Consider the following 135,408-nt stretch of genomic DNA (forward strand, 5'->3'; position numbering starts at 1 on the left):
CATTCCTCTTCTGGCTTTGCCGTCCGCAGCCTGGGCGGCCGAGCCCTGAAGAGGAGGAAATAGAAGAAGGCAGGGCATTTACTGTCTTCAAGGAACCGCGCGGGACTCTGACAAGCAGCCGTCTGAGCGGTATCATATACACACCGCTCGCATCACAGGCAGCGTGCCGTGTGCGTGCCGCCGGCTGGAGGGAGAGGGTTTCTTTCCTCCGGGAAACCGCGTCCTCGTAACCACACCTAGTGCGTGTTCGGGGTGTTTTACATTTACATAAGCAGCTCACTGAGGACACTTCTTGAACCTGAATGGAACGGTCAGGCAGCCTGAGAAGGAATGCCAATCACAGGTTTCTTATTTTCTTTGTTGTTGTTGTTGTTGAAGGTTTTATTTTTAGAGTTCGGGGAAGGGAGGGCGAAAGAGAGGGAGAGAAACATCAAGGGTGGTTGTCTCTTGCACGCCCTGAACTGGGGACCTGGCCCACAGCCCAGGAATGGGCCCTGACTGGGAATCGAACCGTCGACCCTTCGGTTCTCAGGCCGGCACTCAGTCCACTGAGCCACACCAGCCGGGCGGGTTTCTTGTCTCCATAATCTCTCATCACCTGTTCTGAATCTGGGCGGTCCAACAGAAAGGCCGGTTTTCTGTGTGATCCAAAGTATCTGAGTGCTTAAATCTGCCCAGATTACACAAACGGAGCATTTTTATTTTCCGTCACATTCATCCGCACGAAGACCCCCTCAGCCGCAGGGCCTGGGGACAGGAGCCTGTGCCTCCCCCCGGAGCGGTGGTCCCAGGGACGGGACGGGTCAGACCTTTCTACCAGGAAGCCCTTGGCCGTGAGCTCGCACACGCACAGCCCGCTCCGCTCCGGTCACAGCTGTGCTCACACTGGCTCGTGGGAAGGGGAGGGGGAGGGGGAGGGGGAGGGGAGGGCGGGGGAGGCGCCATGGCATCTTGGGAGTCCCTGGCAAGGTCATGGACACCAAACACTCTGAAGCCTGAGTCTCTTCAGAAAGCTGAACTGATTTCACCAAACTCTTAAAAAAAAAAAAAAAGACTTTTACAAGTAACATCCTAAAATATGAACTTTAGGAACAAAAGAAAAGAAAAAACTTTTTACATTGTTTCTTTCCCTTCCCTCAGGTCTCTGCTGTTCCTCCACCCGCCTCCACCCAGCCCCCAGCCCACGGCTGCAGCGGGAAGACCCCCGGTGAGACCACGGGAGCCCCGTGGCTCCTGCGTGGCCGTGACTCTGCTCCCTGTGGCGGCTGCTCGCGGCCTCCGATGGGTGGGGGTGGGGGTGGGGGTGGGGGTGGGGTGGCCTCTCCTTGCCCGCTGACCGCTGCTCTGTGCTGACCGCTGCCCCCTCCTCCAGGGCAGCCTTCCCACGGGTTCTCTCGTGTGCCCCCCCCCCGCAGAACGTGTCCCGCCCTGCCCCCTCGAGCCCGCCCTCTCGAGCTCCGACATCTCTCCTTCACGCTGGGCCAGTGCACCCAACGGCCAGTTAAACCTGCTTCTATGGGGCTGCCTCACAGAGACCTGACACCCGATCCATTCAAAACCAAGTTCATTACTTCCCCCCAGTTCTGCGTCTTCTCCCCGGGTCCCCACCTCAGGGTGATGGGCTAAGTCATTACCTTTCTCTCCTGTCTGGTTCCCTTCGACCCTGACTTAAGTTCAAACGTGGTGCTGACGGCTGGGGCTGGGGGCTGGGGGCCGGGCGGGGGCTGGGGCTGGGGCGGGGGCTGGGGCAGCCTCCTGGTGACCGTGCGGGGCAGCTAGCGACAACAGCGAAGCCCCCAGGCCTGAGGCCGGACTGACTGAAGCGGCGCCAGCCGCTGTGCAGGAGAGGTCACCCGTGTGCACATCCCCGGCCGTCGGGCCGGCTCACCGTCCTCGCAGCCGACGTGCAGCCGGCGGCACTGGGTGCACAGCTCCCCAGCCGGCCCCCCAGGCCCCTGAAGTCGCTGGGACTCACTGGAGATCTGCTCTGGCGGGACCCCGACACCCAGCTCCCAGTTCTCCACGGGCCCGCCCAGCAGCCATGCAGGGTGGTTGTGAGTGCCGCCCTCTTACTGGCAGTCGGGGGGAGCCCCAGGACTGGACTGCGGCCCGCCCGAACTCCCCGTGTGTGCGTGTTCTCAGCGCTGCGCCCCGGCCTCGGGGCTCACACGGGTCCTCGTGCTTGCCCCTCGCGTCCCCTCGCCCGTGGAGACCAGCACGCCCGGGAGCTGCCCCGCCCTGCCCCACCGGTGCGGCCACCTCTGGCCCTCAGGACTCCAGCAGCCCCAACTCGTGTCTGTCTCGGCCTTGTTCCCACCCCCTGGTCATTCCAGATGCCACCGGGGGGCGGGCATCGCTGAGGAGCAGCTGCTGTCCTGTGCTCCTCTGCCCTGCGTCTCTTTGGGGCCTCAGGCCGGTCAGCCCCCTTCCCAGAGCTGGCGCCTCCGCCCCCCCCCTTGAGCCCTTCACTCACACACGTGGAACCACCCAATTTGCAAAAACGCTCCAGCTGCTACGGCTTTCTCCCAGGCCGCACGAGGATCACCTGATGGCCCCTCCTCACCCCTCTGCCTCCGGGAAGCCTCCCTGACCCGCCCGGGTCTGGGTCTGGGTCTGGGCCCCCCTCCCATGCGCGGCCTCGCCCCACCGCCCCCTCAGTGCGTGGTCTCGGAACCCGTCCGAAGTGCTGGCCCTGGCGGACCAGGGGCCGCTTCTGACTCATTCAGCGCATCGTGTGCCAGCCTCGCGGGCTCCCGACACCTGACCGGTGCCCGGTGAGCGCACGCGGCGTGAGCGGTGGCCAGGGTTCCCCAGAGAGGAGGCCTGGAAAAGAGACCCAAAGAGGAACAGTTTCCTTCCCGCCCCCACGGGCCATCTGACTTGGGGGGTTGGTAGGCGGAGCGGGATCCCAGCTGCACCTCCCGCAGGCGCCCCGCCCCCACGGGGCCGCAGCTGCCGTCAGGCCGCGGGGGTGGCTGGGCCTCGCAGCCAGGTCACTGGGAGTCTCCTGTCCTCAGCACAGAGACGAGTTCAGGGATGGGAACAGAACGGAGACCGAAGTCCAGGGCGTCCCCCGGCCCTAAGCGCCTCATTTGCAGGTGGTCCGGCCACAGGGGGGCCCGAGAGCTGGCAGGAGCGGTACCACGCCCGTGGGCCCCGCCACGGCCAGCGGGGCGGCCCGAGTGAGGATGAAACACCACGGCTGTGCCCCGCAGGCGGCCGCCCCGGGCCTCCAGGGCTCCTCCGCCTCTCTGGGTGTGTGGCCACTCAAGGCCCCATGCTTCTGGCGCTGAGCCGCGCTCAAGGTTGCGTTTGCAACAAGCAGCCTTGGGGAGGTAGCTACATCTCCACTGGGGACAAAGCCCAAGGTTGCTAGCTGATTGTTGGCAACAACAAAACAAGATAAAAGCAGTGGGCCACTAAGCGTGGTGCTCCTGCTCTGCGGCCCCACCGGGTCACCGGGTCACCGCTCAGGAGCCTGAAGAGGAGGAGGTGACTCCAGGCGCTGAAGGCCGTGCTCTCTCCCGGCCCAGGGCAGTCCACTCAGTCCCTTGCGTCTGACCCAGGAGTCTCCGGTCTGCTCGCAGCCCCCGGGGAACTGTAACGGGCTAACAGTGGCCGGCAGGGAGGTGAACTCAAACCCGAGACCTCGCAGGTGACGCTGGACGCTGCCCGAGGAATCAGCCCGGGCCCTGGTTACGCGGTGCCCACACCTGCACTTCACGTTGTCTGGGATTTAAGAACCAAGGCGAGAGCGGAAGAAAAGAGTTACTTTGTTAAGGATAGAAAAGTGACTTAGGGGGCTTTGAAAGTGATCTTCTTAGAGCAACCCTGCGACTACGCCACTGAAATGATTTAACAATGTATCGGACGCTCTGCTTTATATTGCCACTCGTTGATCCGCTCGACTAGTACAAACACCACGGGCTGCCCTGGAGGGATTGTGGGGTCAGCTCCAGCCCAGCCTGACAACGTGGGTCTCGATCTCCTGCAGGTGCGGAGACTTGCCTGCCTGCTGTTTGCAAAGACGCACACCTGCGGAGCACGAGCAAGCACGGGCAGCGAGACCAGCCTGGCCTGCACCTGCGCCCTTCCCCAGCTGCGCGAGCGCCGCAGCCTACACTGGGGGCGCGTTGCAAACAAAAATACCCCGTGAGGGCGCCTCGTTCTAGCTCACAGGTGGCAACCACAACGCCCGAGGGCTGAATCTGGCCCTCCGCCTGGTTTTACCCGGCCGGGCACCTGGTTTCTACCCGGCGGCAGCGCCGAGCTCCCTGCCCCTAGAGTTAAGGAGTAGTTACATTCATACCTTCCTGAAGTTACACTCGGCCAGTCGAAGGCCACCGCGAGGTCAGTGTGGCCCCCGGTGAAGATGAGTCTGACGCTCGGGTTCTAGAGTAACTTCGCACTGGCCACCGAGGCTTGGCTGGTGCCTCTCTTTATTTTTCTAAGTCACCTTCTCACTCAAAAGCATTATTATTTTTCATGTTGAGTGATGTCGGTGGTCTCTTTACAACTCTTCAAAAACCTAGAAGTTGTTCTTCATTACGAACGACTGGCATTTTTGGGGAGAAAAGCAAGCATCGCAGGAAAAGGAATAGGTACTGTGAAACCATGTGAGACCCAGAATGACTAAAACCGGGGTGCTGTGGCCGCATTTCAACGTCCAGGCCACACCTCAGTCCTCTTTCCCCCGAGGCCGCGAGAACCCGGTGCTTCTCAGTGTATGAAAGGTCGCAGCAACGCGAGCCAGCGGGCAGAGCAGACGCAGGCTCGCGGGGGGGGGGGAGGCTGGTGGCTGCAGAGGGGCTCCTGGGGGACAGGGATGGGGTGAAAAGGGCTGGGGTGGAGGAGGGCAGGTCGGCAGTCACGGTGCAGATCCTCACGACGTCCTTAAGTCGGGGGCTCTCGCTGAGCGGGAGTGGAAGGGGACACCTGCGTCACCAGGTCTGGAAGGCACCCACTCGGGAAGTGACTGTGCAAGGTGGCCCCGAGGAGAGGAAGCAGGAGAGGTGGTTGGTCCTCAGGAGGAGGGCCGAGTGTCTGTGGGTGCCACCCTGCTGCGGCCAGGAGGGATGGCGGGGCCTCAGAGGGAGGCTGGAGGACAGAGCACCCCGCCCCTCTCCGCACCCTGCAGCCACCTGCATGCCATGGACAGTCAGTGACCTGGGGACAGATGCCAGGGGACCTCCCGCTCTGCTGGGTCCCGACACCTTTGCAAGCACAGGGGGTGGGGGAAGGAGCCCAAAACTGGCTTTACCACCAGCCCAGGGCCGGGGTGGGGGGCCATGGGGGGCCAGGGTTGCAGGAAGAGGACAAAACGATCTTCTCGAGCTCATTAACCAGGTGTTTGTTCACTTTTGAGTTTGCCGTTGATTCGTCGGTCACTGGAAAGCCGGGTGCTGGGTGGGGAGTCCCACTCCCCTGGGGCGCAGGCTGCACTGAGAAGTCAGCCCGGGGGCCTGAGGGAGGGGCAGGCTGAAGAGGGCACCAGCCCCCGGCCGCAGGGGGAGCCAGGGCCACCCCCATGGCGCTGGGACCCGCCTGACGGGCAGGCGCTGTTCACAAAGCAGGGGAGCGGGAGCAAGGGCAGCAACAAACTCCGTGGGCACAAAACCCTGGAGGCCAGCGTGGGGAGCCCGAACTCTTCCCTGGGAGTCCCAGACGGAGTTAAGGGAGGGAGGCCCCGGCCCCTCCCGGGAGCCAGCGGGCCCCAGGAACCGGTCCCAGTCTGCGGGCGGAGAAAGGCCGCGCAGGTCAAGGCCATTTCCCGGCAGCCCAGGCGGGGGTTTTCCTGCACTTCGCGCCCCAGCACCCCCCAACCCTGGCCTTGGCTACCTCCGGCGCTGGCCCCGCCCTCCCCTTCCCCCTCTCCCACCCGGTGACGCCGCCAGCGCCCCAGGGCTCTGGCCGCCAGGAGGCCCGTCTGTCCCTGGAAGCGTGGCTCCCGGGTCTCCATCTCCGCTCGACCTGTCCCCTCCTCTCCCTTTCCACGGGACTCGGCTGATGACCGCCAGGCTGGGGACAAGGGCACCCACACGGCGGAGCCCTTCTCTGCAAGGACCTGAAACGCCTTTGGAAAAGCGTCTGTCTTTAATTAAAAAACAGGGTGTTTTTTTTAAACCAGAACACTGAAATGTTTGAGGAGGCCCTCTGCTCTGCCAGACCCCCGTCCGCGGTCAGGAGGATGCGTGGGGCTGCTGACGGGTGTGGGGCCCCCCCGCCGCCGCGAGACGCGGCAGTCTGCACTCGCCGGCGGAGGCTTGTGAACGCCTTCGGGAGTCCGGGGACCCCCCCCCCCCCGGATGCGGGTCGCTCGCTCGGGAGAGTGTGAAATCGCGAGCACGTGTGCTGTTTGTCGCGGACGCAGCACTCTCACAACCGCGGGCCACTAACAAAACGGGTGCGCGAAATCGGGCGGAGCCAGCGCAGGGGAATTTCAAGTAAAAATGCGTCCCCTTCTTCGGTCACTTTTCCTCCCGTAGTTTGGGGTGATTTTGAAGTCAGGGGGAAGAGTGGGCCAGGCCCCCGAACTCTCCTTCCTGGGAAGGACACCCTCAGAGGGAAGCGGGGCGGGGCCGGACTTGCAGGGACTTTGCGGCCCAAAGGAGAACCAGAGGATGAGCCTGACAGTCGACTGCACGTCGCCCTTCCCAAACCCGTCTGGTTCTGTCTCGGCAACTCCTGAATCCGGACGGTGGGGCGGCGCGAGAGACTTTGTTTTAAGCCCCGCAAAGCAGAGACACGCTTTCTAGTTAGTGTGACCGTTCGTTTGAAGAAACAAGCCCTTTACTTTCTTGACAAGACGGTTTGGCCCAGGGACCCCTGGGCTGAGTGTAAATCACTGAAATGACGGAACGCCCTCCGCAGACAAGCAGGTAGGCGACGGATGCCAGCCAGGTGCGGCTCCGGAGCACGCAGCAGCGTTTCAGACTTGCCAGCACCTGTTTTCCAAGGCGGAGGGACACACGGGGTGGGGGGGGTGCTCTGTCCCAGAGGTGACGGGACGATGTGGGAACGCCCTGTGTGACCCCAGGTGCAGCTCGCTCCGGAGGGCGTCGTCAGAGAGGAGCAGGATGGGCCGTGAGCGAGGGCGGTGAGGTTCTGAAGCTGAAGCTCACAGCGGCCACGGTCTTGCAGACAAGCCACACAAGCGTCATTTCAGTCCAAGGACAACCAATCCCGGCAGCCCTGGCCTCGCCAAAAACGGGCGTGCCCTGGTTTCTGAGTCCATTTGCAACAGGTGATGATGCACCTAATGACCCCTTTCCCGTGTGCGCCCGTGGAAGGGGTGGAAAAGGCGTAGTCCATTACAAGGACTACCCGCATTTAAAGGGAACTACACACAATTCCTGTGATCAAATGCGACATTACCAAGTACATCAAATATGACTTACGGTCTTCAGGGGAGATCCACAGAGAATATGTCCACGTGTGATGCAAAGTGGGACTCGGATCGGTGCTCTCGACACAAGGAGGAAGTAAGCAACCACCTTCACTAAACACACTGGGCTTTTCCAGTCTCTGGGACCGACTCATCCTCACGGATGCCTTCTTTCACTGTGCCCTAGTCTCCTTGCAAAAAATAGTGGGGTTTTTTGGAATACAGGTCGGGAAAGAGGCCGTCTGTGATTGAATAAAACAAAACCAACAAATGTAGCCAAAAATTGGTCTGTACTCTTTAAACTCAAGCCCTTTAGCATTATCCTTTAACCAGCCACGCCATTGGACTTAATACATGGTAATGTAGGCAGATACAGTAACACCTTTTCAAAGAAAACAACTGAATTCACTTTAGGTTTTTGGGTGAATCTAAGAAAATTTAAACATGAGGCACTCGGCTACAAACTATTAGATGCTACAGGTACAGCCTCTTGGTCCCTGCCTTCCAGGTGTCCGGGCCCAGAGCCCGCGGTCAGCTGTGGCCCGAGGACCTTCGACCCCTGCGGCAGCCGCCCCGCGGCCTCAGAGGACAGGTGTGCGGGGTGCGGCTCTGGTCACACGGCCTGATTCCAGCACGGGTAGGAGCTGGGTTCCACCCTCGGGCCGCAGCTTGCTGATCGGTCTGTTAGAATGGAGGAAAATTGGTAAAATGAAACCAGTGACTCAAAACAACACCAACAACTGAAGACAGCGGTTTTTAACTCTGCGTCTGGGCATTCGGGGACACCGTGCGGCAGGAACTGACGCAGGGGAGTGTGTGTGAGTGAGCCTCCCACCAGCTTACAACTACGAAACACAGTGACGCTGCAGAAAATGACCCCGATGACTGCGGGGCCAGCGGGATTCCGCCCCCGCTTGGGCGCTGGCCTACTCGTGCCCCCGACCTCAGTGTGGAGACTTCTGGTGGGCGGGCCAGGTCCTGCCCCGTGCTCTCCAGCCACGCGGTGCCCCTACGTGCATCTCTCTGCGCGACTGCTCTGCGCTGGAGCGGGGCAGAGGACGGGACTCAGAAGGTCCCAGGGAGGGGAGGATCAGGGCTCCAGAGGGCAGCGGCCCACGCTCCCACCACCGAGACGGGTCCCGTGGGTGCCGGGTGACTGCAGACCCCTCCCAGCCGGCGCTGCAGGCTGCTGGGGCCTCCAGGCCTGGACGCAGCTCTCGGATCTGCAGGGAACAGGGAGGGGGGAGCCTCTGCTTGTCCAGTCAGGAAGTCACCTCCACTCCGGGCCAGCACAACATGCTGCGCATTCATTAACATCAGGACCGCCCACTCCCTCCACCAGGCAGCTCCAGCCTCTCCCATCAAGGCCTGCGGGCCACACTGGGCCCCGTGGACACACCAGAGTGACCCAGCCGGGCACACGGCCCAGCCCTCCCCTGCTCAGCGTGCCATGCGCACCCATCAGCTCGCCCGCGGTGGGCACACCCTGACCAGTGAAATGTGCACGTGACTTGATTGTTGAAGCAGGCGGATTTTAAGATAGCATTATTTATTTAAGAGGCCCCCCAAACCCCATACCCAAACCAGTGGCTGAAACTACACAGAGTTTATTTTTCAGCAGCTCGGAGGTGGACAGGGGTTCGAGGGGAGGGGGTGGTTCTGCTCCCGGAGGAATCTGGGGTCCCGAGCTCCTTTTACATTGTTCCGTGCCGTCAGCCCTACAGGACCGCCCTGGGCTAGACCAGACCGCCGCATCTGTGTCCCGGCCCGCAGGAAGCAGAGAGGGTCAGGATGGGGAGCTCGAAGGTGAGACGGAGAAGCTGCTCCGACCTCTGAGTCTCCTGGGTTCCAGCAAGGGCGGCGCGGCCCCACCCCACACGGCCGCGGCCCGAAGGAGGCCTGTTCCAGAGGGAAATCCGCCGTCACTGCCTGCATGTAACATCCCCAAACCCAAGTTTCTCATGCTTTATTTACAGCAAATATAGGGAATTGCATTGCTTCTCTAGCTAATCACGTGGGTGGACTCCAGGGAGGAATCAAAGGAAAGTCATTTCGTCTCGTTAATGACCGTAAACTCAGGCGCTGACTTCAGGCAGACTGTTAGCACCTCCTCTACTTCCTCCCGCTGCAGTCTGAGGGAGTTGCCGGGTGCTTTTTATTCTCAGTTCCACCCTAACGGCAAGAAGGAAATGGTGGTGATGGAACACCACGTAATGAGCTTTCTGTACTACGGAGGCGAGAGTGCCTCCCTTATAAGCCGTCTGTTGCATAGAAATTGCATTTCATTCACCTCCTAAGTGCCCACTCTCCTGCCTTCTTTCCTTAAATCAGCAAAACCAGTGCATGGAGAACACGGGGTCCCATCTCCGAGTCCCTGGAACAAGCTGTGGGGGGGGGGGGTGAGCTGTGCACCCAGAACTGCGGCCATGGCTCCGTGTCCCACCAGCTGTGAGAGCAGGCGGCAGACCCACCTGCACGCCCCTCCCCCTCCGGTCTCAGCCAAGCCCAGGAGACCCGGGTGGAGCCCAGGGACTGGGGGTGCATTTCTGAGCCAAAAGCCTCGTGGGGACTTGGGGAAATAAATGTTTTCTGAACACATTTTCATGAAGACTGGCTGCCTCCATATAAGTAAAAAATACGGAAAAGTAAGTCGGCACGTTCTCCCTCAGTTTGAACCTGAAATGACTTTTCTTCTGCTCAGAGTGAAACTGGGCTCCTCACGGCAGACCAGAGGACCCAACCCCATCTGCCCCCCTGACCGCTTTCTTCCCTCTCCTTCAGTTTTCTCCCCTTCCCTCGCCGGCTGCCCCCTGCTCCGGGAACATTCCAGAAACCCTTCTTTCTGCCACAGGGGCTTTGGGGGGCTCTGTCTTCTGCCTGGCGTATTGGCCCCCAGGCGACCTGCGGGGCTGACCCCACTGACTTCTCACAGGCTGTGACCAGACCTCAGCTCCGTGAGGCTGGGCCGGCCCAGGTCCCTCGGAAGCGGATGGCGGTGTGGAATTGGACGCACGGGAGAGGTGTCAGGGAACGCACCTGTGTCCAACAAGAGCAAAGAGGAGCAGGAGAGACAGGCTTCAGGTGTGCCCGGAGCTGACACCTGGGAACAGGTGGGGGGAGGGGCACGCTGGCTGGGATGAGCCTGAGGCCACAGGGTAGCTCTGGGGAAGTCTCAGCCCCAGGGGCCCCGGGCCGGCAGAAACCCTGGGACAGTGGTCCGCCCAGCTCGGGCTGGCTGCTGAGTGGCTGGCGTTGAGCTGCTGAGAGTGTGTTTAAACGCTCCGGGCTGCATTGTTTGTTTGAGGTTCCCAAGAACAATGAAAATGTGTATCCAGACAAACACTTGCAGGTCAACGTTCACAGCAGCATCATTCATACTTTTATTCCTACTGATACACAGTCCCACAAGGATGACCTTTACTAACGGGCTGCCAGGTGGGAGGACTGTCATGGGGGACCCCGTCTGTGCAGCTCCACTTACATGAAATGCCCCAAATCGGCTCGTGTGCACAGACAGTGAGTAGACCGGTGGGTGCCGAGGGCCGTGGGACGGGAGGGTTGGGCCGGGGAGAGCCGGTTATGCCTCCATTCAAAACCCGAAGTGACTTTTCCCTTGCTCAGAGTGATGGGAACTGTTCTCAAATTGTGGTGGTGGCTGTACATCTCCGCGAATGTACGAAACACCTTTGGGCGCACACTTAAACGGGTGAATTGTTCAATGTATCTCAACTACAATGGCCTCAACTACAAGTATCTCAAAGCTACTATTTAAAAAAAGGGAAAAAAACATGTAATTCCAGAAACAGCTTGTTGTTGGGGCCTGATGAACACCTGAACTCCACTGTTGCTGTTGCTGGTGGCTACTCAACAGGCCTCCATGCGCCCTCCCCGCCCCGCAGAACGGGGCCATATTTCCTGTGCTTCCCCGCATTTAACTCAGCCCAGGCCTCGGCCACTGCAGTCATTCCAGATACGAAGCTCTTCCAACTGTGTGTAGCTTTGGACTCAGAAGCCTCCCAAACTGCTTAAGTCACAGGACGTCAGAGCTCTGGCTTTCTGGAAGCTACCTTCTGAGCATCGTCAGGATGCCCCTTCTCTGCCTAGACAGCCTTTCACGGACCTGGCTGTCCACGCCCTTCCCCCAGCAGAGTTAGGGCAGAAGGACCCCACGGAGCATGGAGCTCCAGCCCAGGCCTTCCTCAGTGACCTCCCCTGGCCATGACGGTGTGGTTACAAGGGTGACCAAGTTCATTAACACGGAAGGGCAGAGGCTGGCCTCCGGTGGCAACAGGGCAGGTCACACCAAGGAAGGCTGGGAATCCCAGCTGCCCCTCGGGTCCGGTGAAGGCCAGCGACCTGACCACAGGAGTAAGGTCAGAAGGCTGTCACTGGAGGGTTGGGCACTGGGGCCACCAGAGGGAAGCCGTATTGAAGCCAGAAGTCCGTGTCGTAAGAAAAAGGAGACCTGTGATTAGTAGGTCCAGTCCCTGGGGGAACCGTGTGATCAGTGAACATTGTAGTTATTTGAAATCTCGACAGTAAGGCAGTTGTGGGAGGAAAAGGCAGAGACAGTTAAGAGAAAAGAGCAAATCAGCAGTATCAAAGGGAAAAAAGTATGAGGCGAAAAGACCTTTGGAGTTAGAACCAGAAGGTGCATTTCCTCCAACGGATGCTGAGAGTGGTCACTTTCATTCTCTGAGCCTCGGTGCCCCAGTCTGTGAAACCCCTGGGCTGAGCTCAGTCCTCACTGGAGGTGGAGTTGAACGTGCACACCTCTGAAATGTCTCCCAGCCTTCCCGTTTAGGAACTCACGGCTCCCCTCTGAAAGCACACGTCATCCCGGGGGCCCGAAGCAAGGGGCGGAAATGAATTCACAAACTCAAATCCGGTGACTTGACAGGGAGGAGACGCCGACTGGTCCCATCTGCTGTCCTTAGTTCCGAGTGACCGCTCCTCTGCGTGGTCACGTAGCTGAGAGGCGGCCACGGTTTTCGTTGTCCTCACGGGCTCTGGTGCATGAACACAGCCCAGAGCTCCCCGAACACCCTCACATGTCTCCATCACATTGAGAGTCTAGAATAGCATCGCCAACAAGACCTTCACTGCGGGGTTTCGAACCTGACCAGTGTAGAAGCTGGGTGCAGGCCGGGCACCACACCTTAGACTCTGACAAAGGGAGGGTGGGCCGGGGACCGCTGGTCCTCACCGTGCCGGGACAGCCCAGAATGCCCGCAAAGCCCACGGAGCAGTTCAGCGGCCGTCTCGCCTGCACGCAAGCTTTTACCCAGGCATTTCATCAGTGAGGGGGTCTGTCCAGTGGCTTGTGTTTTCTTGCAGCCCAGAAAAAGAAAGTATGTTCTGAAAACAACATTGGTCTGGTTTCACTTTTGTAAGTTTGATCCAAGTGGTAGTTGTACTAAACGCTGGGCTGTGTGTGTGTGTGTGTGTGTGACGGGGGGGGGGAGGGAGGGAGGGAGGCACCAGGCCGATGATCCCCAAAAGCTAGAGAGCTGTCAGTCCCAGGTCTCGTAGGGGTGGCCCTTCCTCGTCAGCTGTATCGCAGCACAGCGAGCTAAGCCCTGGGAGTGGTCCGCGCGGCAGTCCTGCTGCGGGTGGGGCCGGCCCTCCTGCTTCACGGGCGGCGAGCGCGTGGGCGTCCGCCGGAGGAACACGCGGAAGTCTAGCAGTGCCAGCCTCGGTGCAGACAGCTGCCCCGTACTTTCCAGCTGGGACCTCTCTCCGTCCCCCCACCCTCAACCCGTTTTCCCGCGGCCGGACTGCCCCCTCCACGGTGCATTGCAGGCCTCCGCCTCCGCCTCCGCGCTCGTGCCGGGCTCGCTCCGGATCTCTCGGGGGCCCGGAGTCGCGCGCCCTCCTGCCCCGGCGGCGCAGCGCCGGCGCCGTCCCGGGGGCTGCAGGGACGCGGAACGAGCGGGCGGACCGACCTGCGGAGGAAAAGAATGAATGAACCCTCGGTACGCAACCGCTCCTCCCCGCGGGCTCCGCCGTGGGCCCGTCGCGCGGATTTAGCAACCGCCCTGAAGAGCTTTGCCCCGCTGGGCGGAAGCAAGCAAACCACACGGACAGGAAAGGTGAGCGGAGCCAGCAGGGAGGACCTGCGCTGGCAGCACCGCGGGCCGGGAGGCCGCCCCGCCCGGGCCCCGCCCAGGCCCCGCCAGGCCCCGCCCCGGCCCCGCCAGGCCCCGCCCCAGACTCCGCCCGGGCCCCAGGCCCCGCCCCAGACTCCGCCCGGGCCCCGCCCCGTGGGCGTCTGCGCGCGTGCGCGGGCGGGCGGGAGCGCGGCCCCGGGGGCCGCCCGGCGCCGGGAGCGCGGCCGGGAGTTTTGACGTGGCAGTTGCCAGCCGGGCTGAAGTCCGCGCGCCGCCAGCCAGTGGGGACAGCCGCCCGCGGAGGTGCGGTGCGAGTCGCGGGAGCCGGGGCGGCGGGCGCGGGCACCAGGGGCAGAGCCGGGCCGCGGCGGGTGACGCAGGTCCGGGCGGGACGTGGGCGCCGCTGGAGGGGGCGCAGCCGGAGCGGGCGCGCGGGGGGCGGCCTGGAGGGCGGGCGGGCGCGCGGGGACCCTCCGCCCCGCGCCGCTCCCCGCCGGGCCCCTGGGCAGGGTAGGCTCGGGCCGGAGGGGGGCGTGGGCGTTTCCCGCTCCGGCTCGGCCCCGGCCCCGGGTCCGGGACGCCGAGCTGTCGCAGGGGTCCCAGCGCCCCTGCGCGCGGTTCCGCTCTCCGGACCCCCGGCCCCGCGTCTGGGGGGCGGGGGGTGTCGGGAACGTGCACAGCAGAAACGCCCGCCGGCTTCGGGGCCAGCTGGCAGGGAGGGACGCGCCCGGGCTGGGGCGTGCACCTGGCTGCACCCGGGCCGGGTGCCGAGTGCTGGGCGCGGGGCGCGGGGCTGGGTGCTGCGCCCGCGCCGGCCCGGTGGCGCCCCGCCACGCCGCCGCGGCCGCTGACTCAGGCTTCGGGACTCGGCCGTGCGAGGAAGTTCGACGTGGCGGCCCCTGGCCGCGCGAGGAAGCAGATTCCTCCGGAGCCGCGCCGAGGCTCCGACTGCTTCCTGCGCGCGCGCTGCCGTGCTGTCCCTCCGGTCCCCGCGTCGCCCGGCAACAGGCGGCCGCGGGCGCTGCCCCTGCCGACTTCGCCGAAGCGCGCAGTCGGAGCCGCGGACCGAGCGCCGGCTGCCACGTCGCCCTCTGCGCGGGCGGGGACCGCGGGCGACCCGCGCGCGGCGGCTCGGCGTCCTCTCCGCCCCTCCCCTCCCCTCCCCTCCCCTCCGCGGAGAAGGACGTGGTTTTGTAATATTTTTACTCGGGTGCTTTAATTTTGGAAAGATAGTTTAATGGGAAAGTGAAACCAAAGGAAGAATGCCATCTCCTGACTGTAGCGCTAGTTCCAGTCCCGGGAGGGATCGCCCATTGTTTTCGTTACAAGGTGTTGTCGGAAAATGGCAAAAGGGAGACGATTCCTAGTGGGCGAAGGAACTGGAGGGAAAGTGTGGAATCGGTGATTTGCAGCTGGACAGGGGCGCTGAGGCCCAGAGGGTGTCCAGCTTACTCCGAGGCCCCCGGCTGAGGGTCCGCGGGTTTGCAGGGAAAACCCGTGTTTCTTGCCTGCGTTCAAAACTTTCTCTGACTTGTAAAGATTTTTAAGAATAGTCAATTCTATGAAACGCCTCTTCTTTTCTGAACCTGGAGAAACAGAAAGCTTTGACAAGTTGATGTTTCTGAGTAGAATCGAGATGGAGCTATGGTGTTTGCGTGTGTGCGGGCCGGCTTGCCTGCCTGAACACATATGAAACTGACTCTGTGCCTGAAATCCGTGCATGTATGTCCTTAAAGATGTGACGCTTAAATCAGAAAGTTTCTCGTCTTTGCCTGAGAAACCACCGACGACTCCCAAACGCTTGTCGGCCGCCACCTGGCTGAGTCCTCTTGTGACTCACGGGCCACAGCAGCTTCTTTATCTGAGGCCACGCTCGTTGGACTATTGATTGCTCCCCGTCCTGACCGCCTGGTTGGAGCTGCTCGTTAGGCACTGCGAAAGCACAGGTTACGAAACAGCCGGCTGCAGATGGAGGGCATTCCGCTGGCCAGTCAGCCGGCCGGCACGCGATTGTGGCCGGAGGCGCGGTCTGTGCTGAAACGGGGCCACGGAGCCCACGGGTGCAGAAGGAGCCCACGCGCACAGCCCAGAGGCTGCCCCGAGCCGTCTCCATCTGAGCGGACAAGACGGTGGCCGGTGCGTGGGTTCCAGACCTGAGGCTGGGCCCCGACGGAGGGAGCGAGTCCCCAGGTCCTTGCGGCCACGGCTGGAGCGTTGTAGGGGGTGATGCCGGGACGGCAGCGCCTCTCCCGTCAGCCGTGGAAACCGGAAACCATCAACAGTGCTGACGTCTCTAAAGGCAGCAGGTGGCTGGGCTCCCCTCGCTGATGCTGACGGCGGTTTCTCTTCTGTTCCAGGGTTCTCTCGTGGAAGTCCCTCTTGGAATGCGATCTTCACCATGAGCCAGCAAGGGTACGTGGCGACGCCGCCCTACTCCCAGCCCCAGACGGGGATGGGCCTTTCTCCGCCGCACTACGGCCACTACGGGGACCCGGCTCCCGCAGGCGCTCCGCCAGGTAAAGCCCGATCTTCTTCCAACGTGGGTGCGGTTGCCGGCCCTTCGGGCTCAGGGGCGTGCGGTCTGCTGGGGGGGCTTTGGGCGCGTGGCACGGCCGTGGCCGGAGGCAGTGGCGTGAGGTTGTGGGGCCACTTGGAAAAGGCTTCCGGGGAGACGTTTGCGTCAGCAATCCGGTTCCTGAGTGAGATACAATGTATTGGGTTGTCGAGTGTCGGTTTAAACAAAGAGGCTTCCCGAGTGTTTTATTTTAGAGTCGCTCTTGCTCTTAATCTGTGGTGAGATGTTACAGTGAGCACTTGATAGAAAACAGAATTCGTGTGTATGCTGAAGGGAGTTTGGTGACAATATTATCGACTCAGTTTTGACACTGGGAAAATATCACTAGATCAGCCCCTGGAGATTCCTCGGTGACAATGACCAGGTAGACAGACACGGCCTTGCCTTGAAGTGACTGCTGACCAGTCCTGGCTGCTTTGAAACAGGACACCCACAGGGAGTCGCGGCTTCCGGGGCAGGAGTGGGGGGCGAGGGAGCAGTGGAGTGGGACCCTACTGCTCTGGTGGGTCACAGCAGGAGGCCGCCCCTTGTCCAGGGGTCGCTCCAGGAGACCAGGTGAGAGGGAGACCAGGAGCAAGGCTCGCGGTGGCTTGTTTCAGGCCCGCTGGCCCCAAATCCCCTGGAAATCTTTGAGTTGCCGGGGCTTCTGGGAGAACGCTGAGGAGCGCAGCCCCAGCCCTCGGTGGGGGTGCGCTGTGTGGGCACCAGCCAGTGTCCCTGGGGGCGCACAGGCCTGACTCGGAGTGGAGGGTCCGGGCTGTGCTGGGTGCCAGTGGCGGAGGCCTGTGGGGGCGGCCGCACACCTGGGCTGCTGCGGATGCTGATCCGAGACAGAGTCCCTCTGGAAAGCCCCACCCCCACCCCCGCCAGCAGCCGGTGCGCCTCTCATTTCAACGAAAACCCCGGATGCGGCGCCCTCACTGGGCCCGGGACCAGTGCACCCACCCCAGTCGTGGTGCTGTCACTCGGAGTCCTTCAGGAGCCGCTACCCGCTACCGTCTTTCTCAAGTTCCTCTCCCTCTGCCGGCTCTCTCCCCCTCAGCTTTATGTACAATGATGATGATGCAAATTCCTCTTTCTCGGGTGCCCACCATGCACCGAAGCTGGTCCTAAAAACCTCACCAAAGTTTTTAGGTTATCAACTCAAAGTTGAGTTGACAATATTAGTGCCTTATCTTATCTCACGTTCCTACAACGCTGTGAGGTGGATGTTTGGCCCTACGCTGCAGCTGGGGAAACTGAGTGTCTGGGCACCTGGCGCTCTCGGGGTGCAAAGCGGCCTCTGTCGGGAGAAACCCTCCTGCCCCAGCTCCTGCTCTGCGTTCCGTTCCCAGGCGGACGCCAGGCCTCAGACTCTGCGCGCGGACTCTCTGTGCGCTGCTGCGCCGTCGCTGAGTGGGCCCAGCCTTTGTTTCTCCGTGCTCAACACCCTTCCGTCTCTCCGCCGCCAGGCACCACGCACACCCTCTTTCCTGGTCCCCGGCGCTGCCCCTGTGGCTGGCCTGGCAGGCGCGGCAGCCCAGCCGTGGTCTGCAGGACCTGGCGGTGCCGGCCCCCTGCTGAGGCTTCTCCCGCGCGCACGAGCACCTGCCCGGGGCCTGCGGGTACTGCCCATGCTCAGGGCTCCCCGTGGAGCAGGTTCCCGGGTGACAGTGTGCTCCTGGCGGGGGAGCAGCGACTGCAGGACGCCCGGTGTCGGCCCCCACACCGACCGGCGGGGCACGAGTCAGGCAGGCGGACCGCGGCCGTGTGGGGCAGCGGGGCGGCCCAGGGCAGGGGCGCCGGGCCAGGCTCGGGGGGTGACCCGAAGGGGAGAGCTGGCCAGGTCAGGGGGCAGCCTGTGGGTGGGGAGGGGGAGGGGGAGGCAGCCCTTCAGGGCACCTTCGGGGCGGGGGGAGCAGTGTGGCCGGGCGTCGAGTGCAGCCGCACGGGACCCCGGGAGAGGAAGTGGGGCTGCCTGAAGCCCCCGTCCCGGGTTTACTGGGAGGGCAGTGGTGCCGGGGAAGCAAGCACTTCAGCTGGGAAGGGTGCCCTCCGCACTGGGGGGCGGGGGCAGCAGGGGCAGGGCCGGCTGCCCTCAGGAGCCGGTGGCCCGGCCTCGGCTCTCCGATGCTGGGACTGAGTTCTTCACCGCGGGGCCCAGCCGTGCGTTGTAGGACATTTTACCACATCCCCCGCGCCTGCCCAGCGGGCACCAGGGCTTGACCTCCACCCAGCCTCCAGCTGTGGCAACCCAACCCCCAGATATTACCGGACATCCCTTGAGGGACAGAGCCGCTGGCTGAGGACCACTGGCTGGAAGCTGAGAGGCCAGAGCCCTCGGTGTCCCGGGCCCAGGCGGGGCCGGGCGGGGCAGAGACCTCCCCGGAGCGAGCTTCTGCAGGCACGCACCCTGCACCATGCCCCCCACCCCAGGACACAGCGGTCTGCACGAGCGTGTACATTTGTTCCAGATGCACGTTTTCTCACAGACGGGCTTGAACTCTGGGTTCAGCGCGTCAGATGCAGGGCCAGACGCAAGGTCCGCTGTTTGTGACGTTTGCTGATGGCAGAGACCAGTCTTGAGGGGGGGCTTGTCAATGGGCCGCAGGACACCACGGGGGTCTTGGAGGGAGCTGGCCTGGGAACCGGGTGGGGTGCCCCCAAAAGGGCTGGTCCACAGCAGCCCCTGCCTCTCGGCCGCAGAGCCCTGTCTCTGCCCCACCAGGACGACCGGATGGTGCCCGGAGCGGCGGGGCCCCGCAGAGCAGAGCACCCTGGTTTGTCAGGGAGCCTGGAGCACAGGTTTCGTCTGTCCGGCTCAGGACCCTGTGCAGGGGCCGCGGGAGGGGCCAGTCTGTGACCCTTGGCCCGTGGTTTGGGGGCTTTCTTTTGGCATAAGCACGTCTGGCTCTGTCTCACGGCCCGGTTTCCCTTCCTGTTGAAGTTCTGGTACTGACTTCTCGTCATCTCTGATCACTGTGACATGTGGCCGGCTGTGTCTGCAGATAGTGCTGGCACCTCCCCCCCTTTGCCCGGAGGACAAAGGCCAGAGGGCACCCAGGACTTTGCAGTCTGACCCCCGCCAACCTGGACAACCCTTGCTCGGGCTGGTCCCCACCCACAGGGCCCCACCGCGCCCTGCTCGCCCCGCCCACCCGCTGCCGTTCAGCACCGGTCGTCCCGGCACCGGCGTCCTCTGCTGACTCTGCCTTCTTCCCTTGCAGGCACAATGAAGCCAGCCGGGCCTTTGGGGGCTGCCCCTGGGGCAGTGTTGCCCCAGGGCCCCCCGCCCCCTGGACCCCTCCCGCTGGGCCAGAACGGAGCTCATGCCCAGGGTCTCCTTCCCCAGAGGTGAGTGAGGCGGACTCCGGCCCTCCTGCGTCTGTTCGGCTACGTGTCTCTCACGTCCCTGGGGAACCTGCTTGTTTGCTGGCTGGAAGTCTGCCCCTGGATCCGGCCGCATGCTGGAAGGGACCCCCCGGAAAACCGCCCCAAGACACGGAGCGGTCAAAGTCAGGGAGACCAGTCCTGGCCCAAACAAAAGTCTGTAAAGTCACCGGGTCGGCACGGGAGGCGTCACCGTTGGGTCACATCCATCCTCTTCCAGGGTTTTGTATCCATCTCTCCCTCCCTCGGGTGTCTGCGGCCCGCACTCCCCAGTACAACCTGAGTCCCCAGGCCCTTAGTTCCTCCACGGAACTGAGCCCCGTGCCAGTCGGTGCTTGGTACACAGTTTGAACGTTCAGTCAGACGGTGGCCCACGGAGAGCGTGGATTCCATGCCCGGGGCGGGGGGCTCTCGAGAGCAGAGCAGGGCGGCAGTGAAACGAGACCAGCTCCTTCCTCCGGGGGAGGGAGCCTGTGCCACACCCTCCCTGCCGGAAACCCACTGCCGTCCGTCCGTCCGTCCCACACAGTTGGGGGTGTGAGGCAGGAGAACCCCCATGTGCGTCTGGACCCTGGTGCGGCCAGCCAGTCACGCTGCCGAGGGCCCCTCCGGCCCTCCGACAGGGCCTCCCGAGGGTGCCGCTCCCTGGCTCCCCAGGGCCTGGCGGCCGTGGCCAGGGAGGAGGCAGCTGACAGCGAACGCAGGGAACAGGATGAGTCTGCGTGATTCACGTGGGGCTGCCGTTTGAGGAAGGGGCAGAGGGCAGAGGGCAGAGGGCAGACCGCAGACCTGGGGCCCACCCTGCCGCCCCTTCTCGGGGGTCTTGGGGGGAAGCAGAAAGATGGAGCCCCAAGCAGCCCCTTCCCATCGCAGCCCTTAGCTTGCTGGGTGGCGCTGGTGACGCTCTGGCATGCCCAGGCCGCAGCCCCTGCCTTGTCCTGGGAGGGGACGGAGCGCCCGGTCCGGAGGGCGGGGTCGGGACCCTGAGACACTGCCTGTGCGAGCGCGGCTCAGGCGTGTCTCCAGAAGAGACGCGGAACTCCGACAGCTGCCTCGGGGCTGCGAGCGGGTCTGGGTCGCTGGCTCTGGCCGGGATGGGACGGGCCCTTCTGGTTCGTCGCCTGCGCCGGGTCCTGGAGGGCGGTGGACCGGGGCCCTGCGGGCAGGCAGCCCCCGGTGGGCGTGGGGCTGCGCGCGCAGCACCTGGGTCCAGCACGGGCAGCGGGTGGGCTCCGGTGTCCGGACGTGCGTGCGGCTCCTGGCTCGGGCGGTGGCCGGCCGGGACGGGCGCTTTCCCGTGAGCCTGGGTTTCCTTCTCGCGCCGGGAAGCGCTGGGTGCGGCGGAGAGTGTGGGGGGCCGGAGCACCCGGACCAGCCGCGTGCAGCGCACGGAGCCAGGCAGGACTGCGCAGTAGCGGCCGCCGGTGCCGCCCCCGCGGATGGACACCGCGTCCTCCACAGCGTCCGTTCCCACTGGCCCAGGCCGCACCGGGACCCCTGTCACCGCGGTTCCCAGCCCGGCGCGCAGACCCCGCCCCTCCCCCCACCGTGCGTGCCCCTGCTCCCCCGGGACTGTGAGTGGAGGGCGGGCGGGAATGGGGCGGAAATGAAAAAGTCGGGGAAAGTCTAGGACGCAGGCCGAGCCGCCGTGGTTACCAGGGTGCTGCTCCGTGGCGCGTTTGAGCTCACCCCGAGAACGGGGGGAGACAGCGCGGATCTCGGTCCTCACCGGACGGGCGGGCGTGGGGGGTGTTCCCGGCCGCTGACACTCGCTGAATGGCCTTCGTGCACCAAACCGCGCTGTTGTTGAGCGACCCTCCTCCCCTCCCAGGTTCCCAGGTCCTCCGCCCGCGAGCAGCGCGGCTCCGGCCTACGCCCAGTACGCGCCCACCGGGCCGCCGTCGTACCCGAGCCCCGCGGCCGCCTCGCCGGTCTCCCAGCTGGGCGCGCAGCTCCAGGCCATGCACGTCGGCGGCGGTAACTCCCTCTCTGCACGGGCTCTGTCGGCGGGTCCTGAGCCCACCGCTGATGGGGAGGGTCTCTTCCTTTGCACAGTGGACGTGACTCTGGGACACTCGGTATTATTTGTCTGTGCTGTGTAAGGCCCTAATCAACTTCTCCCTGCTCACGCTGTCATTCATTTCAAGGCCGTTGAAGGGCCCCCAGAGTGCCTTACGCACTGTATAGAACAACAGAGAACGGAAAATGCCCGTGTCGCAAACAGACGTCAGAGCAGTGAACGTATTTCAGGACACACGAGGGCCGTTTGAGCCTCACGCTGTTCCCTGGGGCCCCAAATAAGACGCAGAATCATCCTCCTCGGTTCAGAGCGCCTGATGCCCCGTTCAGGATGGGGCCCAGAGGCCGCGGGGACAGCTGCGGGAGGGGAACGGCTTGGGCCCAGAGTGACATGGGTGCAGAGCCGGGGACCCTGGGGGGTTGCAGACACACCCCACCACCCCTCAGTCCCAGCAGCCAGCCCTTCGTCTTCCTGAGGGGCGTTCCCATCCCTCACAGTGTTTTAGAATCGTCGGTAGAAACCCCCTCAGAGTGTAGTCTTTCTCTCTCCCTCTCTCTCTCTCTCCCTTTCTCCCTCTCTCTCTCCCTCTGTCTCTCTCTCTCTCCCTCTCTCCCTCTCTCTTCCTCTCTTCCTCTCTCTCTCCCTCTGTCTCTCTCTCTCTCTCTCTTTCACTGGTTCCGAAACGGATAAATCTCCAACAAAGCAACTCGGTCTCCCACGACCGGCTACAGGACGCACGGTCTGGCCCCACAGCCGTCTCCAGGACGGCGGGCGGGAGCCCTGTGGGCAGCCCAGCCTTCCCCCGGGAATCTCTCCCCGGCCCTGGAGCGCCCTCGCCCGGGGCAAGCGCAGGGCGCGGCTGGCTTTCTGCCTGTGCGCTGCCTGGGTGACGCCCGCCCCGTGACGGCGCGTTGCCCACGCGACCTTTACGGCGCGTGCCAGATGCGGCTTCTGAGCTAGCGGCCCGCGTCGCATGGAGCCCACGCACCCGCCTTAGCGTCCACCCTGCTCCCGCTCTCACTGGGATGATTAGCGTTGCTTCTCCCCTGTGAGAAGCTCCCGGCACCAGCCGCCCCCAGTAGCACCCGCGTCACTCTCTGAACGAAGGTTCCGTCCTGTGGCAGGAACTTAGGCCCCGGGTCTGGAGGGCGCCCCTGGCTCCGGTTGGGGCTGTCGCGGCTTCCGGCCTCGCAGGGGTCGGAGGGCGGGTGTGGGTGACCGGTCCTCTTTCTCCCACAGGTTCGGGCACGGCGCCCCCCGGCCAGGGCCCTCCCCGACCCCCGCAGCCGTCCATCCTGCAGCCCGGGTCGCAGGTCCTCCCGCCGCCGCCCACTGCACTGAACGGCCCTGCCGGCCCCCCCATGCCCCCGCCGGCGCACAGGCAGGGCGGGCTCCCTGGGCCTGCCCCTCCCAGTGCCCAGCTCCAGCCCCCGCCCCTGCCGGGACAGAGCCCGGGCTCCGGATACGCCCCGCAGCAGGGTAAGGCGGGCAGGGCCCCGAGCCCTGGCCGGGCCCCTGGGGCCGCCCCTGCCGGCACATCCGCCCGCCCCGCTGCTGGGCGCTGCCGCCGGCTGTTAAGGAAGGGGACTTTCTGAGCAGTGGGCACGGCGAAGGGGGGGGCGGGTGGTCTCCCTGCCTGCGGGAAGGGGTGGAACCGACATGCCTGGCTGCCCGCGTGGTGTCGTCTGTGAGCCCTGGGTTGGGGTCACAGCCGTCGTCTGTGAAACGTCTTCCAAACAGCCAACTACGGCCCCCCGATGCCGGGGCCGCAGCTTGCCTACCCGGGGGGCTTCCCCGCGGGGCCCGCGCAGATGGCCGGCCCGCCCGCACCCCAGAGGAAGCTGGACCCCGACGCTGTGCCCAGCCCAGTAAGTGCCTCCTCGCCCCCCTCCCCATCCCGCCCCCCGCGAAGGGCCACCTGCACCGCAGCTCACAGACACTGCCCCCTGGGCCCGCATCTCTCCGTCCCTGACGGTCGGTGCACCGTGCCCCCCACACCGAGGGGCTCCCTTCCCTGTGTATGTGTGTGTGTGTGTGTGTGTGTGTGTGTGTGTGTCTGGGGCCCATGGGCCAGGGCGCACCAGGCTCTCCAGGCAGATTTTCCTCTGACGTTCTGTGGACTCGTCTTCTTGGTCAGATCCAGGTGATCGAGGATGACCGCGCCACCAGAGGGGGACAAGTGTACGTCACCAGCACCCGAGGCCAGGTCCCCCCGCTGGTCACCACGGACTACGTGGTGCAGGACCAAGGTATGTGTGCTCTCAGCGGTGGTGTCGGTTGAGGCTTTTCGGTTTGCGCCGTTATTGTCAAGCTCGTCCCGGCACCTCTCCATAACGACTTCGCTGATGGGGGCCCCTCGGTGGTTGGCTCCGCGGGTCTGTGCCCACCCGGCCGCAGAGCCCCGGTGCCGGACGGGGCCTCGCTCGGGGTCTGGCCACGGCACCGTCTGTCCCTTCGACCCGAGTGGGTGCCTGAGCTCCCCCAGCCTCGGTCGGTCTCCCCACACTGTGCTGGCAGCCAGCACCTGGGTGCCCTGGGGGACGGGGCCCCGCAGAGCACAGGGAGCGCCCGGCACCGAGCACAGCACAGAGTGAGCTGGCCGTCAGTGACTCACAAAGTCTAGCATTTCCGGTGCAGTGCGGCTACAAGTAGAATTTTCATGTCTAAATCTAATGTTCACGTGTAAGACAAGGCCTGGTCACACGGACCGTGGTGGGCAAAGCGGCCCCTGCTGGGGGGAGTGGGGTCCACAAGCCTCGCCCGCCCGCAGCGGGCCCGGCGGGGGCGGAAGGTGAGGAGGGCGGGCCGGGCTCCACGGTCCTGCGCCCTCGCTGTGGCTCCTCCGCGGACTCTCAGCGCCCCCCACGCCTGCAGGGGGCTCTGTCACCGCATGCTCGTGGGAATGATGACAAAACACCTCCTTCCCGTTCTTACGGCAGAACTCGGTGCCGTGTCGCGCGAGACGCTGCAGTGTGCCCGGGTTGTAGTTGGCACAACTGCCCGATGCTACTGCTTTCTTAAGAAACCGTGCACGGAGTCCTACAGCTAAGGCGGTGCCCTGTCCCGAAGCGTCGCGACAGGGGCGCAGACGGGACCGGGCCGACCTCCTCGGGCCCATGCTAACTGAGCGCGTCTCTGACCGTTGTTCCAGGCAATGCCAGCCCGCGCTACATCCGCTGCACCACGTACTGCTTCCCCAGCACGTCGGACATGGCCAAGCAGGCCCAGGTGCCCCTGGCCGCGGTCATCACGCCCTTCGCCGCGGTCCCTCCGAACGAGGTAAGGGGGTGAGCAGAGCGGCTCCACGACTCGCCGGCTCCGAACCTCTGCCTGCAGCCGCGTTTCCTCCACGTTGTCTCGCAGTGTGAACAGGAGGGGGTGTGTACGGTGCAGACACGTCGCTCCATGTGTCGGGGTCCCACACGCGGCCCAGCTGGGTGCTTTCGCGCCCTCGCCCTGGTCGCTGGTTCCCGTCTTTGTTGTGCAGATGAGAAGCGCCCCCCACTACGGAGACACTGCATAGCTTTTGTGTTTTCAGAGGGTCTTCACGGGCATTTGCTGGAAGGGTTTCTCTTCGGGCTTCTGCACGCTGCCCCGCCCCGCCCCCTGCCCCGCCCCCTTAGCCTGGTGAGCTGCTGTTGGGCCTTCAGACTGAACCCGGTCTCAGGGGGCGTGGCCACACGGCCCACGTGACTCCCTCTCCCCAGCTCCCTGATACAGTGTATCACAGTTGGCAACACTGTGTCCGCGTGCTGGGTTGTGTCTCTCCCGCTGGCTCCATGGTGGTGGGGATGCAGCTCCCTGATACAGTGTATCACAGTTGGCAACACTGTGTCCGCGTGCTGGGTTGTGTCTCTCCCGCTGGCTCCATGGTGGTGGGGATGCAGCTCCCTGATACAGTGTATCACAGTTGGCAACACTGTGTCCGCGTGCTGGGTTGTGTCTTTGTCCAGCCGGGCTCCGTGAGGGTGGGGACATCTGGTGCACCCCCAAGACCTACAGCAGTTCCGGGAACATTTTTGTGCTTGATAAACATTTTGTGCGTTCACTGCACAATGCCACTCATGTCTGGAAGTAGTCTGGGATTTGGAGGACCAGCGCCTTGAGGAGACGCTCGCCGTGGGGGTCCGGGCGCGAGCACTCACAAGGCGCCCACGCTGTGTGACACTGAGTGGGTCACGCCGACGCCCCGGAGCCCCGTGGAGGGTGGGGCCTGCACCGCTGAGTCTTCTCTCTGCAGCGTCCGACATTCACCTGGATTTCCCTGTTGTGTGTCAGAGAAAGTGTTTTCATCTCCCCCACACACACGTTCTTGTGAAGAATGGCCGTCTGGGGACCCGGCCAGACCGACGGCCGTGCGGCCTGGGGAGGCAGTTGCTGCAGGGGTTCCCGGACAGGGAGTTGAAACCAACAAAGAGCTTTGGGCGTGTGTGGACCGGCGTGTCCCCCCCCCCCCGGGGTGTCTACTCTGAAAGGGGAGGTGGTGGTGTGGTTTCTCTGTCGCACTCATTTACAGGGTCAGTTTCGTCGCCGCCGCGCGCGGTCACACCTGGACTTAGGAGTTCCGGAGGGTGCCTTGCGCGCCCGCCCCTGGGCTGCCGCGCCTGGCTGCGTGGCGGCTGTGTGGTGTGACCGTGTGTAGGCAGCGCCCTCGCTATGGGGGACTGTTAGTGAGTTCGGTCGCGTTGTGACACAGGAGTTCGCCCCGCGGATACTCGCAGCTCACTCAGCAGGTGCCGGAGACCGCGCTCCGTGCGCTGCGCCGTGGCACCGAGACCGCGGGTGAACCGAGCTCTCGGCCCGTCCTCCCGCGGGCGGCCTGCAGTCACCCAGCAGCGCCCCGCTCTCCCTGGCAGGGCGCCGCAGGGCCGCCCTCGCTCGCGCCCCCAAGAGGGGGGAGGCGTGCCCGTGACCGCAGAGACTCCGCCGGCGGCCCAGCCGGAGCTGGCCCGCCCGCGCTCGCCGGGACTCATTTGCTCATCGTTTCGGGAGCTGGGGCGCCCTCTCCCGGCCGCCCGGCTGCCCGTCTGCCCCGGGCCTCACAGTCGGTTGTTCCCCGTGTCTGGGGGTGGCCACGCTTCCACGGGTGCCCCTGATTGACCCAGGCCCCGCTTCTTCCGAGAGAGACCGCCCGCCCGCGCGCCGGCCCGTCGGGACCCAGGCAGGGCGGCAGCACACCGGGCGGGCGGGGACCAGGGTCCTCACAGGACACGGCCGTCCTGGAGGCCGCCGCGGGGCGGGCGCGCGGGGAGGGGAGGGGAGAGGGGGCCGAAGTGCACAGCGAGAACGCGGACTTGGTAGACAGGGTGCCCCCGGGGTCGCCTGCCGCCCTGCAGGGGCGCTCTCCCCCAGGAGGACTCAGCGCCCCCTGCAGACAGTGGGGGGGGAGGGGCTGAGGGCAAGAAACTAAGTTTTCTTGGCTATTGAGTAAATTTGCCACATTCTGTCATTTCTACACAATGTATCCTTAAGATAACCTGTATTTCATGTTGTTTAATCTCACTCTGTTTTACCCAGACTATTTTTTAACCATGATTGAATTTTTTTTTCATGGAAAGCATGGGTTTCTCCATTTCGTGATGCTAAGAGAAGGCCTAAGGTCTAAGCAGCACTTAAGGCCACGCTGTTAGAGCCGCACGAAGTGAACGCAGCGGTTACCCTGCGCGCGTCACCCTCGGGGAATCGGGCGGCTTTGGTTTGCAGCTGCACGGCGCCCCCTCGTGGGCGTGTGGCCGCACAGCGCCCCTCCGTCCGCCGTCCGCCGTCCGCGTCCTAAATCTGCAGCCGCCTGGGTTGCCCGTCCCGTCTCTGAAACGCAGACTCCGCGGGGAGACCCGCGCGCTCAGACTGCCCCCCTGAGGCCTGCAGTTGCGCAGAGGAAAGCGCACCTCCGTGCGGGGCCCCAGTGGGCCTGCGCTCCGTGGCGCTGAGCGTCCTTTTGCTCCGGGAACCCCGTCCGGGCTGGGTTCGCAGGGCGGGCGCTCCGAGCCGAAGAGAGTGGCGCTGCTGCCGGTTCCCGGCTCTTCTCCGCCCCTGCTGCCTGCCCCCCCCCCCGCCCGCCCGCTGCCTCTGACGGCGCCTTCGCCTTCGGGCCTGGCTCCTGCCCGCGCGCAGAGGGCCTCCCCGGGCGCTGCAGATGGGAGGTTGCCCACGGAGTGGGGGGGGGGACTTGGGAAACCCTAACCCCTGCCTCGGTGGCCCCGGCAGCGGCTGCCTCATACGCTGAGTCTTCCCTTTCACGCGGAGAAACGGCCCAAAGTGTTCTGTTCTCTTCCATTTCTAAATCACGAGGAGGAAGTCACACACACCCACGCCCATGTAAACAGGCGCCCCCTGACGCACGTGTTCGTCCGCACACCGCCCCGCCTCCGCAGGCTGTCAGCGAGGCCTCCCCGCTCTCCTGGCGGAGGACCCGCGGGGCTGGGGGTCCCGGCCCGGGGGTGAGGGGGGGGCGCAGGCGGCAGGCAGCCGGCCCCCGGCTCCCGGAGGCCCCTGGGGGTGCGCCGGCGCCTGCGCGCTCACCGGCCTTGCCTCTCGCAGGGCCCCCTGTACCTGGTGAATCACGGAGAGACCGGCCCAGTCCGATGCAACCGGTGCAAGGCCTACATGTGCCCCTTCATGCAGTTCATCGAGGGAGGGCGGCGGTACCAGTGCGGCTTCTGCAGCTGCGTGAACGACGGTGAGTCCCCCGCGCGCGGACGCGCTCCCTCCGCCGGGAGGAAGCCGCGCTCAGGCTCCCGGGGAGCGCGGGGCTGCGCCTGACCCCCCACCCGCGGCCGCCTTGCAGCCCCGCGCTCCGAGGAAGGCCGCCCGGGTCATGCTCTGCGAGTGAAGGTCGAGTTTCACTTCGCCTCTTGAGTGTGGGGAGAGACTCAGGAGCCCCTCCTCCCCCCCCAGTGTGGGGCTCGTGCGTGTCTGGGAGCCCCCCCACCCCGTGGGGCCTGGGCTGGGCGGTTTCTTCTCAGGGAAATGGCATTTCATCTGCCTTTGCAGTCGACAGACTGGCGAGACTTTTCCTCCTTCCTCCTTCCTCCGCGTTGTCCTTGAGCGTGAGCTCAGCGGTGTGCGGGGGAAGCCAAGTCACGACTGAGGGCTGTAACGTGGGCACGGAGTCCCCCCAACACTGAGCACGAACAGGAAGGGTCTTCCCGGGGTCCCTGCGTCTTCAGTTTCCCTCCGGGACGACGTGGCTGGTGTGGGACAAACGGCGAACTTGCTGGAAGCGCTTCCACTTACTGCTGTGGGACGTGCTGTGCTTCTGACTCTTTGGGGTCCAGCGGAGCCGTCCTCGGGCCCGAGCGTCCTTCAGGGTCAGAGGAGACGGCGCTTCTCTGCTGCAGCGAGCGGGAAGCCCGCCGGCGCGGTCCCCGGCCCAGTCTTCCCCGCCACAGGGCCCGGAGACGGGACAGTGAGGGGGGGGGTGCAGGGGACAGAGGCCTGCAGGAAGGCAGGCGTCTGGTGGCACGGGCCGGGCGGCGGGGTGGCTGGAATTCTCGACTGGAAGACGTGGCAGACAGCAGGAAGCGCTGACAGTGTAGAGGTAACTACCTGGTGTAGAGGTAGTTCGTCGTAAGGGGAAGGGTCTTCACGAGTGACCTCGGGTGTGTGAGTGACAGTGGACCCCGACACCGTGGAGAAACCGCTGGGCCGTGGCACCGGGCACGGCCAGGGGCGTCCCCCCTCGCCCCAGTGTCCCGGAGCCCCCGCCGCCCCCCCTAAGGCCCTCGTGTCCCCCTCGCTGGGCCGAGCCTGGCCGTGCCCCACGTCCCGCGCCTGTTCCAGACGCCGGCCTGCCCCAACGCGGCGGCCCCTCCGTGTGTGGGAGCCCGGTCCGGGTTGTCGTCACGGGGACGGTCGCCGTGCGTTGAGGGAGTGGAGCAGCCGAGCCCCAGGGGGCGGGTGCCGTGAAGCCCGGTCTGTGCGACCGCACGTCGGCTCCCCGCCGGACACGGAGGGCGCTGGAACAAAGGGCCGCGCTCTGCGGCCTCACAGCCGGAGCCGTGGTTCTTCGGGACACGCTGAGAACCAGAGCTGTTCCGAGTCCTCCCCTCGCCCGTGGCCGGCAGCCCGCCCCGTGGGTCTCCCGCTGCCAGCCCGGCTCACGGAACCCGGGCCATATTGGTGCAAGCGCGTGGCCTGCGACTCCGGGCCACTCCGGGCGGTGGGCCGCCCTCCAGCGCTCTGCCCGCACGCACCTCCGCCCACACGGGAATCACACCGAGGGTCCCTCGGCCGCGGCCTGAGCAGCGTCCTTTTTCCCGAATACGGTCATCCCTCCGCGCCGCAGCCAGACACGCGCGGACTCCCGTGTAAACTCCCGGGCTGGGCTGCAGGCACCTCTCCCTGCAGGACAGTAAATACCGCAGTTCCTGGTGCGGCCCAGGTAGCCAGTGCACGTCGGGTAGGTGTGCTGAAGGCGGAAATAGTGAGGAAAGCCGGAGTTCCTTCTAAGAGAGGCCAGCAGAGGGGGCAAGCAGATTCTGGCTGCGACACCCGCAGAACACCGGCATCTCTGCGGTGTCCAAACCGTCACTGCCCTCTGTCGCTGGTACCTTGCAGGAAGGTCAAAGGGTTTTGTTGTTGCTGCTGCTGTTGTTGTCGTTGTTGCTGTGTTTAGGAAGCCCTCCTTCGTTCCCAGACAGGCTCTGTAGACAGCGGGCACTGAGCACGCACAACATTCCGGCCGGAGTGCCCGTGTCCCCTCGGACGAACCCCGCCCCTCCTCCCCCTGCAGCGGGCGGTGGGTGCAGACTCCCCACACGGTCTGTGCCGCTGCGGGAACCAAGGTCCCCTCCCCTTCTGTCCCGGCAGTCCCGCCCTTCTACTTCCAACACCTGGACCACATGGGCAGGCGGCTGGACCACCACGAGAAGCCGGAGCTGTCCCTGGGGTCCTACGAGTACGTGGCCACGCTGGACTACTGCCGGGTGAGTGTCCCCGGGCGCCCGGTGCTGGCGTGTGGCCTCAGGCCCGAGGGTGGGCGTCGCCTTCACGTGTGAGGGACTGCTCTTGATTCACTCACCAAGCCTGTGGGTGGGGGCCGGGGGCCAGGCCCTCTGGGCTGGTGACTCGGGAAAACAGCCAAGCCACCCACGGCGGTGGCCATTTCATTTTTAAATATTTTATTTATTTATTCTTAGAGAGAGGGGAAGAGGAGAAGGAGAAAGAGAGGGAGAGAAACATCAATATGTGGTTGTCTCTTGCGCCCCCTACTGGGGACCTGGCCCACAACCCAGGCCTGTGCCCTGACCAGGAATCGAACCTGTGACTCTTTGGTTCACAGGCCGGCGCTCAGTCCACTGAGCCACCCCAGCCAGGGCTGCAGTGGCCACTTTTGTCAGGTGGTGCTGGACGTATAAAACGGCGAGTTAATTCCCATGTCCCTCCCACCTAGAACGAGCTGGGTTCCTAAGGCTGCCTCTGCCGGGTCGGGCCTCTCCTCGTCTCAGAACAATGTCCCTGCAAGGCCAAAGCTCGGCCGGCGTGGTCAGCAGGGCGGTGACGCGTCTCTGGGCCCCCCTGCGCTGCTGTCACCCCCTGAGCCAGGCTCTCGGAGTCCCCGCGGGACCCTCAGCAGCCGCGGGCTCCCCCCACTGCCTGGCTCTGGAGCGTTACATTGGGCGGTTGAGTTTCCTTCCAAGACCACGACTCCAGGGCCCCAGACCGCCTCCTCAGCTGTGTCTTCATTTGTTCTGAACTCTGGCCCCTGCTCGGGCGCACCTCTCCTCCCTCGTGGGCTCCCTGCTCCGTGTCAGGGCCCCCAGCAGTGGCGGCCGAGTGAGCCCCGCCCCGCCCCGCCCCAGGGTCTGGCTGGGATTCACGGGCTGCAAGTGCGCAGGCGCTCAGCTGCCTCTGACGTCATCACAGCATCACAGCGGTTGCTCGCTGAATCTGTGGGTTTTCTCCCAGACCCTGGCTCCCGAGGCCTCGCCCCAGCTTCTGTCCTGGGCGCCTGCTGGCGGACCGCTCCGTGTGCGGAGGACGGATCACAGAGAACATTGTTTCCGTTGCTCGGATACGCAAATTTTCTCAATTAACATAACTTGCATTTACTTTAGTGTTTTGCATGGTTTTTTGACTATATTGCATAGAACCCGTTCTTAAAGGGTAATGCTTTGTTGGTTTAAAATGTGACATTTGCACATAGCTTAGGAAACAACAACCTTTTGGTACAAATGAGTCGTTTCGGGGAGAAAACACCTCCTGAAGCCCCAGCTGCTTTGGGACAGCTTCTTCGCTCCTTACGCCTGGGGCCGAAAGGGCTGGCTAGGCAGAACGAAAATGTTCTGCTTAACTGTGATCAGTCCCTTGTAACTGGGGGTGGGGCGTGCGCTCCCCGGTCTCTGGAACCGGAGCGGAAATCCCACTGTGTTCTGGTTTCCAGTTCCCCGCCAAAAATGCCACATTGCCCTGATTTTACGCTTTTTTTAGTACAAACCTGGGCAAAGAGTCAGACATGTTTCTGGGAACAAAAGTCTCAGCATCTTAAACTCGGTTACCTGGAAATGTCCCAGACGCCCCGTTGGTGGGAAATTCTAAGCAGCAGGCAAGGGACCCGCTAAAAACTGTGCATTAGGAAGAGTTTTTTTGTAAGCTCAGTCTTTCTTTTATCATTCCAAGTGAGGTCCACAGTAAAAGATGCCGTGTCTTCAAATTTACTTATGGTTTAAATGTAAAATATAATGATGAGCTGCCCTACAGATTTGGATGATGACAAAGACCTTATTTTATTTACACGTGTTTTTTAAGATTTTATTTATTTTCAGAGAGGGAAGGGAGGAAGAGAGAGAGAGAGAAACATCAATGTGCGGTTGCTGGGGGCCGTGGCCTGCAACCCAGGCACGTGCCCTGACTGGGAATCGAACCTGCGACACTTTGGTTCGCAGCCCGCACTCAATCCGCTGAGCTACGCCAGCCAGGGCTACACGTGTGTTTTTAACACTGTGTGAACTTAAAGGAGAATCGCACAACCACATTTTCCTCCGTTCATTTTAGTTTATCTCATCACCAGGGTTAGATACTAAAGTGAACCTCTGTTGGGCGTCCCCTGCGTGTGGTGCCCGGTGCTCGCTGGGTCGGTGCGTGCGCGTGCGCGCGCGTGCGCGCTCTGTAACCGAGCTCTGCGCTCTGTCTGCCCCCCCCACCGCAGAAGAATAAGCCCCCCAGCGCCCCCGCCTTCATCTTCATGATCGACGTCTCCTACAGCAACGTCCAGAGCGGCCTGGTGAAGCTCATCTGCGAGGAGCTGAAGACGGTGCTGGAGAGGCTTCCCAAGTGAGTGCGGGACCCCCGCGCCGCTGCGACGCGGGGCTCGGCCGGAACAGGGGTGCGAGGGGCCCGGCGTCTCTGCCGAGGGGCACACCGGGTGACCGCCCCCCCCCCGACCCCGGTCCTCACGCAGCGCCGTTCTCAGCCCCCCTGAACGTCGGGGTGACCGTCCGCGCGAGCAGGGGGACCGGCGGGTCCAAGGGTTTCCTGCAGACGCCGTGCCAGACCCTTTCCAGCGGGGAGGGGCCCCACGTGCTGGGAGGAGCGGGGGGGGGGTGCTGTTCATTGTCAAAGGCGCTGGTTTCCCAGTGGAAGCCGTGGGCTGCGGGCGTGGTGGAGGGTTCTCGGGGATGCCAGAGAAGAGGACTCGTGTCCCAGGTCCCCGCTCGCCCCTGTGAGGCGTGTCTGACCCGAGGGTGGCTCTCTGCCGCGGGTGGGAACTGGCGCCGCGCGAGACTCGGGGGCAGGGCCAAGGCCTTTCTCGGTGAGAGGGGGATGTGCCTCAGACGCGGGCTAGGGGGCCTGGGGGACTGTGGCCGCCCCAGTCTAGGCGCCCCCTCCGCCTGGCCAGGGGCGCTCCGGGTGGTGCCAGCAGCCCGGGGCTCCCAAGTCCTCGGGCGGAGCGGAGGGGCGGCTCTGGGCCCCCAGGAGCGGTTTTGTTTGTACCCTTGATGCGGCAGTCACGATGTCCTGGGGCGGGGGGGGGGGGGATGGTTTGGGGAAGGAGTGCGGGCGTGTAAAGGACACTGGGGCGCTTTCGCACAGCGCTCCCGAAGGAAGGATGAGCGGGGGGGGGGGGCTCGCGGGGGCGAGGCTGCCAGCTGGGCCGCTGCACTCCTGTCCCCGCGCTCCCCCCTCAGCAGCCTCTGTCCGGCGGCTGCTCATGGCCCGAGGGATCGGCCTCCGGCCTCTGGGGCTTTCGTGTAACCTGTCCGCACGCGTGACACCCAGCACCGCAGGTGAGGGAGAGCCTGTGAGTGCTCAGGTGCGTTGTGGCACCGGCTCTCCAGTCAGCCCGTCGCTGCGAGCGCGGGAGTGGAGTCACCGGAGGCCAGGGCGCACGGGGCGGTCCTGTCTGTGTGGCCTCTTGCTCCTGCTTCTGCCTTGTCTGCCTCTGACCCGAGGGTGGCGCCAGAGAGGCCTGGGCTGGCAACAGAAACAAAACAAAACAAAACGAAATAAGACATCGCTATGGGTTGAGAATAGGGATGAGAAGAATTATGAGATTAAGAAAATATGAGCAACTGTTTTTATAATAGCTCTTTGACTTTATTCTTACTTTGAATTTTGAGAACTTTTTTAATCACCTGACCTGTTTTTCTGATACCGCCCCCCCCCCCCCACGCCCCGAGACCAGTGGTGGTGACCTCCGGTCTCCGACAGTTCAGGCCGGGCTGCAAACGCGTTTCCCTTTTCCACGCACTTCACGGGCGTGTGCTCGCTGGGCCTCGGGGGGAGGCTCTCTCCCGGCCCCGGAGGAAGAGCCCGCACTCTTGTCCCCCCCCCCGCCTCCCCCCAGGGACGAGCAGGAGGAGGCGACCGCCGTGCGCGTGGGCTTCGTCACCTACAACAAAGCGCTGCACTTCTTCAACGTCAAGAGCAGCCTGGCGCAGCCGCAGATGATGGTGGTGACCGACGTCGGCGAGGTCTTCGTGCCCCTGCTGGACGGGTTCCTCGTCAACTACCAGGAGTCCCAGTCTGTGATTCACGAGTGGGTGCCGCGGTCTCCCAGCACAGGCGCGGGCGTGGGTGCGGCCGGGCATCCACGTTTCCTTCGGCTCCGTCACACACACGTGACTTTGCGGTGCCGTCAGCAAGGGTCTGGGCCCGGGGGCTACAAAGCTCTGCCGCTGGGGCTCGCTCTGTGTCTTCTCCGTGTAGCCCAGTCCCCTAACAAGGGGGTGCGTCAGCGGCTCGCTCTCAGCCCTCCCAGCTCCCCCTCTTCGCTGCACAGCGAACACAGGCAGCTCTTTCCTGCCTGTGGCTGGGCGTGCCCAGTGGTCAGGGCGGTGACAGAGAGTCACGTGAGAGTTTACCCTCTAAGACGTCAGTGCACTCGGGAATAGGAGGGTGTCTCCCAAGAGTGTGACTCCGCAGTCGCGCCCACCCAGCCGTACGTTCCAGGGCGAGCCCAGGCAGGGCGGGGCTCCCTGAGGCCCGACCCCCGAGGCCCACCCCTGGGTGCTCAGGGCAGGCTAAACGCCTCCTGTCCCGGCCTGCGGGGAAGAGACCGGTGGGTGGCAGGCGTTCGAGGACACCCGGACACCGCAGACACCCTGCGTCCGTGCGTCTCTTGCAGCCTGCTGGACCAGATCCCCGAGATGTTCGCCGACTCCAGCGAGAACGAGACCGTCTTCGCCCCCGTGGTGCAGGCTGGCATGGAGGCGCTGAAGGTGAGCCGGCCCCCGGGGCTCGCCGGTGCGGGGTCACGGCGCACACACGCTCGATTCTGCAAAAGGAGGATCGCCCTCGGTGACGGGGTGGGCTGCTAGTGGCCGCTGCGGATGCCCACGGAGCTCAGGAGGGCGTGGCCCTGGCCGTGGGTGGGTGGCTCCCAGGCTCTGCACTCCAGCCCGGATCTGCCGGGGCTTCCCGATCAGCTCCTCCCTGTGCCTTTTCCGAGGACTTTACCTGATCTGCTTAAAAACAGTGCGGCAGGATCTGGGCCACCAGGTCTGGAGAGGGACCCCGTGCCCTGGGGCTGTGGCTGTCTGCAGGCCAGGGCCTCTCGGGAATGCCCGGGCTCTGGGAGGCGGGGTCGGGATCTCGCCTGCTTCCGAGTCCCTCCCAGGGCGGGGCAGAGGGGACTGCGACACAGGACATGACGTCATTAGCTGCCTTCTCAGAGGACGGGTTTGGGGTGGGGGCAGAGGACCCCGTTGGGAGCCCGGGGCTGTGGCCAGTGGGCCCCCACGTGAGGACGTTACAAGCGCCGGGACAAGCGTCTCATCCTCTGGGGACAGGCGGGGGGGGGGGGGCTGACCTCGAGTCCTCCGCGTTTCCTAAGGCAGTATCCTCCAACCCCAGTGCCTTCTTCTTAGTAGGAAATAGCCTGCCAGCCGTCCGCCTGCGGACGGGGCCCACCTGTGCACCCCCAAACGCGGCTCCAGGCCGAGGGAAGGGAGCAGTGGGTGCCGGGCTGAGGGACAGGTGTGCACAGGTGTGCACGGGTGTGCAAGGCCTGTGGTGCATGCCAGGAGAGCCAGGAGCCTCCTCCGGTGCGAGGGCTGGTGGGCGAGGGAGCGTCGGAGATTAGCCCGGACAGACAGACTCAGACAGACAGGCTGGAAACCGTCCTTTCCGAGCCCCGGCGGGTCCCGCCCCTGCGACGGGGAGAACGGGGCGCCAAGCCGACCTCGAGGGTCCGGGGAGACTCGCACTGTTCTCGGCTCAGAAGTGGTGCTTGTACTTCAAGTTACTCTCTGACGCCCTTGAAACAGAAGGTCCCCACCCAAGACGTCCCCTGTGACTTTGTCGCTCAGGCCGCAGAGTGTCCCGGGAAGCTGTTCATCTTCCACTCCTCCTTGCCCACGGCAGAGGCGCCCGGGAAGCTCAAGAACAGGGACGACAAGAAGCTGATTAACACGGACAAGGAGAAGGTGCGGGGGCTGCTGCCCTCGGAAGGGCCGTGCCTGGGCGCCGCGGGAGTCCTGCGGGGCGGGGGCTCCAGATCACCCGGGGGGTGGGGAGGGGAGGGGAGCCACACTCAGACCCGCATACGCCTGGAGAAGCTGTCTGCGTCTGGAGAACCGCCGTGGGGGGCACAGCGCGTTCAAGGACGGTCTCGGACTGGTCCCCTGAGTCAGCCGTGTCAGGGCCGGGGGAGCTGTAGCAGCGGGGGATGGGCTGAGTGAGGGGAGGGTGTGGGCCCTGCTGAGGGGGGCAGCTGTCCGCCTGCAGGACGCCCCGTGAGCTGGGACACGGCACCTCGCCCAGGCCTCTGGAGGAGGGTGGCGGGCGAGCGGCTTCGCGGAGCCGCCGGAGGAGCTGGGGTCACGCAGGGGTGCGCGGATGCGGGGCGGGGGCAGGCCGGAGCATGCGCGCCCTGCACTGACCGCGGCGGGGCGCTCCTGCGGCCGGCCCCCGGACTGTGACAGGGTCGCTTTTCACTTAGAAGTCAGGGCGGGTGCTGTGGGGCTGGGGAGCTCAGACCCGGCAGGCCTGTGCCCTCACCGCCCCCCCGCCCCCGCGTCTCCTCCCCCAGACGCTGTTCCAGCCCCAGAGCGGCGTCTACGACGCGCTGGCCCGGGACTGCGTGGCGCACGGCTGCTGCGTGACGCTCTTCCTCTTCCCCAGCCAGTACGTGGACGTGGCCTCCGTGGGCCTCGTGCCGCAGCTCACGGGGGGGACCCTCTACAAGTACAACAAGTTCCAGGTGAGCCCGCATGTCCCCCCGGGGTGCCCCCGGCTGCTGATGCCGCCGCTGCGGGGCTCAGACCCCAGGGCAGAGCGGCCCCTCGCTCCTGGCTGACAGGGGGGCCTGGAGCCCGTGGAGGCGGCGGCTCCCCAGCCCTGAGTGGGCAGCTCACGGAGCTCGTGCGGCCACAGAGCGCAGTGTCCACCGTGGGCAAAGTGAGGGGTCCTGCCGGGGTGTGGGGGGTGGGGTGACGGTGCGGGCGTGACAGTGTGCAGCGTCAGTGTGAGCGTGTCACCCACCACGTCACAGGGCGCGCTGCAGTGTGAGGCTGTCGTGTGGCAGAGCGACATGCCCCTGATTCCGTGACGGCAGATTCTGTCGTAAACAAGGGGCGCCTTTTGTGCCGCGCCCCATGTGTTGCGGGTACAACTTCATGCTCGGTCCCTTGGAGAGATGTTTGTCCAGTGACTGTGTCTGTTGTCCACCGTCACGGCCTGGGGGTCAGCCCGCCACACCCGCCCCTCCCCGCCGGAGCCGAGAGGGAGGGGAGCAGCCGGGTGCACTCTGCACGGCCTGGTCTGCGGGCAGGTGCCTTGCGCGCCCTCCCTGTGACATCCGAGACACGGGGCTCGGGAGGTGGGGGACACCAGTACCTCGAAAACTTAGCCTTTTGAGGGGCGGAGAGTGTGCCGGCCGCCTCCCCAGAAGGCGGGCGCGGAGGGGGCTCTGCTGTGCCCCCCACCCCCTCTCCCAGCCTGGGGACCGGGTGCGTGCCCTGCCCTCGCCGCAGCAGGAGGGGTCGGGGCGCCTGCCCGTGGCAGCGGAGTGGGCACGCGGCCCCCCAGTAGTGGCAGATGTGAGTCACCGTGTCGTCCTGGTTTTATTTGCCGCCCACGGTGACTCCCAGTCGCCCAGCCGTATTTGTACCTTAAACTGCATGAGGGGCGACGTCAGGGGCTGCAGGTGAAGTCAAACGGAAGCAGCTCCAAGGACCTTCCCCCAGAGTTCTGGACGAAGCAGGTGTTAATTCGGGTGTTTTAAGAAGTCAGCCAGGCCGCGGCCGTGTCTGACGGCCCCTGGTGGGCGCCGGCCACACCCCGCCCGCAGGTGCACCTGGACAGCCCGCAGCTCCTGAGCGACCTGCGGAACGAGGTGGAGAAGAAGATCGGCTTCGACGCCATCATGCGGGTCCGCACCAGCACAGGTGGGCGCCGCGCACGCCGTGCGGCCCCTCGCGGTCCTCCTCGGGGTCACGCCCGGCGGGGGGGGGGGGGCCGGGGGAGACCGGCGGTGGCATGGGAAAGAGCCGAGCGTCCCTCCCCCGGCCGCAGGCTTCCGCGCCACGGACTTCCTGGGCGGGCTCTACATGAACAACACCACGGACGTGGAGATGGCGGCCGTGGACTGCGACAAGGCGGTGACCGTGGAGTTCAAGCACGACGACAAGCTCGGGGAGGACAGCGGGGCGCTGATCCAGGTGAGCGGGCGCCGCGTCCCCTCCGCCGGGGCTCGGGGGCCGCCGGCGATCGGCCGTCCGGGGGACCCACGAGGGAGGTGGGCCCCTTCTCCGGAGCGGAGCCCCCAGGTCAGGGCGCCGTGCTGCGCGTGCTCTGCGTGTCCACCCACGCGCGTGCTCGTGGGCGCTCGCAGGTGCGCGGGTGCGTGGGCGCCGCGGCCTCGGGGCCGGCGGAGTGACCCAGCCCGAGTCCCGGGTCCACCTGCCCCGCGCTCGGCCGCGGGTCGGACTCGGAGCTAAACACCCGACGGCCCCAGCAAGGGTAAATTTGGGTGCGGGCTGTCGCCCCGGAGACGTGCAGGCAGGTCATCGGCCTCGACCCCGGCGCAGCACCCAGGGGAGGGGGCGCGCGCAGGTCCGGAGAACGCGCAGGCGTCGTGTCTGGGCCCGAACCCCCGGTCACAAACCTGGGCCGCGGGGACACGCGCGGGTGTCTGTTCACGCGCGAGCAGCCCCCTTACAACTGCAGCTTGAACCGGGGAAATGCCGCACGGGCCCGGGTGTGCACTGGCCGCCTCTCCTGTTCACCGCTGCTCGGCCGCTGGCGCCGGCAGACCACGCTCCAGGGGGTTGGGGCGTGGGCAGGTCCCCCCAGCTCCCGGGGCTGGGAGGGGCCAGGCCGGTGGGGGGGGCGGGGCCCGGGGCCCGCTCACCAGCGCCCCCGTGTGGCTCTCGCCCGCAGTGCGCGGTGCTCTACACCACGGTCGGCGGGCAGAGGCGGCTGCGCATCCACAACCTGGCGCTGAGCTGCAGCTCGCAGCTGGCCGAGCTCTACAGGAGCTGCGAGACGGACGCCCTGGTCAACTTCTTCGCCAAGTCGGGTGGGTAGGCTCTGCGGGCCGAGGGGCCGTGCGCCTCGCCCGCCTGGGGCGTCGTCCCTGCGCGTCCGCGGGGGTGAGGTTCCGGGACCCCCGGGGGTGTGCAAGTGTGCGGTGCGCAAGTCCCTCGTGTAAGAGGGCACAGAGTTGGCGTGCGGCTCGCACACCCCCGCCCCCCACCCCCCGTAGACTCCACGCTGCCCTAGAGCACTCACAGTGCAAGGGGAGGTCTGTGCACGCCCAGGACAGACCCAGTCCCCAGCCACCGCGGGCCCAGAGGTGCACTGCGTGTCAGCAATGGCATCAAGGGGTTTCAAAAGGAAGGTTTTCAGTGCACGGTTGGTTGAACCCACGGGCGTGGGGCTGGCTGTAGTTCAGGCAGGCAGGCTGCGGGTCAGTCCAGGCTGCGGGTCAGTCCGGCCTGCGGCAGACACGTGCCATGGAGGTGCGGCCCTCGGTGGGCTGGTTCAGAGCTTACACACTCAGGGCGTGGAGGAGAGCAGTCAGCACGTCCCGGTCGACGCTGACAGGCGGCCGAGTCAGGCCCCCCCCACCGCGCACCCTCATTCCCAGCCCCCTCCCGGGTGGTCCGTGGGCTCCCGTGGGTGTGGGAGCGTGCCCTTGGGCGGATGGACGAAGGTGGGCTCTCCTTAGACTGAGCATGCTCATCCTGGCCCGGTGGCTGGGAGCTGGCAGGGGCCGGAGCTGGGGTTCTCTTTGGTTCTTCCCGCTCCCCCCTGCCCAAACCCCGAGGAGACTCTGCACTGAGGTTCAGAAGCACCAGCGGTCCCGCCCTCAGGGACTGGGGTGTCGGAAGACAGTAGCCAGCCCTTGCTTTCTCTGGGCATAGAGAAATCCGTTTCCAGTCCCTGAGGAAGGGTGGGGACCATGCACAGCCTTTTGTGACAGGGTCGCCGCGGGCTGGGCCTCCCACCCAGTCAGGGGCGGCGTGGGCAGTGGCCTGACCCCTCCGTGGGCCCCAGTCCCCGCCCAGCCTCCCTGCCCTGAGCTGCGTCGGCGCTGGAGGGGAGCGCTGCTGCGGCGACGTTGCTGAGATCCGCCCTCCCTCCCTCCCTCCCTCCCTCCCTCCCTCCTGTGTGCGCAGCGTTCAAGGCCGTCCTGCAGCAGCCCGTGAAGCTCGTCCGGGAGACCCTGGTGAACCAGACCGCCCACATGCTGGCCTGCTACCGCAAGCACTGCGCCAGCCCGTCGGCCGCCAGCCAGGTGAGCCGCCCGCGCGGGGGACGCCATGTCTGGGCCGCTGCGCGCCCCCCCGCTGGGGCCGCACGCCGAGGGGGGGCGGGGTGCCAGGCACCTGATGCAGCCAAGGTCGAGGGCGCGTCCGGGGGCGGTGGTGCGTCGTAGCCAGCGCCGCAGACGCGGTGGGCCGGACACTGTGCGTGCCCGTGGGGCCGACGGCGTCGCGTGGGAGCCTCGGGCGCAGCGCCGCTGGGCGAACTTCCTCTCTCGGACGTTTCCTTGTCCACGGGCCTCCCGTGGCGTGGGGGGAGGGGCCTGCCCGGTCCTGGTCCTCAGCCCTCCCCGTGAAACTGCGCCGGGAGAAGCCTGTCTCCGTCTGACGGGGGCGTGCGGGCCTCGTCTCTTGCCCCCAGCTGATCCTGCCGGACTCCATGAAGGTCCTGCCCGTGTACATGAACTCGCTGCTGAAGAGCTGCGTGCTGCTCGGCAGGCCGGACGTGCCCACGGACGAGCGGGCCTTCCAGAGGCAGCTGGTCATGACCATGGGCGTGGCCGACTCGCAGCTCTTCTTCTACCCGCAGCTCCTGCCCATCGTGAGCACCTGCAGGGGCTTGTCCGTCCGCCCGGGCGGGGGGTGGAGGGAGGGCGGGGGGGGCTCCCCCTGGAACACTCTTCCTGCCAGAACCCAGGCCCGGGGCTCGTTCCGTCTGCTTGGGTCCCTGTGCAAAAGCTGCCTTCCCAGCGAGACCCTCCCCACTGACTCCGCCCTCCCGAGCGCTGTTCCCGCCCTGCACCACCACGCCCCTCCCACTCCCCTGGCTCTCGCGGTGGTGCTCCACACCCTCGAGTGCTCTCTTCTTTCTTCCGAAAAACCGTTAGCTGGGCCCGAGGGAGGGGTCCTTGTGCAAGGCCTGGCATGCAGACGGCGCTCCCCAGTGTGCACGCGTGGGGGGGAGGGAGGGAGAGGGAGGGTGGGTTCTGACGCTGATGCCCCGCCCCGCCCGCCCGCCCAGCACACGATGGACGTCAAGAGCACGGCGCTGCCCCCCGCGGTGCGCTGCTCCGAGTCGCGCCTCTCGGAGGACGGGGTCTTCCTGCTGGCCAACGGCCTGAGCATGTTCCTGTGGCTGGGGGCCAGCAGCCCGCCGGAGCTGGTGCAGGGCATCTTCAACGTGCCGTCCCTGGCGCACGTCAACACGCACATGGTGGGTGCCTTCCTTCCCATCCGGGGTCGTGTCCGGGGGCGTGTCGGGGGCGTGCCAACAGGCTCCTCCGTGTTTCTGCTCACGAGCGGCCGTGCGTTGCACCGGAGAAGAGGAGGGCACACGCTCTGTACGGGAGCAAGAGCCTCTCGGGCCCGACGGCCGCCCGTGAGCTGGGGTGGACTCGCGGGCGGGGAGGGTGGGACTCGATCAGAGCCGGCCCCCGTTCTGGGCGCGCACTGCATGACGGTCGCCACCTCTGAGCTGTGCGTGCTGCAGCGTCTCCTTCACCCTCGCCGCCAGGCAGGGCGCTGAGCACCGGGGTCTGGGGACACTCCCCCAGGTGGGCGTGGCCGAGGCGGGGCCAGGGCTGGGCCGCAGGGTCAGCAGAGGGCGGAGGGCACTCGCCCAGACCGCAGACTGGTGGGGTTAGCGACCTGCAGGGGGAGCTGCCCGCGAGAACGGACTGCGTGGCCCTGCGCTGCCACCGCCACTCCAGAGCCTTGTGCCTGGACAGGAGTGAAGGCAGGTGACCGGGACGTGCACCGCGAGAGCCCGCGACGGCCCCCTCGAGAGCCGGCGTTTGCGGGGACCCTGGCCTGAAGGCCACGCCGCGGGCTGCCGCCTCCCCTGCTTGGCGCCACCGTCTGCGGCGTCTCTCTCAGTGGGGCTGGGGCCGGGCCACCGCCGTCCTCTGGGCCGCACATGGGCCGGCCGGCTGGCAGCTGCACGTTCTGTCGCCGTTTGGAAGGCAGGCGTCAAAAGCCCATTTTTAAAGGGCCCGAAGCTGCCCACGCCCCACGAGGAGACTTGTGCGGAGATGAAGGTTTAGAAGTGGTGAGGCGTCTGCATGCGGTTGGAATGAAAGAATGATTAAAAATGCAACTAAAAAATCAAAATTCAACAGCAAAAAACGACGCATCTCAGGACCGCGTCCGAGACTTGAGGCGGCACCCCGCCCTCCGCTCGCGGATCAAGAGGCGCCGCAGGAGACGTGTGGGCGGCGCGTTTCTGCCTTACTTCCCACGGCTGCCGTGCAGACGTGGGCCGGGCCGCGTCCTGAGACAGGAGACTGCAGCTCCCGCTCGCCTTCCCGGTGGCTGACTCCTCGACGACGCCCCGCTCCGGGGGCTGTGCGGAGCAGCGGGAGGCCCCGGGCGGCACTAGGGCCGGGTCCTCGCATCCCCAGGGCCGAGCGCGGACAGTGCCTTCTGTGGACACTACTGGACGGCAGGGAAATCGGAGGGGCCGTCAGCCCCTTGAGGGGCCAGCCCGGGGTGCTAGCGTAGAACGTCCCCCAAACCTCCCCACGCCTCAGGGTCCCGCAAGGACCATCACGGGGCGCAGGGTGTGGGGGGGTGTGCGCCCTGCCCGCTCCCAGCACAGCCCGGCAGGGAGCGAGCAAACATGCTGGCACAGGCCGCCCTCTGCCTGCGCCCGGCGGGCTGTGCGGGGTCTCGGGGCCCACGGGCAGCCCTGGGGGCCCCCGTGTTCACGGCGCGCAGCTCGCTGGCGGAGATGTGGCCAGTGGGAAGGAGGCACGTCTTCACGTTTCCGATGTTTAGGTCACGGAACTAGGTCCAGAGTCAAGTACACGGTCCAGAAGGGTGTTTCCTAACTTCAGCCCTAAAATATAATGCCCCATTGCTGCTTCTGCCCGAGCATCGTAAATCCCACTGAAACGGACGTGTCCTTCCTTGCAGACCACGCTGCCCGAGGTGGGCAGCCCGCACGCGCGCACCCTCAGAGTCGTCATGGGCATCCTGCAGCACAAGAGGCCGTACTCCATGCGGGTAGGCGGGGTTTGCTTTGTTCTCGTTTCGACTTTACCACGGACTCTTCCGATGCGCGTCCTGCACGTCTGCAGGGCAGAGCACCCCCTCTGACCTCTGAGACCAGCCTGCCCGGGTGCTGGCCGCCACCCGGACGCGGCCTCCGCGGGTCCAGGACAGAGCAGGGTCACTGTCCCTCAAGGTCGCTGCCCCGGCAGCCCAAACAGCACCCTCCCTCACCTGGGACGGGGCAGGCGTCCACGTCAGAGAGATAGGTGAACTGAGCCAGTGACGAGCCTTGCCATCCCTGGGGTGTCAGGTGAACACAGAACTTTCCAGAACAGTTTTCACGCAAGACCTCTGTAGGACGAGACCTAGAGATGGCAGAGGAGCCCCAGCCTAGACCCTCTCCTCGGTGACACACTCAGCGCCCCAGAGATGCAGAGGGAACACGGGGGTCTCCAGGGCACTCAGCAGCGGCGGCAGCCCTGCCCCGTCCCAGCCGCAGAGAGGGACCCTCTTCCCCCTGCGTCCCCCCAGCCCCACAGGGGAGGGGTCGGCCCTGGCTCTGAGGACACCTGGGGGTGTGTGTGTGAGGACCAGGTGTGCACGGTTGGTCAGTCGGGCGCACGGTGGGAGCATTAGCTCAAGCCCTGCAGACTCAGACGGCCCTGCGGGCGCGTGAGCACTATGTGTGTGTGCACGGCCCGACAGTCACCGAGTCCCAGACCCAGGGTCCCGTCTCCACGCCCCGTGTGAAAGGGAGGAAGCTCGTTTTAGTATCGTATCCAGGCTGCTCTCACGCCCCCATGAAATGGGCTAAGCAGTGGGCGAGTCCTGGGTTCTCCATGGTGACTCTCAGATGTCCACTCTGTGTTCCTGTGGCTGCACGTCCCAGCTGGAGACAGCCACGTGTGGCTGGTGGCGACGGTGCTGGACAGCACGGCCCTGGAGAGCAGGGACGGCCTTCTCCTCGCAGTCCCCTGCCGGCTCCTCCCTCTGCCCCTGCACGGCCCAGTCAGACCTGGTCATCTCGTCCCCTGCGGTCCCCTCACCTCCCTGGGGTGCTGCCCGGGCTTGCACCCCCCCGGGTCACATTTCTTACTGAAGCCTGAGCTCACCCAGATGTCCCGGGTCCCTGCGCTCCCCCTGACAGTCAGCAGCGCGTGCTGCGTTACATGCAGCCAGGACTGCGTGGCATGCGGCACGTGGTCCCTTCCACGGGCCGTGGCAGGCTGTGTGTGGCGCGTGACCTGGTGTGGCTGTGCAGACTGCGTGGCCGGGGCTGGGCAGCTCTGGGTGCAGCCTTTCCCGGGGCACCCTGCTGAGGCTCCCCGGCCGGTGCGGGGTGAGCGCCCTGCACTCTGGGCGACTGCGTTCTCCTGCTCCCGCCAGGGCGGCTCACGGGGCCACGGCGACCCGGGTGGCGGGGCACACGGGAAACCCAGCCCCCCCAGAACACGCCCGTAACTGCGTGCCTGTTGCTCGTTCCCCAGCTCACGATCGTGAAGCAGCGAGAGCAGCCCGAGGTGGCCTTCCGGCAGCTGCTGGTGGAGGACAAGGGCCTGGACGGCGGCTCATCCTACGTGGACTTCCTGTGCTGCGTGCACAAGGCCGTCTGCCAGCTGCTCAACTGATGGCCCCCGCGCGGGGTCCCACGGGGACCGCCGCCCCTTCTCAGTGCCTCTCCTCCAGGCGACGGACCACAGGCTGCCCCCGAGTCCGAGACCTCCAGGCCAGCCTCCGCCGCCCCCCCCTCCCCCGCCGTGGTGCTCGGGGCTGAAGCCCGCGGAGGGGCCGCCGCCCCGCGAGGGACCTGCCGGCCCTGACCGCACCGCCGCCGCCCCGCGCACCAGGGCCGTTTACAGACTGCACCCCCCACCCCCAGGTCTCTTTCTTCGTGCTGGGCGTGTAAATTATTTTTCAAAATGTATAGATTTGGGATGAAGTTTTCTCGATTCCTCTCCCATTTTCAGTGAGGGAAAAAACCTTAATTTTTACATTGTTTTTTAAAATCATGTAACCCCAGGGAACACACTGTCCAACGTGAGGTGTGCATAGCAGACTTTTCGAGACCGCGGAATCTCTGTGGGAGAGCGGTTCGCGTCCTGCGTTCCTTCCACAGTTACGCGTTGGAACGGTTTCCCGGCTGTGTGTGTTGTCTCTGCAACGGTCTTCACAGGCCTCTCGGTGGCTCCCTGTGCGATTTGGAGGGCTCTCACCTGTACATAACGGATCTCAGCCGCTGTCAATAAACCCCGTCCCGCGCTTGCTTGGCAGGGGGGCTCATGTTTTTGGGGTGCTGGGCTTGGCTCGGGACGGCGCGGGGCTGTGGGGCCGCTCGGTGACACCCCCTCCCCTGCGGTCTCCCCGAGTGACAGGCGCAGCGAGCTGTGAGGGTGGTGCGGTCCCTGTCTGGGCGGTCGGCCAGGGGGAAGTGCGTCTCTGTCACCCCACCGGGAGGCGGCGGGATTTAAACTGCAGGGAGTTAGCTGGCTGACGAGCTGACATCTGAGCTTATACATTCTTAAATTTTGCTTTGGAATTATTTTCATAAATACAATATTCTTAAGCATGCTCTAGAAACCTCATTTCGGTAAGACAGAACAGCAGAAAAGGAAGCGCTGATCTTCTGTAGAAACTAAGTGTAGAGGGAGAGGAGGTGGAGGAGGGAGGGAAATGGGTCGTCCCGCTTACTGCTGCCCGTGCCCACACCGGGGGCTGAACCCACCACCTCCGGCGGCGGGACAGGGGTCGAACTCACCTTTGGGACGGCCACGCCGGCCAGGCTGCCGCAGGGCCGGCCCCGCCTGCTCCAGCCCCGGGGTGGGCACTGCGCACTCAGCTCCGGCAGGCGCGGCCCACCGTGTGTCTCTGACTCTCGGTTACTCACAAGTGCGCTCGGAGAGACCCACGCAAGGCGACCTCACGTTTGTCAGCACCGCTCTAGTCGGAGGCAAAGCCCCCGCCCACGTTAGTGTGCCGTCGGCGCGAGCAGAGCCCCCGGGAGGGGCGGCCGGGCTCGGGGACGCAGGTCGTCCTGTGGGCCGGAAGCTGGCTGCCGTGTGTGGAGGGCGTGACGGGGGCTCCGCCGGAGTTTAGGGGCCCACTCGTGGGACAACAGTGTCCCGGGCAGCCCCAGGTGTACTGCGTCGAAGCTGACGGACGACGTGCACTGGCCGGCCAAGCTGGAGCTCCGCCCCCGCCAGCAGACATCAAGGACAGGGTGGACCCGGTGGGTGCTCCGGGCCCCAGAGGCTGGCCGTGAGAAGGGTTAGGGTTAGGCACGCACGGGTGGGCGTTCTCACGGCCCCGAGCACGAGCACCACCATCAGAGGGCACCGCTGAGAGAGTCCCGGCGCGGCCAGGTCAGCAACGACCGCAGGGCACAAACCAGTGAGCTCTGGGGCGGCGACCGTCCGTCCGTCCAAGACCACACAGTTTCGGGTGCAGGATGGGGACAAGGTGGGTTTCACAGGAAGCCGCTGTGACCGACCAGAAAGCCCTAGTTTAACAGTCAGGACGCAGGAGAGGACCCCCCACCCCCACCCCTGCGCTGTGGCTGTGAGACGGGGCTGGGCGGCCTCGGCACTCACCCAGCTCCTTCCATGGTCGTGCCCACTGACCACCTGCAGTAGGTGGCCCCACGGGCGCGGCAGAGGAGTGGCGGGCAGCTGACGCTCCCTTGGTGCGAACTCTGCACCCACCGCCCCAGCCCCAGCCCCAGCCCCAGCCCCAGTGCGGCGCCCGCCGGCCCGCAGCTCAAGTGCAGCCGTCCTGCCCGGCCCCCCCAGCCGTCTCCCCAGGTCGGGGTCCTGCCCAGGGGCCGGTGTCATGTTACGCTTTCTCCAGAAGAAGTCTTCAGCTGTGCCGCCTCCTCCTCCTCACTGGCGATCACAGCCTTCCCAGGGCCCTGGAGGGCCAGGGGCCCCCGGCTGCCTCCGCTCCCACCCTCCGCTGCGCCGGGGGACCCTGCCTGGGGGTCGGCCCCCGTGCCCCGAGCAGAGGCATTCGCACCCGCGTCCCGCAGGCCTCTTGGGAAGTCGGGCAGCGTCACTGCAACTACGCAGCTGGGGTCGCAGCCGGGGTCACGGCGAGCTTCTCCCCAGTCCGCCCACCTGCTCCCCCCTTTCGGCCACCCACCACCCGCTCGGGGGGCCCTGCAGCACCCGCAGGTGCAGACCCACGGGAGCGGACATTCGGTTTCCAGGGTTGCGTGACTGAATCACAGGAGACCTCAAGATTCAGAAAAGTACCTCATTTATCGTGACTGTAGAAACGCCAGAACCCTGCCAGCAGCCGCCCCTCGGGCGGACGGGTGCACCCCCGAGACCCGGCCTCCCGCGGCTGGGCCGGCAGCGCCCAGGCTGCGGACCGGGCCCCTCTCCGCTCGCCTCAGCTGCTTCTGCGGGCAGCGGCCTCGTCTCTGAGGACCAGCTGGGGGCAGAGGGGCAACGTGGAGGCATCTGCGTTGCTCCGACCCGTCTGGTTCCACGCACAGGACAGGAGGCAGGACGGGAGTTCATCCCGGGTGGACCGGGCGGCGTGGACAACCCCGGGGAGGGCGCCGAGGGCCAAGGGCGAGCTGGGGCGACCCCAGACGAGGCCCCCCGGGAAGTCCGGCCGCGCCGAGGAGGCCCTGGGCCGCGCGGGCTCCGCGCGCTCCGTTACCGCGGCGGGAAGCCGCCCCTGTGCGCGCCCCCGCGGCCGCCCCGGAAGCCGCCCCGCTCCCCTCGGAAGTTGGACCGGTTCCGCTCGCGCCCCCGGCCGGCAGAAGTGCCCCCTCTGCCCCCGCCCCGGGGGGCGCCGCCGCCCCGGTCGGACTTGGACTTGGGAGGGGGCGACTTGGGCCGCAGCCTCTCGATCTCCTCCGTGCAGCCCGTCAGGTAGGAGTTGGGGGCGCTGAAGTAGGACGCGTAGGTCTCCGCGTTGTAGTTGCTGTTGGTCAGCGTCGGCCCCACCGTGAGCCAGCCTGGAGGGGAGGGGCAGGGGCCTTCGGTTCGGCCCTCGCGGCCGGCAGGCGCCGCCCCGCCCCGCCCCGCCCGGGCCCTCTCCGGGCGTCCCCGACGGCGGCCGTCCTCCCAGGGGACGCACCTGGCCGCGGTCACAGAGCCGCGCACGCGTGCTGCTTGCCCCTCCCCCCGACTAACTCTGGGAACGGCCTCCCCCACCGCCTCAGCCCCGCCCCGCGCTCCCCCCGCCCCCCCCCCAGCTTGGGCCCCGCGAGAACCCGACTCCACGGAGCCTTCCCACGCGTGGACACCGAGCCTCCTCTTCCGGTTCAAGCCCTGGAACCAACCCCCGCCCCGCCCCCAGCAGCCCGGCCGCAACCTAGGAACTCGGGGGCACTGGGCGCCCCCCCCCCGCAGGGAACGCGGGAGCCTGAAGCAAGGCCCCCACGCGCCCCTCCCCCGCGCACCCGGTGCTGTCCCGGCAGCGCCAGGCCTGGGCCCTGCGGAAGGAGCCCGCCTAACGCGGCAGCCGCAGTTGGTGACCCGACGGCGCCGTCTGGCCCGCCCCGTCAGCCTAGCTCACGGTGCCCCTCGACCTGCCGGCCGAGCCCCGTCCCTGCACGGAGCCCAGCTGGGTCTCGGGGCTCCGGTCGCCGCACTGCCGCACGACCCTGCGCTGCGAGGACGGTGTCCACGGATGACACCGTCCCTGGGCCGGGAGGACCCACGGAGGCCCCCGTGCTGCGGGGCTCCGGGTGCGGAGGCTCTTCTAGGGGGCGCTGGGGGGCGCCTCCGCACGGCCCCAGAGACAGGGCCTGCGGTGGGGGTCCCGGGGTCCCTGGGAACGGGGTTCTCTCCGAGACATTCATCCTGTCTCTCTGCCCGCGGCCCTCAAGGCTGCTCCAACCCTCCGCGGCAGAGCCGGCCCTGCGGCACCGCCCCCCGGCTCCTCCTCAGCCTGCCTGTCACTCTCGTCGTCCTCTTCACGGGGGAGTTCACCCCCCACCGACTCGGGGACCCTTGGCAAGGCCACACCACCTATGTCGGCAAATAAGCCTGGTGCCTCAGGTTCCAGGCGCGGCAGGGTCGGCCAGCCACTCCCCCGCGCACCCCTCCGTTCAGCAGGACGGTCACCGAGTGCTGGGGTGCTGGGCGGGAGGAAGGGGGTGGGCCACCCCTGCCCTCCCCACGCGAGACTGCGTGCCGGAGAGGCTGACTCCATCGCAAAGCCAAATGCATGGACCACTGGGGTGGCGCACAGGATATGAAGAACCAGAGGACAGATCAGGCAGGAGCAGCGGGGGCGGGGCGGGAGGCGAAGCTGGCCGTGCAGACCCCGCTGGGCGGGACACCTGCGGCACACCTGCGGTCCCCGGAAGAGGAAGAGGAAGAGGCCCCAGCTCCCGGGGCCTCAGCCCACCCCGCACTGCGGGCGCCTCCCGACCGACCCCCGTGTCCCAGGGACCCACGTGCGCTGGGCTCCCCCGGGGGCCTACCTGGCCGGATGGTGCTGTCTCTCCCGAACAGGTGGAGGCGCCGCCTGCCCAGGCAGAAGTGCTCGATGATGTGGAAGATCTCCACGGGCTTCTCTATGTTGCCGATCTCGGGCTCCTCCGTGATGATCAGGTCGATGTCCACGTTGGCGTGGATGAAGTCCCCGTCCGTGCTGCGCTTCACGGTGCCCTTGATGCCCATCAGGCAGTGCTCCTGCGCCGCGGGGGGGTGGGGACACACACACACACACACACACACACACACACACCGGTGAGCCTCCGCCACCCACACCGACAGCTCCCGGCCCCGGGGGAAACTGGGGTTCCCGGCTGCGGGGAGATCACGGCCTCGGCGCCCCCACACTGAAGACCCGCGTCAACGGCCGTGGAGTCTGTTTCCCTGCAAAACCTCACCAAGACCTACTTCCACCAGTTACGGGAACAGAGACCTTGACCATGAAACCTCCCGATGATGCTACACTGGCCTCAGTGGCCCAAGACAAAACTGCACGCACGGAGCGAGCCTTCCGACACGGAGGCGGGGCTCCAAGAACGGCTACAGACTTCCGAAAACTTAAGATTCTTAAGCCAACGTGAAAATCCAACTGTTTTCTTTCTTTTTCAGACCTTTTCTCCTGAGCCTGCACGGCGGGAGTGGGGCTGACACAGATGATCTCTCACTGGCTTCCAGGGCCCAGCAGCCCCCGGCGGGACCCCGCCTGCGGCCCCTGGGGAGCACAGCCCTGGTGGACAGAACCCCTAAGGCTGACATATGGGGCGCACGCAGCAGAGCGTGCCTCAGCGGAAATGGGCGGAGGCCTCGCCGTCCACAACACCGCGGACGGGCCTGGGAGGGCAGACACTAATGGGGGATGAACTGGGCAGACGGGAACCCCACACGGCACCACTGGCGTGCGGAGCCTACACAACACCACGGTGCAAACTGAGCAGACATGCGCTCAGACACAGAGACTGCGCTGGGGGTCGCCAGAGGCAGGGGCGTGGGGGTGGCGGGATCCAGGAGCACAGACTTCCAGCGCCGACACAGACCCGTGTGTGTGTGTGGGGGGGGACCGAACAACAGAGACCCCGGCCAACAAGCCTCTGGGGACCCTGTGTGGCGGTCGCGGGCGAGCAGACCCTCGGCCACTCCGCCCCAGATGCAGGGTCTCGGCCGCCGCGCTGGCACGAACCGAGTGCCGCGCTGTGGGGCGGCTGCAGGCAGGGACCCCAGGGACTCGCGCCCCCGCCCAGGTCCAGGAGGCGGGCCCATGCCAGCCCCACCCCGCCCTCCCCGCACGTGGCCACCTGTGGGACGAGGGCAACCCCCACCCCCCCGCCCGGAGGCAGACCGCGGGGCGCACGGTACAAGCACAGGCAGTCACGCAGCAGAGCCGGCACCTTCGTTCTCTGGAAGACGGCCTTTGGGTCCAAGGTCTTCGTCTTCCCGGGGTTGTTCTTGTTGGTCTTGATCCAGCAGATGTCTTCACACCGCCTGTAGCCCCACTTGCGTAAGCACTGGAAGTGAAACGTTCAACGTCCTCAGCGGAGAGAGAGGAGCAGTGCGACCGGCGAGCAGCCGGCACCACACAACCGCTCGAGGCCGAGGGGTCGCGGTAACGAGCTCCCGCACAGACACAGGGACAGGACACCCCCCCCAGCTCAGACGCCGGCCGGCGCGGTCTGGGGCCCGGCCTCGGAGGGTCCCGCACAGAGAGAGGGTCCCACAGAGAGAGAGGGTCCCGCAGAGAGAGGGTCCCACAGAGAAAGGGTCCCACAGAGGGTCCCAACTCTCTGACTCCACCTCCCAGCGTCGTCAGCAGGACGCAGGCTCTCCGTGGTGACGCTCAGCCCCCCAACCACAGAGCCGCTGCAGAGAGAATGTGCCCCCCGCCGCCCCCAGTCTCCACCCGCGGGTGGAGCTGCACCCTGCGGGAAACGTTCTCCTCACGCGAGTCCTCCAGATCGCTCCTGTTGTAACGCCAAACCTCCAACAATAATGCCAACACTGTAAATGACCGTGCATGTCTTTTTCCGGGCAAAACCTCACCTCCGTGCTCGCACGATCTATAAGGCGGCGATCTGAGCCTGCGTGTCCGAGGCCCGTCACCAGGTGGACCCTCGACCCCACCGGCCCCCCTGCCCCCTTACCACTCGCCCGAGGTCCAGCCCCTCGCCGGAGCCGCACCAGAGGAAGATGAAGGACCGCGGGGCTGCGATCTCGTCGATCTCCAGCTTCATGATCTGTAAGAGACCGGCACCACGGCATGGGAGCATCCGTCTCCCGTCCGAGCTGAGGACACCCACTGAGACTTAGCAGGACTCTCAGTGGACGGGGTCTGCACGGGCACTGACTGTCCTCGGGCTCCGTACGGGGCAACCACCAACTCTGTCCCTGCAGCGTCCTGTTCCGTGGCTTCCTTATTCAGCACCGACAACACGCACACACCCTAACACGCACTCTGACTTTTATGGGGGGGCACAGGAAGCCGCGTCTATGGGTGTTACAGGACGCGGCCTTTACCGTTGCACAGGAAAACAGGCCGAGTCACCCCTAAATCGGGGCAAAACTGAAGTGCAGGGCGATGACACCTAAGGACTGAGTTTTCCTCACCCCCGAGTCCCCAGCGCGGTCACTGCCAGGGACAGAGTGGCGCTTACGAACATCGGTTATGTTGTTGTTGACGACAACAACGTAACTTTCTGTAGCTCCCTGAAGCCATCGCTCTGATTAATTTCACCCAGGAAAACTCAGGTTTGCAGCAGTTACTCTATACTGAAATTATGCATGCTCTTTACCCAGCGCACCGTGGCCCCTCAGAGGGCAGAGACTCTTCACACGCACACACACGAGAATGCACACGCACACTCTGACGGCCCCGGGACCAGCCGGTGCCAGGTGAGCCGCCAGTTGCTCTGAGGACTCCGACTGTGCAGGTGCACGTCCCAGAACTGGAGACAGGAGCGGTGCGCCTGCCAGACGGCCCACTCGCCGCCCCGGCGGCCTCTGCCAACGCATCTCAGGCCTCTGGCCGCAGTCCGCCGTACGAGCCTACACGGAGGGCCCCGAGAACAGGGGATGGTACCGACCGCCTCCCCCACCGGGGGACGGCCAGCGCGGTGCAGGGCGGGGGCTCCACCTACGTCGTCCCAGGTCCAGCACTTCTCGTTGGCGGCAATGCCCGTCTCCCTGTAGTATTCCTCCAGCGGGGGCTCCAGGAGGATCACATCGAACTTGGGGGTCAGCTCCCGGATGTCAAAGGCCTCTATGTCTGCTTGTAAGTACCTGTTGAGTCCGGCACAGGAGACGAGGGAGAGGTGTTCACACACCTTCCGGGTGGGGGTGACAGAACGTCCTTGGTGTCCCTGAGCCCCACCGACCAAGCAGCCGGACCCCTCCCCGAACACCCCCCCCCCACCCCCAGCTCGTGTGCGGCGCCTGCCCGAGGCACAGACGGAGCACCCAGCAACGCCCGTCTGAGGACAAGTGCAGCCGCAGCCCCCAGGCACACCGGGGTGCGAGCCCCTCCCGCCTTCACACCGAGCGCCCACACTCAGCGGGAGACTCCCCACCCCTCTCCGCTGTCCCCCGAGTACTTGAAGGAATGTCACGTGCCTTTTTTAATTGTTCAGATTAAGTTTAGAAACTTATGAAAACTAGTTTAGAAAAAGGTTTAGAAAACCTATTTCTCCGTAAATTTTAAATCCCTCCCTCTAAAATATAGTTTCGAAATTATCTTTCTTTTTTCCATATTAACAATCTTTTCTGGCCACCTAGTAAAAATTATCACCAGCCTTTACTGAAGAGTTATTCCATGCAGTGGGAAAGTGTTTTGAATATAAAACATTCAAGCACGAAATATTGCAAACGCAGTCTTCATAAAAAGGACGAATGTGGGGACCCGCTAGCCCCGCCCCCACAGACTCGGGGCTCCTCCGTGGCCGTTCCAACCAGCCAGAGGACACACGTCAGCGCCCTGGTAGACGTGCACAGTGGTCGAGGTAACCTGAATGGGGAATAAGCAGGTTCTCTAATTTCAAAGACCTTACACACGTTTTTGAGGAAAGCATTATTCTGTTTAGCAAAGGTCAGAACGTATATCCACATCCCAAAAATGTTAAGAATAGCAGCCCTGGATGCTGAGTTTTAATTAATTTTCACTTTCTTCTTTTCCTTCGTCTAAGTTGTCTCAACTTTCTTCAATGAATAACTTTTTGAGAAGAAAAGCTATTTAAAAAAAAACTCATATAAATTCAAGAACATAATAAATATGAATGACTTTCTAACGAAAAGAATTTGAAGATACTCCAAGCAAATCACCTGAGAAACTGAAAACAGACTGAATGAGAACCTGCTGGGTCCTCGGCCCTGGAGTTCCGAACTAACGCGCCTTCCTGTACACACACACTACGAAGCAGCAGCACACGACTGGGCGAGCCCTGCGCAGGCGCCGGGTGACCTCTGAGCGGGAAAGCCAGCAGACACGGAGGCAGCACTTGACCGCCGGCCGGGCGCAGGGGCCGTTTAAAGCCGCTTACATGGGAGGCGTGTTCGACTTCGCGATTAGCTCGTCCTTCAGCCTGATGAGCTCCCGCAGCTTAGGGTACTCCTCGAACCGGTCGGCCAGGCCTGGGAAGGCAGCGGTGCCGCGCGTCAGCACGCCCGGCGCCGGCGCCGGGGAACCGGAAGGTCGCGTCCTGTTCCCCGGGACACAGACCACCGCGCGCCCCTCCCTCGACCCTCAGTCCTTTCAGGAAAGACAATTTTGAGCAGATAACTTTAAACATCTCATACACATATTTCATATATTGTCAACCCTCATCCTATATGCTGATAAAAAATCCAGACGTTCCAAAGCCAAGTTCGAGTCATCGGACCATTTCTCCTGTTTATTAATTTGAGTCGTCTGCTCATAAAATCGAGTTGAACCATTCTTCCCTTGGGAACGGGAAAACCTGCCTTTCTCGCGTGCTTTCCTCCTCGTTTAGATGAAAAACTCAGTAAAAGGGGCTGTTTTTCCATGCTTCATACTTGGGCGGAGGGGGCGACAACACCCAGCAGAGACGAAACCCTGCCCACGACCTCACACGCGCACGGCTGAGGCCTTGGGGGCGAGGCCCGTGAGGACCAGCCCCTCCGGGGAGGCCGTCCGTGGGCCACACGGACGGCACGCGTGGCGGCGAGAGCGAGCACAGCGCGCGCCCAGCAGGTCCCACGCACCTACGTCCCTGATGAAATTCTGGGGCCTGTGTCCCGTGTCCACGAAGTGCTGGCAGTAGTCGTTGTGGGGGTTCAGACTCTGCGTCCCCTAAGGAAGGACCAGGATGGCGTCAGCGCGTGCGCTCTGCCACGCGGACTCCGCACCGCGTTTTCTAAGGCGAGGCCGTGTGAAACAAGCTGGTTGACAGGCTGAAAGCCACAACCAACACGACGGTACTCCTCCTCTTCAGTAGCCACGGACATTAGGACATCATCTTACCCTAAACAGCCAAGCACCACGAGACTACTCATGAATGACTTTAAGTAATCTTTATAACAATGATTTTTCAATAACTAAACGCATCTTGAAGCAAACAGGTACTCAAAACCCTTCCAGCCGCAGAGCCGCAGTGGGGAAAGCTGTGAGATCGGGGGTCACGGGTTTACCTTGAGAAAAGTGCTGGAATCCTTGTAGATCTCCTCCTCGTACGGCAGGTTCTCTTCCTCCTGCTGCATTTCCAGCTCGTCCTGGGGGCCGAGCAGACGTGTTGTTATGCACGGAGGGGGCAGTTTACACAGTTTACATCTCGATTAAGACTCGACATGTTTTATTTCCCTAGTGGGCAATACATTTTTCAAACTATCGTTAAAGTCAAACACTAACATCTTTGCTTTCTCATCATTGGATCGAACTAGTTTATTATTTTCACAAGCAAAATAAAAATTTTCATTTCATTTTCATCAATAACTGTCATTGCTACTGTCCTGTTGATCAAACTGTCTAGGACTCTTTAAGCTCAAACGTAACACGATAAACAGGAGAATTCAGCTTGAATCAGAAGACACAACCACCAACGGGCCAACCTCACTTCTACTGGACTGAACCGGACAGAACTGTTCCCATGGGCCCGAAACGCCGGACCACGAGAGCCGCACAGGGTCCGGCCTGGAGCGACCCGAACGCCCGGGCCGCAGGGGGGCGCACACCGGCCTGCAGCGGGGCAGGCAGGGTTCACAACAGGCGTGGGCGCCGCCGAGCCGCCCGGGGACCCGCTGAGGCCGGGCCTCCCTCCTCTCCTGGACGCAGCATCTCTCCAGGCATCTCCCCTGGACGCAGCCGCACGACAGTCGGCCCCAGACACAGGAACAGGGTCCTCAGCACCGCGCTCTCTCTCCGACCAAGCATCGCAAGGGCCGGTCCAGAGCGTGGGCCTCCTCCTGGGCCTCGTTCACACACAGTCCCCCCGGCTCTCTGGTTTTCCCGACATTTTCATCGGGCTGCGCCGCGTTCTTCACAGTGAACACCGCAAATCCAGACAGACAGGAGCACAGCCTTTCGAAATCCGACCCCACCACCCGAAGTCTCTGCCACACTCGCCCCGCGCCGTCACTGGAGAACACACAGCACCGCCGAGTGCTCGCCGCGCGGCACGCCGAGCGCTTCACTGAACCTCCCCCGCGCGAGGCCATGTGAAAACGCGGGACGCGACGTGAGGGCCTAACCCAGCTGGGCGCACACGTGCTCAGTCGCCCACGCACACGTTATATACTACGGCCGTCACTTTAGGCCCTTCAGTCCTCAGCTTTCTGTCGCCTCCGTTTTCCTGGGCGAGCACCTACCACCGCAAGGGCTTCGCATTCAGTGACAACGCAAGGGCCCCATTCCCCACTTGCCTTGTACTCTTCCATTTTGTCCTCGTCTGCCTCCCCTTCGTCCTGATACTTGCGCTTGGCGTTTGGGGCAGAGGTGTCGTAGGAGGCCCTGCGAACGGAGACTGAAGCGTCACAGGCAAGTGCAAGCACGCACGAGATGTGCACGTGCTTCTGTCCACGGCGTCACACGAGGTGACGAAGCAGAACGGAGCACGTTTCCCGACTAAACGGCACCATTCGCCCGGCCGACAAGTCGCCTGGGGAGTGGCACAGCCCGACGGGGAAGCCCCCGCGGGAGAACAGAGGCCGTGGCCGCGCACGCTTGGCCGAGAGGGCCCTCTGCAGGGGACCTGCCTGCAGCAGAACCGGGCCCAGACTGAAACTAGGACGCTGAGAAACCCTGGAACGCCTCGCGGCCGGCCGGATAACCGCCTCTGGTAGGGCGAAGCCTGTTTTCTCTCTAAGAGTTTAAGACACATAATGATCTACTCCTGGTACATAAGCTGGCCCTCAGGGTTCCACCTCCTCACTGCTACACGGGAAGTGTTTCATCGCTCACAAGCTAGCAATAAAACCCGACGGTTCTGAAATCTCTCTGCCGATGCTTTCCTAACATGCTTCACACTTTGGCTTATTTGCTCGCTAGAACGACAGCCCCTTCACGGGACCCGCAGGGCGGCGCGTGCCCGAGCGAGTGAGCGGCGGGACCCACCTGCACGTCTCCCGCGTCTCCGCGATCTCCCTCTGCTCGTCCTTGCTGTTCAGCACGGCGCCGATGCTGTCCGCGCTCTCGGCCCCCAGCTGCGTAGGGCAGAAGCCAGGGATGGGGTCAGTGGGCGTTTCATGCTTTTAGTTACAGCTGAAAGTAAGACATCACTTTGCCCATCTTTTCTTCTTAAAGTAAATAAAACGCAACTTAGTAATAGCCGCAGTAACAAAACAGCTAGCATACTGTTTGCAGTGCGGCCGGCACCGTGTTCAAGACTTTGCCTCCAGCAGGTCACACGTCACGCCCTATCTATCCCAGGCTGTAATGAAAACCCCTCAACTGTTATTGGGGCCGAGTCTTTATGGAATGACGGGAGGCACAACAGGGACTTTACCGATGCCTTAAAAATGGAAATGCAGATTCTGATTGGTGGTTGGGGGAGTTCTGCAAAACACAACTGTAGACAAATGGCAAGACAAGGCTGGCGGCTGCGTGGAGCAATGGAGGGAGATTAAGTCACAGAATCTCCAAGACCAAGGGGTGCGGAAGGCAAGTGACAGGCCGCACGCACCGTCCCCTGTGATTACGCAGAAGGGCAAGAGCAGACCTGCGTGAAACAGTCCCTTCGGCCAGCAGAGGGGGGAGGCACCCCAGACACCAGAGCCGCAGGTCCCCCCCAGCCTTGGTCTCAGAGCAGCAGCGCTGCTGAGGCGGCCCCTGCATTCGCTCCTGCTCCTGCAATCATAGGAGACCCTCCAGCCTTCCAGACCTCTGTCCTCCCTGCTGGGGGTGGGGGTGTGGGGGGGCCCGCTTCCTGAGGGAGACAGCTGGCGTGCTCTCTAGCCTTCTCGCCGCCCACTCCTCTTCCACGCCCAGGTGAGCGCACTGGGAGGGGTCTCCGGGAACACTGTCTGTGGAGTGAGCGGGCGCCTCCCACGGCTCCCCTGGCCTTTCCTCGGTCAGATCTCGGCGCCCAACACTGCCGTCAGTGACTGTGTGTCTTACTTCTGTTCGCTCCCCACTCACACTGTTTCACAGTCTCTACCAGGACTCCAGTCATTTTGTGGGTTTCCTTCCCCTTGTTCCTCCCTCACCCAGGAGGTGCCCCCCCAACAGAGGAAGGGCTCTGACCACTGTGGGCACAGCAGCAAGTGTCGGACTCACGCACACGCTCAGGACGGATGTGAAGGGACCAGTGGGGTTTCCCACTAGGGACTAAGTTTCAAATCAGAATTCTGCTTACAAATGTACTTGTCTCCTCACGCTCCAGAAATACTCTAAAGTTGCGGAGTCACTGAATTAAGTAAATATCAGGTTTCCCATTGTTGGGAGCACTAAATATATTACTTGAATAATCACAACAACTTGGAAACACCTGAAAGCAGTGACTTTCCGAAACACAGCTACAAGTTAAACAAAGAGCAGGTGCAGACTGTCGGGGGCAGCAAGAACCGCCGCCGTCACAGGCGGCTCTACATGTGCAGGTGACGCGCCCCCGGCAGACAACCGCAAGCCACGCCAGCTGTGCGCGCTGAGCTGTGCTCGCTGTCCTGCGCCAACCGACAAACGCCCAGTGCCAGCCTACTCTGCACGAGAAACAGTTAAGGTGGAAGGCGAACCCGACAGGAGCTCAAGGCAAGGGCTTCACACTCCACCTGTTCATGTTCCGTGCGATGATACAGGACACGCGGTGGTGGACTCAACCGCGAAGACAGTGAAAGCCCAGGGCAAGAGTCTAAACCACCCAAAGGTCGGGAAGGTTTCACACTGCGTTTGCGCTGAGCTGTGTCAGAGGACAGACACAAATCAGCAGAAAGGGCAGCTCTAACAACACCACAGTGTATGTACTGCTGGGTCTGTGTCCGTCCTGTCTGGTTCACACAGAGAACAGCAGGGGATGAAGGGGTGAAACACGTGGTGAGGTGGGACCTGTCCCTGGCTGCACTGGACACCCTCACCGAGGAGGGGCGGTCCTGTCCGCCTGCACAGATGTGACGGAGAAAACATGGAGGGGCCTGAGATGGCAGCTTGCAAGGGTGTGGGTTTGGGCACGCAACAAATTCCTTGAGCTTTATTTTCTTCATCTCTAAGATGCGGGCAGGATCTGCAGGACTGAGGGGAATGCATGGAAAACGCTCAGCTGCCTGTGACACACAGGAGGGACTCCGGAAGTGGCAGCCATTGAGGTTCATGCACTGTGTTTGCGTTCCCTGGGGTCCGCGCCAGCGACCGGGCATCGCCGAACGGCAGCGCTCCCTAAAGCCCCCGGCATGAGACCCTGAACACGCGACTGTGGTACCATGCATTTTGAGCCAGAGTTCGAATTCAAATGAAAGTGTAAGAAGGACTTTACTTGGCGGCAGCAAGAAGCTACTTGAAGATGACATGTTACATACTGAGAAAAGGGCTCAGGAAAGATACCTGATTTGTCCAAGATCAAAACGTCACGGGGGACAGGAGCAGACACGATCCCAAGTGCCCACATTTTTAACGCTGTATCGTAAGTCTTTTCATCAGGTCACAAAAGGGGAGAGGTTTCAGATTTCCACTCACTAAAACCAAGATTTACTACTCAAAGAAATAGTAACAGTGAGATGCCTCATTAAAGCCCGAGAGCACCTCCACCGCTTTTCCTGGGCTGCAGGACAGAAACGGAAACCAGCCTCCGGTTCAGGCAGCGATGTGCACCCCTGCGTCGCCCGCGGGCGTGCTCCACTCGTCGGCAAGTCTTCACGCACACGCTCACACACATGCGCGCGCACACACACGCACTGGCAGCGGTGAAGACCGGCTTTAGAGAAACAAACTAGGTGCAGTTCCCGGGCCCAGCAGCAGTGACTGAGCCCGGACCACCACGACTGAACCTCGAGGGCCTCCACGTCGTCATTCACTACGTGAGGACAATCCTACCCACAGCGGGGGTCTGTCGTGACGCGGGGTAGGACTCCACGTGCTGGCCGTGGCTGACGACGTGGGTACGGCACCCTGCACAGCGGACTGCGACACCCAAGAGGCAGACTCTGAAATTCGCACCCAGACCACCCGCATCTCGGTCTTTAGACAGGACCCTCCCCGCGCCCCGAATTCTGCAAACCCACTTCCCAGGAAGCCACGACCTCGAGGTGGGCGCTGGCTCTCGAGTAAAGGCAAGAAACTGAAGACCCGTGGAAACGGCGAAGGGAAATTTACGGGACAAGCCTCTTTCTCGACTTGGCCCCTAACCCGCGGTCGCGCATTGACAGAGACCTAAGCCTCGCATCCTCGTCACTGGGCGCCGGTCCGCGCACTAGGCGTCCGGGTTAGCGTCACCATCAGGACCGCGACACGGAAGGGGACCCCTCCGGGGCGCCGCGGGAGCCGAGAGCAAGAAGTGCAGGGTCCGGGCTGCGGGAGCGCCCACTGAGGACGCGAGGAGGAGGGCGACGCGCGCTCGCGATCCCGCCCAGGGCCGCGGACCTGCTGCGCGAGGAGCTGTCGCCGTAGCTTCTGCCGCTCCCGAATCTCCTGCAAGCGGCTGTCCATGTCCCGACTCCCGTTTCCCACTCCCCCGGGAACTTGGCGACTAGCGGATGGATCTCCGCCGGATTTTTCTCCCGAGTTCGGGAGCCCCAAGAACTGCCTCGAGCTTCAGGAGGCGGGTACCCTACAGTCTCTCCCCACCGGGCATTTCCGGCGCGGTCGCTATTGGCTCTCCTAGCAGGAAGTCCCGCCTCCCCTCGGACGCCGACATTGACGTCACAGGAAGAGGACCAATGAGAGATGCAGAGGCGTGGGCGGGGTCTCAGAGCCCCTCCGCCCCCGGAGCCGCGGCGGCGGGAGCCGGTCTGGGCGGGGCTGCGGGCGGGCGTGTCGCTCGTCCGCTTCCCGGAGACGTCAGACGCCCTTGGTGCAGCAGCACTGTTTCGAAGGTGTGGACCGATTTGTCGATTCCCCTTTCCGTTAATCCCCCAGTTGCCAGTCCTGACGTTTTAAAACATTGCGAGATACCGGTTTCTTTCGGAAAGCACGAAGTGGAGCCAGACGGCCAGGTTTGGTCCCGGGACTGTCGTCCACTGCGTGGCCTAGGCTAGGTGATCACCTCCCGGAGGTGATAAGGGTGCCCGCCTCGTGGAACGGTGCGGAGGGCACAGAAGGGACCGCGCCTGGCGCATGCGCGGTGGCAGGACTTACAGTGCTTCCAGAGTGGCGTTACTTCTCACCTTGTCCCCCCGCGGGGAACGGCGCAGCGCGTACCTGTGCCCTTCTCCACTCCCGGCCAGCCCCGGAGAAGCTCTACGGATTCTTCCCTTCGGGGAAGTGGGCGGGAGGTAGTACAAGGGGGCAGAGGCCAGGGGACCCCTTTCTGGGCTTGTGCAGTGAGCTGTCTCAGTTGGCAATGACCCCGGGAGGTGGACACGGCCTCCTGGCGTTACCTGGGTCTGGCGGGGCGGGGCAGGGCGGGGCGATGCCCCTCTCTCCGGAGCCTTAGGGTCCAACTGCTGTAATCGACCGCGTTTGTCATCGCATTCCAGAGTCAGAGCGTCAGAGGCGGGCTGAGACATTATGTATGTTGCCTCAAGTTTAATTGGAAGCTGTGGCAAGCAAGCACTTACCAGCATTGGTAACAAGTCTTTATTCTTCCAGAGGGGATTTATTTTTGCAAGTAGTATCACGTCTTCCAGATCAAAGCCTGGTGGGTCAGGCCAGGCCGAAATGGCCGGGACTGGATTCTACTCATTGTCACCCGTTTCTCAAGAACTAGCTCTGGAAGTCAGTTTCAGAAGAGAGTTCTGGAAATCTCTTGAGTAATGGCAGGACCGTGTGAAAAAGCGGTTAAGTGCAAGGGCCCGTACTGTAAGAGGAAATGCTGATTTGCACGTAGAAGTCAAAGTGTCTTGATAAAAATCACTTTACCTGCCAGTCACGTATGGTGAGTGCTGATTCGAACTATGTGTCAGCGATGGGAACAGGCACTTGTGCACTCAGAACTGCAGTGATGTTCACTGAGCATCTGAAGTGGCAGTGATGGTGACAGTGACAGACCCGGCCTGCAGTCTGGCTGGGTCATAAAAAATAGAAGACCAAGCACATCCGGTTTTCTTTATGGAGTTCACTCCTAAAGGAGGAAGCTGTTTTGTTTCTAAGTGCAGTGCCGGTTTGGTGCCTGTGGCCCTGGACCCGGTTCACCAGATCTCTGCTCTGTGACGATGGTTGGGCGGAGTCTGCAGGCCACCCCCCACCCCCAGTCTCCCCCATCCGGCGTCTCCCAGTAACATTCTGCTGGGGAGGCGCCCGCAGGGAGTCACAAGTGGAAGGTGGGCAAACCAGTGTTCATTTCTGCCGTCCTCTGGCTCCTGCCATCCTGGGGAATGGCCGTGCCCTTCACAAAACCCCTGAGCCGGTGGCAGCAGCCCCTCCTTGGTGGTCCTGCTCCCCCTTTCCTACTCAGACAGTGCCCCCGAGCCGTGAGTTGGCTCTGGAGCTCTGAGAATAAACCCACCTCTGTTCTACCAGCTCTAGGGCTGGAGCCGCGACTGCTACCTGTCCAGAATTCCTCGGGTGATTTCCGTTTTCCTGCCTGGAACCTGCGCTGATACGGATGCAGATGAGCACAGCCTGGTAGCCTGTGCAGGGCCACTGGCCTTGGGCAGAGGGCTGTGGGAGACCAGGCTGCAGCTCTGACCACGCCCTGGCCCTGCTGGGACGGTGGACCTTGCCTATCAGTGCGTCTATTCCTAAGGGCCTCTGGGGAGTGTGTGTGGTGGGGGCGGGGGGGGAGAAGAAGAAGCCAGGAAGGTCTCCTCCACATTCCACTCATAGTCCTTGGTGCTCGTGCAGCCGGCAGGCTGCTCCGCCAGCTCCAGCTGTGGCCTGGCGTGCTTGCCTCTGCCTCTGGGTCACAGAGCAAGGGAGTGTCCCTGGCCCCTGGCCCGTGGCCTCCTTGCTCACGCACCAGCCTCTCCCGCTAGCCATCAGCAGGGCAGGCCATTGCAGCAGAGCGGAGAGAAAGGGAACAGGAATATATGAACCTTTCATAGCTGGGGACCCACGCAGTGTGGCCCTTCCCCTTGCCCCTGCCCTCAGTGTGGTAACACACCACATCTCTCTCCTCCTGCTTTAAAGGGGTTAACGGAACTGGGATGGGGCATCTCCGCGTAGTCTGGGAGCCTGTCTGGGCCGTGACCACTGGGGTGGAGGGGCCTGTGGCGTGCTGGCAGGCCCCCATCGCATCAGGGCAGCTTCCCGTGACAACCCCCACACGCAGAAGTGTGAGAACACAGAGTTGTGTGCCGTGGGCTTGAGTGACACGAAGGCGGGGGGAGGAAGGTGGTCACAAACGTGTTGGTCAGCAGACTGGACGACAAGAACAGGCAAGCCGGGCAGGCCAGCAGACACAGTGGGAAAGGTTTTTCAAACTGATTCGTAGAGAAGGAAGAAGACAGCAGGGACAACAGGACTCCAGTGGGTTTTGAGAGTGTTGTGTAAATGTCACTGAAGCCATTTACACCTTATCTCTGAGTCCAAAGTAGCTCTTTCAGAGGGAATGCCACAGAGTTCCGACGAAGGGAAATGCTCGTCCAGCCAGCGGACCCACAACTGGGTTTGTCTTCGCCTCCCCTGCGAGGTGGCATCGCAACGGCCTTCCCGAATGTCCGGTGCACTTGCACAGCCTTTAACCCGGGTGTCCAGCTTGTGGCGTCTGAGAGCCACACTGGAAGAAGAGGGGCTGTCCTGGGCCACACGTTGGATACATTGCGACATGTAATCACACACAAAATCTCAGTGTTTTAGGTAAATGTATGATTTTGTGCTGGGCCCCACTCACAGCCATCCCACACTGCATGTGGCCTGCGGGCTGCAGGCTGCACGCCCCTGAATTTTAAACTATCAAGAAGAGAGAAAAGTCAGAGGCTTTTAGAGATTCTTGCAGATCATTGGGAGGAAGTGCACATACAGTACTACTTTCTGTAAAGGTTTTTGACTATTACCACTTCCCTCCTGGCCGGTGCGGCTCAGGGGGCGGGAGCATCGTCCCATAACCACAGGGTCGCAAGTCCGACCCCTGGTCTGGGCGCCTGTGGGGGGCAGCCACTCGCTGTGTGTCTCCCCCGCCTCCTTTATCCCTTCCCTTCTCTAAAATCAACGAAAAAAAATGTCCTCAGGCATGGATGAAAAAAGATTTTTACCATTACTCTACAATTTATGAAACATTCTCTATAAATAGAGACCCATTTTTAAAACACTGATAATGCAACTATTTCAAAGATCTGTGGGATAAAAGAATTCATAAAGTGAAATACCCTGTTGAAATGAACTTAATTCCTAATTTATCTCTTTTCTAATCCGTTTTCTTTACCAGGTCGCTGTATCTCTGTTGCAGAAAATGCTGAATTCAGGACTTGCCGCGGTAAGTGACACGCCGTGTGTATGAAGCTTGTAGAGCTGTCTCTAGGAAAATCACAATTCTCACGTGCGAAATGGCATTGTTTGTGACGCATATACTTTTAGGAGCTTACTCTGTGATTTTTTAAAAAGATTTTATTTATTTATTTTTAGAGAGGGAATGGAGGGAGAAAGAGAGAGAGAAACATCAATGTGTGGTTGCTGGGAGCCGTGGCCTGCAACCCAGGCATGTGCCCTGGCTGGGAATCGAACCTGTGACGCTTTGGTTCGCAGCCTGCGCTCAATCCACTGAGCTACGCCAGCCAGGGCACTCTGTGATTTTTAAAAGTACATAGCATCTTGGGATGTAGCTCATTCAGACTAACAGCCTTAATGCTTTAATATTGCTTTTTAATTTGTTTGTTTTTACAACTTAATTCTTACTTTGAAGTTGAATATATTCTTTCTCCATAATTTCAAGTGGTAAAAACAATTAGAAAAGAAAGTGCATTCTGTGATGAATCAAAGATAAAAACCTACATTCAAAGAGATTGATGGTAGGTTTCAATCTCTTTAGTCATTAGTGCTGCCTATTTTTAATGATCTGTTTGGGATTTTAAATAAAAAGGTGTGAATAGAAGAAGGTCTGTTCTCAGAACTTAAAAAGTGCTAGTGAACTTTATGCCATTAAAAAAATTGTTATTATAAAGTCCCTATTCTGGAGCTCTGGATCAGAAAAATAGTAAAAGTCATTTTTGTTACTTTATACCTAACCAACAACAAAAAAACAGATTTAGTTATATATGTTCTTTAGAGACATATAATATTATATCCAATGAAAACATTGTAAATTTTACAATATTTAGAATTCTAAATTCTGAAAAGAAAGTTCAAATGACTATACACAGACAATCCTTATATAAATGCTCAAAAAAAAAAAAGAAAAAAGCCCTGACTGGTGTGGCTCAGTGGACTGAGTGCCGTCCTGTGAACCAAAGGGTCGCTGGTTCGATTCCCAGTCAGGGCTTATGCCTGGGTTCCAGGCCAGGTCCCCAGTACGGGGTGCCCAAGAGACAACCACACATTGCTGTTTCTCCCCCTCTCTTTCTTCCTCCCTTCCCCTCTCTAAAAATAAGTAAATAAAATCTTTAAAAAGGAAAAGAAAAGCTAAAGCTGAATTACGGCCAAGATGCTGAATCTGTTTCGGATTATGAGCGAGCGCATCCAGAGCACCCGCCGCCTTCTGGTGGGCGCCCGTGCCAGGTGGCGCCGGGACGTGCGGAGTTAGCATTGGCGGCCTGGCCCTGGCTCCTCGGAGCCCCCGCCCCCTGGAATGCTCTCTCTCGTTCCCTCGTGTTCATTCACGGGTCAGAGGTTCAGTAAATCAAAGCCAGTGCATCCTGGTGAACGTTCGCAGAGAGAAACAGCTTCTTCGGCCCCTGGCCACAGAAGCTGGAGACGTGTGACCGAAGGGAAAAAGTGGGACATTTCCTCATCCCGGATGGGAACTGAGTTCCACCTTCCATTCCCGACCCGAATGGTTTTGGCGGTCCTCTGAGAGCTGCGGCCTGTAGCCAGACCCGCCTCCAGCCAGAGTCCAGTGCCACACTGCCGGTCAGGTGCCACTTCCCGAGGGACCCACTCCCAGGCCGGAGACCCCGCCCCGAGGAGGAGGCGGCGCCCGCACAGCCGTGTGCAGGTCAGGAGGGGCAGTTGCTCAGAGCGCGTGCCAGCATCATTCTAGGGGGAAGCACAGTTCCGTGTGCGCATGTACACATGTGTGCATACACACATGCATGCACACATGCCGGCAGTGACTTGGAGTGGCTCCTGGTACCATGGAGAGGGAGACCCCTTGGCGTGTGGAACCCGGAACAGGCACCACCTGTCACGTGCCTGTGCACAGCGAGTTAACTCTGTGTCCCACTGCCCCTTCTGTGAGGCCCTGCCCCTGGAGGAAAGCTCAGCGGGCATTCGCGCTTTCTTCCGACCACCTCCAGTATCAGAAACGGGTATCAGTCACCTAAGCTTTGGCCTTAGCTTAACAGTCCAGACACGAGGCCGACATTGAGTTGTGGCTGTCGGGGGAGGGCCTCTCCTCCTGCCCCGACTCCGGGCGGCTCACGGGCCTGGCGCCGGCAGTTTGGAGGAGCAGGGGGCGCTGCCTGCTGCTTCTGGAACCTTCCCCTGGCGGGGGGGATTGTCCCACCCGAAGGCTGCCCGTCAGAGCAGTGGCCTGGCTGCCGAGTTTGCCGTGTCCCACACGCCCGGCACGGCGCCGCCGCTCTGCGGACGTGGGCTCCGTGGGGGCCTGCCCCGCTGCTTTCTGGGAGGGCAGGTTTTCTTGAGATTGTCAGCGGCCGGCGAACTCCGTGTCCTCAGAAGGGACGTCCGTGGTGGCGCTGCTCAGCTGGGGGGCAAAGAGGAGGGAGCCCTGGGTGCAGAGACACCCAGCTCGGCTGCTCAGCCGCGCCCCTCACTCACGGTCTGTGACGGTCCAGACACACATGGAGTGGGACACGTCCCTGCGGGGCCTGGGCGCCGCGTGCACACACGCGAGGAGACCGTGCTGTGTTGTCACAGCTCCAGACCCGGACATTCCTGTCGGCCAGCGTCAGCGGTGCCTCTGCGGCCTCCCCGGGGCAGGTCCGAGCAGGTCTGCCCGCCCCCGGCTCTGGCCGTGCTCACAGGCTGTGACCCAGGCTGACCTCATCGGGACGCTATGCGGAGCAGCCTCTGTTTGCTGCTCGTGCCGCGTGGTGTGAGTGTCTGGGCTGGCGCGGGGCGGCACACTCCTGACCTGACCACACCCAGACCGTCCCTCCCCGGGTGCCGCATTCTTGGGGACAGGAGGGGATTACAGTGCACGTGTCGAGTTAACTGTGGGGGTTGTATTGCAGTGAGACCCAAAGATACGTTTGGAATTTAACTAGGCTGAGAATGGTCTCCAGTAATTTTTAGCGGTGTTCTAGAATAGGACTCAGATATCTCCGCACAGCCTCAAAACTTTAGGGGAAAATCAGTGAAATGTACCTTATAAACTGTGAAGTTTATGCAGTTACACGTGTATGTATTATAGAGATACAGCATTGCAGGCATATTCTTATTCTGACATGAAAAGGGTTTCTGGCATCACCGGTGTTCATTTACTGGAGAGCTGTGGGACTCAGCAAAATAGCAGAGCTGGGAAGAGAAGTGTCAGCTCACTCCGGTTGGAACTCTGTTCCGAGAGGACGCGGCCCCCGCCTCTGTCAGGCTGGGACTTGAAGCGCGTTCGGTTCCGTGAGGTGCAGCTTCTCGGGGGACTCGGGCTGAGTCACCCGCCGTCTCGCAGCACCGGTTCCTCGGCCGCAGTCCAGCGGGAGTGAAGTCATTCGGGGCTTTTCAGACATGTTGCCAAAGGCCTGCTTTTCCCTCCTAAAAGGTATAACGGGAGACAGAAGACAAAACAAAGGCGAACGAAGAAAAAGCACTTCACCGAACCAGCTTGGGGCGAGGCCTCCGAGCGGGAGTGGGCGGCCCCGCACTGCGCACCGTCGGCAGTGGGGGCGGCCCTCTGTCCTCACGGAACAGCCCCCCTGTCCTGACGGAGGGCGGCGAATGCTTGGGGACAGCGGCAGTGTGCGTGGGCGACACATCCGAGAAAGGGAGATACTACATTTCCTCCTGGAAACTCGGGAAGAATGCCAGCGTAAGGAAGCTCCCAGACAGTGAGCGCTGTGGACCTGTGTTGTTCCAGAATTCCTTGTACTGGCCCTGGCTGGTGTGGCTCAGTGGATTGAACGCGGGCTGTGAACTGAAGCATCGCAGGTTTGATTCCCAGTCAGGGCACATGCCTGGGTTGTAGGCCACGGCCCCCAGCAACCGCACACTGATGTTTCTCTCTCTCTCTCTTTCTCCCCCCCTTCCCTCTCTAAAAACAAATAAATAAAATCTTTAAAAAATATATTAAAAAGAAAAGAATTCCTTGTACTTGTTTGGTGAAGAGATCCAGCTCTCCCCCTGGAGACACCCCTCTTGTGAAGACGAGTGCAGACGGTCTGCGCGGTTCCAGACGGCCCACTCAGTCTGGTCCAGTTCCCGGGCGCAGAGGACGGTCTCAGCGGTCTGCGGCTCCTCACTCTGGGACCGTCCGTCGCCCCGCCTCCGACGCAGTCTGCCGTCCTTCCCAGCGCGTCCTCTCCTGCTCGCCGGCCGCCTCTCTCGGCCTGCCCGGCTGCTCGTGTCCCTTAGATGCCGATCGGTCCCGGCAGACACTGAGTGCACGATGCGAGTGTAAACCGTGACCGCTGCCGCGGCCGCTGCGCCTCCTCACAGGAACAGAGGTGGGGGCGAGCGGCGAGCAAGTCTCCGGAGTCTGCCCCACTCTTGAAGAGCATCCTTGCCTCCTTCTGAGTCTTCTCTGGAACAGGAGGTCTCATTAGGTTCCAGAATTAACCTCACCTCTGGGTAGAAAAGTTGTCTCCTTTGAAAAGTTCCAAAGCATTCGTCCAGAGCTTCCCGCGGGGCTGGTGAAACACGGGGAGACGGGACGTGTGCGGGGACAGCGCCTCTCAGCCGCGGGGCGGGGCGCAGAGCCCGTGGGTGGGGCCGGGGTGCCTGCGCCCCCCTCCACTCATGCCTCTTGTCTCGTGCAGAGACTTTTGGGGAAACACCGCGTCACCCAGGGGCTCAGCCCGGCCACGGCCCAGACTTGCACCTTGCAGGCAGCGCCGCGCATGGGACGCGCCGCGTGGGGGCTGAGTGCCACCGGAGGCCGGGGCGCTGGGGGCTCTGAGGCGGGGCTGGAACGGAGCGGGCCCCGCAGGTGGCCGTGGGCGCTTCAGAGGGCAGGGCTGGTGAGCAGCCTGCGCCTAGTCCGCGCCCTTCGGGCTGAGTGTCTGGGGGAGGGCTGCGGGGGGTGGGGGGGGATGGATGTCCGCCTGCCTCTCTCCAGGGCCGGCTGCATTCAGTCCGCTGCGTGACCGCGGGGCGCGGGTGCCGCTGCGGCGCCGGGGTGCGAGGCCGCTGTTTGGTGTTGGTTCTCACACACATGACCTTGCCCTGTGCTGCAGCGCCTCAGGTCACTGTATGTGTTCCAGGCCCACCAGCGGGGGCGTGGGAGGAGAGGGGCTGCCCCCGGCAGCCCGGGCTCCCTGCGGGTGGGCTCTGAGTGCCCGCCCTCGGCCGGCCAGCACGTCCCGGGAAGCACGCAGCTCCGTGCTCGGAGGGAGGTGGACAGGACGGAGGACAGCGCGCTCCAGCTCCTCTCCTCGCCGTGCCATCGTCCCGCCTTCCTCTTCAGTTTGGAGAGATAATGGGAGCAAATTACAGGGGAAGCCGTCTCTCTGTTTCGGGGTTTCGAACAAAGCAATCTGCTGAGTCTTTGACATTTTTTAGAAACCACCAACATGATTAAAAAAAACTTTGCTGCTCCTTCAGGCTCATTTAAAGAACCTTCAGAATCCAAGGAAGTGACAATTACCGGATGATTCCCACAAGTTGGTGGTCCTCATCAGAGGGGAGGGTGCCCATGAGGCTTTAGCCTCCCAGCAGAGAACAGGGCGCAGGCCAGGCGACCTCGGTCTGGCACCCGGCAGTGGTGTGGGGGTGGGCGTGCTCTCCGGGACCCCCCGCTCCTGTTCGATCTGGGAACGGCTCGGAAGAGGGGGTTCCTCCCTCACAGTCTCCTCTCTGAGACAGATTCAGACCCGGGGGGTCCCAGCCCAGATGTCACTGGCCCAGGGCGCTGGCTGCGGGCTGAAGATCGCGGTGGTGGGCGCAGGAGAGGCCGGCCGCACAGAGGAGCCCAGGGCTGGGCTTGCACCGAGGAGCCGCAGCAGCGGGAAAGTGCCGGACCGGAAGGGGGCCCCTCGGAGGGGGCTGGACACCGGAGCCGTGCGAGGGCCCCGCATGGGGGCCACCTTGCGTCTCCGTCCGCAGTGCCGTCGCCACCGGTGTTTCTCTCACGCGGGGAAGCAGAAAGCAGACGCAGGCCTGCCACGGCTGTTTCTTCCTTAGGAGTATTGTGTGTTCCGTGTGCATTCTTTACCGTGTGTTCAACACGGTGATTCTACCATCTGCTCACGTGCTCTCTCTGTTCGATGCATAGTATCTTTAAAATTATAAAACTCAACACTGCACATTTCAGAAATAGAAAATGTAAAGAAAAAAACTTAGAAATGCCCTCTATTCGGCCACCCAGGGATCCCACTTTCACGTTTTCTGTGGAAAAGCTCATAGAGGCCTGCACAGGACCACGCGGCCCCACCACTGGGCACCGCCCCCCCAGCCCCGGGAGCACGCCGTGCGAGCTCACGGCTGCGTTGGTGCCCCCCGGAAGTCCCCCTCCGGGCCCCCTTCTCCTTCTCCTGCCGCTGCACTTCGAGCGTGTCTCCAGCTGCATCATCTCAAACAAAGCCATAATGCGATATTCTTTTAAATAAGCTTCCCCGCTGCTGCTTTGATTATTTCCAAACCTAGGAAACGTCTTGCCCTCTCTTTGTCCCTTCTTAGATTTGAGAGAGGGGAAAAATCAGCGCTAATTATGATTTAAATATGAGTGGTGCTAAATGACATGGCTTCTTAGAAAGAAAGGAAAATTACAAGTTTTAAAGACGATTATATGTAACAATCAACCCCAGCAACTTCTAAGACCTGGAAAACGCCACCAGCCAACTGAGCGTTGTCCTCATTTTCTCTCTGTTGTCCTCTCAGTGGTTCAGTCTTCCGCAGCGACAGCCTTCAAGTGAAAAGAAGGGAATCTGATTCTTTGGCGTAGATTTTCCATCTTATTCTACTCTGTAATAGGAAACAACATTATTTCCTACTATTTTGATAAATTGCATCTCCCCCTAAATAACAGACTTGAATATATATCCTTGTACTCACTGTTGTTTCTGCGGAAAGTGTGTTCAAAGACCCAAACACACATTTACAGATGAACCTTTAACAGCACAGTAAGCTTGTCAGGAGGGAGTTCTGGTATCTCGGAAAGCGACCAAAACCCAGTTACCCTCATGCACCAGAACGTCCAGATTACTAGTGTACGTTGTGCTAAGATGTGTGATTCACCCTCAGGCCGAACCCCAGCAGCTGTCCTGTCCGAGAGACACGTGGGCTCCCCCCGGACACTGGCTGGGTCGCTTCGCCGAGGGCCCTGACCCCTGCAGCGCCGAGTGTGCCTCCCAGACGGGGTTGTCCCCGAAAGGGGACGAGGAAGCCCACAGCTCAGATCCGCAGCGGGCCACGGAAATACCCTCGTCGCCTCTGTGCCCGCCCTGTGTCCCCTGTCCCGCTTCCTTGTTCCATGTCAGTAATCACCTCCTGGCCTGTAACACCGTTTTCCGTCCCGTGCCGGGCCGCACGCACCGAGAGCTGGGGGGGCCTCCTTCTCTCGTGGCTCCCCGCTGCGCTCAGTGCATGTCCTGCGTAAGGGGGTGCGCGAGCGCTGAGTTAGTGAACAGTGAAGACGCTTGGTTGTTCAGACTGGATACAGCAGAAACACTATATTGCAAAACATTGAAAACCTTTGTAAACAAGCCCAAGTTTAAAAACTTGCAAGTGTCATATTTTTATTATTCCTTAAAAATCAAATGTGTTGTATCTTTAGCTAAATCTATACAGGAAGGAAACATGAATTGCAAAGCCTAGAGAGACAATAACAAGCATTTTCCTTTCCAAGTGAATGAAAGATTTTTGCCTTAAAAATATGAGAGAGACACGACTCTGTAAGCCGAGTAACATTGCTAATGATTTTAGAATGTGGTTGTCCAGTCTTTGTGGGCAGTTACAAATACGGTTTTAATACAGACTTTGTTTGCTATATTCTAAATAAGTAAGTTAAAACTCCCACACCACAAAAATTACCCCTGGACAATGAGTAATATGTAATTCAAATGTTCTGAAAGTAAGACATCTCAGCAATTCCAAGATAAACTGCTCAGTCTTATTTCGGGAGGGGCGGAGCTGCAGGGAGCTGCTCTCATGGCCAGGGTCCGACCTCATCGGGCTGTATTTTCGGACAGCTCTCGGGGGCGCGGGGACGCATTTGTCACGGCATTTCACAGATGTCCCCAGACAAAGCTAAATGAGGAGATGGAATGAGAATAGATTTAAACAAGAGCTTATTGAAATTCACAGCTGAGCTTATTGTTGGTGACGGGACCTCCCAAGAGGATTGTTGAGTTTAAGTGCACGGTACTGGGGACAACCTTTTCAAGTCGTGACAGCGGCTGCACGTGCGGAGGGAAACAATGGAGAAAGCACCGTCTGTGAGCGGTGGACCCGCCAATCACCGCTGGCCTGCCATCTCCGTCCCAGCCAACGCTCTGGTCTCCTTGCCTCTCCAGCCCCACCCCCTTTCCAGACCTTGCCCGCTCCCCGCACTCACAGCCCCAACTCGCACCCTCAGGAGGCTCACAGGGCCAGCTCCGGTGTGACGCCCAGTCTTGAGTGGGTGGTGGGCAGGTTATCTTCGCCGAAGGACCCGGTCACGGCCACTTAACTGGAGCCCTTACTTTATAAGCTCTTACCTTATAGTGTTAGCTGCTCGTCACCGGAGAAGGGCGTGCGAATAAAAAAGTGCTTCCCTCTTCTTGGCGTAAAGCATCTGCCTCGCAAGGACAGCCACCACCTCTGTCACTCCTGCAGGAGTCATCGGAATGTTCATTCACCGCTTCCTTTGTCCTCTGGAACCACACAGAAAGGCATTTATATGAAAGGCCAGAAAAAATATTTAGAAATGTTACTAAAAAAAATTTCAGTGCTATCAAGTCTGTGTCTAATATAAGAAAGTATTTAATCTGACATTCCAAAATGTGGAGAGGTATGGATGTAAGTGTTGTTGAAGGTAACAAATGCTGGAAAAATTAGGCCAATAGGAGATTTTATTGGAAGGATAACGGACGAGTCACGGAATTAATGGCACATTTGTGAAACAGGGTTGGGGCGGATTGGAGCTAAAACCCAGCTCCCGAGGGGCGCCCCGAACTGCAGGGGTCCGGAACCCCCAGTCAGTGTGCTGCCGCTGGCGTCAGTCCCTCCACCTGCTGCTCCTGTCTCTGTGGGAGCCCGCTCAGTTCAGAAGTGGGGGGATGGGGGGGGCGACTCGAGTAAAACGAGGAATGAAAGGGGGTAACCGACACCACAAAACCACAAAGCATCACAAGAGACTGCTGTGAACAAGCACACACCAACACATTTGATACCTTAGAAGAAATGGGTACATTCCTAGAAACCTCCAACCTACAGGACTGGATTATGATGAAACAGAAAACCCGAACAGGCTGATTGATCAGTGATAAAAAACCTCCCAACAAAGTGCAGGACCAGACAATGTCACTGGTGAGTTTTTGCCAAACACTCGAGGAGGAGGTGGTACCAGTCCTTTCGAACTCGTGCGGAGACCGGAGGAGGAGGGGACTCCTCCGAAATCACCCTGTTTAAAGCGCAGACATGGACCGGTGTGGCCGGCCGCGGGTCCCGGGGCAACCACGCGCGGGCCTCGTCCTCCGCGCTCGCAGGCGGGCAGGCCTGGCTGGGAGACCCCGCCGGCCGCTCTGCTCGCCGAGGAGGCTGTGGGCTGGGACTCCGCGAGGGGAAAAGCTTTCGTTTATGCGCTTCAGCTGCTGTTCGGGCCGCTCTCGGCCCTGCCTGTAAAATGCCTGCGGCGAGTGGGAGCCCCCCCGCTGCCTTGTCTACGGGGCTGCGGGCACGGCGAAGGGGTCTCGGCGCGGCCGGCCCTGTTTGCGGCTCTCCGGGCGTCGCGTCCTCTGGGTTTAGGCCATCCCACTCGCCCTGAGTCCCCACGGACACCCCCCACGCCTCCGCTGTGACCGTCTGTGGACGGCCTTCCTCCCCGCAGCCCGCCCCACCTGCCGGGGCGAAAGGGCCGCGCGGGGCTCGCTGGGCACGACTGACATCTGCCGCGCGGTCGGGCCCCGGTGGTCAGCGGCCGCTGGCCTTGTGGGCCACCGCCCAGCGGTTTGCTTGGGCCCCCTGGCCGTCGCTGACCGCTCAGCCGTGCCCCCGCGCGGCGGATCGGTCCGGAGCAGTGTGGGGAGGCAGGGAAGTCGAGGACCGCGCCGTCCGCACCTCGCGGTTTCAAGACCCCGTGAAATCTTCCGGGGATCGGGGCGGAAGCGTGCGTGTGCGTCGGTGGGCTTCAACGTCTCCCGCGTCCGCGTCTGCCTCCCAGGGACGAGGGAAGGTCCTCTCGGTGTCTTGCAGTCCTTACGGATGAGAGCACACACGGGTCGCGGCCCGCTGGGGCTGCTCTCGCGGGGCGCCACGGGCCGGCGTGCGGCTCCCAGTCCGCAGGCCGGGGTCAGAGGCCAGGGCGCCTGGGGGGGGCGGGGCGGGGCGGCCGGCGCCCAGGGCTGCTCAGTGGGGGAGGGGCTGGGGAGCGCAGGGATCTCTGGGAAGAGCCTGGTCCCCCTCGCGAGGGCTCCACCCCCGTGACCTCATGAACCCGAAGGCCCCGCCCACCGGCGCTCCGCCTTTGGGGGTCAGGGTTTCCAGGCAGGGCTTCTGGGCCCACACGGACTCCCCGGCCTCAGCCGCGTGGCTGTGCACATGGACCTTTTTAGTGGGGGTCGCCATCTTGTCCGAGAGGGAAGTCCCAGCAGTTCCCGCCGCGGCCGCCGCCGGCGGTGGTGTGTGTGCGGGAGAGCCGTCCCCGCGCTGAGAAGAGCTGCCTGGAGGAGGGAGAGGGGCGGAGGCTCGCCCCCGGCCCCTGACCCCCGGTTCGTCTGGGTCGTGCCCCGGCTGGGCCTTTGCTGCCGGTTCACAGGAAGTGTGAGACACGCCGCGCTGCACCGCGTGGCGTTCGGGTCGGCGGCGGACCACGTGTCCGGCGGCGGCGAACCACAGGGCCGGGAGGGGGCGGCAGGCCCGGCGCCCAGCGGCGAAGCCCCCGACCCCGCCGCTCCCGGAAGGCTGAATGGAGCGCGCTGTGAACCAATAAATGAGAAGCCCCGCGTTTCTCTCCGTGCGCGTGCGTGTGTGTGCATTCCTCTCCGTCGCCGGTGTTCGGTCGGGGTGCTCTTGCCCGCGGGGTCGTCTGGCTGTGTCTGGAGATACCCTGGGTGGGAGGGTCGGGCTGCTGGCGCCCAGGGCGGGGATGTCGGGGTGCTGCTATGTGTCCCGCAGTGTGCGGCGGAGCACCCCACCCCAGTGACGAAGAATCATCCCGCCCAGGATGTCAGCAGTGCCGAGGCTGAGAAACTCCGTTCCAGGCGTGTGCTTTACGGGTGGACATTTCAGTGCCCACTTGTGACTGGACGCGGCCAAGGCCCCGGGCATGCAAAGGGCCAGACAGCCTTGCACCCCCCGGGGCGCACAGCGCGGGGAGGGAAGAGGAGAGCAGCCCTGCACCCCCCGGGGCGCACAGCGCGGGGAGGGAAGAGGAGAGCAGCCCTGCACCCCCCGGGGCGCACAGCGCGGGGAGGGAAGAGGAGAGCAGCCCTGCACCCCCCGGGGCGCACAGCGCGGGGGGGGGGTGAGAGGGAGCAGACGGCGCAGGAATGCGGCGCGCTCCGCGGTGGAATGCAAACAGGACGCGGCGGAGCCGGGGCGGCGCTGCTGTAAACACTCTCGGCGGCAGAACGCCCCCCCGAAGCAGCCCCTCCGGACGGAAGCGTTCTTTCCAGAAGGCCTTTCCCAGCAGCCCCTGCGGGCCGAGAGCGCGGCTCTGGGTTCGGAGGCCTCGCTGCGGGCGGGCACCCCGCGCGCTCTGTGGACCGGACCTGCAGGGGGGCCCCGAGTCCGACGCTGACAGCTGTCACTCTATTTCTGCGCCGAGAGCACATTTGGGGACTTGAAACGGACCCAGCGCCGCACTGTGAAAGAACGTGCAGGTCGCGGCCTGAGGGCTGCGTGTGGTGAGAACAGCAGTGCAGAGGGTCAGCGTGCTTGGCGTGCCTCCTCCCACGCACGTCTCTGTCCCCGGCGGCGGGCCCTTGGGCTCCGCTGGGGTCCACCCCCAGTCACAGCGGCCAGACCCGGGGAACACGCGGCACACTCACCGGCCTCGTGCAGGCCTTCCTGAGCCGCGGTGCCCTCCCACTTGGGCTGTGGCCCAGACGTGGCTGGTGAGCTCGAAAGCCCGGTGACGTCTGTCTGGAGGTGAGAGGGAGCCTCAGCGCCCACGGGCGGCCGCACGCTGTGCCCCCACCCACCCCCACCCCAGCGCGTCGTGCGGGCGGCAACTTGGAGAGCTGCTGCGGCGACAACAAGTGAGATAACACCCACTGAGTGCGCCTGTCGGCCAGGAGCAGCGCCGCTGGTCCCAGGCATGTGACTGCGTGTGGGCCTCCGCGCCCCGGACTCCACTGGTGCCCCTGGTCCGTGCTCACGTCTGTTCTCTGGGCGGCCCCGTGGGAACGCCCCGTGGCCTCCGCCCACCTTCGTGTTCTCGGGAGCCCAGCAGCGGCTCTGCTCTTCCCGGCCACGCGCACGCTCTCTCCTCCGAACCCCAGGGCCTTCAGAACACGCCCGTGCGCCCCACGGTCACGCCAGCCCTCACCAGACCCAAGTCTCCGAGTCTCCCCCCCACAAGCCCGCCCTCAGCCGTGCAAGGAAGCCCACGGCCTCGCGGCAGGGCTGGTTCTGTCCGGATCCAAGGCTCCCCCCCCCCCCACTGGGCGACAGCCGCCGAGGGCTGCGCCCTCCCGTGGTCACCGTGCCCCCGAGGCTCCTCGGGCCCCAGGGGAGTGGGGTGGGACCCGCCCACCACGGCACATAGACCCCACCGCTTCACTCTCAGAGTGGTCTCGTCCCACTCGGAAAGCCGACATTGGCAACCCCACCGTAAGCCTGTGTGACCGGTTGGTGCCATAAATACTGTCCTTGGGAATGGCACACGCCCTTCTCCCTGTGTCTCCCTGGAGAAGTGCGGTCCTGCGCCCAGTGCTCAGGGTCCACCCCGCCTGCCCTGCCGGGGCGCCCGGGGCAGCTGCGACTATGGCGCAACACAAAATCCTAAATGTACTTAAAACCCTTGTTTTCTCATCAGCTTTCATTAGCATTCGTGTGTTTACTGTGTGGCCCCGAGAGGCTGGGGAGCCTGGCTTGGCCCGAGTCCTACCCGGACGGCGGGGGAAGCGCTGGGGACGCTGTTCTCCTTCCCGCAGCCACACTGGCTCAGCTGCGTCCACACCTCCCACACTGCGCCACACTGCCGCGTCCCGGGTCAGCGTGGCTGTGCGGGCGCGGGACAGGCGCGGGAGGCCGGCCCTTCCTCTGCCCGAGTGAGATCAGGAGGAGGTCGCTGTGGAGACGGCCGAAGGTCCGGGCCCTCCAGGGAGAGGAGGGGCCGGGGGAGTCGGGGGTCTCCCTGGAGGGGCTGCTGGTTTCTGTCTTTGCCTGCCCCTCCCCCCCAGGAAGACGAGAAACAGACCGGCTCTCCTTTCGTCCGGCCTCCTCCCCTTTCCCTCTGTGCCGTCCTCGGGGGGGCTTGCGGAGCTGGCGCGCCCCTCACACAAGCAACCGAGTTCAGAAGAGGGGTCTGAACAAGGACGGAGCACCCCGCCCCGTGGAAGAGGGAAAGGAAGGCAGGGATGGGGCACTTTGAGGCCGACCCCCGTGACGTGCACGTGGGGACCCAGACAGAGAGCATTCGGGGAAATGCCTGGAAAACGCGGGGAGAGCGGCTGGGGCCGGAGGGTGAGAAGGAGGAGAGGCTCCGAGGGCACGGCTTCTCCGCGCCCCGCAGGCCCCGGCCGCACCGGTGCAGCAGCAGCGGGCCCGACCTGCACCCGGCTCTGGCTGGGCCGGGCTCACCCGTGCCCTCACCGCTCACCCCCAGCGCCTCACCTGCGCCCTGCTCCCGTGGGCCGACCTCCAGAGCGATGGTCAGCTCGAGCAGCTACAGCTGAGACCGGAGGCGATGGAGAAGAGAGAGGCCCGAGGGGTTTCCATTCCCGCACAAAGGAATTTGCCAAATGAGCCGCTTGCAGACGCTGACAGCCTGCCCGTGTCCCTAAGCAAGCGCGGTCGGCCGTGAGGGGGGTGTGGGGGCGGGCTGTGTCCGACCGCGGGGGGGACCGCGGCGGGGACCAGGCCCCGGGGCCTGCCCCTGGCGGCCCACTCTGGGGAAGACAGAGGCCCCCAGAGGGAAGAGCGTGGAACAACCAGCCACACCAGGCTCTTCGACACTTACCTGCTTTGCCCAGGCCCAGCGGGCTGGGGACCTGCTACCTGCTCGGGCTGGCGTGGGCCTGGCTGGGGGCCCTCGCTGTCCTGAGCCGGCTGGTGGCACTCCTGGGGGCCCCGAGCTCACTTGGGGGGGGGCGATGCCCCAAGGGATGGTGTCCTCACTGGGGGGTCTCTGGGGACACCTCGACTGACTGGGCCCCCCCCCCACATCCCGGGCAGCTGTTTGGGGCGGCGTTGGCCGGCATGGGAACTCAGGGCGGCGTGGCGGGGTGTCCCACCAGGTTGCCTGGGGCTTCCGAAAATGGGGCCCCGTTTTAATGCACATCGTGGGCTGCAGTCCTTCCGGGGGGGGCATTTACAGGGAGGAAAACGGGCCTCGAGGAGTCGGGGAGGCTCAGACGGGTGGGGTGCAGACGAAGACGTCGGTTCGCTCCTTCATTCCTTCGAGAGAATCGGCGGAGCAGCTGCAGCCGCTGCGGAGAGCCAACTACCGGACCCCGGCCTCCTGGGCTCGCCTCTGAGGATGTGGGGTCGGGCGGCCAGCACAGGCCGGGGCAGCGGCCACATCAGAAAGCTGTGGGGCGGAGTGCTCCAGGTGGGGCGCAGAGGAGCTGTCTGGGGGGGTGGCGGCACCTGGCTGGGGTCCCGGCGGTGAGGGGCTGGCCCTGGGGAGCCCGGGGGAGGGCCCCTGGGAAGAGGCAGCCGTAAGTCCGAGAGGCCTGCACCAGCCGTGAACTCGATACGCTGGAGGGACACCATCAACGACAACAGCAAAAGCCCAGTGTGGCCGGAGACGGCGCACAGAGGGCAGCGAGTCAGAGACGAGTCAGCAGGACGGTTTCCGCCCGCTGCCCGGAGGACGCGAAGGGGACAGCTGGGGTCTGCAGAGGGTTCGGGGCCGGCCAGGACCCCTCGGCCGGCCCTGGAGGGAGAGGAGGGCGACCCCGAGGGGGAGAGTGCCTGAGCCAGCAGGACAAGAGCTGACCCCCGGCGGGGCAGCAGGCGTCCTGTCACCGAGAGCAAAGACGGGCCTCGCCGCCGCGTTGGGGCACCAGGTGGGGCCCCCGTGACCGACCCGAGCTGCAGGGTCGCGGTCGTCACAGCGTTTCAGCGCCAGAGGAGCATGGATGTGGCACCACCGATATCTTCACTGAAAAAAAAAATAAAGCGACATAACGTAAAATTCATTGGACTAAGTGGTAGTTTATGTTTTTAATAAAGTAAAAAACAGCCAAAACCTCTGTTTGGGAGCCCCGGAGTATCAGTACGTAGTTTAGTCCTTAGAGGTCATATTTTATTTCCGTCTCAGCGGCTCAAGGACACTTTAATTCGGTCTGAATCCCTTTGCTCAGCCATTTGTAAGACAAAGTTCACTTTCACAAGGAAGCTGAGGTTTGAGTTAATCACACATTATTCACTAGGCCCCGGGACCCCAAGTCCGCCCTGGCCGAGAGGGTTTGGGACGACCTTTCCTGCCCAGCTCCCCTCGTCCGGCTTCTGAACCCGCGTGAGCGGGGAGGCAGGACCGTCAGCCGCTGCGGGCGCCGAGCGGGCGCGGCCCCGACACAAAGGGACGGATGGACCAGAGGCCCTGCCGTCTGCTGGGCCCTGCGCAGCGGCCAGCACAGCCCTCGTCACCGCTCTGCACGTCACGGTCGCGCCGATGTCCCTCCGAGGGGCTGGTGGGCAGCTCAGGGCCCAGCAACGCCCTGAGCCTTGAGACCGTCGGGTGCGGTTTGGCCTCAGGCCCGTGGGCGGGCGGTCTGTGGGCCGTCCACCAGACGGTGGCATGTCCCCTCACTTAGCTGTCGCCACCGCCACGCAGAGAGTATTGTCTGCGCATGCAAAGACAAACCGCGTGAGCGAACCAGCCAGGTCCCAAAGGAGCGCTTCGCAGACACCCTCCCACGCAGTCCTGGTGCCAGTGGGGGGGGAGCTCGGAGAGGCCGTGCCACGGCCCAGGTGGTCCGCAGAGCAGCGGGCCGTGCACACAGGCCCTCTCGCACCTGGAGTCTGGGCTGGCGACCGCCCGTTCCCCGTCAGCACTCGCCCGTGCGCTGAGGTCTCGGCCAGGGCGGGCACGCAGCTCAGGGGCCGGCAGTGGCCGCCCCTCAGCTGTGTCACCGTGGGGCCGCCCGCGTGTCGGCAGGGCAGCTCTGCGTGTCAGCGGGCGCACGCGTGCAGACCCACCCGATAAACTCAGTCACCAGACCCCGGGAGCTCAGGCCCCTGCCACCTGCTCCTCCCAGGGGCGAGGCCGCAGCTCAGCGGAGCCCGGTTCAGCCTTCAGCTCAGCAGAGCTCCGCGGGGTGATGAGGCCTGGGAGGGTCTGCACCGCCAGAGCACATGCGGGCACGCTGGCTGAACGCCGTGAACCTCAGGGTTCTTTCCTCAATGGGACTGCGACTCCTGCATTACAGAACTTGGGAAGGATCAATATATATCGAACGAATGGCTGCAAGTGTGATTAGCGCAGGAACTTGAACGTAAGGTGTTCAGTGAACGCCAACTCTTGCTGCTCAGCCTAAGTTGTCAGGTCGTTACTCTGACTCTCCTCCTGCCCCACGCTGTATGCGGCTAAACGGGCTCGGAGTCTGCGCCAGGGCTCACAGTGTGGCTTTGCAACGCTGTGTCACATTCAAGACTGAAACAGCATTAAGGAGTTACCTTCTGAAAACCCATGTTGTTGACATCAGCTCTTCGAGAGAGCTGTCCCCTAACAGGTGCATTTCCTCTTCAGTCACTGCATGCCTCGTTGAGCTCGTTACATTCCGGAGGTTGACGTCACTCGAAGCCAGTGTCGATTGTTTGAAACAATTTGCCTACAGTGTTTCCAGAGACAAGCATTCCAGAAGACACGTGCGTTGCATTAACAGGCATTCTTTCGTGGAGCCAAACCTTACTGGTTAATATGTTTTATTTTAGGCTCTGAGATGAAACCCAGCACCTTCCCAAAGCCGCCTCGGCGTAAACGTGGCTGGGCCGCGTGCGCCAGGCTTTGTCTCCCTGGCTCGCTGGCCGCCTGGCCGTGCTCCATCCTGCTGATGACCCCGGGGGCAGCCCGGGGCACTGCGTCACAGAGAGGCCTTTTCACGCTGGGCAGAGGTTTCTGAGCCTGCTAAAAATAAAGACCAGGGTAACGTCATGTTTCCAATGCCCTGGGTTTGTTTTACTACACAACTCAGCTATAAATACTGCCAATGAGTCTCTGTTTCAAAACCGTGTCTCTCAGTCCCCAAACGAGGCCACATGTCCCTCACAATGTAACTGATTTATGAACACGGGGGAGAAAGAGACATTCTTCCTGGTTTCAGCTCTGCCACCAAGTTTTGTTTCTGGCTGTTATAGTAGGAGTATGCATAAATGTAAATAAACCTTTTGGTGGTTTGGGGCTGTTTGTTTGGGTTAGGGTATCCAGGAGAATGATAACAATGTGTGTCACTTAATTTCTCGGACAAGAAACTGTCACATTGCAAAATGCGGGGAGTTGTTGGTGTCACGGACGGTGCACACGATGTAAGGGAAAAGGTGGGTGAGCTCATCACAGTGGCCGTTTTGGATTGGCCTCACCTGTCTTGGTCTTCGGCCGCGTTCCGACGTGGACAGGCCTGCACGGGAGGTGGTGTCGGCAGGCGTCCCCTCGTCCGGACGCTGCTCCCCCCGGACTCAGTGCAGGGGTGCTGAGCCCCACAACCCCTCTGCCCACCCGCTGCATTCTCTGCCCCTGCTCCGAGGTTAACTGCAGACGGCTGACGCGTGAGGTCTTACCAGGCAGCTGGGACCCTTCGGGTCTTTCCCTGGGAGCCGGGACACCCGAATGCACTGATAAAAGCCCATTGTTCTCCTGCAGCCAGACAGAGGGCACGACGGAGCGTGCTCGCCCCGGGGAGCGGGGCATGCCGTGGTGGGAGGATGAAGACCCCTTTGCCCCCAGCGGCCCTCTGCTGCGTGGGCTGCGTGGGCGGCGGCCGTTCCTGGGGCGGTGCGCGCCCACGGTACTCAGCGCGGGGGACACCCAGGTGCCCGCACTGCAGGCCAGGGGCCGAGGGCTCAGGGACGGGCACCGAGGCCGTGGTGCTGCTCCCCCGCGGGCGCTTTCTGGGCGCTATGTCAACAGCGTGTGCGTGCTCTCTCAGCGACCTCTCCTGCAAGCGGGGTTCCTGCGCCCCGTCCCAGGGTCGAGCTCTGGCCTCGGGAAGTGGGGCAACTTGCCGCAGATCCCACCGTGAGGGACAGCTCGGCCGGCCGAGCGCTGGTTTGAGTGCCAGGCTGCGGTGACTTCGTGTGTGTGTGCGTGTGTGTGCGTGCGTGTGTGTGAGGTCTGTGTCTTTGTCCATGTCGCCGTTTCTCATCTGCTCGTCCGTGTAATCTGGGTGACTGCACGCGAATCTGCAGAATTACTTTTTATGTAGGGATTATGCCAAGGTTAGCTAAACTTTTCAAAACACATCAGCACCTAACAAGTGTTCTGTTTTATAACATTCCAGCTAACTCTGAGGAGAGCACAGGCCAGGTGACTCTCAGGACGTCATCAGTACGGTGACCCGGGCAGGGTCCGAGTTCACTCTCGGCCGCGGCCCGGGAGGTCAGCAGCCCCCCTCCCCCCTCCCCCTGCAGGCCATCGCCACCTCTCGGGCCTCAGACCTCCTCCTGGCCGAGGCCGCCGGAGAAGCGAGGGGCCGGGGCAAGGCCGGGCTGTAAACTTGACTTCCACGGCCAGCGGCCTCCGGCTAACAGGGGGCCTCGGCCTCTGCGTCCCTGCGCCACGCGTGTAGTGGTTCACTGCTCGCTTTCTGGGTCTTTGGGTTTATTGAGCTTTTAACGAAATACTGCACATGCTCTCCCCGTGTCCCCCAGCCGCCCCCCACAAAGTCCTGACCTCGTCTTCTAACCGCACGCCCCCCGAAGCAGCCCCCAGGCAGGTGCCATGCGGTGCGACCCGGGCCGCACTGGGAACGCTGCGGTCGGGCGTGCGGCTCGAGGCTCGTGGGTTTCAAACGCAGGCAGCACCCAGGCTGTGCCTGAACTTCCCCAGAAGTTCCTTCATGTACTGGGTTCCGGAACTCGGTAAAAATAACAGGCACACTGGCTGTGTGTCCAAGTGAACGTGCACTATGCAGCCCATATGCTCGTGAAGTGTGCCGGTCCTCCAAGCTGCCTCGGAGGGAGAGTACGGCTGGGCTGACGGAGTCCCTCACCTGCCGGCTGCCCTGGGGCAGGGAGACCTCCCCCAGATTTAGGCCCCGGGGCTCCTCGGCCCCAGACCAGCACCGGACCCTGTGGCAGAGGTGACTGGCTGGGTCCTGGGGCCTCCTAGGCACTCAGTCTCTGGTGGGGTGGCAGGACGTCTTTGTTTCTTTCTGCCCCTCCCCTGCCTCCGAGCCGCTGCCCGGGGGTGGGGGGCAGGGAGAATGGGGGTGGTACTCGAAGTTCCAAGGGGGTTCGCCTTGCCTCCTCCTCCCTCTTCCTCCCTCTTCCTCCCTCTTCCTAGGCGGGGGAGAGGGTCTGGGCTCCCAGGGAGAGCTGTGTGCTGCAGGCAGAGCCTCCTGGAGCTGGGAGGGGAGGGTTTGTCCTGGCCCCGCCCCCGCCAGCTCACGCCCGTGCGGGTGCCTGGTGGGGGGGCAGCGGGACTGGACGCCGTCCCCCTCCCCTGTGGGCAGCAGCCAGGGGCAATGGGGGGCAGGGACCCGGACGGTGTCAGGGAGCGGAGTGCTAGTCCGCGGCGCGTCTGCGTAAGCGTCCCGCTCTGTCTGTGAAACCGGACAGAACCCACCCGGAGGCCCCTCGGTTCCTCGTCCAGCTACGACGCTGCCGTTTCCTAAGGAGCGCCGTGGGCTACAGGGCCTCGCGGATGGGACCCGCCTGTGCCGCCTCGAGCGCGCGCCCCACTCTGCCGGCGCGGGCTCCCTGGTCTTCGCCGCGGGCGGGGCCTCAGCCAACCTGCAGCTCCTCTGGCGTAGCGCAGGCGGGGGTGGGGGCGCCAGCCTGCCCCGGGGCTCGGGCAGTCTCCTCCTCCGCGACCTCTCTTCACCTACGCGGGCGTGCGGAGCGGAGGCTGCCTGCAGCCCCAGGAGCCCCCCGGAAGGGAGCGCAGGGACTCTGCCAGCGGCACCGGGGCTCCTGCCCTGGGCGGGCAAGTGCGGGGGAGGGGGACTCGCCGGGAGCGGTCACCTGCGACATCGAGGGTCCGGGACTGGCCAGCAAAGCTGAACTAGGCCAGCTCCCCCCCCCCCCACACACACACACACAGACAGGGGTTTCGCCTTCTCTCTCCTCCCGGAGTGCGCTGCTGGCCCCCCTCCGGAGCCGGGGGCGCATTCGTGAAAAACCCGACCGGCGGGCAGGGGCGCCCGGAGTGAAACATCCTCCGTACACACGTGTATCATCACGGGGGAACTGAGGCGAAGTCACATATTTCACTAATAGGACCACTAAACCCTCAGAAGATCGTTTGCAAAAGATCTTAAACTAAGATGGGTTCTTTGAACTTGGTGCAGGGAGTTAGCTCATTTTCCACTGGAGACCTGGGTTTAACAGCGAACAGCCGAGTGCCGCTCAGACTTGCTCCGCCGGGTGCTGCAGACAAGGGACAGGACCCCCCCCCCACGCCATCACCCCCCCACCCCTGGCGCAGCCCCCGCCGAGAGTGAGTGGTCACCGTCCTGCGGCCGAGCCGGGCCGCCGAAGGGGTCCTCAGACGCCAGCGCCCGTGATTGCTGAGATCCTAAGGCAGCGTTTCTGTGGAGTGGGTGGGCTGTCTCGGGGGGGGGGGCTCCGGGGACTGAGGGGGAGCCCACGGAGCAGCTACAAACGGCCGGCTTCGGGGAGGCAGCGGCAGGCTCGGCCACAGGCCTCCGCCCACGCAGCCGGACAGGTGTTGGGGGGCGGAGGCGTCTTTTCTGGCCAGAGAGGAAAGTGGCGTTAGCGGGCCTCCCGGCGGCCCAGTAGTGACCGCACCACCGGAGCTGCCCGGGCACCGGGAGGAAAGGGGGCGGCAGGAAGCGGACAGGCTCAGCTCAGTAAACCGGCTTCCACCTGCCTTGTGGGCCGGAGCGCTTTTCCCCCCGGGGCCTGTCGGCGGGGAGCTGCAGCCCGACCGTCCACGCTTTTCTGGGCAATGTCAAGGCCGGGAGGCCGACGCGGGGGCGGGTGCCGGGCGGGGCCGCGGGGCGCTGTGGGCTGCGGCTGTGCTGCCTGCTGGCTCAGGGCGGCCGGACCGTCCCCCGCACCAGCACCACGGCCTGGCCCGGGCGCAGCGAGGTCGCGTTGGGCGGTGCCAGCGACGGGTCTGGGCGGCCGGCCGGGCCGGCTGACAGCCGGAGCCGGGCGGGCGGAGCGGAGTCCGCGCCCGCAGCCGGGGGGCGGCGGCGGCGTTCCGGCTCGTGCGGCCGCCGGCTACCTGGGCTGCGGTCCAGCCAGCGCTCAGCGGAGCTCCAGACTTCAGCACCCCGAGCGGCGGGCGCGGAGGCGCGCGGGAGGGGAGGCGCGCGGGGGAGGGGAGGCGGTCCGCGCGCGGGGGCCGCGGGGGGCTCGGGCCGGGGGCTCCAGGCACGCTGAGCCCCGCCCCGTCCCTCCTCCCCTTCTTCAGGACCCGAGGAGCCGGGGGCATGGACCAAACCGCGCTGGTCTGGCACCATGACGCCCGTACGCTTGGTGGTGGCTCTGATTTTAGGGGCGCTCCCTGAAGTGGTCAGCTCCGGTCCGGTCCTCGGTTACCCCCTCCACTTCCGCCATCGCCACCCGCCCCCTGCGGTTCCCCACTTTCCCCACCACCTTCGCCCCCTGCAGCGGCCGCCGAGGCCCCCCGCGTCCCTGCTTGCGCGCGCCCCGCGGCCTCGGCCGGCGGCTGGTGCGCTGCACCCGCTCCCCCCGCACGCGGTGCGCGCGTCCCGGCCGCACCCTGGGGACTGCCCTGCGGGCGGGCCCTGGGTCAACGAGACGGACTTCGGCGCCCCGTGTCTGCGCTGGGCGGAGGTGCCATCCCTGCTGGAGCGGTCGCCCCCAGAGGGCTGGGCTCCCCTGCGAGGGCAGCGCCACAACTTCTGCCGGAGCCCCGAAGGCGCGGGCCAGCCCTGGTGCTTCTACCCGACCGCCCGGGGCCGCGCGGACTGGGGCTACTGTGACTGCGGACACGGTGAGCGGCCTCTGGCGGCAGGACTGGGGCGGGCGGGGAGCTGGCCTGGCCGGGGAGGGCGCGGGGTTGCCGGGGTGCGGGGTTGCGGTGCCCGGGGCGGTGGGGGCAGCACTGAGTTACGGGGCGCCTTGGCACTGGACGCCGGAGGTGCGCTGTGTGTGTGGGCATCAGGGCTGGTCTGCGTGCCTGGGTGTGGGCTTGTCTCTGGCTGGCCACCGTGTGTGTACTTGTGTGTGTGTGAACTTGTGTGTGTGAACTTGTGTGTGTGCGCACGCTCACGTGCACTGGGGGACGTGTGTTCTCTGTCTGGATCAGCTTGCCCTCCAGGCCTTACAATATTTGCACAAAAGAGGCAAAGCCAAGGAGGAGGTCGAGTTTCCGATGGCTTGTCCTGGAAAGGGAGATATTAAATACAATGTGGCGGCCTCCCCACGACCCCGAGTGGGAAAATGAGAGACACCTGCTTTACCCCCAGCATGGACCCCTACCTGAAAAAGTGTGGCGGGGTTTCTGGGCCCAAGGAAAGCCTGTAGGAGTGCTGCTCACACCCCGGGGCAGAGAGTGGTCCGTCGCCTGGCCCCGACGGGAAGAAAGGGCGGGAAGGGGCAGAGACGGGAGCGACCCCCGGGGAGAGGCCGCTGCGTGTGGCCGAGCGGCGCTCTCTCGGGAGCGCTGCCCCCGGCTGTGCGCAGGCTCCGTGGGGAAGGGGGGCTCGCTGGCATGGAGTAGGGGGGCTGGTCGGGCGCCCCAGCCTTCTGGGGATGCGGGCACCCCATGAACAGACCTCACGAAAGGGAGAAATCCACTGTACAACAGTGCCTCCGTGGGAGTCTGGGATCTTGTTTAATAAGAACGGGTTCTCCTTTCAGTAGCTGCGGAAGAAAACCTCACGTCCTTCAAAGTGTAACTGTCCCTGAACTATATAACTGGCAGCTCTCCGTCCGAGCTGCGGGGGCGGGTTTCCCAAGGGGAGTCTGACCGCAGAGCTCCCCGGGTTTCAGAGGGGGTTCGGAGGTCGGCTCTCACGGCGCCGCGCTCCTCCCGCGGCGGGTCTGCTTGCCGGCCCTCCCCTGGCGTCAGTGCCCGAGCCACAGCAGAGCCCGGTGGGGGGGGGGGGGCGCTGAGACCAGCCGCCCGTCCCCCTATGGGATGAAGTCATCGCTCTGCCCGTGGCCGAGGCTGGAATGACAACGCGGCCGAGAGACGTCTGTGTGGCGTGAAGCGGGGAGCCCCCCGGCCTCAGCACGGGCTGAGAGAGCTTGTGCGCAGTGAGGGCTCGTCCGTTCGCGTCCGGCAGACACTGGCGGGTTCCCGTCGTCCTGCTCTCACTGTGTTCCATAGTTTGTGTGTGGATGCAGAGAGGGGAAAAGGGACATTCAGAGCTGAAACACTGTCGTGGTTTGTTGCTCTCTGAGCCTTTTTTAAAATTATGTTATTGCTGTTCAAGGACAGTTGTCTGCATTTACCACCCACCACTCCCCCCGCCCCCGACCCCAGCCAAACCCTCCTCCCTCCCTCGCTTCCCCCCTCCTTGCTTTTGTCCGTGTGTCCTTCATAGCCCTTCCCGGAAACCCTCCCCCTCCCCCCATTATGCCCTCCCCCCTCCCCCTGGGTACTGTCAGATTGTTCTTAATCTCAGTGTCGTTGGTTACGTTTTGCTTGCTTGTCTGTGCTGCTTGTTGATTAGGTTGCAGTTAAGGGTGAGATCATACGGTATTTGCCCCTCAGCGCCTGGCTTACTTCACTGAGCGTGACGCTCTCCCGTCCCACCCGTGCCGTGGCAAAGGGTGGGGGGTCCTTCTGTCTGCCTGTCTGTCTGCTGCACAGAACTCCATTGTGCGGATGCGCCGCAGGTGTCCGATGCACTCATTTACCGACTCTGCCCTTGCGCTCCGAGTGCGGGCGCGGCTGGCCCCGCCCCGCCTCTCACCCGCCCCCCACCCCCGGGGTCGGGCAGAGGCTCAAACCTCGCGGCAGGGCAGCCCCTGCAGGGCCTTGATGCTCGTGGGGGACCCCCAGACGGAGCCCCAGACCTGCAGGACAGCCACGTGCGCTTCCCGCGGAGGCAAGGGGCCGAACAGCGGAGACACGAAGGAGCCAGCGGGTGGGACGTGAGCGCCCCCGCCCCCCGAGTGAAACCCCCGAACCAGCGACGCCGCCCGCTGGCTACGGGACCACTGAGAAGTGCTTTCACAGACGGGGGGCAGCGGGGCCGTCACTTGTGTCTCACTCGTCGGCCGGGAGCAGCCCACCCCCTCGGAACGCCTGGCCCGCGGCGGCCCGCGCAGGGCTCTCCGGTCCCCCACTCCCGGGGGGGGGGTGCGCGGAGTGTTCGCGGCGTGGGGAGAGAACGTGGAGCGGGGCTTTAGAGCACACCGGGGCCGCCTCTGGGCGCCCCTCTCGGGAGGAGGGCCCTTACCCAACAGGCAGGTGCACTGGAGGGGCCGCGGCTCTGAGCCCGCACGGAGACAGCCCAGCCCAGGAGAACCGCGGGGCCCGCATGAGAGTCTCCTCGTGAGACCCCCACAGCGCCACCCAGCGCCGCCGCGGGGAAGTGCGCCCTCCCGGCCGGTCTGCCCGAGCTCCGTGGTGGCAGGGCCTGTGGAGCTGCCCCGGGGGTCCCAAGGCCCTTCTGTAGCCCGAGGCCCGGTCTCGGAGGTCCAAGCACGGACTGGCGCGTGTTCGGGCTGGCGCGAGTGATTTCCAGTCTCTTCTGATTTAAAAATATCCAGGGTTTTCTTCCTTCTCTTTTCCCCGTGCAAACAGAACAAAGACAAAAGGAGAGGAAACTTAGAGTCGTGAGATCCCTCCGTCCAAAAGTGCTCCGGGGGCCACAGCCGTATATCCAGTTGCACCGGGAGATGAGGAAGCCGGTTGGGGAGGTAGGGGAGGTGGCAGGTAGGGGAGGTGGCAGCGGGGACCTCAGCTGAGTGGGGCAGTGCCGGGCCCTCCGGTGGCCGGCAGTCCGAGGAGCAGGAAGGCGAGGCCGGCCCTGGCCAGTCCACTGCAAAGGGTCATTGCAGGAGAGGCCCCCGGCTCAGCCCAGAGAGTGAGTCCCCAGGGCGGGTCCCCAGAGGGTCCCCGGAGAAGTCATGGCCTGAGCTGGCTCGGGAAGGCATGCTGCTGACCAGCAGTCAAGGTGATGGAGGCGCTGGGGACCCTTGGTCACTGTCAGGGGAAACCATGGGTGGCGGCAGAACCCACCTGAGTGAACGTGAGGTGTGGGTGACCCTGTGGACCCACGGCGGCCCCCGTTCTGGGACGGTCCTGCTGGGGGAGGACCAGGCATGTGGCACCTCGAGTGGGGTGTAGAGGACCTCACCGCAGCTGCTTCGTGGCCCGTGTGGGGTGCTCGCAGCCGGCTCCTCCCGCTCCTGCAGGGAGGGTGAGTGGGCAGCACAGCTGACTGGGAAGGGAGTCGCCCAAACCCCCGGGGCGCGGCCGAGGGGCAGTGGCTCAACTCCACGTTCGGGGGTTCTCTCTGTCACGGCCGCCAGTGGAACCAGCTGCAGGTGACGGGGGCCGAGGGGGGAACGGGTGCAATAAGCGATGCTGCCCCAAGTACCTGGGGTTTCCCCAGAAAGCCCGGTGCACAGCTCTGACCTCGCCTCACGTCGTGCCAGTCTGTGCATGCGCACCTACCCGCCCCTCAAGTCTCCTGACGCAGAGACAGAGCAGGAGGGGGCCTGGGTCTGCAGGCGCCGGCGGTCCTTCCAGCCCACCTGGTGCTGAGGGTGAGGGCCCCTCACACGGCGGGCTGAGCGCTGGCCCTTCTTTAGAAAGGCCACATCCCAATGCTGTGTGGCAGGCGCCGAAAACCATTTACTGGCAATACCAGATTTGATACCTTTCCTGACTACATTTTAAATACTGAGCTCCGTCTGCTTCCCAGGCTAAGGCAGATATCTCGTAAAACACGTTGATTTCCAGAAATACACCCACATGTACAGTGCATGGCGGGTGACGATTGACAAAGGAATACAAATCCCCGGCGGAGAGAGGAGAGCCTCTTCAGGAGGTGGTTCGGGGAAAGCTGGAGAGCCCCACGCGGAAGAATGAAACTAGATCCTAGTTTGCCCCGTGCACAAGAATAACTCAGAATGGACCAAAGACCAAAACATAAGTTCCAAACAATACATTACACAGCAGAAACAGGCACTCAAGTCGTGGGCCTCAGTCTTAGGGGAGATTTGGTGACTTTGACCCCAAAGGCAATAGAAGCAAAGGCCAAAATAAGCAGGTGGGACTGTATCAAACTGAAAAGCTTCCAACCGAACTGGAAGGCAACCGAGCAGGAGACGATGTTTGCAAACAGCAGCTCTGGCAAGGGGTCAATATCCCAAACACACCAGGAACTCACACAACTCAGCACCTCGAGGGCGGGTGACGCAGCTGGAACCCCGGGGCGCTGCCTCTCTGCAGGTTCTGGCCTTTGCTCTGTGCCCAGGCTGATCGGTGCAGTGCCGAACACGGTCAGGTCTGGGAGACGACAGTTGTTTTTCTTTTGGGACATTTATCTACTTAAAAAAAACTCTTTCTAATCCGTATAAGCTCCCCACCTGTTTAAACTGTGGTTGCAAATACACATTTGAGGTCATGTAGAAGCATCTGCAAGACACGGAAGGCTGGGATGGATCTGGAGGGAGACTGAACAAGGAGGCCCTCACCGGCCACTACCTGGGCACGAGGGAGCACACGGCTGGACTCGGTGCGCCCCGAGTCCCCGGGGAGGCGCAGCAGCCGACCTGTAGCGCGCTTCTCAGTTGGGAAATGACGCTCGGTGCCTGGTCATCTGGAACCCGGTGCCTTCCGCCACGGGCAGGGCAGGGGCGTGCCCAGGGGTCTGGGTCGTAGGAAACAGCAACTGCCACGAAGGCGCCTGGACTTTTGTTTGTCTGCGAGGGAAACACAGCCGGCCACCCCACCGCGCTGTCTCGCACGCGATTTTGTGCGTGTGTGTGTGTGTCGGCAGGGTGTGGGGCGGTGACTCAGCTTTGTCCCTGAGCTTTTCTGTGTCCTCACGGTCACACGCACGGCCAGTGAGCCGCGTGTTCTGCAAAAAACCACGGCCCCAGAACTCGAGGCGGTGGACCGTAGTGGTTCTGGGGTGTAGGTGACTGTCAATCCCCCCTCGGAGTACTTTTTCCTGTTTTCCCTAAGCTCGCCTGGGGGTAGGGGGAGGACAGGCGGGGGAGGATGGAACATAAACAGGAAATGTATACACTTTCCCATCACTTTTTCTACATTCTCCAAGCTTTCTAAGGGAAAAGCACACGTAATAACGTATGTAAATGTGTTTCCTACTGTGACTCAGCCGTCGGCTGATTACAAGAAGCTCGTGTACAGTGTTGAGGACAGCCGTGCTGGTTGAACCCTTCTTCACGCTTTGCAAACGCGTGCCAGCTGACATGGGGGGTGGGGGGCACCCGGCAGGAGTGCGGCCACCGGCCGAGCCCCGAGGCTCCGCGCAGACCCCCTGGGCGGCGTCGGAAGCAGTGCGAGCGTCCAGATAGCACTTACCGGGAGCTGTGGACCCTGCGGGCCAATTAGAAGCCCATTTCCTGGGGATCGATGCTTAGCGTTTGGCAGGAGATGCAGCTGAGCTTCCTCGCAGGGACCCAGCCTGCTCTCGGCCTTTTCCCACGTCTCGACCTTGACCCCAGAAAGAACAGGTGGCCTTGCTGCTTCCCGGGCGCACTCAGTGTTGTCCCCCTGCGCTCTTGCTCACGCTGTCCGCCCACTCGTCTATGACTCCAAAGGCCCCCGCGCCCACTGAGGCCCCGCAGCTACCGGCGTCCTTCAGAGGCGCCAGGACACCCCGCGGCGAGCAAGCCGTCAACCCCCTGCAGCCGCGCGTTCTTGATGACCCGGGACCCGGTGCCCCCTCCGGGTTCTGAGGTTGTGGGGGCAGGGGCGCTGGAGCTGCCTCCCCTCCGTGCTGCTGGTGCGGGCACGGTTCCGTCGGGGCACTCTGCCCGCCCGAGGTGACCGTCAGGTAGACGCGAGTGTGTGCCCGAGTCACCGGTGTGGCTCCGTCAGCGATGTCACCCGGTCGTCGAGGGTGGGAGAGCAGTGGGGGGCAGAACTGATGTCCTGGCTCCGTGTCACCGTGCGGGGTTCACTGTCTCCCATTTCCTGTGGCACAGGCCCAGCGTCCCCAGCCCTGCGCCTGGCCGGCGGCGGCAGCGAGCACGAGGGACGCGTGGAGCTGTTCCACGCGGGCCAGTGGGGCACCGTGTGCGACGACCAGTGGGACGACGCGGACGCGGAAGTGGTCTGCAGGCAGCTGGGCCTCAGGTTCGCTCTCCTTGCTCCTGTTCCGTTCTGCTTCGCTTTCGGAACCTAGTGCTTGGTGCCCAGGGGCGGGCACTGTGTGTCCTCAGACGGGTGGGAGGAGCCAGCCCTGACCTCCCCCCAGGCCACCGGCTCTGGCAGAGGGTGGGGAGTCCCCGCAGGCCCCTCTGCCCCTCCCAGAGCTCCAGGCCAGCCCTGTCCCGCAGCGACCCGCCCGTCACAGGATGAACTCCCCCCACCCTGTCAGGCACCTATCCGAGTGCCACTTCTTCCCGCACATGTCCTTTGCCCGTCCGGCCTCTGCTTCCGTATTCCTCAGGTGTGTGTGCAGAGCAGGGGTGGTGGTCAGTGCACTCGGGGCGTCGCCCTGTCTGGGCAGGGAGGGGAGCCCGTGGTGCCCGTTCGGACACAGGGCGCCGCTGCCCCAGAGCTGCCGGGCCCTCCCCTGGTGATTCTGGACCTCGGTGTGGCAGGCCCGAAGGTCTCTCTAGCACGCTGCTGGGCGAGCCTTGAAAACTTGATATTTTTTTTTACTCACATTTGCAACGTCTTCGTTTAGGGCTTTGTGGGGAGGCTCCTCTGTCCAGGCGTCTTTTTGTCCGGTGAAGTATCAGCCTTGACATGTCTCCATTTTGAAACTTGAACCACCCCAGACATACACCCGAGTCCCTACGGTCAGTTAATATTTGACAAAAGGGGACAGAAGCATAAAATGCAGTAAAAATAGCCTCTTCAACAAATGGTGTTGGGAGAGCTGGACTGGTACGTGCAAAAAAATGAAACTCGACCACCAACTTACAGCATGCACAAAAATAAACTCAACATGGATAAAAGAGTTCAATATAAGCTGTGATGCCATAAAAGTCCTAGAGGAAACATTGTTAGGAAATTTCAGATGTTCCACTCAGCAATATTTTCACCGATATGTTTCCCAGAGCAAGGGACATAAAGGAAAGAATAAACAAATGGGGCCTTGTCAAAATAAAAGGCTTCTGCACGGCTAACGAAAACACCAGCAAAATGAAAAAGGAACCAACCGTATGGGGAAGCATATCTGCCAATGACACCTCGGACAAGGGTTTGATCTCCAAAATATATAAAGAACTCACACAACTCCACCCCAGGAAGACAAATAATCCAATTAAAAATTGAGCAAAGGACCTGAACAGACGCTTCTCCAAGGAGCACACACAGAGGGCCCAGGGACATATGAAAGGATGCTCAGCATCACCAGCCATCAGAGAGGTGCAAATAAAAACCACAATGAGAAACCACTTTACACCAGTCACAATGGCCATCATTAAGAAACCAACAAACAACAAGTGCTGGTGAGGTTGCGGAGAAAAGGGAACCCTAGTGCACTGCTGGTGGGACTGCAGACTGGTGCAGCCACTGTGGAAAACAGTATGGAATTTCCTCAAAAAACTAAAAATGGAACTTCCGTGTGACCTGGCAATTCCACTGCTGGGATTACACCCTAAGAATCCTGAAACACCAATGCAAAAGAACCTATGCACCCCGATGTTCATAGCAGCACAATTCACAATAGCCAAGTGCTGGAAGCAACCAAGATGCCCATCAGTCAATGAATGGATCAGAAAACTGTGGTACATTTACACAGTGGAATTCTATGCAGCAGAGAGAGAGAAGGCGCTCCTACCCTTTGCGACAGCATGGATGGAGCTGGAGAGCATTGTGCTGAGTGAGATAAGCCAGGTGGTGAGGGACAAATACCATGTGGTCTCACTTGTAAGTGGAATCTAATCAACAACAACAACAGCAAAATGAGCAAAATAGAGTCAGAGACATGGAAATAAAGAACAGACTGAGAGTGACCGGAGGGGAGGGGATAAGAGGAGAGAGAACGGGAAGGGCCATCAGGGAACGTGTATAAAGGACCCCTGGACACAGCCAAAGGGGGTGGGATTGAGGGTGGGAGGTGGGGGCGGGTGGGACGGGGGAAAATGGAGACAGACAACTGTACTTGAACAACAATAAAAAATGAGAAAAAAATTCAAACCATTTTTTCCAGTTGTTCCTGTGCATTACCCACCTCTTTTTAAAAACTCTGTTTCTATTAAAGTATTTTAAAGTAAAACACAGACATTTTACCTCTAAATAGTTCAGGGTGCAGCTTTTAAAATAAGAACATTTTCTTGCATGGCCAAGCCATCCTAGTCACAGGTGACCGGTAACCCTCCCTGACGACGCCCAGCGCCCGGCCGTACTCAAACTCCACAGCTGCTCTCACGGCGTCCCGGACGCACGCCCCGTCCGAAGCCGATCCGGGGCCTGGCTGCGCACTGCGTCTGAGCTCCCGGCCCCTGGTGGTCCCTGGTGTCGCCTGGCACGCGGTCCCTCGCTCACGGCGGTGTTGGCAGAGCCCTTCCGCCCTGAGTAACTTTAAAACATTTTAGTTTCTCCACAGCCTTACAGACGACTGTTGCAAGATCATTTTGGTGTAAAAAAACATCTTCCTGGGATTGTAAATGCTTTCTTTATTAAAAAATAGTTTTGTTTTGGCCACGGCAACCACCTCTGTGAAACGCTGCAGGTGTGGTGAGACCCCTGGAACCGCCTGCCTCTGTCCCCCACGCCACCCCCGCCTCCGGCAGGAGGCCCGAGGGGAGCGATGCGGCCTCACGGCCTGGTGGGCCACCGCCTCCTGGTGGTAAAGACACCACAGACTTGTCCAGGGCCTTAAAGTTACTGTGAAATAAGTACGGAAACATTCTTACAGCATAAAACGAGGAAATGTTCAGAGGGGAATCGATTCTCCCTTCCTCCCCACGCGCCCAGCTCCGCCCTTTGCGCAGTGGGAAAATGAACGCTGTGATGCTTGTGTGAGCTGAGCACCAACCGGATTTGGGTGAGGTCCCCAGCAGTGAGGGCGGGCGAGTCCTCAGGTGCAGGGGCTTCCTGACAGCGCCCGGCGGGGAGAGTGGGGGGGGGAGCTCACGTCGCTGTAGCGGGGAGAGTGGGGGGGAGGAGCTCACGTCCCTGGAGGTCCGACTTCCGCTCAGTGCTCACGACCGAGCACAGGCTGGGGGGGTGGGGGTGGGGTCATTGTCTCCGTGTCCGAAAGACGCCTCCGGGGCCGGAAACGTTTCAGTGAGCCCCCGAGGTGCTCCGAGCAGACAGGCGTGCACGGGGGGGGCTGTTCGCACACCCACGTTTGCTCCGCACACACTCAGCCTGGAGGGAGCTGGCCCGTTGCCCCGGTCTGTAAACACGGCATTCACACGGTGACGGCTCTCGGCTGCGGGCACACAGACCCGCGTGGAAACCACCACACACTTATTTTTAAAAATGCTAATAAGTGAACATTAATCGCTTCTTTCTGGAGGACTGGAAATGGCTTTCTCTTCTGTTATTATATTTCCCATAACGTCACACGCAGATGCATTCACAAAATCGTCCTTTTGACAATACCATTCGTGTTAGAGTTTCTTTTCTGTTCTTTGAACTCTCCCCACTTCACTGTGGGTGTTAATCTCAGATACCTGTGGGGACAGACTTCCGGTGCCCACGGTACGAGAACCTCCGCCCGGGATTCCAGTGTCTGCGCAGGGTTCTACAGCGTACACTTCTGACTCCACCAAGACACCCTGCCTGACTCATTCTCCTCTCGCCTCAGCCTCCGTCCCACCTTCCCCTGCAAACATTCCTCTGTGCCTCCCTCGGGCGCGCCGCCCGCGTTTCAGACAGAAGGTGGGTTGGCTGATAGCAGCACCGTGTTTGCTTTAACGGTATTCAAGGTGTTTAACTTTCGGGCGTGTCGTAGACGTGTTCTCATAGGAGAGACTCGCGCGGCACCTGGTGAAACCCCTCTTCAACCCCAGCGTCTGCCGGTCAGGACTTCGCCAGTCCTGCGGCATAAGTGCCTGGAGAACTTTTTCCATCAGCGTGTTCTGGCTGGGAGCTCTCCGGACTGCCGCGATGTCGTGGGAAACGGTGGCGGATGTAACGGGCCCCGCTGCAGCGCCGCGGAAACCTCCACCGAATCGCAGACGCCGCGTCTGGAAACTGAAGGCTCAGAGGAACTGCAGATGCCGCGTCCTGAGTCCGCCCTCCTCTCGACAGGCGGGGAGGGTCCCGTCCCTGGAGAGCCGGGGTTCGAGGACGCCCTGTCGCTCTGAGTTGCGGGAGAAGTGGAGTGAGCGCGGATGCTTTGGGTGAAGGGGAGTTTCCGCTGGAAATGTGTTTGGCTGCAAGAGCTGCACGTGGCAGAGGCAGAAACAAGTGTCTCTCTCTCTGTCGAGAAAGGAGACCCAGACAGGAGACCTGGCCCCGGGCTGGCCAGGGCCCCACCCTGGTCACCAGGCCCGGGCCGTGTCCCGCCTACAGTTCTGGCTTCTTCCTTTGGCTCTTCGGGCCCCGAGGGCGCCCGCAGCCGCAGCCGTGACCGCAGGCCTGCCCTCGGCAGGAAGGCGGAAGGGAACCAGGGCCGTCCCCTGAACACCCCTGGCGGGAACCCGGGCGAGGACACCGGCCGGGCCCAGCTCTGCCCCGGGGGGACCAAGGACCACAGGGGACCCGGTCGTGCCGCTGGCCCCACGGTGCCGGCGCCTGCTGCCCGGGACCGGACGCGGACGTGTCTGAGATCACAAGTTCACGTTGCACGGATTTACAGAGCCTGTGCACGCACACACACCCCACCTCGGGGAGGAGGGGCAGCCGGGAGCGTGGCCGCGGCAACATCTGAGGCTCCCTCACTAGTGACAACAGGCGCGTGCGTGTCCGGGCTCGCCCAGCTGTTTTCGCGGCCCGTGTCACAGTCGACAAACAGGGTGCGGCTAGTCCCGCGTGACCTGCGGGGTGGGCGGGCCCGGGGCGGGGGCGGGGGGGTGGGGGGGTCTGTTGTCCTCGTCCGGGAGCGAGGACAGCCCGCCAGCCGCCGGCGCCACCTGACCCAGAACTCTCGTCTCGCCCGCCCAGCGGAGTGGCCAGAGCCTGGACGCAGGCGCACTTCGGGGCGGGCGCTGGGCCGGTGCTGCTGGACGAGGTGCGCTGCACGGGCAACGAGCTGTCGGTGGAGCAGTGCCCCAGGAGCCCCTGGGGGGAGCACGACTGCGGCCACGGCGAGGACGCGGGGGTGTCCTGCACCCCGCTGACCGGTAAGTCCCCGCCCTGCCGCCCTGCCCCACCCCTGCTCGCAGCGGCCCAGCTCCGGCGGGGGCGTGCCTCCCCGCCCCTTCGTCTCTGCGGGGGGCGGGGGGGGGTGGGGAGGGGGAGGGATGAGGGTCTGTAGGGGCGGAGAGTAAGCGAGCCACCTAGCGCAGCAGCGACACCCTAACCCACGCGCGCAGTGAAACGCCGTCTCCCCCTCACCCGCCGCCGCTTCTGAGTGTCCCTTCCAGAGGGCGCGCCGCCCTGTAGGGCCAGAGCGGAAGCAGGACCTTGTCGCACTACACGGTGCCCAATCGTCACGGCGGCCTTTAAGTCCCCTTTCCAGCGGGTGCATGCGCAGTGCTGCGTGTCTGCGGGGAGGTCCGTACGGGATGCTCCGGGAGTCAGCGTCCGCTGAGGTCACGGGCTCCGAGTTCGGATCCGCGCTACCTACCAGCAGAGGAACCGAGGCGGGCGTGGGCCCCGGTGGTTACAGCTCCCAGCGCCTGCCTGCGGGCTGGTGGGGGCCCCCCCGCTCTCCAGCAGGAGTGGCCTCGTTCTGCCTTCCTATTTCCTCCTCTTCTCTGTTGCAGTGAATATTCTGAGCTGCCCCCGAGTCACCACGTGTCTTGCTTTGCAGTCTGAATGGCTGGCACTGCTCAGACTCAGGGAGACGGCAGCCCCAGGGGGTCTCCCAACCGGGACTGAACTCGGAGGGTCTAAGTGGCCGCTGTGGGCTCACATCAGAACGAGGTTTTCCCCCGGAGAGAGCAAGAGCCCAGACAGAGCGGGGAGGGGTTCTGTGCAGACATACGTGCCTGGCGTCATCCTTAGCGAGGACCCGGGGAGCTCAGGCCGCTGGAGTCGTGCTGAGGCCGGTTGAACAAGACGCGGGGGAGAGAGAGAGACCTCGACGGGGCGGCGGTTCTAGTGAAAGGAGAACGCGGTGCCCCCCCCCCGGCTTTGAGACTTGACTTGGCTTCGTCTCCGTGTCTCCTCCCTGTCGCAGAGGGGGCCCTGCGCCTGGCCGGGGGGAAGGACAGCCGCGAGGGCCGCCTGGAGGTGTACCACGGGGGACGGTGGGGCACCGTCTGCGACGACGGCTGGACGGCCCAGAGCACCGACGTGGCCTGCCGGCAGCTGGGCTCCAAGTAAGGCGTGGCGGCGAGGCCGGAGGCCCCGTTGGGTCGTCGGAGCCGGACGCTGGGGTCCTGCCCGGCGTCTCTGTCCCCCCGACCGTGCATGCTCCCCGCCCTGCCTGCCTGCCTGCCTGCCTGCCGCAAGTCGGGGCACGGACCTGGGAACCGGCGGCGGCACTGTCCCTGCTGACAAGCCGCCGTGCCTTGCCGTTTGTCTGCTTTGCTTTCCGGCCACCGCCCCAGGTCTCCAGTAGCTGGCTGGAGCGGGGGAGGGGGCGGGGGGGCGGGGCTTGCTGTCCCTGCGTGCCCGGGTGAGACTCTGCGGTGAATGCTGGCCGTTGTTCCCGCCGCGGTCAGCCCTGACGTCAGCGCGGCTGCAGGGGCAGAGGCCGAGCCCAGGGCTCCGCGACCCCTTGGTTCCCGGGCTCGGAACGTGGCGCTAGTGACCGCTTCCCCGTGGGAAGGACGGCCTCCTTGTCACGGGGCGGCCCTGTGAACGCGCCCTGACCTCACTCTCGGAGCCGGGTCGCTCCGGGGACACACTGCACGCCCCCACACGACGCGTCTGCGGCCGCGCCCCCCGCTGGCCGGAGGGACGGCAGACGGAGGAGCCTTTGAGCTAACGTTTGAACGGAGCTTGCGTCGTGCTGGGCACATCGGCCAGATGAGCTCATCCCGGCCCGAGGGGGAGCTCACAGCACGTATCCATTAAACCTTGAAGGTGTCCTCCATTCAAGCTAGCCACGCCCTGCTCCATGTGCATGTTTTAGATTTGCTGAAAGTGAAGTAAAATATTAATCAGCGAAAGTAAAGTATTAATCAGTTTGAAAAAGAAAGAAAATAAAAAAACTGCCCATCATATTTCTATTCTTACACCATCATTACTATGTCTTGCATGACTAACTTTATAATAGCTCTACTAGTGGGTGTGGGATTTTTCTATCCACATTTTTACCTTTATTTTACTACATAGTCATAATTTGTTTAAATTTATTTTTATTTTATTTTTTTAGAGATTATTTTTTAATTTATTTATAGACACAAGGGAAGGGAGAGAAACATCAGTGTGTGGTTGCCTCTCACATGCCCCCTACTGGGGACCTGGCCCACAACCCAGGCATGTGCCCTGACTGGGAATAGAACCAGCGACCCTTTGGTTCACAGGCCGGCACTCAGTCCACTGAGCCACACCAGCCAGGGCCATAGTCATAATTTTTAATGACAAAATAATTTCCACTGAATGTTTACACCAGGGTTTGCTTAAATTTTAGTTTAGTTTTTTTTTGTTACAAATAGTGCTATCATGAAATTATAAATGCATGTTATTGCTCAATATTTTGAATTGTCGTGGACACTGTAGTTACAATTATTGGGTCAAGGGGTATGACATACTAGCAAATAAATAATGATGTTTAATTAATAAGTACTTAGTAAGTGTCACTTCCTCATAACCCTGTTAGTCCGAGGGCTGTGTGTCATTTTCACAGATTTAGATCCACAAACACTTCTGTTCACTATTTTCCTATTTTTCTTATCGAGGCAACAACTGAGTGACGCAAGTGGCTTTCTCCGCATTTCATTTGTTTTGTCTCACAAACCCACTTAGTGTCTTTTGCACGGACAGCGTTCCCGGGACTCGGTTGTCCTAGAATACTCTCAGTCCTGTCTGTGAAAGTGCTGCGTGGCTGTGTTACAGCAGGCAGGGCTGCGCACACCCTCCCTGCGTGGCTGTGTTAGAGCAGGCAGGGCTGCGCACACCCTCCCGTGTACCTGGGGTCCCTGAGAGGGAGCGCTGGTGTGGGGTGGGAGCGGCGGAGTCTGGGTCTCCGTGCCCAGGGGAGGCCTCGGAGGAAAGGGCCCCGCGGTGGGGACTGCATCCTCCGAGGTCATGACACGTCATTAGTGGGTTCCCCCCCGTTCTGTGCCCCCCCGGAAGGAGAGACACCCGTGTGCTTCGTTGCACAGGCACGGCCGGCGGGCCTCGGCGGACGCCTTCGGAGGGAGCCCGGGGCCTATCTGGCTGGACAACGTCCGCTGCTCCGGGCGGGAGCCCAGCCTGCTGCAGTGCCCGCGGGCGCCCTGGGGCCAGCACGACTGCAGCCACCACGAGGACGTGGCCCTCACCTGCGCGCCCAGCAGTGACGGACACCGGCCGCTGCCCCTGGGTGAGGACCCCCCGCGTGACACGCTCCTCCTCTGGGAGCTCTTTGGTGCAGCTCCCATGGTGCCCTCTTTTTCAGTAATTTGCACCCGGAAAAAAGAGTCTTTTGAGTCTTTCCACCGATGTTATAAAATGTTTCTCTGAAAGTTACTTGTTTTTCCTAGCAGCCAAGTTTCTCCATAAAAATGCTCATGATTACGAGCACCCGAAAGGTGGCACAGAGGCCACCACGTGTGACCCCCGGCTCAGGGGCCCCTGCCCGGCCCTCCCTCCCCTGCTCTGGTGGCCTGTGAGAGGGGGGACTCCAGAGGGCATTCGAGCACAGCGGGAGCCGTCCCCCGCCCCCGGGGTCCTGTCCATCACCGGTCACCAGCCCTCCAGCTCTGGCTGGACCATGTGCCCCAGGTGCCCCAGGTGCCCCCGGTGCCCCTGAGTGCGCTCATGGAGTGAGGAGCCCGCCCATCCTTCTAAGACACCGTGTTACTCTAGAGGCCCGTCGGGGACCTTGCCGGCCCCTGAGTCTGAGTTAGTGCAGACTCACGGCCGAGCGAAAGGGAGGAGCCCGCCCACGTCTCAGACGATTGTGGGTGAAAGTCCTCCTCTGAGCGGCGAGCACCTGCGTGTCCCCCACGGACTCCGCCTCCGACGGGGGCAGAGGAGACGTGAACGGAACCTGTGGGGGGGCGGGGGGGTTGCTAGAGCAGACGAGCCAGGACCTGTGTGCAGCCCCGCTGTCCCTGCGTGACCGTGCGGGTGACGTCGCTGGCCACATCCCCACGTAACGCGCTGCCCTGGGTGGGCGCTGACACGGCCACGGGTGGTCCCCCGCTTTCAGCCTCGGGGCAGGGCCCGCCCCTGGCGTCCCGTTCTGAGCCGGCGAGGCTTAAATCTTCCCGTTTCGAAGAGGCGGAGCTTGCCGACCCCCACAGCGTTAACGGGGCTGGGGACGCAGGCTGTCAACCTGCTCGGCTGTCCCTCACTGGGCTCCGACCCCTGCGTCGCGGGGCCCGCCTGCACCCAGCCGGCACCGGGCCGGGCGGAGCGCCCGCTCACCGCCCGCTCCCGGGTCCTTCCCGACCTCGTCCCTCGCTGCTCGCTGCCTTGCACCCTCTGCCTGGGAGGGCCCCCAATCCTCCGGGGACCCTGTGAGGCCGGGCCACGCGTGCGCGGTGACCTCACGGCCTCACAAGGCAGTGCCGGACGGATCCGGTTTCCCCTGGGCGTCTCCTCGCTCCCTTCTCCGCGGCCCAGCAGGTGTGGCGGCCGCCCTTACACACACCCTGTGCCGTGTTGTGTGGCACCTGCGCCTCCGTTCCGTCTGCCTGCCTGCCTGGCGCTGCTGACCCGTCCGCGTCCCCGCGCAGGTTTCCCCATCAGGCTGCGGGACGGGGAGACCGAGAAGGAAGGGCGCGTGGAGGTCCTCCTCGGCGGCCGGTGGGGCACCGTGTGCGACGACGGGTGGACGGACGAGGACGCGGCCGTGGCCTGCCGGCAGCTGGGCTACAGGTGCGGGGCCTGCTCCCTCGGGGGGATGGGTGGGGGCTGCTCCCTCGGGGGATGGGGGGCTGCTCCCTCGGGGGCCGGGGAGGGGGGCTGCTCCCTCGGGGGTGGGGGGCTGCTCCCTCGGGGGCCGGGGAGGGGGGCTGCCCCGTGAACGTTCCCGGTGAGTCATTTCTTGGAACTCGTGCACGTCACTGGGGTGGGAACACTGGCAGCTTGCTGGTGTGTTTCAGAACTGCAGGGAATACTAAGTAGCGTCTCTTTCCATTTTCCCGTCTTCTCACCGGAAGTGTACATTATGTCATATAAGACAGGCAGCTCTTATTTAATAATAGCTCCTGTGTAACTCTTTTTAAAAATTATTTATTTTTAGACAGAGGGGAAGGGAAGGGAAGAGAGAGGGAGAGAAACATCAGTGTGTGGTTGCCTCTCATGTGCGCCCCCTGCTGGGGACTTTGGCCGGCAACCCAGGCCTGTGCCCTGACTGGGAATCGAACTGGTGACCCTCTGGTTCACAGGCCGGCTCTCAATCCACTGACTCACACCAGCCAGGGGTATACATACATTTTAAATATAAAACTGTAATGTTTAAAAAAGCATTAGTGTTCCTATATGCTAGGTAGACAGTAATAAAAAAAATAATCTCATTTATAGAAGGTACTAAAAGAAACAAACAAAAATCCCAGGAATAAACTCGACAGGAACTGGGGCCGACGTGGAAACCCGGAGGGGGGGGTCTGCACTGCAGCCGGAGGGAGGACCTGACGAACACGCACCCACAACCCCAGCGGGAAGACTAACCGGAAATGAACGTTTACATTAAATGCATCCTCATAAAAACCTTCTGGTTCGCTTGGTGTGGGGGGGGTGGGGCCTGGACTTCCAGGCCCACCTGACGTCACCCCCCCACCCCACCGTGAGGCAGGCTCGGCAGAGCGCCCGAGACCCCCAGCGCAGCTGCGGTCCCAGCCTCGGTCGTCTGTCCACGTCCCTTTGGGACATAAACCCTGCTGCCCCCGCCCGGCCCCGTGCCGTGGACTCCACCTTAGCAGATGCTGGGGGTGGGGCGGGGGCTCAGGGTTTGCTGCAATGTTTTCAACGACAATTCTCATTCAGTGTTATTTCGTGTCAGCTTCAGGGCATGCAGCGTGGTGGTGCGACACCTGTGTGAGTTACGAAGTGTCCCCCCAGATATTTCTGATGCCCGGCTGGCACCGTACATACAGTCACAGGTTTCGCTGTGTCCCAACGGCCCCCAGAGATAACTCGGTGCGCTGCCGAGGTTGGGACCTACGGAGCTAGAAAACCCTAGAGTGGCTTCAGTACGCACAAGCTTGATACATGGGTGCATAAGAGAGCCCTTCGACATGGCAGGAGGAGGTGTCGGGACACTTCCTCTGGGGACAGACATCGAGCCAGACCCCCTTCTCACACCGAACAGAAACGCGTTCCGAAGAGCGCTGTGACACGCCGGGTAAAACAGGGAAACGTTTTTCTGAATGGCGCCATCTCAGGTACGCGTGCTGCAGACGCGTACCTGGCTTCCCGGAGACGGCGCGTCCGCAGCGTCTGCTCCACCTTGCGGAGGGGCACGCTGCGACCGCTCAGGTGCATCGCCGGCTGGCTGACGCCCGGCCCCCCAAACGCTGTGCTTGCAGGGGCGCCGCCAGAGCGCGGGGCATGGCGTACTTCGGCGAGGGCGGAGGGCCCATCCACCTGGACAACGTGGGGTGCACGGGTGCCGAGGGGTCCCTGGCCGACTGCGTCCAGCAGGACGTCGGGCGACACAACTGCCGCCACAGCGAGGACGCGGGCGTGATCTGCGATTACCACGACGGGAGGGCCCCAGGGAGCGGCGACCACGGTGAGTCCCTCCGGGCCCCACGCCCGCCGGGCGCGCCCACCCCCCTCCCCACCCCCAGGCATGAGCCGCGTCTGTCTGGGGCCTTCTCCAGACGCAGCGCGACTGTCCCCGCTCCTGGCGTCCGGAGGGGCTGGAGGTGGCGCTGGCCCCCCCCGACACGGAGGAGAGAGACGACACATGAGGATGGAGGGTGGAGAGGCACTTCCGTTCCTCCTGTGCTTCAGACCACAGGGATGGCTTTTCTAAGTTAATTACAAAATAAAATTAGTTTGTGGGTTTTCTTCTGTGAGATTTAAAAATGTCAGGAAATGGAGAAATAGTCTTTCGGTGTAATATGGTGACAGACGTTTCGTACGTAAATGGAAGAGTTCTCGACATTTCCGAGTTTGGTTTTCATGAGACAAACCCTGCTGTGAGTGAGTGCGTGGGAGGAGCTATTTTGGAGAAAACAGGTTATGTTTCATGAAGAGAACAGTCACTTCTCTGTGTGGATCCAAAGCTCACCGTTCCGATACAGTGGACTTTCGGAGAACCAGGGGCACCTGCACTCGAGCATTCTCCTCTAACCCTTCCCGTACCTGCCGCAGACGAGACGAAAGCAGTGGGGCGCTGTGGGTCCCCCTCCCCAGCCTCTGATGAGGGGCTTTTGAGAGAAGACGCCGCGCAGCCCGTGGTGCTGGGAGCCCTGTGCGCTCGCTCACGCACGAGTGGTCGGTGTGACCGACCAGCCAGTGTCTCCCAGGGGCTGCTTGTGCCTTCACGCGTTATGCCCCTTTAATAACCCAGACCACAGTCACCCCTGGGTCGTAACCAGGATAACCAACGCAGCCGTCTCTGGGTTCCTCCTTGAGCGGAAGAAAAGCACAAACGTTCAGCAGGCGCACGGCGTCTCACTAGGTTTCCACGCAGCCCACTTTGAAAGGACCTGCCGTAGGCCAGCCGCCCACCCCTGACGCACGCGTCTCCGCGCCCCCCGGAGCTGTAGCGGGGCCGCTGCCGACGCCCTCCATGGTCCCGCGCTGCCACCGCAAGGGGAAAGACTGTGTGGGCCTCGGACCGGCTCCCTGTTAGAGCCCCCGGCGCCCAGAACCTTCTCTGAGGGTTCCGATCTAAGCGATCTAAGCCGCCGGTCGTCTGGTGGGGTCCTCTCGTAGATGAACTCCGGCTCGCCCTTGAACTTTTAGTAACAGAGGGTTTTCCGGCCGCACCCGGGTTCCCTTTGTTGCGCTCTGGTGCCTCGCCCAGTGCGAGGGCCCGTGTGCTCAGCCTGAGGGCTCACTGTCGCCGCACACGCTGTCCTGGCCCTGTGCTCCCTCCGCCGGAGCACGCCTGGGTCCCCCTGACGTCTCGAGATCTGCGGTGACGTCCAGAGGACGCTCGTCCTGAGAGAGGAGGGTGGAGTTTGACAGTGGCCTCTGCAGGGGCGCCGTCCTCTGGGGACCCAGCTGGTGCTGACCCTCCTGGGCCGCCCTCTCCTGGCCGTTCTGGGCGACCGACCGAGGGTGCTGTGCGTGGTGCCCGCCCCTGGCCTCCCGCACAGACAGGGACTCGGCGCGCACCTGCCCTGGGTACCCGTGGGCTGCCCCGGAGGGCAGAACGCCGCTCTGCCCTGCAGAGCTGCTTCCCAGAATCCTGTGACAGCCGCTCACTCCGCCGTAGCAGCATTCTTCCCTCTTCTCCGGCTCCGGCTCCTCACGAGCTGTGAGCTGAACCCTTTGCTTACGCTCTCGGCAGGCCCTGTCCCCGGGGAAGCCGGCTAAACGCAGTTTGCCACTTGGGTGGGCGCAGGAAGCCCCCCCACCCATTCACGCCTGAGTCTGTGTGGGGTCGGGTCGGGGTCCCCTCCCGCGGCCGAGCGGGGCCCCTCGAGGCTGCGTGTGCACCTGTGGCGCGGAAGAGGGTCGCGTGGGAAGGGCAAGTGGTTTCGACCACGATGGTCTCTGCTTCCTGTTGCTGAACCCCAAACAGCCTCTCTAGCCTGCAGGGGGGCAGGTAGTGACAAGAGTCAGACCCCAGCAGCCTGGGACCCCGCCTCAGAGACGAGGTGGGAGAGCTCAGAGCGGGTGCCCGCCGCCCGTGGGTGCCCAGCGAGGATGGAGCTGGCTGTCCGTTCTGCGAGGAAGAGGGTCGTGCGACCGGAAGAGAGAGGCTGGAGACGGGGTGGGGAGCAGCGGGGGCGGGGTGGCCGTGCCCCGGCCTCTGACTGTAACTCTGACCCTTCCCGCCCAGCGCCCCTGCCCCTGCCGCCGTCCGTCTGCGGGCTCCGGCCGCCGCGCCGCCGGCAGAAGCGGATCGTCGGTGGGAAAAGCTCCCTAAGGTAACCGACCGCCCCTCGGGGAGGGGCCCCGTCACAGAGTGGTGGGCAGACACGCAGGGTCACAGTCGGGGCTCGCTACTGTCACTGGGGGTGTCGCGTGCCCGAGTTCTTTCGCGCACTAAACACGGACCGCACGGAGCCCCCCCCGCCGCCCTGTGGCGTGTTCCCAGTCCCCGCCCTGACCTCCGGGCCAGGCGGCTGCGGGAAGGCGGTGCCGGCCGCTTCGGCTGCGGGTGGGAGGGCGTGCAGCCACGGATGCCCTGAACTCGGAGCGTGCCCCTCCTGGGCCGACTCGGTTCGGTGCCCTGTGCCGCTGGCCGGGTTTGCTCCCGGAAAACCAGTGCTCCGTGTTGGATACTCCCCGGGCTGCCGGGGATGGGGGGTCGGGGGGGGGCACACCTCCGCCCCTGAAGTGTGAAGAGGGCTCAGTCAGTTGTTTCTGGACTGCCAGCGGGGGTGCGCATGGTGCCGTCTGTGCGGGGCTGGGGGGCACGTGCTCCGGTGGGGGGGTCCCCCGAGGCCCCCACCTCAAGCCCACCGAGTCTTTGCCTTAACGGTGCTTCCCTCTGCTCTCCCGCCCCTCGTGGGCGCGCATGGAGGGCGTCCTTCCCTCGCAGGGGCGGCTGGCCGTGGCAGGCGTCGCTGCGGCTCCGGTCCCCGCGGGGAGACGGCCGGCTGCTGTGCGGGGCCACGCTCCTGAGCAGCTGCTGGGTGCTGACAGCCGCGCACTGCTTCAAGAGGTAGGTGCCCCGCCGCGCGAGGGACCCTGTGCGGGCCTGGGACGCCGCCCGGGGCAGAGAGCCCTCGGGGCCCGTGGGAACCGCTGCGGGGCGGTGGACTCGGCCTGGGGTGGGAGAGGGGTTTCAGGAGCCGCGTGGAACGGAGACGTTTGGCTCGGTCTGGGTGGGCGCAGCAGTGGGTGACCTGGAGTCCGGGAGTGAGCTCCTCGTTCTGCAAAAGTCTCCGCGAGTGTGCTGTGAGCCTCCTTCTGTTACGGAAAAGTCACTCACGCTCGGGGAAGATGATGAGGCACAAACTTTATTACCCCGGGGGGCTCAGAGGGGATTTCCAAATCCTGAGCCGAAAAGGCTGGGTTAGGGGTCCTTTTACATACCAGTTACACAGGCAGAAAGGGAGGGGGAACCAGCTGCTGAAAGCAAGCATTCAGAAGCAGGAGCAAGGTCAGTGGCCTTGAGATAACCAGCTGTGGCCTTGGTGACGGCTCCTTACTTAATTGCAAGTGTTACAGAGAGCAGAGAGCACTTGTTTATCAAAGAAACTACAGAATAGAAACCTTTACGAGACTTTCTTTTCCTGCCACACTTCTGGAGGGACCCACCTGGGTCCCCGTTAGCACGTGGGGCTGACCCACGTGGTCTGGACTGGTCGGGGGCGGGTGGAAGGCTGCCGCAGCAGACCGGAGGGTCAGGGGAGGGGCAGATGCCAGGGGAGGGGCGGAGCCGTCCCAGCACGCCGGCATCCGCCCCGGTGGCCTGCGTCACCTCTGCTGGTGTCCATGCGTGCCGTGTCTGCTGTTGTTCAGTTCAACTCCAGAGTCTCGGGGGAGGGAATACTGGGCGCACGGGGCCGCCGTGTTCTCTCGCTCAAGCTTGTCTGAGAACCTCGTTCAAGGTTGGTTGGAGGGGGAGGCGACGGCATTTCATCCACGCAAACGACTGGACGGGGTGTCAGCCAACCCTGCAGTGTGTATTCTGGAAGCATTTTTGAACATAATTAAGCGTGTCAAAATGAGCGGAGCTCAACCAGAAAGACCCTAACATAGGTCGCCAACCAGGGCTCCTTGCTCTGTTGTCCTGAGAAGCCCAGAGCCACAGCGAGTGCCTCTGAAACCCATGGACACCGGTGGGGGCCTCAGCTGGCTCCGTGCCCGGAGGGACGGTCACAGCCAGCGAGCCGGACCCTCACCCCGAGGAGCCGCCAGCACCGTCACCAGTCCCCGAGTCCTGGGACCCGCCCCAAGTGCTGCAGCGGTGCTCCTGGCTGGGCCAGGTCCCAGGCGGGGCTGCAGGACCTTCCTCGGGGTTCTTGAGGCTTGAGCCTGGAGAGAGAAACCCGCCTTGGCCACAGGAGGGTGAGGGGGTGGAGTGGGGCCGTGGGTGGGTTGAGTAGGGACAGGCCTGGGTGGCCCTTCTCTGGGCTGCAGCTGCGGGGATGGAGGCGCAGAGTCCGGCTGGGACGGGGGCGGTAGGTGGACGCGGGCTGCTCCTGGGCGGGTGGGTGGCTTGTTTCAGGGGCCTGGACCTTGTCACGCAGACAGCGGGGCCCTTGAAGGGGGCTCAGAAGACTGGCCGCGTTGCCGGGGGGACGCGCCACGCTGGCTGCAGCACGGAGGTCGGTGGAGGTGAAACCCGACCCCGAAGGGGAGGATCGTGTGGCGGACGGTCGCCGGGCTGCGGGCGTGGAGCGACCCACGGACCCGAGGCCGCCCGGGACGCGGGCGTGTCCTCCGGGCACGAAGTTCCTGGTTCCCGTCCAGATGCGAGGGCCGTCGCAGCTCAGCGTTAGCTCTTCTTCAGAGGACGGGAAAGACTTTTTTTTCAGGTCGAACAGTAATTTAATGATCTTGAAGGACATAAAACGTCGACCCGGGAAGGGACTGTCTCATAACTCAAGCTTGAGCGGCATAAGCACCAGAGGACACTGCGTTAAAGACGCAGCGTGGAACGGGGGGCCCGGGGCATGCCGACCCGTCCCTGCACCCAGGGCTGCCGCGGGGGTGTGCCCGGGCCGCGGACACCAGCCCTCCGTGCAGCTTCAAATCTCCCGGGAGCCGCAGGGAAGGATAAAAGACCAGGCAGGTGAAATTAATCTTAACGATATACTTCGACTCGGCCGCTCCCAACTAGGATCCTCGCAAAGCACGAGAGTCGAGCTGTTTGAGTCTCTCACTCGCGGTCAGAGGAGGCGTCGTCTGCAGTGCCCGTCCTCATCCTGAGCGTCGACGAGGCCTGGGCTGCCTCGGCGTCAGCACCTTGGCTCCTGGACTAAGCCCGCCTCCAGTTTCCCACAGACACACAGGCGCCTGCCGGCCACTGGCTGTCCGCACAGGACCGTGGGCAGCGCGGGGCTCCAGCGGTGCTGAGGCACTTTGAGGGGTGCTCTCACCGTCGTTCTCGGGGGAGAGGCAGCGAGGGGCTTGGGGGTTCACGTCCAACCTGAGCATGCTGACGAGGCCCACTGAGTCTTTACAGCAGAAACAGGGTGTGGACTGAAGTGAGGATGATTTGACTATCCGATCGTTGCCCGGGGCGGCTACTTCTCACAGTTTCAGGGTGAGGACTGGCTCTGAACCTTGTTTCAGCTGCAGTGGGGCCGGAGGACGAGGTGTGGTGGGTGCAGGTGCGGGACGCCTCTGAGTGCTCGGAGGGGCGGGCGGCGGGCACCCTCGCGGAGCGCAGGGAACTGTCCGTGTCATGGATCTGCGGTGGGCGGGGGGGGGGGCTGCACAGGCTGTCACGGTGGTTGCGTGGTTCCACTCTCTGGGCTTGGGGGGGCTCCGGGACCCCACACAGCGCGCCTTGTCAGAGCCCCACCCCGGGCTGCCGGAGTGTGGGGGCGGCCCACAGCTCCCGGGGGCACACGGCGGGGAAGGGGTCCGGCGCAGAGCCAGGCGGCCGCAGAGGACACCGGCGTCTCTCACTGCACGTGCAGGCGCGGGCCTGGCGCCCGGGGTCAGACCTGCGTGTCTGGGCGGGGTGGACCGAGATGAGGGCTGTGGAGCCTCTCGTCCGTCCGCTTCCAGCGGGGGAGGAGGCAGGAGCGGAGGAGGCCAGAGCCGGGGTTCCGGCAGATGGAAGGAAGGAGGGACTGGGCGTCTTTGCAGAGAGTGGCCGTGGGGCCCGAGCCGGGTGAAAGGGACACGTGGGCAGAGGGCGGGGGAAGGGCACAGAGCAGCGGGTGGGGTCGGAGGGTGAGTCCCGTGGGGCTGCAGGGGCCGGCGTCGGCACGAGGCGCGGGGGGCCGGGCGTGGAAAGAAGGCCTCAGCTCACAGAGGGGCCGGTGGTGCCAGGCGGCTCAGGGTCGCCAGGAGCCCGCGTCCCTCCGGCCTCCGACCGGCGCTCTGCCGCGCAGGTACGGGAGCAGCACGCGGAGCTACGCCGTGCGGCTGGGGGACCACCACACGCTGGTGCCCGAGGAGTCCGAGGAGGAGGTGGTGGCGCAGCAGATCGTCCTGCACCCGGCCTACCGGCCCGACAGCAGCGACTACGACATCGCACTGGTCCGGCTCCGGGGCCCGCGGGGCCGGTGCGCCCGGCTGGGCAGCCACGTCCTGCCGGCCTGCCTCCCGCTCTGGAGGGAGCGGCCCCAGCGGACGGCGCCCCGCTGCTACATCACGGGCTGGGGAGACACAGGTAAGGGGCCCGGCCCAGCCCGAGTCGTCCGGAAGGCCTGCGGAGGGCCGGTGCGTGCGGGTGATTGGGCTCACGCCCTGGGTGCTGCCGGTTTCCCTTCGGGCTCCGGGCGCCTCGGACGGACACCCACTGCCTCGGAGCCGAAGGGGCTGGGGACCCCCTGCGGCCTCCCGGCTCCCCAGACCAGTGAGGAGACAGAGGGAGGGGGGTTCAAGGTGCCCCCCCACGACCTGGGGCTGGCCCATTCCCCGTGCTGTTGCCGCAGCCGCCCCAGCAAAGGGCCGTGGTGCCGGGCAGTTTGCGTCCCTGTCGGGGAGCCCGTGGCCACACTGAGTCCTGGGCAGGATTCCTTACTGTGGACCGAAGGCCGGCCGCTGAGGTGGGCGTGCAGGAGCCCTACCCACCGGGTCCTCCTTCAGCCCCCGCCCCCCCAGTGCTCCCCTCCGAGTCCCAGCGGGAGCGGGGTTCTCAGGCGCACAGGCCCCTGGGACCGCAGAGCTGGGTGCACCCAGGGGAGGGCCCGGCCCACGGGTGCTTCGGGAATAAGGAGGGATGGCGGGCTGATCGCTCCCCGTTAAAGATCCTCTGCGCTGGTAGCAGCTGGGAGGAGCATCAGACACTTCTCCCCGCAGGGGGAGTCCCAGCCGGGTGATGGTCCGTAACCGCCGGTGGTTCCGTGTCCGGTGCACCCGTGCTTCCCTGCCCGCAGCAGTGAGAGGGCCTCTGTGGCGGGTGCAGGGGCCCGGACAGGCACGGGCCGTCCTGAGAGCCACCGTGGCCGACGACACGTGTCCCGGGCGGTGTGGGAGTCGGGCTGGAGCAGGGACCTGCATGCTCGGTGCACCGTGCGGATGGGGGGCAGCCCAGTGCCGAGAAGGTGCACGCTCACGTCAGGAATGTCAGTCACCTTCCTGTGGACACGGCGTCTGAGACAACAGAGATGACAAGGGGGGAGATTTCACAGCACGTGTTTTATTAGGGCGAGCTACTCCGGATCAGCACGCAGGGTCAGAGACAGGGGTGGGGTTTCGGTGTCACAGAGGACATCGCGGGGACCCGCCACAGCCACTCAGCCAGGGAGCGGCTTCCGCAGCACACGGGGCCCGTGGGGTGGCGGCAGTGCAGCCGGTCCCTACAGGGGCAGGCCTCGTTTCTGAGTCCGCTTTGTGGAGACAGTCTCCATTGGGGACAGTTACTGCCACCGTCTGTCCGTGCTCACACGGGACTCACTTATCACCGACCCTCCAGTCAGTGAGGCGCGTGGGTCTCAGAGGGGCAGGAGGGCGGGCCGACACCACGCCAGCTGGGGAGCGTCCTCGGCCTCCAGGGGAGGAGTTCAGGTGCTGGCTCCCGCGCACATGCTCCCTCCGCACCAAGTCCACGGACACCAGTCGGCCCCTCCCAGAACCTGGGTGGTGAGCGACAGGCCGGTGAAGGGCGTTGCGGAGGCGCTGGGTGCAGGCGGGAAGGCAGGGCCAGCACTGTCCACCACTGAAGCTGCACTAGTGTCACAGCAGAGCTTTTGTTGTAAAGACCCCGCAGTGCGCACGAAACCGTCACCTGTAGCTCTGTCCCGCAGGCTGGCTCGCCGGCTGGCAGCTGACTGACGCCGCTCTTTGCTTTGAGCAGGGCGGGCCTACTCCAGAACTCTGCAGCAAGCGGCCATCCCCCTGCTGCCCAAGAGGGTCTGCGAGGAGCGCTACCAGGGCCGGTTCACGGGGCGCATGCTCTGCGCCGGGAACCTCCAGGGACACAGACGCGTGGACAGCTGCCAGGGCGACAGCGGAGGGCCCCTGGTGTGCGAGCGGCCGGGGGCCGGCTGGGTGGTGTTCGGGGTGACCTCCTGGGGGTACGGCTGCCGCGCCCAGGATTCGCCGGGCGTGTACACCAAAGTGTCGGCCTTTGTACCTTGGATAAAAAGTGTCACCAAACTGTGACCCACGGGAACCTCAAGGGGAAACAGTATTTAAAGAACCTGTTGGAAATTTTCGACCTCCACCTGGGTACTCAGCCAGAGCAGCCAGCAGAAGGGGACCGAGGTCCCCTTGTGGCTGGGGTGGAAGACTGTGCCGCTCCCATGCCCGCGACAATGTGCCCCGTGGGCGGTGGTTAGAGACCTCAGTGCAGGCTGGCGGTCCCTCATGAGCCTCGTCACCGCCCCAGATGAGTTTCCGCAGACACCAAACTTACTCTCATTGGAGCCTTCTCTCTGTCTGCCGGTTCCTCAGAATTCTCGGGAGATTATTGTGTGTATCGATCGTGCAATACGGCTCTTTTTACCTTTATGGGGGAACTTCTTGAAACTGAGTCACTGATATGTGGATTCCTATTACGTGCCCACATTTGACGTGACCCTCAGGCATCTGATCTCTGTAGACAGTCACGTGAGCACACCCAGGGCCAGGAGGTGCAGGGATTCTGCTCCGTTCCCAGACTGGGACAGGGTCGTCGTCACGGTGCACTCCCGACCGGTGCTTTGTCCTGAGCACCGTGGCCACCGTGAGGACAGTGTTCTGGCTACCTTGTGTGTTCTCAGCGAGGTGTGGAGGAATTCCTGGTGACGCAATCAAGAATGTCTCCCAGTTGTTGGACACACCATCTAATTTATCCGTTCTGTTAGTTAACACCCCTACTCCGGTTCCTTTTAACCATTCCAGACTGATAACTGGGTAAAATAAATGTTTATTCCACAGCATTATGCTGTTTTCTGCAATACCTGAGTGCTATCTGTTGAGCAACTTTATGGCGATTGACTCAAACCTGTGGGGTTCCTAAGGCTAGGCTGGTGGTCCCGTGTAATGCACTGAAAAGGTTTTCCAGCCGACACAGTGGGGGAAGACTCAGGCAGGGGTGTCTAGCCCGTGGCTCTGTGGGCTGCGTACAGCCCAGGATGGCTATGAATGCAGCTCAACACAAAGTCATCAATTTACTTAAAATCTTTTTTGCTCAACTTCTTAGTGTTTGTGTATTTAACGTGTGGCCCAGAGATGCCAAAAGGTTGGACACCCAGCTTCCATCTGGGGTCACTCGCCCACTGGTTCTGGGCTGGGGCACCTCACTGCACTGTTTACGGAAAGCTACCGGGTTTCCCAGTACCCCTAGTTTCTGAATGAGAACTCGGGCCGAGAGGGGTCAGGGTGAGCGAGCTGGTGAAAGGCTGTGACTACAAACTCCCAAGGTGGGTCCCAATACCGGTGTCCCCCCAGCCCCAGCCCTCCCCCTCTGGCGCTCTCAGGACACAGGGAGGGACAGCTGCTCACTCCGGACCTTGGCAGGACTTTCTTGCTGGCAGTGCCGTCCTTGCCCCCATCTCAAGGGCATGCCCCCCAGGATGCTGGAGTAATCCCAATCCCCCAAATCTGAGGCAGTTTGCAGTTCTACAGCCGAGGAAGAGAGGCATAAAAGGTGAAATGGTCCTAATGAGAATTTCAGGATTAAGAACCGTTAATTCCCTTCCCCATCGGATTGTCCTCTTTGGTAAACCCTCAGCTCTGTAAAGGAACTGGTGCTACCCCAATGGTGCTTCGCTCTCCAGTTGTGAAGCTGGAAATAGCAACTCTAACACTGCACCTGTCCTAAAGCCCAGTTTTGAAAAGGGAACCTTCCCAAGGGTCTCCATTCAGAGACGACAGCTGCAGACCATGTGTCCGCATAAGGACTTGGGAAGAACAGGCCCTGACCGGTGAGAACTTCCTCCCAGGCTGCCCTTAGGACTCAAGCACAGCGCTGGTGCAAGCGACAGACACCTCGAAACTGTTAACACGTGGCATCCAGGTCCTCCAGCTTTGAAGACAAACTGTGGATTCCTAAAATATGCCTTTATTCTAGCTAATTTGATAAACATGTGACTTTTGTAGGATACCAGCTTTCAGTACCCATTTGTGTAAATAAAGTGCATAGCTTTTCACCTTGTGCGGTTGCCTTAGTCTCTTCTGTGGTTGGTGCACAGTGACTGCTGTCTCCCTCTGGGGTTCCCTGGTTGGCACGCATCGTCACCCCCATGTGCTGCAGCCCCTCACCATGCCCCCCCCACGCTCCTAGCAGCAGAACAGAGGGCCAGGGGGCAAGTCGGTTCCCTGTTCCCTGCACTACCTGCCCACTTACTAAATCAGCCAGGGCACACTGAATGTCCAGAAGAATCAAGCATTTTATTTCATTACAAGGAAGCACCAGCTTACACTCTTTGATAGAGTAACATTCAGGCCTTGATAGTTTCCGAAACGTTCTTTTGTTTCCACAACACCACTTGCCAGTCAGTCCAGGAGCTGTCGAGACCCCCCTCGTGTCGCTGGATTTCTAAGTCCCTGCAAGAGAAGGACAGCTTTACAACTCACAAAGCTGAGATATCAGCAGGTAGTCCAGTTACTTCCTATTTATTCGGCTAATTATTCATTCCAGCTACAAAATGGCAGCAAACGGGCCAATGCCGGCCTTCCAGGTCCTCTGCACTAACATTAGCTCTGAAACAGGAATAAAAAGCAGCGCACCTCGTTATGTTTTCCGCCACCCATCGGAACAATGAGTTCGCCTTCATGGAAACACTTGAAGAACAGATCTCGGCGCAGTAACAGCAATACACCCAGCACCCTCCCGTTAACAGTGAGAATGTCACTTGTGCAAGTCAGAATCTGATACCAATTAAATGGTGACAGCTTTGCCAATAAACAAGAATATGCTCTTCCATGGCTAGGAAGGGAGACTGCCACAGGCGACAGGTCCCAAAGACACATGGACACCCACAACCGCGAAGTCACCAGCCGGCGGGAGCCGATCCCACTACTCACCAGGGGGCTCGCTCTCGAGTAGCCGGCGGGCCGCAGGGGTCCGGGCCAGCCGCGGGGAAGCAGATTCACGGGGCCACGTGGCGCCCAGGGCGGACTCGCCCGGAGCGCTGGGTGCTCGCCAGGCCAGAGCGCATGCGCGCGGCCTGGGCCTCAGCGTCCAGGGCTGCACGAGGCGGCCGCGCGACCCAGGCGGCCCCCGAGCGCGCTCAGGCCCCCCAGCCCGCAGACTGCCGCAGCTGCCCTCGCCCCCTCACTGCACGCCCCCCGGGCCCGCTGCATTCCGACTAAGCCCAAAGGCTCCCTTCTAACCGCCATCTCAGCGCACAAAACACGAAACCCCAGAGTGACCCACGCACGCCGCCGCCGGGATGGGAAAGGGTGAGCGCTTCTGCGCACGCGGTCTTATACAGAGGATGACGCCATTCCGGGGACGCGCCGTGGTGGGCGGGGCCTAAGCGACCTCTGGTCCGCCCCGCCCCGCCCCGCCCCTCCCAGCTCCGTCCCAAGGGCTTCCAGTTTATCTCCCTGTCCCCCACGCCCCGCCTCCTGCCACCCGTCAGCTCTCCGTGCTTGGGAGCCGGCGCACGCGCACACCGCGGAGCCACTCCGCTCTCGCGAGAACCGGACCTCCAGCTGCTGGCGGATGCCGGCTAACTGGAGTGGGCGGCGCGCTAGTTCCCAGCTTGTTGCAGGGTAGTTACGGTAGAAACGGCGGGCCGACGGCTCCCCGCGTGTCCCCCTTCTGGTGGGTTAGTTCACGCGGGACGAGCTGGTCTGCCTGTGAGTGTGGAGGGGCTGCCCTGCCGCAGGTGCCGTGTGCGCGCGGCCGCGAACGCCGCCGCCGGGCCGGAGCGCGCCGGGCGGCCCCGCAGGTGCGGCCCGTCTGTCCTCTTCCCTCGTTTAAAAGTGCAGGCAGAGCGGACACGGGGCGTTGTGTGAGTCTCAGGTGTGCGACGGACACAGTGACGGGTGTTTCGTGGGCCGTGAGGGGACCCGCACACCGCATCTGGTTAAACTCAGGCCCACACGTGGCTACAGCTTTTTTGTCCCGAAAGGACCTTCGCGACCTGCCCCCTTGGCGACGTTCAGGCAGACGGCGCACGGGGTGACTATGGCAGATAGTCGCCAGGCCGCGCACCAACCTTCCTGTAAACACAAAGCTGTTGTGCAATGGAGCTGAACGCTGAACGCACTCGCGACGCTGCCGTCTGGGATGTCCCCGTGTTAAGCAAAGCTTTAGTGGTGGTTCCCATCTACCGTCAGCGTGCAAGCTGTGGCTGAGATGGCAATACACGTGTGGGGCTTTGAGGTCGAGCCTCATGCGCGTATCCACTGTGACGCCGCATCTTTGGGACTTGGAACACTCAGGAGAGACTGAAGCAGGAGGCCACACAGGAAGAACGGGGCGACTGCAATACTGTCACTGGCCAGCATTTAGTATCCTGGTTGCCAGGAAACGCCTTTTACCAATGAGGTGGAATAAATAGTAAACTGAGGCAGGGAGGAGGAAGGAGACAAATCTCACAGGCTAGCTCAGCAGTCCTGAGCCTGGTCTGATAATATTGCCAGGTGTTCCAACATCACAAGAAACACTATGTTGGCAAGCAAGCAAGAAAGTCCTTGAAATTCTATGTAGCATTTCCACTATCTGGGAAAGAAAGCCTTGAAACTGTGCTTTCATCCCAAGGCCTGAATGCGGGAGAGGGTCCCCCCCGGTGCTCAAAGAAGGAGCCCATAAAACAACTTTGGTTAATTGCCTACCTCTGGTCACCATCTATTTTACGAGGGAGTCCCTGATGCTTACAGAAAAAGCCCATAAATAACTTTGGAAAGTGCCCCAGTTTTAACTAACTGTCATGTATTTGTTTTACAACAAGATGGCCAAGTATGGTTTGGAGCAAGATAAGGGTTCAGGCCAGCAGACCTGCAGGAAAGCTGGCACCACATTTACCCATTAATGAATATGTGACTTTTCCCCCTCCTATCCCACCAACTATATAAGTCCTGAGAACAAAGGACTTGCTCTCTCTTGGGAGCTCAGGGTGCTCTTGGCTCTCAGGCCACAAGGCCTCTGGCCACCCGGCCTCAGGCTGCCCAGGGGCTTGCCACCCTGGTCTCCAGCCTCTCTTGCTTTTCTCACCCTGCTTTGCCCTGAAACTTTCCCTTTCACCCCCTCCTCTACCCGGTCCTGTTCTCTTCCATGGGAAGCGAGCCACTAATAAACTGATTCCATACTACTAGATTTGCTGACATGTAATTCTTTACATGCGTCAGCAAGAAGAACCAGGTCTCTCCGGTCAGCAAGCTCATGTGGCAACAGGTCAAGTTAAAAACTGATAGTGAATTAGAAGGTGTTCAGACTGATCAAATGAAGGCTGGGCCACACTTTAATTCTGTGTTCGATACATGAGCTGAAATAGTTCATCACAGACACTTATTCTTCATTGGTGCCACTTTCCCTCCCTGCTTGCTCCTGCGGTTTCGGTGTGGAAACTGGCGGGGGGGTCATCAGAGACACGGCGTCAGCTGCACACCTCGCATAGGAATGTGCAGATGAGCTGTACGGAATGGAGTCAGGAAATGGCTCGTGGGCTGCTTGTCACTTAACATGCGAGGGTCCCGGGGCACCAGCAGTGCGCTGCTGCTGCTGCTGCTACTGCTGCTGCCACTGCTGGGAAGGTTGCTACAGGAGCACAGTGCCCACAGAAGGTGACGAGAATCGCCCCTCTGTCTAGGGGTGTTCCTCTTAGCTCCGAGCACCGCTCAGCTGGTGCACACTTACAAGGCCCCAGTGTTTATTGTGCGGGGTGGCCCCGGCCTCAACGCTGCAGAGGAATCGAGGTCTGGTGGTGCGAGAGATCACAGGGTTTCCGGGTAATTCAGAGCTCAAAGCCTCGGAGTTAGCACCGATGTCTCCCTGTGCTCCATGTTCAGTCCCTGATGCGTTTCTGCGTCAGCCAAGGCGCCGGTCGTCTGCTGCTGGGCATCAGCTGGCGTCGAGGGGGTGAAGGCAGCAAGCGTTCGCCATCTGAGGCAGCTTCCGTGGACGAGCGCTCCCAGAGCACCAACCGCCTCCAGGTCTCATGAGGTCGCAGCTGGGAGGTCGATGGGGCTGCCGGGTTTTCCTCCAAGCTGGCCGGCGCACAGGCTTGGCGAGTGACTGCCACCTGGCTCTCCATGGGCCGCATGAGTGTCCTCGTGGTCTGGTGGCTCGCTGCCCCCAAAGGAGTCACCCAGCAGAGAGGCCCCCATGTTCTTACGCACACCACATGTTAGAAGGGAGTTAGTAAACCCTGGTTGCAATGAAAGGGAAGGACGTGAAGCTCCGTCTCTTGAAGCGTGGATATAAAAATTAGTCGATGAGTTAAAACTGCCGTGGTCAGTTTGTGGCTCCAGACAGCAAGGGTTTCTCTCTTGTCACACTCTCGTCTGATCTACAGACCCGGGCTAACGAGGCCTGCACCAGGTGTCCCGTCTCTAGGCCACGCCTGTGCTTAAAGACGTCTGCTCTGCAGTGGCCCTGGTCACACCGCCTCCTGCTTCATGGCCCAAATCACGTTCACGGCCACACCCAGCTCCAAAAGGGTGGGGAGGTGGAGCCCTACTATGTGCTTAGAAGGAAGGGAGTCAGAGACATCAGTGAGCAGCTCTGAGGACTTCTACAGTTGCACGCTGTAACCACCTCTTCTCCACTGTCACACTACTGACCTAGGACGATAGGACGGGGCTGCCACCCACTGTCCTGACTCCCCTGTCCAGTCGTCCGAGGGTGTTTGTGAAGGATGAGATTTCCCGAAACACCGTTTCCTCCCCGGGAGCCACCTGCTACAAAACTGCAGGGACTGGCCCACCGCTGATCAGTCACGTTCCTAACCCTCGGGGGGCAGGGCCTCCAGTGCGCTGCATGCGGCACGCTGGTTCTCGTCTTCGCTCCTGCACGCTCGTGGCGTGGACTGCGCTTCCCCTTCCTCCTGCCCGTCCACGGGACCCCTCTAGGTCCTTACTTGTATTTTACAGGACCCTTTCTTCCGGGGCATCAGCGTGTATCGGTCCTTTCCCTTTCCTGCCGTCCTTAATATTTACTCCTGTGCCTTAGGTTTTAAAAACTTGTTCATCCGTAAACATCTGGCCTGAGCTCCTACCGTGAGCCAGGCCCCGTTCCAGATGCCGGGGCGAGAGCAGCACAGAAAACAGTCCACGTTGCGTGTCCACAGAGCTTATACGGGCGTGGCCGACAGCAGCCATCCTCAGGACCGTCGGAGAGTGTCAGATGGGCAGAACAACGAGGAGACTCTGTCTGTAACGAGGTCCGCTGCGGGGGGAACCGGTACCCACGAGAATGGCCAGGAATCTGCGCTGACTTCTCCCTGGGCCCACGGTTCCACCCTGGGGACAGGGCGCGGGCCGGGGGAGCTGTCCTGTGCGGCAGACCTGGCTGGGCCCGCTCTCCCCCTGGGGGGCCGGCGTGGAGGGGACACGGTGCCTGGCCGGCAGCCTTGCCTCTCGCCCTGTCTGACCTGCCAGCACAGCTCGGAGTCCGCCGGCCGCAGCACCTCCCTTCCCTGGGCCCATCTCAGCGGAAAGTCCCCGTGGTGGCCTTCGCTCGCCTGCAGCCATTCGGGGGAGGGGATGGAATGTAGCCCCAGCTCAGGACGGTGTCAGAGTGCAGAGCACCCTCAGTAAGCAAGGTACCGGGGTAAAGTCTTTAGGTGCCGTGGGGAAAAGCGAGGGAGGGGAGGAGGGGTCCCTGGGGGTGGGGACTGGGATCTTCGAAGAGTTCAGAGGAGGGCTCACGGAGAAGGTGCCGTTCGGTGGAGAAGGCGAGGGGGCGGGACGTGCTGACACCTGGGGGGGATGGTCTCGGCACCCGTGCGTCCTGGGGCCTCACCCCTGCTGTGCTGGACAGCCTTCCGCAGGCTCCCGGGGTCCCCACCTCCCGTCTCTCCTCCCTCAGGTAACTCCCTTCCCCCGAGTGGCAGAAGGATGATGCGTCACTTCTGAGATGACATTCTTTCAAAGGGCTCTGACTGGAGTCTGGCTGCCGTTGTTCTTCATCTCGCCTCTTAGGGTTGTTTGCTCTGACGGAGCACGTTGCCGCACGGGAGAGGCCTCCGGCCCACGGCTGGTGGGGACCCGAGGCTGTTCTCAGACCGGCAGCCCACGAGGAGCGGGGTCCTGCCAGCAGCCGGGGAAGTGGGTGTGGAGGCGGGGCCCCAGGGGCCCCAGGCCCTCCTGTCCTGGCGGCCGAGAGACCCTGCCCCGTGGGACCCCCCAGCCTCGCCCGGATCTGGGTGCCACCCAAGGAGGCTGTGAGAGACAGTGTCATTGAAGTCAGTGCATTCGGGGCTGACTTGTTACTCAGCAACCAGTAGCTCCTCCACCTGCAAGTTCAAGGAGCAGGAGCAGGACCCGTCTGGCTGGAGGGAAGCGAGTGAGCCGGCCGTGCGGCTGGGGAGGCACGAGGCCACGCAGGGCCTTGTGGTCGTCGTGCAGTTTGGGGGTTTTCAGGAGGGAGCTCTGTGGCCAGCGGAGAGTTCCGAGGGGAGCAGGGACAGGGGCCGGCCTCAGGTGTGCGTGCTCTTGTTCACGCCGCTGAGAGGAGGCCCGGCGAGGTGGGCCCAGGCGGGAGCGGGGAGCCCGGGGGAGTCAGCGCAGGCGCACAGGGGAGGGGGTCGGGCTGGCTCGGTCGGTGGGGCCTCAGAGGGGAGGCCTGGTTCACGCCTGGATCTGCTTTGTGGAGGATGACCGTGTTGGGCGACAGAGTGGCTTTGGGGTGTCAGAGAGGGACGCAGGGCAGGGGGAGGTGGCCGCGGGCCTCTGTGGGCTGAGCCGGGGCAAGCGCAGGGGCAGCAGTGGGGGGGGTGGGCCAGAACGCGGGGGTCGGTGCTGTGGGTGGGAAGGGTGGAGGGCTGATCGGACGCCCACCTGGAGCTGTTAGGCGCTGAGGTCGGTGTGAGTGTGGGGCTCGAGGGAGGGGCCGGGCTGGAGCAGCGGATGTGGGAGCTGGCGCAGCAGGCGGCGCCGGGGCCCACGCCGTCGTGTGCTGGAACCCAGGGCCCCGCTGAGGCAGAAGATAGGGGCAGAGACGGGCCCGGGCTCCCCGGCATCTGCCCGAGAGGAGGTGCAGCGGGAAGGGCAGGGCAGGCCGAGCGGGGGCGGGGGGAGAGCCAGTGGGGTGCTCTCCCGAGTCAGGAAGGGTGTTTCCACATGCGGGGGGAGGCGGGGGCGGCCGGCTGCTCAGGGGGGCCGTGAGGTGGGGGCCCGGCCGTGACCTCGGTGTGGCGGGGGGGTGGGGGCATCTGGGACCCCGCGGGGAGCGGCTGCAGAGAGAATGCGAGCAGGAGGGCCGGAGACTGTGGATTCGGGGGGGGGGGCTCTCTCGAGAACTCGTGCTCTGCGGAGGGCGAGAAGTGGGGCGGCCCCTGCAGAGGGCCGTGGGGTCGGGAGCGGGTCGTTTCTGAGTGCGGGGGGGGCCGCGTGAAGCAGGTTCACGTTCTGGTGGGAGAGATCCAGCAGATGTGGGTGAAGCCGGTGACGCAGGAGAGCTTCGGGAGCTGCTGGTTGGAGGGGCGGGGACTCGTGCACAAAGCTGGAGCCGGCCCGCGAGGGTCCCGTGGCCGGGCCACTCACCTGCGGAACGGCCGCGGACGGACGGGCCAGGTGCTGGCCGCTGAGGACGGGGTCGCGAGGGCTTCTCGGTGTTCTCGTGCGCCAGCGCCCCCTCCCGGCCGGTGGAGAGCACGCCGTCCACTGAGAGGGAGCGGGGGGCGGGGGGAGCCGGGCGAGGGCCAGGGCGCGGGCCTGGTGGTTTGGGTCGGCCCTGAGCCAGGTCCGCACGGGCGACAGCCCGAGAGGAGGGGGACACTGGGCGTGTGAGACTACTGGAGCTGGGCGCTGCACCGCGACTCCACCGAGCGTCTGCAACACGAGTTCACTGAGCGGTTGAGCAGGAACGGGCGGAGGCTCGTGCAGGCCGGCGCAGACCGGGAGCGGCCCGCAGCCCGCCCGGCGGCCTGCGGTGCTTCCCCGGCGCCGCCACGGTGACAGCACCCGGCGTTCTGCGCATGTTTGCCACCCCCAGAGCTCGGCTCGTTCCGCCTTCTCTTCTCGGGGGACTTGGGGTCCTCACTCTCTGGTTTAACCTGCTTGCCGTCACGGCCGTTTTTTGTTGGTTTGCGTGCCTCTGCGTGAAGGATCATTTAATACTGAACGTAGCACTATATAGCGTTAAAGTGAGCAGTATCGTTACTGGTTTATAGTATTTGTAGAGTAATTTGTAAAATACCTTGTGCTTTTATACTGGGCATTAGAGTAATTTGAAAATTTAATGATCACTTGCTAAAATTCTCTTGTGTTTCTTTATTTTCCCATATAATTGATAAATGTTTTACGATTTACTCTAATACTCAGACCCAGAATTCCTCTCACCCACTATTTGTAAAGACTACAAATGTCTACATTAGTGAAGAAAGATTAGCTTATGTTTATATAAAATAATGGACGGACAATTACAACAGCCCGTTTTCATCGCGCCACTAGGTGGCGGTGTTACCCTATGATTTAGGTCTGTTTAAAAACCTACTGGTTTAACATTAAATTCATTACTTGCATGAACGTTCTGTAAATGAGTGTGTGGGCTGGAGTGTGGGAACGCCAGCACACACGATGGCTCTGCCAGCCTGTCTGCTGGACTCTGGTTTCGTGTGACACATTTCAGCCGTGGTGGATACGCAAAACCTCAGATCCGTCTAGAACCGGCCCACTTGCCCCAGGCGCAGATTCTAAGAATAAAGTCGAAACACCACAGACCTTCTTTATGTGAGAACCTGACGTGTAGGTTTTCACAATACCGAAGTACTCAAGGAGAGGCCTAAGCCGTCTCCTGACGTTGGAGGTATTTGAGTTGACACTTCTGCACGGGGGGTGGATCAAACGCACGGATTCTGTTGGAGAAGGGCCATTTTCCTGCCCCGCCCAGCCCACCCCAGGGCAGGGGCCACCGCATTCGTGTTGCTGGCCGAGTGTCTGTCCCGCAGGAAGCGTGAATGGTGGCAGCGAAGGAACCCCGGGGGACCCCCCGCAGGCGGTGTCCAGGAGGAAAGTGAGCTGCGGGGTAGTGTGGGGTCAGCCTGGCACGGGCTGCCCCACCTGGGTGGTCTTCCCTCGCCTTCCCCAGGAGTTTGGAGTTGAGCGTTTTTCTCCTCTTGCGAGACTGTATTTCAGATTTTATCATGGAAATCGTTTCACAGAGAAAATTTTAAGGCAAACTTTGAAAGTGACTCCTGTTAGTCAATGTTTATAATTGGAATGGATTTTCACTGCCTCGAGTCTCAGTGTCAGAGGTTTAAATTCTTCACGAGACAGCAAGGCCGGCGTTGATCAATTTCTGTTTGATCCTCAGAGAGCTGACGGGATTTGTATGACTCTGGAAAATGTAAGCTTGCGCTGAATCTAGAAGTACCTTATTCCTTTATTTCAAAACTGCAGTGAAAGACTTCCAATGATATATGAGAGCACTCCAGTTTAACACATAAGACGTTTTCGTAGTTGTTTCTTAATTCTATGCAAGTAAATATACAGGAAACCGAGGAGAATTCGAACCAGAGAAATGACTTTTGGAATTCTCCGATTTAAAACCCTTCTGTCCGTATGCTCATTTATGTAAATGAGCAGGATGTCTCAGGCATCAGGAGAAATCCCCGACACGCAGTGGGTTTGATAAAAGCGACGTGCATGTCTGAACACGTGTGTTTCTTCAGGGCACGGGCCAGGGACAGTCACCGCCGAGAAGGTCTCAGGAGGGACTCCGTGTGACCTGAGCAGGCGCCGAGGGGTCTGGGAAGGACAGTTATGTGTTGATCTTACCTGAAGGAGGCGATGGCAATGATAATAGCTAAGATTATTGGGCCCTCGTCCGCTCACTAATGAGCAGGTGTCGCCCTCGCCCCAGTTGGGGGAGGGTTACGGTTATCGTCTCCGTCTGACAGATGCACAAACCGGAGCCCCACGGAAGCAGGGGCTGACCTGGGGCGAGGCCGGGGCCTGGAGTGCGGTCCAGCGGGTCCGGCGGGCCAGGGTCCACACTCGCGGCCAGAAGGAGGGAGAGTGACGTCAGGCAGAAGGTGAACAGGAGTCTGGGCGCAGACCTCACGTCGCGGACTTGGCGTCTCATGGGTCGTGGGGAGTGGCCGACGCTTCCCAGACCCAGACCCGCCCCGGTCTGTAAGGGGAGGCGGGCAGTGTGCGCCCCCTCGCGGTGCTGGTGGGTGGTGTCCCAGAAAGCCCAGGTCAGCAGAAGGCTCTCTGTAAAGGTTAGGGAGTTTTTTGTCTTATGTTTTAAAACGGTTTTTGCTAATTTCAATTTTTTATTAGGAATTTGTTACTATTTAAAGTCTGAATGTGTTTCTTGTTATTTACAAGGAAGACATAGACTTGTAAGTCTTTGCATAATTGGGGAAATATATATCTTTGTTAATTAAATTTATTTGTAATCATTTATACTTTTTTATCACTGAAAAATAGAAAATAGGCAATGTTAAAATCATTATCCTTTGCCTTTTTTCTTTCCCTGGTTATTTAGTGTGAAATCAATCCATTCATTCACCACATGAGCACCTGTTCTGTGTCAGAGACTGGCATGCACATGGGTCACATGTTCTGTGTCAGGCTAGCACACACATGGTAGTCATGTGTTCTGTGTCAGAGACTAGCATGCACACATGGATCTGACATGTTCTGTGTCAGAGACTAGGTGTGCATATATGGATCTGACATGTTCTGTGCCAGAGACTGGCATGCACACGAGGAGTCACATGTTCTGTGTCAGATTAGCACACACACGGGAGTCATGTGTTCTGTGTCAGAGACTAGGCGTGCACATGAGGACTCACGTCAGTGCAAGGACGCAGCCACTCCCCTCGCACTCAGAAGGCTTCCTTGAGCGGGAGACAGGCACAGGTGTCATGGGGTCAGTAAGCCGTGTAATCGTTGCAGCGGCACAGGGGCTCTGGTGGAAACAAAGCAGGTCAGGGCGATGAACTGGGACCGCAGGGGATGGGAGAGGGCGGGTTTTGACGCTGGGTTGTCAGTGTCGGACTTCACAGAAGATGACATTGGAGCAAAGAGCCAGGTAAGCTGCCGGGGCTGGCGCTGTGCACGGTGGCGGCGGGACTGTCACCACAGGGCCCCAGAGCGGCAGCGAGGACCCGCTCCACCGGCTGCAGGACGAGGGGGAGGAACTGCGGACCCGAGACCCGCGGACCTCGGAGCCGCGAACGCTGCCGGGAGGGGAGCGGCGGCGGCAGGATCCGGGACCAGGCCCTCTGGCCGATGCGCATGGAGGGTGCTCGGGCGCTGATGGACAGTGGAGTGCAGGAGACAGGCTGGAGGCTCGGCTCTCCGAGCTGCAGATGACGCTGTCACCGCCGGGCGCCCTGGCGCAGGAACAAGCTGGGCAGACGCCCGGTTTTCCGGGGACGCGCAGATCCTGTCCCTGGCACCAGGTGGCGTCCCTGGTGTGTCGTGCGGTGCCCGGCTCGCTCTGTGCATTCCCCACAGAGGCCTGGCGCTCGCTCCCATCCGCACAGCCACGGCTCTCGGACGGCCGTTCCTTCCGTCAGCGTCAAGTACAAACGACCTTCCGTGAATGCAACGGCTGGGTTTCTTTCAGTTTGAATACATTGAAAAGATGTAAAAAATGTAAAGCAGCCCGTCCAGCTTGCAGCTGAAACGACTGTGCAGGTGCCTTTTCCGGAGGCACCGTCTGCGTCCGAGGGCAGTGAGGGCGGCCGGCCCGCTCCCCAGGTGGTCTCCGGGAGAGTCAGCAGGAGACCGGGGCAGTTACTCCGGGGACTTGAGTTTACTAGTAACCGCCGGCCGGGGAGGGTCCTTCCCGCCGTGACGTGTGCTGGAGCACCGCGTCCCTGCTGCCGTGAAACCGGTGGCCGTGCCGGCGGAGCGAAGACGGAGTGGAAGGCAGTGCTGGCCGGCGGACCCCTGAGGGGGCCGTGGGTCTGCCCGTGGTCTGCAGGTGGCGCTGTCGGGCCGGCGCACAGCGGGGTGGGGGGGGGGGGGCGCCCTCACCTTGGCCTCTGCCCCCGGGGAGCCTCTGCTGCCCAGGTCTCTCGCCTCTGTGATCTCCGTCCCCCGCCCCTACCTGACTGGACACGGCTGGGCACGGGTCCCCGTCTCAGTGATGGACGGGAGATGGAGCGTCTTGGCCTCGGGGGCGCACACAGAAGGCATTTCCGGGGCCCAGGCTGTCCCCTCTGAGCCAGGAAGCAGCCCGGCGGGGACGGCTTTACGTGAGGCTGTCGCCGGTCCGTGTGCCCTGGAGACGTCTCCGACCCGTTCAGCTCAGCCCCGCTGTCTGGGTGGTACAGAGCGGGTGACCCCCCCCGCGTTCCTCGGAGGACCTTGGGGACTCGACGCTGGGAGCGCGGACTCTGCGAGCTGTGCTTTCTCGTCCGTGAAAGGGACTGCCGCGCCGCAGAGCGACCTAAATCTGTGGGCAGCTGTCGTCCCCAGGTCCTTCCCGATGCCACCCACAGGCCTGTCCTCCACGGCAGCCACCGCGCCCCAGCTGCGCTGCAAGAACGCGTAAAACACTCGACACCCGACTATGGAGTCAGGGGCAGGACCTCTTTCCCATCTTGTGGGCAGGTAAAAAGCGACATCAGCCGGCACAACGTTAGCCATCTGCTGTGAATGCATCCAAATTGTATCTATTTTTTTTTTTGCCAGATCAGCAAAAATCTATTTTTTGGCGTGCTGCAGAGTCTCCGCGGTTAGTTCCCGTGAGCCGGGAGATGCGGGAGGCTGAACGCTGGCACTCGGGGGGAGCGAGGGGTGCTCTGAAGGGGACGGTGGAAGTGCAGCTGGGGCCCCCCCCCCAGCGATTCGCTGATCCTCGTGTTTGTGACGTCGGGGGGTGAACTGAGACGTGAGGAGACCCCAGAGGTGCAGGCCGCAGCAGCAAGGGGACGTTGAAAAAGGCCCCACGCGAGCAGCCCAGTGGGTAGACCCTCCGTGACGTCTGCTCGGAGCCCTGCCCATGCAGCACGCTCTCGCCCTCGAGGAGTCGAGCACAGAGAACGGCAAGAGCCAGGGCAGCGCTGGGTGCGGGGAGGGGCCCCGGGGTCTGCCGAGTCCCCTGGGCCCCCGGGAAAGGCTCAGTCCAGCTGGAGCCTGGGTTTTGGCACCGGGTCTTCAGGCTCCATCCCCAGAGCCACCAGCCACGGCCCGAGCGAGGGAGGTCCGGGCTGTCTCGGGGAGAGTGAGCGCAGCGAGGGCTAGCATCTGAAGCCGGCACGAGTACCGTCCGAGGGACAGCCCTGCCCAGGCGTGCGTGCCCTCATCACGACCGGGGCCGTTCGGGGCCGGGGGTGCCCACGTGCGGTGTGTGCGTGCATGGGCGGGGCGGGGCGGGCTGGGAGAAGGCGGCGGCAGCCGTGATGTTGCGGGTGGGGACCCGGCAGACTCGGCTCTGAGCGAGCAGAGCTCCCCTGCGGAGCGCGGTCCGAAACGGGAGGAAGCCCTTCAGACGCCCACGTCTGCTCGGTCTGCGCCTCCGCGTCAGCCCGCCCGCCCGGGGCTGTGCCGTGTGTCCGGGAACCTGCAGCGCGGGTGTCCCTGGAAGGTGGGAGGCTGTGTCACTGTAAGCCAGCAGCACTGGGGGGGGGGGGCTGGGTTAGAAGACAGTCGCCCGCTGGCTGGAACACCAGGTGGCACATTTACGTAGAAAATTGGGGTGGGACGCTCTCCGACTGGAGACCTCAGGTGGGGTGGCCTGTCGGGGTGGCTGGAGCACCCAGGCCGGCGGGCTGTGCGCTGAGCGCAGCTGATGTCGGGGAGATGGGGGGCTGGAACAGAGGAGAGGGGTGTGCGGATCTGCGGACAAGGGGTGGACTCCCCCACCCCCTTTCTGCAGACCTCGCTTTGCTGGTTTCCGGCGACAGAGGTGGTCACGCTCAGCTCCAGGGACCGGAGCCACTGGGTGGGCGCGGAGCGCAGTCTCGGAGCAGGACGTTCTGTCATCTTTCCCGTCCCCGCACAGTGGCCCCCGGGGCCCCTTCCTCTCTCACCCTCAGGGCCTGCGGGGGGCCTGCGGGGCTGCTGCCCACTGGTCAGGACCAAAACAAGCTGATGGGGGGGTCCCTGAAAGGTTTCATCATGAACAGCAACCTTGCATCCCACCTGGAAGTTTCCACCCAGCTGCCCGTTTTGAGCCACACCCGAGGGTGGCATCTGTGGTCACTAACCGCCTCCCACCCAGTCTGGGGGACACACGCGGGCACCCGCCTGTCACCCAAGGTCACCAGCCCCATGCGCTGCGTTTTCTCTTCGCAAAAACCTCGGAGAAAGAACATGAGTGCAGTGACTTTCATTCAGTGTGAAGGACAAGCACATTAGAGCTGCACACACTGAAATGACTGTTTTGTCTCTTCCTGAGGAGGTTTCCCACTTTAAGCAACGTCAAGGAATCCTACACAGAGTCGGTCTGCAGCCGCGTCTCCCACACTCAGTCCGCACGGGCGCGCGTCACTGTCCGCACCCGGGGCCGCCCACGGGGCACGTGGTGGAGGGGCCGTGCATGCGCTCTGGGACGGGAGGCCACCTCCGCCCCGGCGGGCCCCCTCCGGGCGGGCCCTCCCCGCACTGCGAACCCGCGCAGTTTGGATCCACCTCGTCTTTGTCTCCTTTCCTGACCCACGGAACAAGACGCTCCTGACCTTCACCTTCGAGGGTGAGCTGCTCAGTGCAGCCTGGACAGAGGTCACGCCAGTAGCGACTGTCCCCAGAAGTTTGAATGCACATCACGTCACGAAAACATCAGTGTGTCAGCTTTCTGGGTTGTTTTTTTTCCCCTTGCATCAGTCAAAATGTCAAAACGCAAGCACGGTGCTGTCAGTGACCACAGGGGCCCAGCCTTACCGTGTTTGCCCTTCGTGGCCGCTTTTCCCGGCGGGACCGTGCCCACCCACGTTCCCCCCGCACGCCGGCACACGCCGCGCGGGAGGGAGGGCGGCGGGACCCTCGAGGCCGGAGTTGACCGCAACGGCCCAACGGCTGGGACTTTGCTCTTACAGTCAGGGGTCTTAAAAACGGGTTCTTTTGCCTATTCTTTCCGCTAAACAGCTTACTTGTTTAAAAATTCGTGTGTCGTTTGGGCATGTAACACTTTGAGAAAATGTAGTTAATAACGATAATGTAACTTTAAAAATTTATGGTGTGTGGAAGGATCTCAAGGCTTGTTTTGTAAGTCATGAATAATTGATACAGTTTCCCGGTAACAACAATAAACGTATTTGGGTGATTGATTTTCCTTGCATTTTTTTCCCCCCAATCGTACCTTTTGATAGTGTTTTGCAAAGGCTTGTGCGTCCGCGGCAGGGGATTTACTGACTGCTTCCATATTTGATGCGTACGTAGTGTGCCTTTAAAAACTAAGTGAATGTAAACACAGGAAAGTGCATGTGACACTGTTTTCTTTTTCAAATGCTTTGTTATCCATGCAATCATCCGGCAGTTAAGTGGGACTGTCCTGTAGGAACTGTGTCTGCTGGGTCCCTGCACTCCCCCCACTTAGTTCAGAAGACGGTCCGTCGGTGTAACTCTGTTCTGGTGTCTCCCGCGAGCGCGGTGACGGACCACCCTAAACACCTGGGCCCCGCCCTGCTGTTGTTTTCTGCCTCGTGTTAGAAGTGTCATTGCAAACATCAGATTAACAATCATATATATATATATTCGTTTTTGCTATAAATCTCTATATCACACAATTTCATTCAGAACTATATGAAACGTGTGCTTTTTCTATGATGCAGGTGTAAATGACCTCACACAGCATCTAGAGAAACCCTCCTTAGTGTTCCCGGGACAGGCTTGGCTCGCAGGAACACCTCAGGAAAAGTCGCTCCCGTGTACGTGCCGGTCTGGTTCCGGAGGCAGCTCACGCTCACGCCGCAGATGCGGGGCCGGCTGTGTCCGAGGGCGCAGGGAGCGGGCTGGAGACGCTGGAGGGCCAGAGGAGGGCACACAGCGGTTGGGGGTCCCCCCTGAGGACGGGCAGCCCCTCCCCTCGGGGGACCCAGTCGCACGGTTCTCATCGCTGTTCACGGCTCTGCAGCCCCCGGTGTGCTGCTTCTGTTCACCGTCCGGTGGCGTCACGGCCGTGGGCCCACCGCGCTGTGGCACAGGAGTTGGTCGTTTTTGTGTAAACGCACCAGGCTCTGTGTTTGAAAATCCCTTTTTTTCTACAGCAGTTGTCTTTCTTCGATGCAGATGAAGGTCATCCATATTGTTTTCAGTCTGCTCTTGCACCGATTGGAAATCACCCCCTTCCCGAACATGTCGGCGGGTTTGTGTTTTGGCTGGTGCTCCTCACAGGGGTGAGGCCTGGGGCATTTCGCGCTGTGTCGTGGTGTCTGTTTTGCCTGCTGTTTCGTCGGACACCGTCTGGAATCAGAGAGCGAGGAGACGGCGCACGGACAGACAGCGGCCTGGAACGCTGCGGAGATGTGGTCTCAGCGGCTGCACCGACGCGTCCGTGTTCCCGGGAAGCGCAGCGGCTCTGTGTGCGAGTTTGGAGCTCACGGCGGTGCAGGGTGGCCCCGGCGCCCCGGTGCAGGTGCGGGGCAGGAGGGAGGCCGCAGCCCCCAAGGCTCGTGGCGGGGGCTCTGCCTTTCCCTGGCCGCCCACACGCCAGCGCCCAGAGGAGACTTCTTGTTCTCTCCCCTGCAGAGGGGTGTTCTCAGTCAGCCGTTCAGCCACTTCTGGAAGCGCCGGGAAGGTGCGTGGCCGTAGGGAGCGTCCCCGGTGCTACGTCACCTTCTGCAGTTGCTGCCGCAGCCGGGCGGGCAGCGGCCGCCCGAGCTGGTGCAGCAGCCTGGAGAGCCCCAGGTAGTGGGCCCGGTAGTAGCCCTGGGACAGGGACAGGAAGGCCCTGCTCTGCGGGGGAGGGAAAGTGCGCTGTGTCTGACAGTTCACGACAGCACGCCTCGCCCGCCCTGGCGGGTCGCCCCTGCCTGCGCCCTGGTGCCTGGGTCACGCTCGGGGCCCTTCGTCAGCGCGAGATAAACACCGGGACGCGTTCTCCAGAGTACGCACCCTGGGCTACACGCCGCCTCCCCAGGGCAAGGGTGGTCGTCGCAATCGTGCGGCCTGTTTGATGGCGCGGAATTAGATGTTGGAATAACGAGCCTGAGGTGCCGGCCGGAAGTCAGAGTCGACAGCGCTGCGCTCTGCAAACGCGCCCCCCCCCCCCCCGGCCTTGGAGGGAGAGCTGGCCCGGCAGCCTCTGCTGCTGAGTGCTCCGCTGTCCCCACTGACGGGCGTCCATGTCAGGGACACTTTGGGGATCTCCTAAGGCACGTACAAGGCCCGGGCTGCTGGCACTGTGCTATGGCAGGCCTTACAGGTGCGGTGGGGGGCGGGGGCTCTGCACCCTGGGGTGCTGGTGCCACTGGAGCTGAGGTGGGAAAGGGACGCCGCAGCAGCCACCAGACTGCACAGCCAGAACTGTCTGAATGGGGAGGGGGGCTGTTGGGGGGGGTGTTGGGCGGGGCCTGCGGGGAGTGCGGGGCGTTTCTGCACCTGTGTCTGTACCCCCTGCTGCATGCAACACTGACGGCTTTGAAAGACTCACTTGGTCCCTTGGGCTCTGCTGTCTAAACGGCCTGTGTGGCACTCCACGTTAAACGCCACAGAAAAAGTCTCGTCCTGCACGGGTGACTCTGTGTCGTGTGCCAGGCTGTGCGGGGAGCACGATGCTTGCACCAGGCTGAGCAGCCTGTGACGGGGGGACCCAGACCTTGTGTGGCCTGTGCCCGCCCGTCTCAGCTGCCTGTTCTTGGTCCGCCGTGGCCCGTCGGCCCCGCTGGCACGCTCAGGCCAGGCCAGGGTGGACACACGTTAGGTTTCCCGTCTGGGGGCCCCTCGTTCTGGGCCCTCTGCTCAGCTGGACCCGGAGTCCAGGGAGGAGCCTGGTCTCCGTGGGCAGGGAGTGTCCGAAGGTCCACTGTGTCCTCCCTGAACAGCTCACTTCCCGTTGTCCCCTGTGGCGACCCGCTTGGGACACCGTGCGTGCCCCCCGGCTGCTGACACTCCCACGTGGGGACCCGCGGTCCCACACCCTGACCCACTGCGGCACTGAACCCCCGGGCCCCTTCCTCCCACCCTTCCCCCTGGCGTTGGGGCTGACCCTCCCGGGAGTGCGGGCTAGCTCAGCCACCTCGCTTCACTGGCCACGTGGGCACCGCCTTCCTGCCTGGGCAGGGACTCAGTGGCACGTGGGCAGCTCAGAGCCTGGCACACCAGCACGGCCACGTGCAGGGCACACACACACACACACACACACACACACACTCCCACAGAGGGACTCGGTGACGGAACAGCGGAAACCTTCCGGTTCTAGCTCCGGTTTCCGGCCGATACGTGTCCTGCTCTGGCGTCAGCGAGCCTGCTGAGTGCTACCGCTCCTGGGAGCGCAGCTCTCTTTTCAGAACGAGATGCCGCTGCCTGTGTTCTCATTCAAAGTGGGAGGCCCATCACCTCTCTCTACTCCTGCCCGACAGGCGGCGCATCTCACCCGAAAAGTCCACACGAGCCCCCTGGGTGCTCTGGAGCCCGCGCGTCGCTGTCAGCTTCCAGAAAGGCTGCCTCTCGATCCCAGCCGCCTCCCCGAGCACCTGGGTGTGCTGCTGCTTGGCGCCGGGCTGGCCTGGCCTGCACTGTCAGCGCCCGCTTACACCGGGGTCCGTGGGAGGGGGCTTCCGCCCTCGGCTCCTTCCCAGGCATTTCTGCTTGCCCTCGCGCGGCAGCTGGCACCAGCAGCCTTGGCGAGGATCAACCCTGAAGAAGTAAACGAGACAAGAAAGCGTTTTCCAAGTCCCTTGTAAGATCCAGTGACCCCACACACGAACATTTTTATTTGGGTATTAATCGGTAACCAGGGAAACCGGCATAGTTCTGACTGCCTCTCTCTGCACAGAGCCTGTTGGCAGAATTCTCAGTCCATCTGTCAGATCTGCGAGTTGGCCAGGTTCCTAATGGAACCGTTGTCGGCAGAAGGTCCCCTATTAATAGAAATTAATAACCCTGCCTCCTTCCTCCGCGGGGAGAAGTCGTCTGCGGCTCAGGCCTTCCCAGGGTTTAGAGAGGACGAGGCCGGCCCCACCCGCCTCTCCGGACGGACCGGGGCCCTCGCCGCAGCCTGCACAGCCGCAGAGCAGGGGTCTCGCTGGGACACGGGCGGGCTCGCTCAGGGTCCCCCGCTGTCACCCGTGTCCTGTGTCCCGTCCCCCGTGGCCCGGAGCCCCGGCCCTTCTGCCCCGAGCTCTGCGTTCAGGTTGCAGCCCCTGCACAGCTGGGGTTTCACGCCGAGATTGTGTACACAGAGCAGCATCGGCACGCTGGGTTCATGTTTTCACTCACTAACACCTTTCTCATGGCTCCTCATCCTTTGCGCTTTCGTTCTGTGACCCTTCAGGACCTGAGTGTCCGTGTCTCGGCCCTGCGCGCGCCCACCGGGTGGCCGCTGAGTGAGAGGTGCAGGAGAAGGGCACCTCGTCCCGTTTCATTCTGGACAGCTTTTTCCAGGTGTGGTTCCCGTGTCCTAGCCCTCACCCCTCCCAAGTGTGCG

The 135,408-nt window shown here is 62.7% G+C and overlaps 4 protein-coding genes, 4 long non-coding RNA genes and 1 other non-coding gene across 14 annotated transcripts; 3 read left to right on the forward strand and 6 right to left on the reverse strand.

The window, feature by feature from the left end:
• Window positions 1–12,886: 12,886 nt before the first annotated feature.
• Window positions 12,887–15,894, reverse strand: LOC123813670 (translation initiation factor IF-2-like). Its single transcript, XM_045830807.1, has 4 exons — window positions 15,648–15,894; window positions 15,335–15,426; window positions 14,240–14,585; window positions 12,887–13,329 (listed from the first exon to the last, which is right to left on the reverse strand). Exons 1-4 carry the CDS (start codon window positions 15,892–15,894, stop codon window positions 12,887–12,889), a joined length of 1,128 nt encoding a protein of 375 aa, XP_045686763.1.
• SEC24D (SEC24 homolog D, COPII coat complex component) lies at window positions 13,326–45,870 on the forward strand. Of its 4 annotated transcripts, none has more exons than XM_045831216.1 (23): window positions 13,326–13,476; window positions 15,852–16,010; window positions 19,276–19,402; window positions 21,270–21,415; window positions 22,698–22,937; window positions 23,199–23,326; window positions 23,596–23,707; window positions 24,610–24,737; window positions 27,999–28,137; window positions 30,270–30,385; window positions 32,608–32,732; window positions 34,246–34,437; window positions 35,026–35,119; window positions 36,209–36,325; window positions 36,931–37,101; window positions 38,191–38,287; window positions 38,415–38,560; window positions 39,282–39,420; window positions 40,523–40,641; window positions 41,031–41,210; window positions 41,631–41,822; window positions 43,523–43,612; window positions 45,088–45,870. In XM_045831216.1, exons 2-23 carry the CDS (start codon window positions 15,893–15,895, stop codon window positions 45,226–45,228), a joined length of 3,057 nt encoding a protein of 1,018 aa, XP_045687172.1. In that variant the 5' UTR covers window positions 13,326–13,476; window positions 15,852–15,892; the 3' UTR covers window positions 45,229–45,870. The 4 variants fall into 4 exon arrangements, with proteins under 4 accessions (XP_045687172.1, XP_045687173.1, XP_045687175.1 ...); XM_045831217.1 differs by lacking the exon at window positions 13,326–13,476 and adding an exon at window positions 13,666–13,797; XM_045831219.1 differs by lacking the exon at window positions 13,326–13,476 and adding an exon at window positions 13,722–13,874.
• A 1,964-nt stretch (window positions 45,871–47,834) lies between these two features.
• Window positions 47,835–61,252, reverse strand: METTL14 (methyltransferase 14, N6-adenosine-methyltransferase subunit). Its single transcript, XM_045831832.1, has 11 exons — window positions 61,055–61,252; window positions 57,602–57,690; window positions 56,911–56,998; window positions 55,684–55,764; window positions 55,258–55,345; window positions 54,576–54,666; window positions 53,181–53,322; window positions 52,188–52,280; window positions 51,438–51,554; window positions 50,040–50,250; window positions 47,835–48,563 (listed from the first exon to the last, which is right to left on the reverse strand). Exons 1-11 carry the CDS (start codon window positions 61,118–61,120, stop codon window positions 48,259–48,261), a joined length of 1,371 nt encoding a protein of 456 aa, XP_045687788.1. The 5' UTR covers window positions 61,121–61,252; the 3' UTR covers window positions 47,835–48,258.
• A 165-nt stretch (window positions 61,253–61,417) lies between these two features.
• Window positions 61,418–68,856, forward strand: LOC123813753. Of its 2 annotated transcripts, none has more exons than XR_006784807.1 (3): window positions 61,418–61,506; window positions 64,938–64,985; window positions 68,385–68,856. It is a non-coding gene; the product is annotated as an uncharacterized LOC123813753 (long non-coding RNA). The 2 variants fall into 2 exon arrangements; XR_006784806.1 differs by lacking the exon at window positions 61,418–61,506 and adding an exon at window positions 62,899–63,300.
• Window positions 68,857–70,722: 1,866 nt separating this feature from the next.
• On the reverse strand, window positions 70,723–72,360 carry LOC123813756. Its single transcript, XR_006784810.1, has 3 exons — window positions 72,263–72,360; window positions 71,597–71,681; window positions 70,723–71,077 (listed from the first exon to the last, which is right to left on the reverse strand). It is a non-coding gene; the product is annotated as an uncharacterized LOC123813756 (long non-coding RNA).
• Window positions 72,361–72,419: 59 nt separating this feature from the next.
• On the reverse strand, window positions 72,420–75,244 carry LOC123813754. The gene is made up of 3 exons (XR_006784808.1): window positions 75,035–75,244; window positions 73,474–73,629; window positions 72,420–73,024 (listed from the first exon to the last, which is right to left on the reverse strand). It is a non-coding gene; the product is annotated as an uncharacterized LOC123813754 (long non-coding RNA).
• An 11,127-nt stretch (window positions 75,245–86,371) lies between these two features.
• Window positions 86,372–115,889, forward strand: PRSS12 (serine protease 12). 2 transcript variants are annotated; one of them, XM_045831021.1, is made up of 11 exons: window positions 86,372–87,230; window positions 93,377–93,527; window positions 98,463–98,641; window positions 99,643–99,784; window positions 101,738–101,937; window positions 103,298–103,439; window positions 105,092–105,297; window positions 107,527–107,614; window positions 108,232–108,354; window positions 111,707–111,987; window positions 113,617–115,889. In XM_045831021.1, the coding sequence occupies exons 1-11, from the start codon at window positions 86,732–86,734 to the stop codon at window positions 113,922–113,924; spliced, it is 2,319 nt and encodes a 772-aa protein (XP_045686977.1). In that variant the 5' UTR covers window positions 86,372–86,731; the 3' UTR covers window positions 113,925–115,889. The 2 variants fall into 2 exon arrangements, with proteins under 2 accessions (XP_045686977.1, XP_045686979.1); XM_045831023.1 differs by lacking the exons at window positions 107,527–107,614; window positions 108,232–108,354.
• A 227-nt stretch (window positions 115,890–116,116) lies between these two features.
• Window positions 116,117–117,143, reverse strand: LOC123813752. Its single transcript, XR_006784805.1, has 2 exons — window positions 116,772–117,143; window positions 116,117–116,291 (listed from the first exon to the last, which is right to left on the reverse strand). It is a non-coding gene; the product is annotated as an uncharacterized LOC123813752 (long non-coding RNA).
• LOC123814246 lies at window positions 116,591–116,721 on the reverse strand. Its single transcript, XR_006784869.1, has one exon. It is a non-coding gene; the product is annotated as a small nucleolar RNA SNORA24 (small nucleolar RNA).
• Window positions 117,144–135,408: the final 18,265 nt, after the last annotated feature.

This window comes from Phyllostomus hastatus, unplaced genomic scaffold, assembly GCF_019186645.2.
Source record: "Phyllostomus hastatus isolate PE091 unplaced genomic scaffold, TTU_PhHast_1.1 phas_contig_159, whole genome shotgun sequence".
Taxonomy (NCBI): domain Eukaryota; kingdom Metazoa; phylum Chordata; class Mammalia; order Chiroptera; family Phyllostomidae; genus Phyllostomus; species Phyllostomus hastatus.

Excerpts from the sequence above, each read along its gene's own strand:
- SEC24D (XM_045831216.1), top strand. The coding sequence starts at position 15,893 with ATGAGCCAGCAAGGGTACGTGGCGACGCCGCCCTACTCCCAGCCCCAG. Across the intron at positions 30,386-32,607 it reads CCACGCTGGACTACTGCCGG|AAGAATAAGCCCCCCAGCGC; the intron begins GTGAGTGTCCCC and ends CCCCCACCGCAG. Across the intron at positions 41,823-43,522 it reads CGCACGTCAACACGCACATG|ACCACGCTGCCCGAGGTGGG; the intron begins GTGGGTGCCTTC and ends CCTTCCTTGCAG.
- LOC123813670 (XM_045830807.1), bottom strand. The coding sequence starts at position 15,894 with ATGGTGAAGATCGCATTCCAAGAGGGACTTCCACGAGAGAACCCTGGA. Across the intron at positions 15,427-15,647 it reads CCGTCGGGGCCCAGCCTCAG|TGCCTAACGAGCAGCTCCAA; the intron begins GTCTGGAACCCA and ends GTGCTTTCGCAG. Across the intron at positions 14,586-15,334 it reads TAAAGAAGCTGCTGTGGCCC|AGGGCGACGTGGCAGCCGGC; the intron begins GTGAGTCACAAG and ends CCGCCCGCGCAG.
- METTL14 (XM_045831832.1), bottom strand. The coding sequence starts at position 61,120 with ATGGACAGCCGCTTGCAGGAGATTCGGGAGCGGCAGAAGCTACGGCGA. Across the intron at positions 55,765-56,910 it reads ACAAAATGGAAGAGTACAAG|GACGAGCTGGAAATGCAGCA; the intron begins GCAAGTGGGGAA and ends CTCGGCCCCCAG. Across the intron at positions 51,555-52,187 it reads GGCTGGACCTCGGGCGAGTG|TGCTTACGCAAGTGGGGCTA; the intron begins GTAAGGGGGCAG and ends TTTCACTTCCAG.
- PRSS12 (XM_045831021.1), top strand. The coding sequence starts at position 86,732 with ATGACGCCCGTACGCTTGGTGGTGGCTCTGATTTTAGGGGCGCTCCCT. Across the intron at positions 99,785-101,737 it reads TGCCGGCAGCTGGGCTCCAA|GCACGGCCGGCGGGCCTCGG; the intron begins GTAAGGCGTGGC and ends TTCGTTGCACAG. Across the intron at positions 101,938-103,297 it reads ACACCGGCCGCTGCCCCTGG|GTTTCCCCATCAGGCTGCGG; the intron begins GTGAGGACCCCC and ends GTCCCCGCGCAG.